This window comes from Oncorhynchus clarkii, chromosome 3 (assembly GCF_045791955.1).
Source record: "Oncorhynchus clarkii lewisi isolate Uvic-CL-2024 chromosome 3, UVic_Ocla_1.0, whole genome shotgun sequence".
NCBI lineage: Eukaryota > Metazoa > Chordata > Actinopteri > Salmoniformes > Salmonidae > Oncorhynchus > Oncorhynchus clarkii.
The window spans coordinates 53,055,211-53,195,864 of record NC_092149.1 but is presented as its reverse complement, the minus strand read 5'-3'; the positions used below and the strand labels follow the sequence as shown (position 1 = coordinate 53,195,864).

Below are 140,654 nucleotides of genomic sequence, written 5' to 3'. Positions count from 1 at the left end.
GCTATTATAGAGTTTAGCTCAACATCACTCTATAACCATATGAATATTCATGTTTATGGTAATGAACAGTGTTTGATGGGGGAACACTGATTCATATTAGATTCATTAATGTAACGAAAGCAGGAAATGATCAGATTATATGTTTCTGTGTCCTTGATATGCAATCAGGGGTATTAAACAGACTTTAAGGGAAGATCGGTGTGTCTGAGATACATTCATCGGTGGCAGTATGTATACGTTTTTAAACGACTGAGGGAAAGATTTGCTGAGAACATACAATGTTATAGATTAAACAGAACAGAGAGCGAAATGGATTTCATTTGCATCAACCTCATCTTTGGAGAAGAGCTCAACTGCCTACCATTATTCAAAGATATCTTTTAAACGAGGCCCAAATATGAGGGTGAAACCAATTTAGTTAACGGCCACCAAAGACGTTTGTCAAATGATCTATATTGAGATTTTGCCTGCATAAGCCTCTTATCATGGCTGCTACAAAACACACATCGTTCTGTTTCACCACTGAATTTGAGAGATATAGAAACACAATAAATGTGACATTTTAAAGCTCGGCTCACTTGTTAATTACAGAACCATTTTAAATTGAACTTAGGGAACTTAATAAGGGCACATTTGGGTTGAGGAATGTGCTTAGCTCTGAGAAGGGAAAAGTATCTTCTCGCCCATGCTTTTCACAAGAGATTGACTAATGGTCTAGAATTCTATGTCATTTTATTTAACTTCTAATCAAGCTGTGTTCCAGGTGGGTTGCTTCTTGGGTGACTTACAACTTTTCTATCCCTTAGTTTTGTGTGTAGCATGAATATATTATATTATATTTTGATTTTGTATCACGTCTCATTTTGCATTAACTTGAACTTTTAGCCAAAACATGCACTATAGGCTGCTTTGTAAATTGAACAAGCGACAGTCGTGTAATCACATTTGCATCAAGCAGGGGGCAATGAGGACAATAGCACCCAAGCGGAAGACTTCAATTATATCAAACAGAAGCAAATTAATGCATCTTCTTTAATTGTCTACTGATAATCCATGACAGCGTAGAAAGAATTGCCCAAACCAAAGTAGGGTGCAGCATTACATATGATTCAGCATGTATGTCTGTTAAAGTACAGTATGTGTAACATGATTCATTATACTGAACTAGGTATAGTTTATTATATAATGTCTATTGTATATAGTGTTTTCAGTATATACACTAAGTGAACATAGTGCACAGTGTTTCAGAAAGTTTTCATACCCCTTGACTTATTTCAGATTTTGATGTGTGACAGCCTGAATTCAAAATGGATTAAATATTTTAAAGATTCTCACCCATCTACACACAATAGCCCAAAATAATCTATACATTCCTATGTATTCCTATGTACATTCCTATTCCTCCACAGTTCTCCTTCCTTCATTTACAGTTAAGGTTATCGTGCTCTGTTTTTCAGTAATAACCGTCAACTCTGTGACCTCCCGGTGAGATGTGAACGCCCCTCAGAGGTCTTTCCCTGGAGAGAGGCCTATAATTTGTTTGGGACACACAAGTCACCACCCCTCCATTAATGAATGGTGGAGACATCACATCTATTGTACCTTGATTAAGACTTTAATATTGGCAATTATTCCTAAGTCAAATGAAACATAAACAGTCTTTTTACCTTCTTGACAGGCCTGTTTAACCGTCCGAATTCAATTGAATTTCGCCTGATGAGTTGTTACAGTGCGGCGGCAAGCTGGGTCCACCGATTTAATAATCACAAAGGTTGGCCAATGTTAATAATTCCATGGGAATACTTCTAATTGGTACACTTTCTGATTAAAAAAAACACACAATCCCCTTTTAACAGTTACATGAAGTAGTCATCACCAAGTCATATATTTGTTGCGGGGTTAAATTGACAAAAGTAACCCGACCCGAGCCATCTTTCTTGACTACCTGTTAGCAGTTAATATAATATTCATTGACTTTGTACATGCATTAAATAAAGTAGAGTGGTACACACGCTCTCAAAGATGGATGAGCAGCACACCTCAGTCATAGCAGCCACATTCCTTTAGAACAGAGGGGAGATTTCTGTTGTGGAACGACTGTAGTCGGGGGTTGGTAGCCAGTTTGGGAGAGAGAGAGGACCACCACTAGTCCACCTGACAGTGACGACGAACGTAGGCACGTGCTGGCAGTTTCCTCTTGAGCCACGGCCGAGAGAGAGGAGAGGAACTCCGAGGAGAGAACAGCCATACTGAGATTTACCAATGAAAACACTACGCTTTCAGTGAAAACTCCTTCTTTGAGCCTTCCCAACAACAGCACACTGCTTGCTGTGTGCTCTTCACAGAGCATGGATAGAGTATAACATAAAGTAGGTCTGTTGGAGTAAGAAGGAAACAAAAGAGCTTCTAAAGTATAGTACATGTCGACAATTTGACTGAAGTTATAGTCGTTTCATTCGACCACTTCTTCCAGTCTTTGTGTTTTGTGATAACGTTGATGTTGGTTACAGTCTGTGCTCTCTATGGTCATGCCGTCTGTCTGTCAGAGCGGAGTGCAGTGAGGCACGGCTGAGCCCAGGGATATAAAGGAGGGCATGCCTTTTAGATGACTGGGAGATGTGAACACTGGATATTTATGCATTCAAGCTGCCCTCTGCTGTTCACAAACTCAATGACAAGACAAATGGATTCGAACAATGGAGAATTACGGACCTGTTGTGGTTGTAGCATTTCATGCTAAGTCTGGCACTACCAATGAAATACATCTTTCAACTAAAGGATAGAGCACAGTGAACAGTAGAAGATGTGGGTGGATTTCCAAACACGTTTTCAACTTGTTGTACGAGGTGTAAATTATGACAGTTGATCCAAATCATACTTTGTTTTATAAATAACAACACATGTACATATCGTGGATAATTAAAATGATAAATTCACACATGCAAAGCTTTTCTGGGTCATGGCAAAATAAAAGTGATGATGTTTCGGTGAGAGTTGAAAAGACACAAAACAGGACATTCAACCATGATAGCCTATTGACTTGAGAAAACATACAAAACATCTCTTCTTAAACAACCAAGACGCTTCTTTACACGTAAAATATATGTGGAGGAAAGTATTTTACTCTGTTGTAAAAGCATTGCATGCTGGCGTATATCTGTCAAGCACCTCAACGATGATAGGGACCTTAGAATAAAAGGACTGTTCCTTATGTGATTGTACACCTGTGGATAAGACTTTCAGTTGGTGATGCAAACAGCTCAGCTTCAGGCTAGCTATGTCCGCAGAATACACGTTTCACAGCAGAAACGCAAACTTACTCGATACTGTACTGCACAATAGGTTCCGGGGCTTTAGCACCAGGATATTCAGGACCTAACTTCCTGTTTTTATACTGCATCGTGATGTCTTTAAAAATCTAAACATTAGTTTATTACAAAGTCTAACCTGTCTGAGTCAAGAATACTTAACTTAACAATTTACATTACTTTGAGAACAGAACCCTTTATCTTGGTTGAGGGGATTTTTTTATTCTTTAACACACTATCTTTGACCTTATAAAACAATGCAAATGTATTTTTCTACCAGACAATTAGATTATTATTGTGCTGTTTGGAAGGTGCGCGAGCTGAATGATAATAAGGCCCAGGAATGCAATTGGTCCATATGCTAATTATGGCAACATATTTCCCCTTCACATTAACATATCATCTGAATTTAGTACCTGACACAATTGTAGAGATCAACACAGTTGATGTGTCAGCTACATGTATGTGTTGGCTTGGAAAATCTGCTGCACTCAAAGTCAAGTGGATGTTAATGCCCCACAGACCCGTCAGTCCGATTTACCTCACAAAGAGGGAGCACATTTGTGCAATGGCTCCTCTTTACCTCTCTTTAAAAGAGGAAATTGTGGAGTTTAACCTCCAAATATTATCTTTTTCCTTTGCTCTTTATGCAGGGAACGGCCGTACATCCGCCAAGAATTTGGCACAGTCAAGACGGTGATAATCCCAACTTTTTAAGTGCTGATAAGACAACCAATTTAACATAATTATTAACCGGCTAGTAGGAATGGTTAGTATCTTCAGACATTTAATATACATAGGTAGATTTTGCTTACAATTACCACACAATAGTTTAACACAATCCTGCACAGAATGTGGCATTATAAATATAATTGGCTCTCGCAGTCAAAGCTACTGGTACACTTCTAAAATCACACACCATGAATAGGATTGTGTGCTAGGCTGCATTAAAGAGGCAAGACAGACAAATCCTTTTCTAAAACAAATGCTTTTGACCAACGCTATTATTACCTCAGCACTTAATTACTTTTTTTTGGGGGGGGGGGGCTTTTTGGTTTAATTGCTTCAATAAAAAATAATCTATAACACATTTTTTTATTACACTTTCCAAGTGACCTATGTAAAGAGAGTTTTATTATGCAGGCAAAATAATTAGCCTGTCACAGTCCAGTTAGGGGCTATTGTCTAGCTATCCTTTTCATTGCTATTCCTGGCATGACCAACATTCCAAAGTACTTATTTATTGCTCCCATAACTTTCTGAATAGTAATACAATATGTTCAGCACGAGCACATTTGGGCTGTCTAATTTGTCCATTCAGTGTCATGGGGAGGACAAACTCTGGGGAGAATCCTGAACAATACCACTAATATCTTTAAAGAACCTCATTGACAGTCTTTGCTGTCTTTGCTGCTTGCTGAAATAACACGACACTGCTGGTCCAACATCTCATTCCAAAATCATGGGCCGTTAATATGGAGTTGGTCCACCCTTTACTGCTACTGTATAACAGCCTCCACTCTTCTGGGAAGGCTTTCCACTAGATGTTGGAACATTGCTGCGGAGACTTGCTTCCACTCAGCCACAGGGGCATTGTCATGCTGAAACAGGAACGGGCCTTCCCAAACTGTTGCCACTCATTTGGAAGCACAGAATCATCTAGAATGCCATTGTATGCTGTGGCTTTAAGATTTTCCTTCACTGGAACTAAGGGGCCTAGCCCGAAACATGAAAAACAGCCCCAGACCGTTATTCCTCCTTCACCAAACTTTACAGTTGGCACTATGCATTCTACTGGCATCCACCAAACCCAGATTAGTCCGTCAGACTGCCAGATGGGGAAGCGCGATTCATCACTCCAGAGAACACGTTTCCACTGCGCCAGAGTCCAATGGCGGTGAGCTTTACACCACTCCAGACGTCTTTTGGCATTGTGAATGGTGATGTTAGGCTTGTGTGCGGCTGCTTGGCCATGGAAACCCATTTCATAAAGCTCCCGACAAACAGTTCATGTGCTGACATTGCTTACAGAGGCAGTTTGGAACTAGTGAGTAGTGAGTGTTGCAACCGAGGACAGATGATTTTTACGCACTACGCGCTTCAGCACTCGACGGTCTCATTCTGTGAGCTTGTGTGGCCTACCACTTCGCGGCTGAGCCGTTGTTGCTCCTAGATGTTTCCACTTTACAATAACAGTACTTACAGTTGAACGGGGCAACTCTAGCAGGGCAGACATTTGACGAACTGACTTGTTGGAAAGGTGGCATCCTATGACGGTGCCATGTTGAAAGTCACTGAACTCTTCAGTAAGGCCATTCTACTGCCAATGTTTGTCTATGGAGATTGTATGGCTGTGTGCTCAATTTTACATCAGCAAAGGGTGTGGTTGAAATAGTCAAATCCACAAATTTGAAGTGGTGTCCACATACTTTTGTATATATAGTGTATGTTAAGATCTAAATGATAAGTTTGTGTGTGTGTGTGTGTGTGTGTGTGTGTGTGTGTGTGTGTGTGTGTGTGTCATCCCTTAACTGTATTGATTGGAGGGGTTAGTAAATATGTTGAGATATCAGGGGGATCTTTGCCTTATCTGAAATCTCCTTTGAATTGATATTTGCACAAATTTAGGAACCCATTCTCTTCCCCCATCTTAACAGGGAATCTCTTTCCTAATCTTACTGGAACGGAAATTGTGATGCAAGAATGTAGGTTTCTGACTGCTCATCATTGGAAAGACAGGGAAATGAAAATGGACATGATCAAAGCATGTTAGTTACGTGGCCAGATAAATTACGTTGTGTATCACTAATATACGTAGCTAGATTCATTGTTAAGAAAATAACGATTTGGCATTCTAAAATGTTAATGCATACCAATTTAACCTTGAGCGGTTCATAATTACTTTTAGTTCCGACTGGTTGATCATGGCATTAGAAAGCACCACATTTACAATACATAACCCTTCTAAGTGATTTCAGGAGCTTGTTTTGTAATTGCAACCTTCTGAGGGTAGCATTTTAAAATCTATGACGTCGTTGAATCTCATGAATAAGTACAGTCTTGCTTCGACTTGCTTCCTTGCTTGGATTTAACCCCGTTTAAAATCAACAAACCAACATAGAACATTTACAGTATGTGCAACAGTAGAATACATGTATATTCTTTGATATAAACTGATCCAGAATCAATTTGAAAACCCTCGAGGAAACAAGCCTAGTGAACAGGTACGAGATGTTGTTTGGCTGCTCTGCTACTGGTTGAAACAGTACGTGTTGTAAATGTGTTGTACATCTCTAACTGCTATCATTATAGTTGCCTCTCCTCCTCCCTCTCACCATCTGGAATGTTTCAGCACAGACACATCAGTGCTAAACTGGACCATCAGCCAGGTAGAAACAAACATGTTTGATTCGAACAGATGTATCCACGATTTGCCAAAGTTTTCTCTTCGACTCTCACAGGAAGAAACATGGAGTGATTTCAAAGAGCTGAAAGTATCAAAAAGGTACTAATAGCCATAGCGGTGGGTTGTGAATATGTGCTCTCCCCTCCCCCACTGGATGACTTGGTGCTGCCTCTTCCTTCCTGTTTTTGGGGGGTGGCCTTGTCAGTCCTCATCATCTCCCAGCAGCCGTGGCCTTCCCTCATCCTCCCCATTGCCTCCCCCAGCTCCTCAGGCTCCACACAGTCTATTCTCACTGCAGCCTCTTACTGGAGCCTTTGAAGAACTGGATCCCTCCAAGGCACGGAGAAATATCTACAACTACATGCAGTCAGACAATAACATAGGCCTTTATGTGGATATTGTTTATGGAGGCATCGAGTCGACAAATCTGGGGGCTCGTCATCGTCTGCCGAACTGGTGAAGTAATTACAAAATGATTATAGTTTCATTTGAATGTTGTGGCTGAGGCTCAGCATGTGTGCTCCGACAATGCTGCAAACACATCGCTAGTGTTCTATCCACTGAGAAGTGTGTGGATGGCATAAACTTGATAACGCCTGTGAAGAAGGTTTAACCATGTCATACTGAGATGGCACTGGCAGTCGGCCATATTGACTGCAGAACACGCTGAAATATCCTCTGCATTTCCAGGTGCACTTTTGCCTCAGTCAGTATGTTAGAAGCTCAAACCCAAACCCTGTCTTCAGACTCCCTGTGTAGAGGCTGAGTGGGGAGCAGCGGGACGGCCCTGGGACTGGAGCAGGCTGTCTTCATGCTGGGCTAGAGAAGAGGCGCCCAAAGCATGGACAATTAGAGGGGTCCCCAGTGCCTCTTTGCTCTCTGTGTGCTTGGTGGGCTGCGCTGTGAGGCACTGTGAAGCACTGGGGGGCTGGCTGGGCCCAGCCAGAGGCACTGAGCTAGGGAAGGCCTGCTCTCAATAATCCCCCTGCCCCAAGAGGCTGTCATAGCGCTCATGCAGCTGGAGGCTACATGGAAATGGACTGAGGGCTTTCTGTGGGTGTTACCTGTTAGAGGAGTTCATCTTCGAGAGACACTATGAAGAATACCATGTTTCAAATACTGTGCCGGGATCTATCAAGTCAAAATTGTATGCTAAAATGTGTGTCAATGAATTCGATCAGATGTTTAATACGATACGGTATATCAAGGCCTCTACAACATATTTTTTCCTCTGTAATTACAGAAGTCATGGATTGCTTAGATTAAAAGTGCCATGTGACATCATGAACAAATCAAAAAGGAACACATGTAGACAAAGCAGAATATCATGCCCTTCTATGACATTTCCATTTGAGTCACTTAGCAGTAGTGAGCGCTGGTCCCCAGTAGAAATCGAACCTGCAACCCTGGTGTTGCAAGCACCATGCTCCAACTGAGCCACAATGGGACTGGCAAGCAGCCGGATAGCCGGATAGCTCTTGAAATGAGCAATAAGCTATTTCAAGGCAGTCTTTTTATGCTTTGATTAGGCTAGAATTTCTACTTGAAATTCCCAAGACCCCTGGCATAATCTATTGGCCCAGCACAATATATGTAATATATGTAATATGGTAATATAGTAATATCGTAATGATATGTAATATATGTAATATAGTAATATCGTAATCATATGTAATATATGTAATCACCTTGTTGAACAACTTATAGTGAGTTGCCCCGTATGAATATGACCACAGTCAAAACCATTGCCCCTAATTACGGCTACATGCCCAAGAATGTAAGGAGAAACTTAGTGTAAATGGAGAAAGGCCTTTCAGTCGGCTACCACTGGCTGTCTCAGTCCCTTAATGTATTACCACCTGCAACCGCAATCACCGCTGGAAAATGTAAATGACGGTAATTCAGAGGAGACCCAGCACCAAACTGCAGAGAAACATTGGCTGTAATGAAGCTGACCGTCGGCTAGCTCTGATCTGAATGTGATGGGAGAAATTAGGGGTGGAAACAGGTCAGGGATGGAGTTGGAAAAGGGCAGCGCAGCAAATGAAACACAGAAAGGAGGAAGTCTGCTGCCGACTGTTGACGGGGCTGTTGTTTACTTCTAAGAGGGCTACAGGGCCCGTTCCCACAGCAGGGGGAGAGGTAGAGGTAGGATTGGCTCTGACTGTTCACTTCTCCAACCTAAGGTTTCTGTTTTCTTTACTTCCGACCTCAAACCAATGAGTGAAAGTAACAACCTATTTTGACAATGTTTTTCCCTATCCCTATACACAGTGCCGGCCATAGCCTTTTGGTGGCCCTACGCACGATTCGGTTGGGGAGCCCCCCCACCTCACAGGAAAAACCTTTTAGTTGTTCTTCTCTTGACGAAGGATACAACAAAAATATGTTTTAAAGTTATTTTCCTGCAATTCTACACATTTTGCCAAGGGGCTACAGAAAATTTTGCAGTTTTATAACAAAATTCATGCAATTCAACAACAACAAAAAATCCATGTTGCAGAGATATTATTTTTCTTCAGTTTTACAGTTGACTTCCTGCAATTCTGTCAATTATTTTCATGGGGCGGAGAGAAATGCTTGCAATTTGAAGCAAATTTTCTGCAATTCTACACATTTTGGCATGACTTGTGCCATGTCAATGGGGGCCATCTGGAGGTCAGGGCCCCTGGGCACGTGTCTTTTTGGTTGGGAGCCCCCGGCCTGGACCGCCTATGTTGCTTTTTTCTGGGGCCGGCCCTGCCCATATCCCACATAGGATCATAAAACATTTATGTTTAACAATCATTTTTATTAAAAAGAATTGTGAAACATTGTTCATGCTACAATGGCATAACACACTCAACTAATTACAGTAATATCAGATGCATAATGACGATATCAACACACAAAGTCTGAACTTACCACATTTACAATAGAATTAGTCTACTTCTATGTTTACAAACCTTTGTGGTGTTCCACCTTCTTTTTGTAACATCAAGAGACATAAGACAACCAGCACCAGGCCAGAGCCGAAGACTGATGTCTGCTAACTGATCCCTGAGATTGTGATAGACAGCCACTGACCACCACTCAACTGGCCCTGGCTTCTCCACACTGCTGAGCACAGCAGGTAGTGTGAAGGCTTGCTGAGATTCCCCAATAAAATGGACATTACAGGGATAAACAACAGGCAGCCTAGCAGAGGTGAATGTTAGGCACGTAGCATTCTTCCATCACACAATGGAGTAAGGTTCACTGACTCTGTTCTGTTTCACCATTGCAGCATAGACCCACACTGAGGTAGATCTTATTGAGAAAAAAACCCCCAGCTTAAATGACCACCAATTCACTCACGGTGAAGGCTACTCCTTGATCAAAGAGCCTCGTATAAGTCGTACCGATGGGTAATACTCTATTGATCAATTGTTCTCGTTTGGTTTTACAAGGCATAAGGTGGAGATTCGAATCGGTATGCCATCGAGTCACTTTGACACAGAAAACCTCTCTCCATCCATCCTCACTGTTGATTAGTTGTGTCTTAAAATGATGCATTAGAAGACTTTGGTGTTTGTCTATGTGTCCTTGAAGATGTTAGAGCGTACCTAAAATAGCATTCGGGCGCTTTCAAAAAAAAAAGAAAAACAGCTTGTATAATGCAGGTTACATAAAGTGTCATCTTTATCTGGTGAACGTTCCCACGAGTGTTGAAAAGAAAGACTCCAGACCATTTACATGGCTAATTTTCACATCTATTAAAGAGATGAATGCTTTGATACTTTTGCAGTGTTTATCTGCGTTCTCGGGGGATTCATTAAACTGAACACTCCCTTCAAAACATAATCTATTGCTTAATTAAACTTCCCAAGTATGAAATCTGAACCCACATATCGGGATAGAAGTTATCACTTTGTTGGTCCCTCATTTGCACAATATTTTAATGAACATGTTGTTAAGATATATTATAATTTGCATGTAAATAAATCTTTTCCTCAAGCACTTATGCCTTTGATTTGGGCAGCTTTTTAACGCGAACGACTCTCCCAAGAATACAAATTCAGACTCATTGACTTCTCCGTACATTTCACAGCTTCTAAACGCTGAAGCACAATCATTACACTGTGTGAAATTTTAATCAGAGATGTTGTGAAGAAACAACGATCGACTGATGACCATAATTAATGTCCTCTGTCATAGAGATTACGATGGCGAATTTGGATGTGCAAGTGTTTTAAACAGCAAGGGGAATTAGCTGAATAACATAGCATGACAGGTGGGAGAACGAGCCATTATGGTTTTCTGTCACTTTTAAGTATGTCCTGATTTTCTTTGTTATATACTGTGGGACGCCATTACTTTTCCTTTAATTGAACAACATTTTGTTAGGCATACCGAACTTCTCATTTGTCATGCATACATTTCATGCATGGCTTGTTGATACGTGTCACAGTCAAAGTGGATTGCTGAAGTGTAGGATGCAACAACGCTGAAATAATGGTGCATATGGCATGTACATAATTACCGTAGGCCAAATACAATAGGCTATATTACAATGAATATTGTACAAGTAAAATCAAATCAATCTCTATCCAAAAACAAGTCCTTAATGAGTACATAGTGCATTTCCATTCACATTGTAACTACAAACAGAAGTTAAATGTATCCTTACGAAAATGTTATTGTATTACAATAACAAGCTGGAAGCTACAGTTGTTTAAGTGAGAGGGTTGTGTAGCTGGGATCATTTATTTTATAATGCTCAATAGCTCATTAAAATGCAAATGGTGTATTAGACGTTCATATTCCAGCACAGTAAGCCAGCACATTTTATCCAATCATCAACTGTACTCTACTATCAAAAGAGAGAGGTTGATCCTTAGAGGAGTTTTCTGCTTCGCACACATACTTGATTAGTGAGTTAATCACAGATGGCAAACTGATGTCTGCTTCAACATAGTTTTAATTTGACTTAGTTAGAGCACATTCCCATTGGTCCAATCAGTCAGTTTAAGTCTTCTTTGAGCCCAGGGAATCTTGAAAATAGGGGCAACATTTTTTCCTACTAATATTTTTTATAATGTCGATTAACACAACTTGAAGTACATATTTTTGATAGACCAAAGTATCAACATGTAAAGAGAGAACATCTTCATTTTTTCTTCATAAAACATCACTAACTGGATTCATAGCACCTTCAGAAAGTAGTCACACCCCTTGACTTTTTCCACATTTTGTCATGTTACAGCCTGAATTTAAAATGGATTCAATTGAAATATTGTGTCACTGCTCTACACACAATACCCCATAATGTCAAATTGGAATTATGTTTTTAGAAATGTTTACAAATATATTAAAAATGAAAAGCTTACGTAAATTCAGGACTAAACATTTGCATCAAAAGTCACATAATAAGTTGCATGGACTCACTCTGTGTGCAATAATAGTGTTTAACATGGTTTTAAATGAGTACCCCATCTCTGTACCCCACACATACAATTATCTGTAAAGTCCCTCAGTCGAGCAGTGGATTTCAAGCACAGATTCAACCCCAAAGACCAGGGAGGTTTCCCTATGGTTCACAAAGAAGGGCACCTATTGGTAGCTGACATTGAATATCCCTTTGAGCATGGTGAAGTTATAAATGTTACACTTTGGATGGTGTATCAATACAACCAGTCATTGCAAAGATACAAGTGCCCTTCTTAAATCAGTTGCCGAAGAGGATGGAAACTGCTCAGGGATTTCACCATGAGGCCAATAGTGACTTTAAAACAGTTACAGAATTGAATGCCTGTGAGAGGAGATAACTGAGGATGTATCAACAACATTGTATTAATTCCACAATACTAACATAAATGACAGAGTGAAAAGAAGGACGCCTGTACAGAATAAAAATATTCCAAAAATGACATTGAATGTTCCTGTGTGGCATAGTTACCGTTTTGACTTTAATCAGCTTGAAAATCTATGGCAAGACTTGAAAATGGCTGTCTAGCAATGATCAACAATCAACGTGACTGAGCTTGATTCATTTTGAAAAGAATATTGTGTAAATATTGTACATATTTGGTACAGATGTGTGCAAAGCTCTTAGACATTTACCCAGAAAGATCACAGCTGTAATCGCTGCAAAAGGTGATTCTAACATGTATTGACTCAGGTGGCTGAATACTTATCTCATCAATATATATTCAAATGTTTCTTCCAGTTTGATATTACAGAGTATTTTGTGTAGATCGTTTACAAAAAGAATCACAAATAAATCCATTTGAATCCCACTTTGTACACGTGAAAATGTGGAAAAAGTCAACTGGTTTGAATACTTTCTGAAGGCACCGTATGTCAACTCCATCAGACACCATAAAATGCATTTCATGGTTACATACAGTGCCTTCGGAAAGTATTCAGACCTTTTGACTTTTTCCACATGTTGCTAGGTTACAGCCTTATTCTAAAATTCATTAAATTGTTTTTTCCCCCCTCATCAATCTACACACAATACCCAATAATGACAAATCAAAAACAGGTTTAAAGATATTGTTGCTAATTTATAAAAACAAAAAACTGAAATATCACTTTTACATAAGTATTCAGACCCTTTACTCAGTACTTTGTTGAAGCACCTTTGGCAGCGACTACAGCCTTGAGTCTTGGGTATGACACCACAAGCTTGGCACACCTGTATTTGGGAAGTTTCTCCCATTCTTCTTTGCAGATCCTCTCAAGCTCTATCAGGTTGGATGAGGAGTGTTGCTGCACAGCTATTTCCAGGTCGCTCCAGAGATGTTCGATCAGGTTCAAGTCCGGGCTCTGGATGGGCCACTCAAGGACATTCAGAGACTTGTCCTGAAGTGTTGTCTTGGCTGTGTGCAAAGGGTCGTTGTCCTGTTGGAAGGTGAACATTCGCCCCAGTCTGAGGACCTGAGCACTCTGGAGCAGGTTTTCATCAAGGATCTCTCTGTACTTTGTTCCGTTCATCTTCTCCTCAATCCTGACTAGTCTCCCAGTCCCTGCCGCTGAAAAACATCCCCACAGCCATGCTTTACCATAGGGATGGTGCCAGGTTTCCTCCAGACGTGAAGCTTGGCATTGAGGCCAAAGAGTTTAATCTTGGTTTCAACAGACCAGAGAATCCATGTTTCTCGTGGTTTGAGAGTCTTTAGGTGCCTTTTGGCAAACTCCAAGCGGGCTGTCATGTGCCTTCTACTGAGTGGCTTCCGTCTGGCCATTCTACCATAAAGGCCTGTTTGGCGGAGTCCTGCAGGGATAGTTGTCCTTCTGGAAGGTTCTCTTATCTCCACAGAGGAACTCTAGAGCTCCGTCAGAGTGGCCATCTGGTATCTGGTCACCTCCCTGACCAAGGCCCATCTACCCCCGATTGCTCTAGGAAGAGTCTTGGTGGTTCCAAACTTCTTCCATTTAAGAATGATGGAGGCCACTGTGTTCTTGGGGACCTTCAATGCTGCAGAAATGTTTTGGTACCTTTCCCCAGATCTGTGCCTCGACCCAGTACTGTCTCAGAGCTCTATGGACAGTTCCTTCGACCTCATGGCTTGGTTTTATATATATATATGAACCTTTTATAGACAGGTGTGTGCCTTTCCAAGTCATGTCCAATCAATTGAATTTACAACAGTTGTAGAAACATGTCAAGGATGATCAATGGAAACAGGATGCACTTGAGCTCAATTTAGAGTCTCATAGCAAAGGGTCTGAATACTTATGTAAATAAGGTATTTCTGTTTTCTATATTTAATTCATTTTAGGTTAAGGCTGTGTGGAAAAGTCAAGGGGGTTGAGTACTTTCTGAAGGCACTTTATAGTGTCCAACAAGTGTTTAAATGCCTTGATTGTGTAAATCTAACATTAGGTAATCTCCAAACTTCTTTATGTTTAATTTTATAGCACTACATAATGCGTCAGAGCTAAAAACAAAATCTCGCATTTTTGCATGTTTTCTAGAAACAATATTTTATAAAACAAACATTGTCCCTTAGGTCAAGCACAGCAAATAATTCAATAGATTAAGGATGTACTAAAGAACAGTTGACAACAGATACTCAAAACAGACAATACAAACATTTGTACAACTTGAAAATCCTCAACAAAAACACCATTCTATCAAAACTTTCAGCACTCTGACAGTGTTTCACCAATCTGACTTGATGTTTTAAACACTTTTTCTCAGTTGCTTTTTGACTCTCAAACCTACATAAAATAAACATATTTGAACCTAAATAAATGTTCTGTTTTAATCAATCAGGCATTTTACGTTTTTTTATTTTTTATTATAAAAGCTTTTTTGGAGAGTTTGCCGTTTATCTCGTGGTGTTGGTAAAGGACCCTGGTCATTGTAGACACTTCATTCCTTTTTGCATTTAAATACTTTTCCACTATATCTTGTACAATGGCATTTCCGGGCATCGAGCAGACATGGAAATGAATAATATAGAAAGAAATGGAAAATTCCAAAAACATATTTTTTCCCTGATAAGATGTCAACAAAAAACATTAGTCTGTGAGCCACAAAATTACCTTTAAAGCTAAGATTTTTATACAATATTGGTATTCTAAGTATTCCATCATGACGGGTAAACTAAATACACAACTTTGAGGACATGCATTTATAGCACACTGCAATGAAGTCTACTAACTCTTATCCCTTCTGGACATTTTTTTTTACAGTATTCCAATTCAGGTTGAGATGTTAAGTATGCTTATGCTTAATGGCACCCTATTCACTATATAGTGCACTACTTCTGACCAGAAGCCCTGGTCAAAAGTTGCACACTTTAAAGGAAATAGTGTGCTATTTGGAAAGCATACAGACCCCTTCCTTTTTCCACATCTTGTTACTTTACAGCCTTATTCATCAATCTACACACAATACTCCAAAATGGCAAAGCGAAAACAGGTTTTTAGAAATGTTTGCAAGTTAAAAAAAATAATAAAACAGCTTTACCTTATTTACATAAGTATCGAAGGAATTGTCCGTATAGCTCCGAGACAGGATTGTGTGGAATATCTGTGGAAGGATACCAAAACATTTTGGCAGTTTAGAACCACAAAGACAATACTTATGTAAATGTCATATTTTATTTTTTATTTTTTTAAATTCATTTTCTAGATGTTCTAAAAACCTGTTTTTGCTTTGTCATTATAGGGTATTGTGTGTAGATTGATGAGGCGGAAAGACAATTTAATAAATTTTAGAATTAAGCTGTAACGTAACAAAATGTGGAAAAAGTCAAAGGGTCTGAATACTTTCCGAATGCACTGTACAGTGCAACTGCAGAGAGATAGGGCCTGATGGGAGTATGTGGGGCTGGCCAGGCCTGGCAACGTGCCCAACTGTTACCAGGACATGCGTTCACCTCTGTCGCAAGAGTTTGTTTCACAAGTCTCCTAATAAATTGGAATGTGGACCTCGGAATAGAACCTGGCACTGAGATCTACCCTCCCATTGTGGCTCCTACTCAATGCTCAGAGAATACTACAAGTCATTCATGTTGCTTTCATATTTTCCTCAACTATAAGCAGGAAGGAAATTAAACAAAGTGTATATTATTGTACTGCACTGTGACGGCCCACTTGTGAAAGTAGTGCTCCTTTTTTTGTGGTGGGGAGGGGTCTACAGTGCAGTGTGTGTGCATATGGTCGTTTGCTTGAGTGCTTTGCCTGGTGTGTGCCCTATTGTGTTTAGCTGACAAGCAGTGTTAATGAAATCACAGGCGACAGGCCGGTGAATAAAGGGGACCTGTGAGATCCTGTGAAAACACTCCCCACGTGGATGAGTTCTGGAAACTGCACTTATTTCTAATTTACTTCAGACAGCGTTGAGTGGGATCCCGGCGAAGCCACACAATCATTAGTCCTCTTGGAATGCTATCGGCAGGAGGATGCAAATTGCTGATTCTTCTCACAATGGCAGACAGCAACAAACATGAGATAAAGGACCCGGCTGGAACAAGAAGACTGATAGGCCATCGCCTCGACAACAAGCGAGTGCATCAGCCTCTGTCTGCATGTTGGCATGTATTCCCAGACAAATTAAGGGCAGCTTGCCTCTCACCGTCTCTGTCTTAGCCTGCCAAAAGCTTCATCACAGCCTGGGTTAAACAGGAATAAAAACACATTAGTGTCATGTTAGGCTGATAAAGAAAGCTGCCTCAATTGCCCGTCCACAATGGTCAACGTTTGTCCGGGGTATTGATTGGTGTTACATAAATCTTGTTTCCTGTCTGCAGTAGTGAATCAGGGATAACCCTGAGGGCTAACAAACATTGTAGAGCCTTGCCTTTCAGCTGGCGTGTGAGCCAACAGCCTCCTTGCATTGCAATAGCCATGTTCCATCTTGTAATTTCTCTGCCTCCATAGCTTTACTAATTGCAGGCAATCCACACACAATGCGACAGGGGCTAAAGGAGAGGAGTTGGTGCCACCAGTTTTGGCACTAGCAAGGACTTTGAGCTCCTGCGGCCAAAAACAATCAACAGTGGATGTGAATAAATCAGCAGGAGTCTCTCCTAGTTACAACCTGGATTACTTGGCATCAAAGTTTCCAGCATGGCAAGCTCCAGATCCCATTAAGCTGATGTGAATTTGACTCGGTAAACTTCTGCAATAGCAAGCCATACCATTACCCATGGAAAGACACTGTAGCACATTAACGTGGCTACTTCTTTTTGGCCATTACCCTGACATGCAAAGTACATTTCACTGTAATTGAATTGTGTCCCGAAATCTTAACAAAACACAACTCTGGGGCGTAGTACCAGCAGCAAAGAGCTTCAGCAGTCCATTAGTAGAGAAGGAGGTGGAACTGTAGCAGTGCTGAACTGGATCCGAGGTGTTTGGATACTTAGGGACCTCCCTTATGGTCACGTAATGTTTATAATCATTCAAAAAGGACATTAAATGTTAAATTAAATTGTTTAATCTTTTTGCAGTATATGAAATCCATTTGTTTGTGGCTTGGGAGATTACAACGGCGAAAGTAATGACAATATCCGCAGGTGTCATCATCGTTATTTATCTTTATGACATTCTGTCTGCACTAAATGCCACAGGATTCCTTTGAGGACAATGCTTGATTACATGCAGTGTTTAGATGCTTAAACTGCTGGTTTTGAAATAGCTAACTATAGTTGACGTCCATGTACATAAGATATGACTGAGTGATTTGCTAACATTCTAAAACAAGCAGATGACGTTCAGTTAATGCTACTGAAAGTTATGCATGGCGTATAACGACGCTACCATCCTATCATTGAGAGTATTGTTCGGACATATTGAGAAAAACAGCATTGTAAAAGTGTCCCAAGTGTCTTGAGGTAGATAAGTACTGTTGACATAGAACTGATGGACGTTTGAATGCAATGCAGATGTTAAAAGATATTTTCCTGTGTCGTATTGGACAAATCTGTCCGTACGGCCATAAATATATGAACAAATCAGTTCCATAGCTGCGTGTGTTGTTACAGAGCTCACTTGGGCATCTATTAATAGTGCTTTGGAAGCCGTAAAAGATCTTGAGCAAAAGTGGTTAACATTAATCAGCTAGCTTGCTGAGATGTGTGTGTGTGTGTATTTATACACTATCGTGCAAAAGTTTGCGGTCACTTAGAATGTGTCCTTGTTTGTGAAAGAAAAGCACTTTTTTTTTGTACCTTAAAATAACATCAAACTGATCAGAAATACAGTGTGGACATTGTTAATGTTGTATAGCTGTAGCTGGAAATGGCAGATTTGTTTTATGGAATATCTACATAGGTGTACAGAGACCCATTATCAGGAACCATCACTCCTGTGTTCCAATGGCACGTTGTGTTAGCTAATCCAAGTTGATCATTTTAAAAGACTAATTGATCATTCGAAAACCCTTTTGCAGTTATGTTAGCACAGCTGAAAACTGTTGTCCTGATTAAAAAAGCAATAGAATTGGCCTTCTTTAGACTAGTTGAGTATCTGGAGCATCAGCATTAGTGGGTTCGATTACAGGCTCAAAGAGGGCAGAAACAAAGACCTTTCTTCTGAAACTCGTCAGTCTTTTCTTGTTTTGAGAAATGAAGGCTATTTCATGCGAGAAATTTCCAAGAAACTGAAGATCTCGTATGCTGCAGATACTCAGCTAGTCTAAAGAAGGCAAGTATGTCTTGCTTCTTTAATCAGGACAACAGTTTTCAGCTATGCTAATATAATTGCAAAAGGGTTTTCTAATGATCAATTAGCCTTTTAAATGATTAGCTAACACAACGTGCCATTGGAACACAGAAGTGATGGTTAACAATGTCTACACTGTATTTCTGATCAATTTGATGTTATTGTAATGGACAAAAAAAATTGTTTTTCTTTCAAAAACAAGGATATTTCTAAGTGACCCCACACTTTTGAATGGTAGTATATATATATATATGCGTGTGTATGCGATTATGTATGTCTGCATGTGCATGCGTGCCTGTGTGTGTGTGTGTGAGAGTGTGAGTGTGAGTGTGAGTGTGAGTGTGAGTGTGAGTGTGTGTGTGTGTGTGTGTGAGTGTGAGTGTGAGTGTGAGTGTGAGTGTGTGTGTGTGTGTGTGTGTGTGCATGTGACCCCCCTAGTGGGGTATGGGACCATAAGGTTTAAATAAATGATGGTTATTGTAGTTTTTTACACTTCATTCAGTTCTGGGATTATCCCTCAGATTTTCCTACAAACGTTTATACATGAAAGACGTAGAAAGTGATACGGTTAACATGAAAAAGAAAATCTTATGTATTATTACTACATACGAGACTCTACATCACATTAACAAACAGTTATGTGAGAGAATACAGTACTGAGGGCAATGCTGATATCTCCTCATGAAGAGCAGACTATCATTGGAGTGTGTACAGTATGAGTATATTGCTCTTTTGTTTCCATGAGTGAGAGAGTAAGAGAGAGAAAGAGAGAGAGAGGGAGAATTAAAGAGCTAGATAGAAAAATAGGGGGTGGAGGGCCTCTGGAGGCCCCTGGACCAGCATTCACCCTGCTGCCAGGCACGCTACGCACACCAGAGACCTTGTTTACTCAGCAGCCCTGGAGAGGACTGGGCCTGAGATCTTATTTACTCAGAGCCTGGCCAGCCATCAGGTGCTGAGGGGATCTGGCCAGCAGCAAAAGCAAATACCACAGATCAAAACCAACCATGGAGGAAGAGTGGAGCGCACAGCCAAAGTCATGGTCAAGCGCTAATGTTTACTCTTTGGTTTGGAGGGCTTTTGAATGGACTCCATTTTGAAGAGCTCACATCAAATTGACTCAAGCCCTTCCGCTGCTAGCTAGCTGCCACCGCTAGCCACTCTTTATTGTTCATCTACCTACAGTAATGTGGCCCTCTCCTGTCTTTTAAACCTGCCACTGCCACTGGTCTCCGGGATCAGACGTGGTGTCGGGGGAGAGAGATGAAGACGAGAAAAAAAGGCTCAGCTAATGACTAGCTCTTATGCATCAGTGCACTTACTAATGAGCTTCCAGGGAGAGGCTGAAGGAGCTGGAGCGAAGGCTGAGTCGGGATGTGAGAGGCCTGGACCATCACTTCCCCGCTGTGATCCCTGCCTTTCCACTCACAGGGAGCCCGGGCTCCCAGCCACTAATGAGTGTTAGAGGGAAAGTCCAAGCCCGCGTCCACCTGCCAGCCTTCAGAGCCCAGCCCGGTGCAAGACAGTGGGGGTCAGACGCATTCCTGAGCTCTTAATAATTTACATCATATTGATTTCCTTACTGTTAGACACTCTCACCTGGATGGGCTCGCTCTTTCACAAAGAAGCACATTCCAACCAGAGAGAGGAATTATAACGATACAAAAGAAACCATGTCTCTCTGCCCAGGTTCCAAGTGAGTTAAATGTAACATTCAATTGAACCGTCTGTGATGTAGTCAGACTACTGTACTCTCTACATGTCAACTACGGGTCATATACAGGTACACAGTTTATGTATTTTTGCTTCTCTAAAGCCCTTACAGCTAAATATTAAATGTACTAATAACAGTGGTTCAATTGGTATGTTTACAATGTGCGCACGGTAAAGATGTGAGTATGCCTTCTATGTAATGTCAAAACACAGACATCACCTATGTACTCTCATTTGCATGCACCCTCTTCCTATATATTCATTTTTTCACTGAAAATATTTCTTCTTTTTTTTGACAGGAAATAAAAAAACAGAGAAGTTATTCAATCCCCCCCCCAAAAAAAAATCTATCAAAGGTAAGAAAATGCAAAAACGAAACTGAATTATGCAGTTAGCATTCTGTTTAACCTCTCATCAGAAACAGAGATGAGAAAATTAGTATTCTCCCATTGTCAATATGCTGATATGTATGCTCAATCCTTTAAATATTAATCCACTCAGAACATAGACTTTTCCTCGTTCTGATTTATAATTCAAATGATATGAATGTTACATAGGTATGGTGGCATTTTGCCCCTCAATGGTGCCACTTCCTTTACAATATTATCAGAGTCAGGCTTCTGAATAACTCTCTCCATCTTCCTGCTAACTACATGGGGGAGAGAGAGAACTTAAACGTTGAGTCTGTCGGCCTCTTGGTTAAAAAAATACCCAGACAGTGAGCGTCAGACAGCCATTATTGATGTAGTTATTTCCACTAATAACGTGTCTATTTGGCTGTACCCTTCAGTGCCACCCTGTGGTCAGCTGAAACAGCCATACAGCCATTGGGGCCACAATGTGTTCAGGAGGGATGCTATGCTATGCTAACGTGTTCAGGGGAAATTCTATGATATGCTATGCTCTCCTCTCCTCTCCTCTCGTCTCGTCTCCTCTCCTCTCCCTGACTCAATTACAAGAGTCCATATGGCAGGCTTTTACCCCAGCTCCGCTTGTCTGACTGCAGTGTGGTAATCTGACACTGTCACGCATGGCCAGAGCACCACTGTTTCATATCGCCAGTCACACAGGTATGTCTGCCTGTCCCACAGAGGTCACCATAGGAGCATTGGTCTGAAAAGATCAAGTTGTTTTCCTCTGCTTGAGAACGGATAATTAACACAGGTTGGGACAAGTACAGTACTACAGTATACCTGTGATCAGTAACGTCTCAAGTTTAGTTCACACACTGAGTGTACAAAACATTAGGAACGCCTTCCTAATATTGAGTTGCGCCACCCTTTTGCCCTCCGAACAGCCTCAATTCGTCAGGAGCATGGACTCCACAAGGTGTCGAAAGCATTCCACAGGGATGCTGGACCATATTGACTCCAATGTTTCCCACAGTTGTGTCAAGTTGGCTGGGTGTACTTTGGGTGGTGGACCATTCTTGATACACACAGGAAACTGTTGAGCATTAAAAAAAAACAGCAGCATTGCAGTTCTTGACACAAACCGGTGCGCCTGTCACCTACTACCATATCCTGTTCAAAGGCACTTAAATGACCTATGAATGGCATATATTCAGATGTAGGATCTTAATTTGGGCCAGTTTGCTATAACCAGAAAAGAATCCAGCAGCAACAGGAAATGTGAATTATTATTTTTTGTAGGGGTTGATACATTTTTCATCAGGGCAAATCAAGTCTGACATTTTAAAGTGGAAATGACAAACTTCAGAAGCATTTTTAAACCTTGACTATACTACACATTTGCATTTCCTGCTGTAGAGGAAAAATGATCAGCAACAAAAGAGTGATCAAACTAAGATCCTATATCTGTACACAATCCATGTCTCAAGGCTTAAAAATCCTTATTTAACCTGTCTCCTCGCCTTCATCTGCACTGATTGAAGTGGATTTAACAAGTGACATCAATAAGGGATCAATGCTTTCACCTGGATTCACCTGGTCAGTCTATGTCATGGAAAGAGAAGTCCCCACTGTTTTGTACAATCAGTGTGCAATTTAGTGTTCGAGTTGGGAAGCGACCACACATTTAATGCACAGAACAAGGCCCTCCCACAGGTGTTGAATTTTGACAACTACCTGTAAGTACCTTTTTGCTGGCCATTGATGCTATGAGAAAACGGTCATGTAATTTGCTTTATAAATGAACATTTCAAAACGACTCCAATAATAACATTGTCAATGTTCAATATTTTGGATCACCATCAATTATACGTCTTCTTTGGAGGGTAATATAAACGGTTCTGCGCTTGAGACACATGTAATGGTCAACCCTGCCCTCTACTGGCAAGACAACTGTTATGTGTCCTACTGGCACAGGTCAAAGAGCAAGTTTATAACGACATTGTGAATATAAGGGTGCAGTTCTAAAACATTGTGTACAAGGAAATAAACATATAGGATGCTGTACTACTGCATTATCCCAAACAGACCAAAGTCTGAAGTTTGGTGTAAGAAAGTGAAATCGTTCTCCAGCTGTGGCTGCATCATAAATGCAGAGTGAAGCTGACCAAAACACCCTTAACTGATGTGGATGGCGGATGATTGAGTAGAACATGAGACACATCACCATCAGGAAAAGTGACAACGTGATACTTACTCTAAGTGCATAACGCTTCCACTCCTTCCACTATAAGGTTTCAAAAATGTCTTTGACTTTGACGTACCTCGATATTTGATGTCGGTCTATGTTGGTCAATGTTTCCGTTGCTGTTAAACAATCTATTCAAATGTAAAAGTACATCGAAGTTCACAAGAACGCCGCTATCTACTGTGCCGCTCTATTAAGCATTTACCATATAACAAAACAATCTTTCTCTCAGAAACATAAGCCTGATAAAGTGTGTCTCGAGTGATGTGAAGCATTAGTAAGGAGTGCAAACATGAACCCATTGTTAAACAATGGGGTTTCCAGACAGCTTTTACCCCCAAGAGCCTAAACCTCCTTCTGCTGAAGTAATGACCTTGCATTTGCTTTCTGCCTCATTGGGTCTCCGTTTTAATTCTGGATGCACAAATGTCCTTAGAACAACCTGGTAATTTGCCCAGGCATGACTGTAATTGTTTATGAGGCTGTAAATTGCTTTGCAGCGCCTGACACTAATAGCCAGTGCAAATGGAAATTCATCACGTAGGCTATTTTTCTTACAACTACAATGTGTCCTATTTAAAGTGAACTAGTTCTATTTCCCGTGTAACTGCCTCCTTCCATTGCAGTTCCTCAGAGCATTTACAGAATGTCTGCCTATAAGACATTAGACCCGGTGGCCTATTAGCGGTGGGGGAAAGACAGTGTGGTTACAGTGTGATACCCAGATGGGTCGTGTTCACTTCGCAAGTCAGTGAGTAATCGATAGTGTGAAGGGCGTTGCTTACGCTTCTGCAAAGTCACATTTCCCCAAACAACATTGTTTACAAACCACTTTTCCAGATACCCCATGGCAATGCTCATCATGAAATCAGATGACGTACTTCTTATTCATGATTCTGATAACAGAGGATAAGAGCACCTACACAGTCCAGCACTAGTTAGACATGTTGTCATTCGAATACTGCACCAAAGCACCTGCAGAAACACATGAACAACTACGACATGGTCTTGACAGCTTGACGAGGACCTGTGAGAAGAGATTCTGGTATTTTGTTACATACGGACAAGCCACTTTAGAAGAGTTAGTTAAGGACCTAAGGCAGTGGAGAAGGTGTCCACTTGCTGGTGAGTGTGATTGATTGAAGTGTTCTTTGCCGCTGACTAAATTTCCCCCAGCTCAATTACTTACTTTTCCATTGCCTTATTGCTTTCTCCAATCAACAATTAGAAGCAGGTTAGTAAAGCCATGGCTAAAGTATAAATCTAGGACCCATATGGACTTTAACCTTTCTACAACTGAACTCTGAACTAATCAATCTTATGTATCTTTTTTTTTTTAAATGGTCAGCTGGTCAATTTCCTAATTTCCAACAACTAATATGTTGATCACAAGAATCTTTGTATTTGGATATACAAGTTATAAAAGTTAAAAGTAAAAGTTAAAAGTAAAAGATATACAAGTTATAAAATAGAACGTGTCAAAGCTGCACTACTTGAAACATACATATTGTTATCAATCCACCACACAACAAAAAATAAACAGATTGATCAGATTCATTATAAAGCATTGTTTTGTTGTTGCTAGTGTCTAGAGGTCAGGAGGTGTGTCTGAGGCTAGATTTGTCCTTTACAAATAGTTTACCTGATTGATTCTTACATTTTGAGAGGTGTAGTCCGTGTAATTAATTACAATTAAGTTTGAATGACTCCTTTAAGGTTAATGGACAATAGACATGTTTCATGCCCCTTAGAGCCGATGCCCACGCCCCTACCGACATCTAATTAGAGGGGGGGTTGCATCGGGGGGGGGGGGGGGGGGTTGCATGGGCTGCGTCTCTCAATCCACCACATCTGCCTACAGTATGTCGGCCTCCTGCAGTGGAAGGTGGTCAAGCTAAAGCGGTGTTTGTCAGACCACGAGGCATCCCGAAAAACGTCTGTAGCCGAACGGTTTGGCCTGCAAATGAATACCGCCTACATACCACTCTATGGAAAGAGGAGGCTCTCATGAATATGATGGTGTTCTCTCCATTTGCTCTAGGATGCCCACCAGCCTCACAAGACTCGTCTGAAGGTTGCTAAAAAAATGCATGTAAGTATATGGAAGTAGTTCACCCCCCCAAAAATAGGTTAAACATGGGTAAAAAAAATCCTGTTCTTTCTTATATCTCTCAGATATAGGACCGACACTTTAAACACTTTAAAACAAACTTCCTTTTGATTTATTTTGGTTATCTGTTTTTCCATGTAAGAATCTGTTATTCAATGTAAGAATCTGTTATTCAATGTAAGAATCTGTTATTCAATGTAAGAATCTGCTATTCAATGTAAGAATCTGTTATTCAATGTAAGAATCTGCTATTCAATGTAAGAATATGCTATTCAATGTAAGAATATGCTATTCAATGTGTTTCTATGGGCTAATAGCAGCAAAGCCAAATTCATCAAATACGTGTCTTTATTTTTATACCAAAAGGGGTCCTAAAATTCCAAATCAAATAACTAAATGATCCTTGCTATGACCATCTTCAAACAATTCCATATGTTGGCTTGGACTCTTAATAGGGATTAAGCTCGTTTTAGAAAGATATCCGGTGGTGACCCAGTCAGGATTCAGTGCCGGTTCAAGGAATATACTCTGAACAACATCAAATGTCTTATAGATTTCACACGTTTTTTCTGTTCTGTGTCAATTTAGTCTGGATTTTAAATAGTCGCTGTCGTAATGTGAATAAGGTTAAGGAACCTGATCTACAGTGAATAATTCTAAGTGTACATGATCATCATTTCCACAAGAGGGCGGCATAAAGCTTTTCATAAACCAATACATTCAACAGTGATAGCCTACAGTACGTTCTCCAAAAGAGTATGACTTGTTAGGTGAAAAAATAGAACATTTTAACATTTTAGCTTCCTAATCCATTCTGACCTCAGTGTTCAGAAATGCAGAAGACATTGTTATAGATGAAGGTTGTTGAACAAAGCAACCCAAATAAGTACGTTAAGATTAGGCATTATCGAGCAACTAGATATAAATACACTGAATTGCAAAAAAAAAAAAAAAAAAAAACAAGGAATTGCAACACACACTTCCTATCCAGGGAATAAACGTGTACCGTACATCATGCTGCCTCATGCTACAGAAACAGGAGATAGGCTCATGCCCTTTTGGGCCATTCTGGCTCGGATACGGCTTACTTAATAACTTACGTTTATCAAGTCACTAGATCTAAATAAACTAAAGGAAACAAAAACGAGCATGTATTTACATAGTATAGGGACATGTAACTTGCACAAATGATGCATTTGGGCTATTCAAAGGGATGAGGAGCACATTGAAGGAGCATGAGGCAACATTCTGTTGAAGATCATTCTAATCGGTTCTCTAAGGCAATAGCTATTATTTTTTTTACAACATGAAGGAAGGTTTAATTACAATTTCATCACTGTGCTGGGAGTGATAGGATATGAGGTAGCTCAAATTAAAACAATAACTGAGTTTCAGATGAGCTGTTCCAAACAAATTACGTCTGGGAAGGGGCTGTGTAGATTTAATAAACTGATCTTTTGCCTGGTTTTGGAATATTTGTCATTCATTAATTCCGCAGCTCATTTTCATGTAATAAAAGGTAACTAGTGAATTAGATTGCATCAAATGAGAGGTCCTCGTTATTCCTGGAAAACCTTGAATGACGCATCTTGAATTTCCAATCAGTATGAATGACCTGTCTGTAACTGATGCCATGCTGAGGTCTGATATGTCAAGCGACAATTTACAGTAGTGGAAAACTGAAAGTGAATCCAGGTTTCAAGGGAACTCTTGATTAAAGACGCTTACTGTAGGAAAGCCATACTACTGTATAATATTTTTTACCCCTTGTAATGGAATGTCCTTCACTGGGATATATTTTCACACAAATTCTCAATTACTGTTATTTGGGGTATTTTATCGCAGGTTATCTCACTCGGGTATAGCAGAAATATGTGGAGTGGTTGAAAAACGAGTTTAATTGACTCCAACCTAAGTGTATGTAAACTTCTGACCCACTGGAATTGTGATACAGTGAATTAATTGTAATTGTAAACCCCACAACTAAGTTGACTGTGCCTTTAAACAGCTTGGAAAATTCCAGAAAATTATGAACTTGGTACCTTCAGGCATTTGGAAATTGCTCCCAAGGATGAACCAGACTTGTGGAGGTCTATAATTTTTTTCTGGGGTCTTGGCTGATTTATTTTGATTTTCCCATGATATCAAGCAAAGAGGCACTGAGTTTGAAGCTGCCCCATATATACAGTAGAAGTCAGAAGTTTACATACACTTAGGTTGGAGTCATTAAAACTCGTTTTTCAACCAATCCACAAATTTCTTGTGAACAAACTATAGTTTTGGCAAGTCGGTTAGGACATCTACTTTGTGCATGACACAAGTCATTTTTCTAACAATTGTTTACAATTACAATTAATTCACTGTATCACAATTCCAGTGGGTCAGAAGTTTACATACACTAAGTTGACTGTGCCTTTAAACAGCTTGGAAAATTCCAGAAAATTATGAACTTGGTACCTTCAGGCATTTGGAAATTGCTCCCAAGGATGAACCAGACTTGTGGAGGTCTACAATTTTTTTCTGAGGTATTGGCTGATTTCTTTTGATTTTCCCATGATATCAAGCAAAGAGGCACTGAGTTTGAAGGTAGGCCTTGAAATACATCCACAGGTACACCTCCAATTGACTCAAATGATGTAAATTAGCCTATCCGAAGCTTCTAAAGCCATGACATAATTTTCTGGAATTTTCCTAGCTGTTTACAAACGCCTGAGGGTACCACGTTCATCTGTGCAAACAATAGTACGCAAGTATAAACACCATGGGACCATACAGCCGTCATTCCGCTCAGGAAAGAGACGCATTCTGTCTCCTAGAGATTAACGTACTTTGGTGTGAAAACAGCAAAGGACCTTGTGAAGATGCTGGAAGAAACAGGTACAAAAGTATCTATATCCACAGTAAAAACAAGTCCTACATCGACATAACCTGAAAGGCCGCTCAGCAAGGAAGAAACCACTGCTCCAAAACCGCCATCAAAAAGCCAGACTACGGTTTGCAACTGCACATGGGGACAAATATCGTACTTTTTAGAGAAATGTCCTCTGCTCTGATGAAACAAAAATAGAGCTGTTTGACCATAATGACCATCGTTATGTTTGGAGGGAAAGGGGGAGGCCTGCAAGCCGAAGAACACCACCCCAACCGTGAAGCACGGGGGTGGCAGCATCATGTTGTGGGGGTGCTTTGCTGCAGGAGGGACTGGTGCACTTCACAAAATAGATGGCATCATGAGAAAGAAAAATGATGTATATATATTGAAGCAACATCTCAAGACATCAGTCAGGAAGTTAAAGCTTGGTCGCTCCAAAAGGTATTGGAGTGGCCATCACAAAGCCCTGACCTCAATCCTATAGAAAATGTGTGGGCAGAACTGAATAGGCGTGTGCGAGCAAGGAGGCCTACAAACCTGACTCAGTTACACCAGCTCTGTCAGGAGGAATGGGCCAAAATTCACCCATGTTATTGTGGGAAGCTTGTTGGAAGGCTACCCAAAATGTTTGACTCAAGTTAAATAATTTAAAGGCAATGCTACCAAATACTAATTGAGTGTATGTAAACTTCTGACCCACTGGGAATGTGATGAAGAAATTAAAGCTGAAATAAATCATTCTCTCTACTATTATTCTGACATTTCACATTCTTAAACAAAAGTGGTGATCCTAACTGACCTAAGACAGGGAATTTTTACTTGGATTAAATGTCAGGAATTGTGAAAAACTGAGTTTAAATCTATTTGGCTAAGGTGTATGTAAAAGTCTGACTTCAACTGTAAGTCGTTTCTCCTTAACATATTCTACTCAAGTGCAAGATAATGTCAGTATAACGACAGGTTTCACATAATATATTTTGGGCTGAATGTGAATGTGGAAAGACAGCCTTAGGAAAGAGTCTGAAGGAAATGTGGCTGCTTATTTTGAAGCGTAGCATAATTTGAGAGTGTAGATTTAGGTGTGGAGAAGGGGTTTTCTGTTGGCAGTCCTCCAGAGGACCTTTGCTGTGCAGACAGACTACCCACAAAGAGAGTCCCTGGTGTGGGATGTGCCAAGCAGGCAGAGCTTAAAGAGAGGTGCTTGTCTGTGCCTGCAGAATTCAATGTAATGCACTTCCATGTGGTAAAGACACAAAGAGAGAGCTCTACGATGGAAGGGGATACGCTTTTGCCAGGTTGTTGCTTTCTATTGTAAGAAACTGCATTAGCAAGCTACATTTGAATGCTGCCAGCAGCTGAGTTTACAAACAGTCCATATGACTAGAAAATGTTTCACATTACAGTGGTTTTGTACTGATTCTAAGCCATCAAGATAAAAATGTGAAGCTTGCCGATGGGAAGCTGGCCGATGGGTTATGAAGAGATCACAGCCTTAGAACTATGGGAAGTCAATTTACATTAAGAAAAAGCAGGCGGGATCCATTGGGGCACAGCAGTTTCCATGGAAACGTCTAATCAAGCAGACCAATGGATCTGGCAGCAATGAGGAAATCACTCCATTGAGACCTGCCAGCAGTTTGACAACAGTAGTAATGAACTGGCTCCTTTCTAAACTACCCAAGAGGACACTAATAGTTTTGAGCTATTCCATTTCCTGTAACAGCCCTATCAAGAAATCTCCCTAAGAGAAAAAGACAGAAAACTCTATCATCCTCAATGAATATTTCCAGCTAGTTTGATAACGGCTGTTAGGTTTTGTGAATGGCATAATGAAATAATAATCAGAAAGTGTCTGCGTATCAATACATTACATTATATTCCCCATGGATATGCAAATAATCCATCTGTTTTATCTGCTGTGTTCTAATGCTCCTGCAGATACAGTAAATGCATGTCCCTTGACTGTATAGAGCAGATGTGGGCAACATGTGTGCCAGATCTGGCCCAAGAGTCTTTTCAATCTGGGGGGGATTCATAATTTTTTATTTTTTTATTTTTTTTAAAAACACTCCAGGCCACACTTGAACACCTAAAACTAGATAGAAAGTATGTAGAAAATATAAAGGACCTATATGTTTTCAAATAACTTCCTGTTTTCTAGACCACAAATTGCTTTTCACCAAAAAAATAGTTCAATAAAAAATATCTGTGTGGCCCTTAATTTTTAAATCCAAAGTGGCCCTTGAGACAGTTAATGCCCACCCCTGGGGCCTCAGTAATAGAGAGTGGACCGTGTCATGCAAATGTACTGTAATTAGTGATGAAATTAGCTGACTCATCAGCTTCCTATATAGAGCCCCACAGTGGAGGTGTCATAATACTTATAAAACCTAGGGGTCAAACAAGGAAATGATTCCAATCATTTTTCCACCATTCATTTTTCCCATTAGGGATTTTAAAAATACTTCAAATACGGGCTGTTTTTCATGTAGGCTTAGCCTGGCATGACGTTTTGATAACCAAAAATCTATTTCGGACACGGTGACTTTTATCAATATATTCAGCTCTATTTACTTCAGCATATTTTCCATATGAAACACTTCCTGCTCCGCCTCTCTTTCTCTCTGATCATGTCCCCTTTTATCTTTTCTTTGTCTGCTGCGTAATGGTTTTGAGGCAATATTTTATTGTGTAAAACAAATCAATTATTTATGATGGAAAATTGGTACTTTGGAAAAGAGCTCAAGGATGATACCTTTAGCATGCCGTTGAAAATGGCAGGGCTATGTCCCTGGGTAAACGATCAACACTCAGGTGTTGTTGGAGACTTGGAAAGCCATTTCCATTGGAGAAATAAGGGCACTTATAGCTCAGCTCAGTGGGAAATTATTACAAGACCATTTGGAAATTATGAAAGGTTTTAAAGTGAATTCTCAAACTATATGGTTTTATATCTGTGCCCTTATTATTTGATAGACATTATTTGTAAGCCAGTAATGCTGACTCCAATGTGATGTCCTACTTAGGTACAGTGGGGTCCATAATTATTGGCACGCTTGATAAAGATGAGCAAGAAATACTGTATAAAATAAATAATACAAATATGCTAGGTTGTATGCTAAATTTGGAAATTATATTATTTTCAACTAATACAATTGCTCAGAGAAATAAATATTGTTTAACAAGTAATATATTTAAAAAATTAAAAGACATGGGTCAAAATGATTGGCAACCCTATTTTCAATACTCAAGCACCCTCCGCTTGCAAGGATAACGACACTGAGCCTTGTAAGTCCAGAGACTGAGACGGCCATTGCAAAATGTTGATTTTGTGGTCAATTAAGCATTTGTTTGTCGATTTTGATTAGTGCTGGGGGTTATTGTCTTTCTGGAAGATTTACTTGCAGTGTTATCCTCCTAGCAGAGACAACCAGGGTTTTAGCTAAAATGTCCTGACACTTGGTAAAATTCATGATGCTGTTGACCTTAACAGGTGCCCCGGGATCAGTGGAAATAAAATAGCCCAATCACACCAAAGATCCACCACCATATTTTGCCATAGGTATGAGGTACTTTTCTGCATATGGTTGTGTTTTTCAACACCAAACCCACTGTTGGTGTGAGTGGCTAAAGAGCTCTATTTTCATCTTATCTGACCATAGCACCAGTTCTAATCCAAGTGCCAATGCCTTTTATCAAACTCCAGGCGGTGCTATGGCCAGGCGGTGCTATGGTCAAATATTACAAAGATGAATAGTGGGCAACACCAGCCAACTAGTACTGTTACCCAGCATTACACTGAATATAATAGGAGGAGCTGAGGACGACACATAGATTAGAGATGAGCCTACAGTCTCATCTCAGACAGTGACTGTAACAGTAGACAATGCAAGCGGTTCATCATGGGGCACTGCCCGATTTGTGGGTGACATCAGGGTGAACGATCAGTCCTTGGCTACAATGTGCTGTGCCTGCCTGTCTACTGCTGTATTCTCACAGGACTAGTGCTGAGTGATTAACCAAATTTGACATTGTTTTATTATTATTTAACAACTAATTGACCAATGTCGGTTCAATTGCATTAATTCTATTTAGTTTGTTTTTCTTATGAGCTCAACGCACCGTTTCTAGAGAGAAAACATATCAAGCATGAGAGGCATCAAATCAATAATGAACTGAGGGACGCTGTAAGAAGTTGTAGTTTTCAATAGGCAAATATTAAACCTAGATTCAGCACAGAAAACGTGACAATTGAAAACAATGTCCAGAATCCAGTGCGCCTATTCTATTCCATTGCACCCGCACATAGACCTCAGGAGAGAGGAACGTGCACAACACAGCAACGAGAGTGAGAGAGACTACTAAAATAGTGATTGTGTCAGACAGCTGTACAGCTTCGCCAGCTATGGCAACTTAATGATCACTGGCTACCCTTTCGCTAGCCATGGGGAGCACAGAAATAACCCTAGATTGCTGGCTAGCATGCTTCAGCCTGAGCAGAGATGAGATGATGACCGTAAGAAATTAAATAGTCAAGTCATCAAAAGAATAATAATCTATACACAACTGAAATATTTTATTTAGGTAAAGTAATGTGAATAAATGATAGTTAGTAAGTGATGAGCAGTAATGGGCAGTCATTCTGTGTGGTTGAGACAATGGAATATTTTGTATGTTTTACAATTGAATGTTCTCAATTTGCGGCTTTGGAGTTGAAATGAAAAGGCTTTAAAATAATTTCAAGGTCATATTTCATCATGCATTTCATGTAAACAAAAGAAGGAAAAAAAATTGAAACCGACCAAAACCAAACCGACCCCCAAGTGCACTAATTGCTCAGCCCTACACGGGACTCAGCAGCACCTCCCTATAGATAGAGACACTGGAGACACATGGTTCCGCACTGCAAATGAACGGAAAAATATGAGGTAAGGCGAGGTATCGAAGGAAGCTGTGGACTGAGCAGGATAATTGGGAGTTTTTCAACACAGCATGCATTATCATTACGCCTTAGTGATAATCAACTCAACAGAACCTCCTCTAACTCTATTAGGCTGTGACAATCAATGAGCTCATTGTTCTCTTTTTGCAACCAGACAACAGCCTGTCCTTAAAACTCAGTTCACACAGTGTGCAGGCTTTCAAATCACAACTGATAAGTCTACAACTTTGAAAAGATTGCCGACAACCCTAAACCTCAACCTCTAGTAGATTAGACTTGCAGTGGTTCTCAAACATCTCCTTGGGGAACCCCAGCCGTTTCCTGTATTTGATATATTCTAGAGCTAGCACACCTGATTCATCTAATCATCAAAGCCCGGGTGAGCTACTTCAGAGCACCAACATTGTGAAAGGTCTGGGGCTCTCCGAGGAGAGGATTGACAACCACTGGATTAGTTAAAGCCACATGAAGTGGCCAGAGGTTCAAGTCAGCGTTTGTTGTTCATTCAGTTGTTCCTTTTGTCTCATTCATGGCAGATGGTTTTGACTGCGTGTGGGAGCATGCAGTGTGGGGTATAAGCGCAGCACTCTATTTTATGTGGTGGATTATTCTCTGAGATGGGACAGTAATAGTTTATATGGACAATGAGTAAGCCCTCTGTTGTGCTGTGTTACCAGGGTGGCCCTAATCAATAGCAATGTGTGTGGGAGAGAGGGAGGGAGGGAGAGAAAAGAGAGAGGTGCGAGAGATAGGCGAGGGGAGCGAGGCAGAGAGAGAGGCAGAGAGAGAGGCAGAGAGAGAGGCAGAGAGAGAGCGAGGGAGAGAGCGCAGGGGTGGGCACTGCAGGGGACAGAGAGATGGAGTCCCTGCCTGCCTCCATGTATGCCTGGCCTACTGTGAGACCTGGATTAGGCACTGTACTGCTGTTTTCAAATTGCTCTAAATTCCCAGAGATTAAGGGGGAAATGAATGAACAGTGACAATCTGTCATGAGGGGAATGCTTAATGTCCAAACAGCCATGCAATGTCGAAAAAACATCCTTAAAAAGCAATATGCAGTGTGCAGAGAGTCATGTTTGAAGAGCTATTACTGCTCATTATACCTGGCTAAAAAGTCGGAAATATCTTTTCTACAACAAGCATGAACAGTACTGGGTATGTTAACTGTTTTATAAGGAGGTTTACATTGCTTTGCTCATTTTCAAGGTTTAAAGAGCACCCTTTGGGCTAACGATCAATGTCCTTAGCTGAATAATGCTGGCAATCTGAATTATATGAAGCTCTCCACTGTTAGTGGGGCTTTTAACGCCAGTCCTTAAGAGATACACCGGTACTTTTGTATACTTTTTAGCCGGTAGTTCTGAAAGTAGCCCTCACAATTGAGTACCATATGAGCAGATATGTGCGTTATTGCTCTCTCTCTATCTCTCTCCGCTGTGTATCCCTGTGCATGGGGTTTTCCACTGAGCCGGTGGGTCCGCCCTACATGCTATGTGACCCACACTATGCAGGCCTGAGCCAGCCTTGTTTTTTTCCCCACACGCAACCTCATTTGACTTGAACACAAGATTGCGCCCCCCCCCCCAGAAAAAAAAATAAATAATAATAACAAGTTCATGCTTGTGGCCCTCTCACTCAAGTCAGCCATAGAGAAAAGTTGCTCCAGCTATAACTATGCTACAAATGTGGCAATGATGCTATTGATACTTGATGTCAGGCCAAGAAGAGAAAACTAGATTGAGATATCAATAGAGGAGCCGTTCATGAAAGACAAAGGGCAGACAAATAATAGATATCGGATGCTTTTCCGAGATGGCCTCAAGGAAGAGAAACACTAGTGCCTCATCCAGTGTTGGACATCCATAAAAGTCATATTTGGTCAAAAGGTAAGAGACAAAACTTATTGTGTTCAGTGAGAAGCGTATTTTGAGTGTTTGTGTAAAGTGGATTGGGTCTGTGTCGCCATTAGCTAGGCTAGCCAAGTCTGTCATCATTGTATTTTTTATTTGCATTTTATTAAGGATCCCTATTCCAAGGCAGCAGCTACTCTTCCTGGGGTCCAAACAAGATTAAGGCAATTACATCACCCACCCATCACCCACCTACATCATACAACATGTTATTACATCAATACTGTACCACTACATACTGTATCTACAATACAAAATGTAGAATACTGAAATAAAAACAATTACAACATTACAATGTATAGTGCCTTCAGAAAGTATTCATACCCCTTGAATTGTTCCACATTTTGTGGTGGCACAGCCTGATACACACAATAACCCATGATAACGAAGTAAAAACATGTTTTTGGAAAAATATATACTTTAAAAAAAAAATGAAAACGAAATACAGAAATATCTCATTTACATAAGTCTTCACACCCCCGAGTCAATACTTTGTAGAACCACCATTGGCATTGATTACAGCTATGAGTCTTCATGACTTTTTAGCCAGGTATACAATGATCAGTAATAGATCTTCAAACATGACCCTCTGTGCGGTCTCCGCTATGCCGACCGTACTCACTGCACTGACACATGGACTGACTTTTGGGGCAACCACAGCTACAACTCATTTCCCACTTTGACACACGTGTTCAGTCAGCGCAGAAGAAGCACGTTACGCCCGAGGACAGCGCAACTCAACCAACTGGCATTTGAAGGGGAACTTACAAGCAGATTTTGGGGTAGAATGGAATGCAACTCTTTTGAAATGATACAACTAAAACAATCTAGCTGGTTGATTTGATACAAATCTTGCTTTAGTGTGTATTGCGCTGTCCAAGGTGCTGACAAAAGCGCAGCAGGATATCGTGCCATTGAACCTGTCACTTCTTGGCGAAAAGCATTTTTTGAACTTTTATGTTCATTGTGGTAGTGCATGATACCAGCAGAATTCAATATAATTCCAATGCAAGAACGCAAATGACGCGCCTGGGTATAGCTACATATCAGTATGTTTCATCATAGAAATAGATACGTTATAATATGGTTTTCTTGGTAACTTGTTGGTTTTCGTTCCTGTAATGGAAGTGCACGTATTGGAAACATGTTTATAGTAGGCTGGCATTGCCTAATTGATTATGTGGGTCGAATTTGATTCACAGAAGTGTATTGTTCCATTTCACAATGTGTTGCTGAACTCATGAGGGAGCGGCATGATTCTCCATGTTGGAAGCGGGCCTATAGGCCTATTTATTTGGCAAGACAGCTGTGCACGGCTGCATCTCACTGTAGTAGACTGTAGGCTATGTTTTGGTTACCGTATATAGACAGGTGTGTGCCTTTCCAAATCATGTCCAATCAATTGAATGTACCACAGGTGGACTCCAATCAAGTTGTAGAATTTCGAGTCGCATAGCAAAGGGTCTGAATAATCACGTAAATAAGGTATTACTGTTTTTTAAAAAGCTGTTTCTACTTTGTCATTATGGGGTATTGTGTGTAGATTGATGAGGGGGAAAAAACGATTTAATCAATTTTAGAATATGGCAGTAATGTAGCAAAATGTGGAAAAATTAAATGGGTCTGAATACTTTCCGAATGCACTGTATATGGCTCTGGCTATAGCTAGCCTAGCTCGACTAACAAACAGCCATGTTTTTGTTGTTGTTGTTGTTGTTGTTGTTTTTTAGGGGATAGATCAGCTACCAAATTAGCAGATATATTTGGAGTCTATCAAATAACATTACTTGCATAATTTCTATTCCCCTTTTTAATATATATGTTTTATTATGTCCCTACCCCCCAGTTGTATAAAACACATCAGTTCATAAATCCGTGTTCATAAAAACACGATGCATAGCTTACCTCTTTGGATGACATTTTGAAAATAATAGCAATTGTTTACCCAATCCATGCAACGACTCTGTTAGATAGCTGCAGTCTCGTCAGTCTTGTGCGAACTCATGCATCTAGCTAGCTGGAACTCAAATTGCTAGTGGGCAGGTCCATGTGGGCCAAGCTTGCCGTGCGTCACTAATGTGTGTAGATTCCCTATATAGGGAAAATGCCACCGCGCAGCTTCCATAAAACTGTTGCTTTCAAACTAGGGATTTCATGGCTAATTGAGGTAAAACAGTAATTCTGCTCAGAGATGTTGCATGTATGAACTACACATGGACACATCCAGCCCAAAGGGAGGTTTAAACAATAACGACGAGGTTGAGCCCAATTCGTCCCGGAGAATGTCTTTCATGTCAGACTACTCCAGACTCTGCATAGGGAACAATAGATCAGGGTAACTGCTCCCTTCAATGTAATAGAGGAGGACCTACTGGTACCTACTGGCACTATCTGTTTGCCAATGTTATAAAGCCTCATAACTTCTACTTCTACAGTTCTGCGAGTCTCTGACATCTCCCAGGAGTACAGATAGAGTAGTACAAACAGTATATTGTATTCTACAAAGCATCATATGCTTTTAATAGCTTTTAGTTAAAGGGATAGCTCACCCAAATTACAACATGATACATTGGTTTCTTTACCCTGTAAGAAGTGTATGGACAAGGTCAGACAGCAATCCATGCTTTGGTTTTTGTTTACCTGGCCAGTCTCCAAATTATAACATTTTATTATTTTTGTCTTAACAAACCAATGTCAATATCCCCTATATAAGCATTTTGTGGTTAGGATTCGGCGCTCTCACAGCCGCGGCCCGGGTACGATTCCCGGTCAGGGAACTACTCTTTAAGGTCCCCGAGTGGTACAGTGGTTTAAAGCACTGCATCTCAGCAAGAGGCGTCACTACAGTCCCTGGTTCAAATCCAGGCTGTATCACATCTGGCCGTGATTGGGATTCCCATAGCGCACAATTGCAGCCCACATTTGGCCCAGTATCGTCCGGGTTTGGCTGGGGTAGGCCGTCATTGCAAATAAGAATTTGTTCTTACTCTGACTTGCCTAGTTAAATAAAGGTTCAATCAAAATAGTATATTTCAAAATATTCAATATGCGTGTAATTAGGACACCAGTAACCAGCAGCCATTAGAGAGATCAAACCACTGCTGGTAAGTAGGTGCCCTCACAATGTCATGGTTTGCAATCAAAGTGAGCGCCAGCCATCATAGTTCCAGCTGTGCCAGCTAGTTCTATTTCCAGTCTTTCACACCCAGGATGCTGGCTGCTGAGAGATGAGGGACCAGATTGGAGCATCTGTAATGTCCATACCCAAGGGCACTAAGGGCTCGGTGGGGGACTATTTGCCTTGTGTGGAACACTCAAATGAGGTCAGTAGATATATCCCCTCATCCACCCGAAGCTTCTCCTCTGCCGTAAACACTCAGCATATTTTATCACATAAATCAAACACACTCATGTGACTATGATGCATTAGTCAAGTCTTGCACTCTTCCAAGCTCAGATCCATTTCCACATAAGAAATTCAGCTTTAATTGTACTGTATGGATGAAATGAAAAAGCATGCCAAGATTTTACCCATAACCCATAACTTGATTTTGGGTGAATGATGACCGCCCTGGTACATATCTGCAAGGTCCCAGTGTAACTGGTATAACTGTAGAATGAGTAACGAGGGAGGCCTGCTGATTCCCTTAATGCAACTGTGATTGAATAAAAGCCCACAGATAAAGCTCTGAGGCCAGAGGAGGGCTGTGTTTTCCTGTAAGCCACACCAACAGCACGGCTAATACACAGTGGCACCACCACGCCTTGCAGAGATCACGACACACCAGCTGAGGGCTAAAATACACTCACATTCACTCTGGGTCTACAAATACACTACATGACCAGAATTATGCGGACACCTGCTCATTTGAACATCTCATTCCAAATCATGGGCATTAATATGGAGTGTGCCTCCCCCCTTTTTCGATATAACAGCCTCCATCCACTCTTTTGGGAAGGCTTTAGATGTTGGAACATTCCTGCTGGGCCTTGCTTCCATTCAGCTACAAGAGCAGTGAGGTCGGACACTGATGTTGGGCGATTAGGCCTGGTTCACTGTTGGCGTTCCAATTCATCCTAAAGGTGTTCGATGGGGCGAGGTTAGGCCTTTGTGGTGCAGGCCAGTCAAGTTCTTCCATGCCGATCTCGACAAACCATTTCTGTATGGACCTCACATTGTGCACGTGGGCATTGTCATGCTGAAACAGGAAAGGCCCTTTCCCAAACTGTTGCCACAAAGTCGGAAGCACAGAATCGTCTAGAATGTCATTGTATGCTGTAGCGTTAAGATTTCCATTCACTGGAACTAAGGGGCCTAGCCCAAACAATGAAAAACAATTCATTTAAAAAAAATCTTCCTCCACCAAACTTTACATTTGGCACTATGCATTGGGGCAGGTAGCATTCTCCTGGCATCCACCAAACCCAGATTAATCCATTGGACAGGTGAAGCGTGATTCACCACCGCAGAGAACACACTTCCACTGCTCCAGAGTCCAATGGTGGCAAGCTTTACACCACTCCAGCCAACACTTGGGATTGCGCATAGTGATCTTAGGCTTGTGTGCGGCTGCTTGGCCATGGAAACCCATTTCATGATGCTCCCAATAAAAATGTATTGTGCTGTCTTTGTTTGGAAATTGGTATTGAGTGTTGCAACCAAGGACAGACAATTTTTACGCGCTACGCGCTTCAGTACTAGGCGGTCCCGTTCTGTGAGCTTGTGTGACCTACCACTTTGTGGCTGAGCTGTTGTTGCTCCTATACATTTCCACTTTACAATAACAGCACTTACAGTTGACCGGGGCAGCTCTAGCAGGACAGAAATTTTAATTAACTGACTTGTTGGAAAGGTGGCATCCTATGACGGTGCCATGTTGAAAGCCACTGAGTTCTTCAGTTTTTCTTTATTTTTTTTTATTTCACCTTTATTTAACCAGGTAGGCAAGTTGAGAACAAGTTCTCATTTACAATTGCGACCTGGCCAAGATAAAGCAAAGCAGTTTGACACATACAACGACACAGAGTTACACATGGAGTAAAACAAACATACAGTCAATAATACAGTATAAACAAGTCTATATACGATGTGAGCAAATGAGGTGAGATAAGGGAGGTAAAGGCAAAAAAAAGGCCATGGTGGCAAAGTAAATACAATATAGCAAGTAAAACACTGGAATGGTAGATTTGCAATGGAAGAATATGCAAAGTAGAAATAAAAATAATGGGGTGCAAAGGAGCAAAATAAATTAATTAATTAAATACAGTAGGGAAAGAGGTAGTTGTTTGGGCTAAATTATAGGTGGGCTATGTACAGGTGCAGTAATCTGTGAGCTGCTCTGACAGTTGGTGCTTAAAGCTAGTGAGGGAGATAAGTGTTTCCAGTTTCAGAGATTTTTGTAGTTCGTTCCAGTCATTGGCAGCAGAGAACTGGAAGGAGAGGCGGCCAAAGAAAGAATTGGTTTTGGGGATGACCAGAGAGATATACCTGCTGGAGCGTGTGCTACAGGTGGGAGATGCTATGGTGACCAGCGAGCTGAGATAAGGGGGGACTTTACCTAGCAGGGTCTTGTAGATGACATGGAGCCAGTGGGTTTGGCGACGAGTATGAAGCGAGGGCCAGCCAACGAGAGCGTACAGGTCGCAATGGTGGGTAGTATATGGGGCTTTGGTGACAAAACGGATTGCACTGTGATAGACTGCATCCAATTTGTTGAGTAGGGTATTGGAGGCTATTTTGTAAATGACATCGCCAAAGTCGAGGATTGGTAGGATGGTCAGTTTTACAAGGGTATGTTTGGCAGCATGAGTGAAGGATGCTTTGTTGCGAAATAGGAAGCCAATTCTAAAATTTAACTTTGGATTGGAGATGTTTGATATGGGTCTGGAAGGAGAGTTTACAGTTTAACCAGACACCTAAGTATTTGTAGTTGTCCACGTATTCTAAGTCAGAGCCGTCCAGAGTAGTGATGTTGGACAGGCGGGCATGTGCAGGTAGCGATCGGTTGAAGAGCATGCATTTAGTTTTACTTGTATTTAAGAGCAATTGGAGGCCACGGAAGGAGAGTTGTATGGCATTGAAGCTTGCCTGGAGGGTTGTTAACACAGTGTCCAAAGAAGGGCCAGAAGTATACAGAATGGTGTCGTCTGCGTAGAGGTGGATCAGAGACTCACCAGCAGGTGAGAATGGCCTTCAGTAAGGCCATTCTACTGCCAATGTTTGTCTATGGAGATTGCATGGCTACAGTTGAAGTCAAAAGTTTACATACGCCTAAGTTGAAGTCATTAAAACTCGTTTTTCAACCACTCCACATATTTCTTGTTAACAAACTATAGTTTTGCAAGTCGGTCTGGACATCTACTTTGTGCATGACACCAGTAATTTTTCCAACAATTGTTTACAGACAGATTATTTCACTTATAATTAATTGTATCACAATTCCAGTGGGTCAGAAGTTTACATACACTAGTTTGACTGTGCCTTCAAACAGCTTGGAAGATTCCAGGAAATTATGTCATGGCTTTTTCTGATATGCTAATTGGCATCATTTGAGTCAATTGGAGGTGTACCTGTGGATGTATTTCAAGGCTTACCTTCAAACTCAGTGCTTCTTTGATTGACATCATGGGAAAATCAAAAGAAATCAGCCAAGACCTCAGAAAAAATTGTAGACCTCCACAAGTCTGGTTCATCCTTATTAGCAATTTCCAAATGCCTGAAGGCATCTGTACAAACAATAGTAAGTATAAACACCATGGGACCACAGAGCCGTCAGACCGCTCAGGAAGGAGACGCGTTCTGTCTCCTAGAGATGAACGTACTTTGGTGTGAAAACTGCGAATCAATCCCAGAAACACAGCAAAGGACCTTGTGAAGATGCTGGAGGAAACAGGTACAAAATATCTATAACCACAGTAAAAACAAGTCTTATATCGGCATAACCTGAATGGCCGCTCAGCAAGGAAGAAGTCACTGCTCCAAATCCGCCATAAAAAAGCCAGACTACGGTTTCCAACTGCACATGGGGACAAAGATTGTACTTTTTGGAGAAATGTCCTCTGGTCTGATGAAACAAAAAATATAACTTGTTGGCCATAATGACTATCGTTATGTTTGGAGGAAAAAGGGGGAGGCCTGCAAGCCGAAGAACACCATCAGGAACTGGTGCACTTCACAAAATAGATGGCATCATGAGTCAGGAAGTTAAAGCTTGGTCACAAATGGGTCTTCCAAGCATACTTCCAACGTTGTGGCAAAATGGCTTAAGGACAACAAAGTCAAGGTATTGGAGTGGCCATCACAAAGCCCTGACCTCAATCCAATAGAAAATATGTGGGCAGAACTGAAAAAGCGTGTGCGAGCAAGGAGGCCTACAAACCTGACTCCGTTACACCAGCTCTGTCAGTAGGAATGGGCCAAAATTCACCCAACTTATTGTGGGAAGCTTGTGGAAGGCTACCCGAAGTGTTTGACACAAGTTAAACAATTTAAAAGCAATGCTACCAAATACTAATTGAGTGTATGTAAACTTCTGACCCACTGGGAATGTGATGAAGAAATAAAAGCTGAAATAAATCATTCTCTCTACAATTATTCTGACATTTCACATTCTTAAAATAAAGTGGTGTTCCTAACTGATGTAAGACAAGGAATTTTTACTAGGATTACATGTCAGGAATTGTGAAAACTGAGTTTAAATGTATTTGGCTAAGGTGTATGTAAACTTCCGACTTCAACTGTAGGCCCTTTTCAAAGGGATTAGTTGGTTGTTAGGGGCAGTCGAAACAAGCAGAACTTTCGAAGTCTTCCCTCTTCCGCCTACTTCCCTCAGGCATCTAATATGATTGTAAATGGAGACAATGTATGTAAATTGCAGACCTCCTGCCATTAGGGGCTATTTCAGAGGCCTGTCCAGGAGCCCTGTTGGGTATGATGGCTTTATTGTGTGTTAGGGTTGTTGTAACATCAGCGCATGTGGCCCTGAAACAGATGGCAAAACATTATGTAAGGAGGTTGCTGAATGATGGCTGCCTCATATTGATACACCTGTCAGAAGCGGGTGTGGCTGAAATAGCGAATCCACTCATTTTAAGGGGTGTCCACATACGTTTGCACATATAGTGTATGTATCGCCAGATGCCAAAATATGACTAAATTGAGATTAGAGTATATATTTGTTCTGTTGTGTATTTGCTTGCAGTTCAATGGTGCTGATATAAATATCAGACAGATTAAAATAGCAGTGCTAGAAAAAAAGAATGCTGAAAGACAAAATATTATGTAAGACTTTGTAATAGCTGACAGTGAAATGAGAAGAGAAGCGGACACGTGCAGCACACATGCTAAGGCTCTCTATTATACATATGGTTGTGTTTGTCAGTCATGCCTTCATTCAACCCGTTTTCTTAATTGAGCAGATAGGCGATGAGCTCCTATACTGAAATACATGGACAGATGTTGCAGGACAGTATGAAGGGCTTTTCATTCTGCACACATTTGCATATCTTTACGGAGATTATCTGAGCTGTGTATTAGACAGGTATGGGTTTCATATAAATTGGAATGCAACACCTACTGAATCAATTTAAACTATGCTTTGCTACACAACAAGGTAGAACTATACAATTGATTAAAAACTGTTAATAGGCTATATAATCAATGCTAAACAATATTTTACAGGAAATCAAGAGGTCTCAATTGCGCCCATGTGTCATCGCTGAAACTTCAGCACCATGGACAAGTCCTCGTGCGCTATTACTAGGCTACAGCATACAGTAAATAGGCTACTCACAATTTGTTACAGAACGCTTTCATGTTATCAGTTTGAAATGATAACGCTCAAGATGTATATTAATGACATAACAAATACGATGGATAAAGTACATACTTCATTCATCGTGTACTTTGTACTTTATTTGTACTATGAACTCAAAGCTTTTTCATGAATATTCTGTCCATGGATGCTATATTGTACGTAAATAAAAAAAACACGTGGCTCCAACTCAAAGATGCAACTCGTTGAGCACGTATTACATGCGCACTGAAGAGGACCTACTGTACAGGTTTTCGAGATTGCTTGACTGATGTATGCTTTCTCAGCACAAAGAATGAACCTTACCCGAGGTGGCAGCGCTGTGCACTAAGCCCCTAGGGGTAACGTCACTCCCCTGGCATATCAGCCCCTGTCCTCTAGTCGTCCACCACATCACCACAGAGAACGTCAAGATCGCATCCATCTTCAACTAGAAATGGTTTACAAACTACATCTGACCCAGGCAATCCTCCCCGATTCCGTGCGTATCGGTAAGGAGTCATTCAAATGCTCCGGTATGCATGCAGGCTAAAGCGTATTCTTGTGAATTTGGGAAAGGTCATTTAAAGTGGAAAGTGCGTGTGCGTCGAGTAGGCTATGATTTGTGACAAAGGAAAGATAAAGAAGAGGAAGCTTCAACAGTAACTTCAGGTTTCATTGCGAAAGCGCCTTTATACAACACCACGGAATAATCATGCCTGTTCGGAGAGGTCACGTTGCGCCACAAAATACATTTCTTGGAATAATAATACGGAAATTCGAGGGACAGAGTAAGTATACCATCCCAAGTATCATCATTTTAATCTAAAGCGTTATTCTTGGCATTGTGGCAGTCGTGTATATCAGTCTGTTTGGAAATGAAGTTACGTTTTAAAAACAGTTTGAACTTGTCCAATTGAGAATGGGGTTTGTTAATTGAAATCAATTTGTCAGTGACAAATCAGTGTCAATAATGTACTTTGTTGAGCTTTACTATATCTTCATGATCTATTACTATCTATTTACTATCTATTTAGTATCATTAGTGGTGGATGTAAATATATTAGTCCAATCAATTATTATTATTATTTTTGATCTCCTATGCTCCTGTATGCTTCAAGTCAATAGTTTTACTCGGGAATCAAGAGTTGTTTCAAAAAGTCTCAAAAATGATTCAAAAATATATATCACCTTTGTAATAATACAATCAAGTATTGGACTGTCTTCAGTTTACAAATACAGCAATGTTCAAAAACTCTCAAATTGTAATGTATTACCTCTAGACTGCTGTACATAAAGATTGGTTTGATAGCATTGTGTATCGTTTTTGTTTTCTTACAGATAGGAAATTTGTTATAGCCAATGCCCGGGTACAGAACTGTGCGATCATCTACTGTAATGACGGCTTCTGTGAGATGACCGGCTATTCCAGACCGGATGTCATGCAGAAGCCATGCACCTGTGACTTCCTCCACGGCGAGCACACTGACACACATGCCATCAGCCAGGTGGCCCAGGCTCTGATGGGCTCAGAGGAGCGCAAGGTGGAAATCACATATCACCGCAAAGATGGTGAGTCAGTGAACCAGGCCAGCGACAGACAGGAGAGGTGGTGGTATGCACTAGGTGCGACAGGCTGCCTCTGAGAAACCATAAACTACAGTCCCAGCACAAGACAGCCCCCTTAATCATTTCAAATGTGTCCCTATTCTCTATGTAGTGCACTACTGTTGTACTTTTAACCAGAGACCTGTGGATTCTAGTGCACCATATAGGAAATAGGCTGCCATTTGGGATGCCGCCTTGTTTTGGTTAGCTGAGCTCTTAAATGTGGCGCTATGCTATTAGAGACACAGTCAGTGAACACAGTAGAGATGAGGTGACACAGTCTTGACAGGGCACTTGACAACGAGAAGTAATGAGAGCCTTTCTTTCCATCAAGTGTTTGTCTCCATTGACCTGTGTTATAAACGTCGCTGTTCGTGTGGATGCTACTTTTCTGATCTTCTGTACAGTGGACTACTGTGCAGTAAACTGTGGCTGTTATGTGAGTATTTCGTCTATGACAAGATAATTATAATTATCCACAAGCCAATTCAAGGGTTGGGTATTTTCTTTCTTGGAAAACAACATGTATAGGACAAAAAAAATCTATCCATAACAAATTGTGGAAAACCATTTCCGACCCATGTATGATGTGGATCTTCCCTTGCATTTACTGAAATATGCTTTGTCTGGAAAATATTATCGGTAGCTACCATCAATTACAATTCCTGTCTTAATCCATAACTGATATCATCGTTCTGGTTAGGAGGCACGATGTCACGAGAGAGTTTCAGGGAATGTTATTATACTCTAAGCGAGGAAGCAAGCTAACCTATGACAATGATCTCTGGCTTGATAAAAAAAAAAAAAAAACATTTGCCATTGCATAATGGAGGCGTAATCAGTGGCTTGGCAGACAATACCAGAAGTCTGAACATTACATTGTATTAAGACCATGGCATATGAGAGGTATTAAAGTGACATTCAGCATCTAGCAGTATGAACCAGCAGATCATATAAAATGGTAGTTTACTTTATCTTAGTCCTAGTTGTGACCAAGATACACGCAAGCAGAGAGAGAGTGAATCTTGACTCTGACAAGGTTAACAGGGCTTGGTCAGCTGCCATGACACAATAGGGAGTAGTGTGTTATTTCTGACAGAGGAATGGAAAGTGCTGTCTCAGTTCCCTCTGGTCTAGCGCACAGTTTGCTTCGACTCACCTTCCAGTCTCCAAGGCTGTTCTAGACAATTTTAATGAGGATACAAATAGCTCATAGCGATTCAATGCACAGTCTTGTTTCACAGTGAAAATAAATCAATGAATGTCATCCCACAAAATCTCTCAACAGTGGAGAGACAGCCAAGCCCAGCCACAATCCTTAAAGAGAAATCTATGAGAGTATGAACAAAACAATTAATTTAGTACTCAATGTACCATCATCAGACTGGAACTGTAAACATGTCACAGACCAGTGCTATTTCCAAATAGTACCCTATTCCCTACACAGTGCACAAAATGTATGCACTATATTTCCAAAAGTGTGGCATTTGGAATGCACGCCAGCTTCACAGGTGGGCTTTTCTATATTCCTTTCAATTTGTTTCCTACACAAATTGGATTTAACTGTCGGTTCAGAGTTTTTCCCACAGAGATCCTATTAAATTACTATTCTATTTCCTAATTCTATGTTTTTTCCTGACCACATGAACTGACCTGAAAAAACTCTGGGCCTTACTCATTACCACACAAATACAAGGACAAGGAGCTGCCGTAACTGTACAGTATGTTTATGAGGCATTGTTATTCCGTCATATGTTCCAGGTCCTTGACTCCTCTGGCAAAACAAAACCAAAATACATCTCATTTTTCACTCCAAAAGCAGATGTTGTTTTCCTCTTCTAGCCCTGTTTGACCGTTCTCGTGAGGACCTTGAGTCCTCTTTGGCTTCCATTTCCTTGGGCCACTGTGTTCCACATGGGTGGAGTGCTTTTTTAGCTAAACCCTAGACATGATATGAACTGTTTTCAGTGCAGGCAGCAGTACTGCCGCCCTCTGTGAAGTCACAGTTGATTAAAATGAAGTTGATGCTCAATGACACATCTACACATGTAATGCCACTAATATCATCTTCAGGCAGAGTGCTTTTTGGCCAGTATAATACCCCCTCCAAGTCAATGTGATGTCGCACCCCTTTTCGGGGTATAGTATATGACGACAGGAAGTAAGGTTGAATTTTGTTTGTGCCTTGGCTCACGGCAGGTAGCCTAGCAGTTGACTGTTTGGGCCAGTAAACAAAAAATTGCTGGTTCAAATCCCAGAGCCGTCTAGGTGAATAAATTGTCGATGTGCCCTTGAGCAAGGCACTTAACCCTAATTGCTCCTGTAAGTCGCTCTGGATAAGAGCATCTGCTAAATGACTCAAATGTGAATGTCATTTTCTTCTCTTATGTGGTTAACTATACTGTGTACATAATGAAACATTTGCCTTGGCGCTTTGCAGCTCCCTAAACGGACTGGAGATGTACAGGAAGATCCAGATAGTTCCATTTTTTATCTTCCTGAAGCAGCCTAGTCATCAGCCTAGGCAGATTTCTGCTAATCACGTGAAAATCAGAGCCAGATGCTCCTCTAGTAAGTTGAAAATGTATTTTTTGAATCCTGGAGAAAGAGAATTACACAAAATACTCCAGGGGGGCTCTTTGAAAATGTACCACTGTGGAGAGCGGGGTTTTAAAGGCACTTCAGTCACTGTGCAGTTCTGTATTAACTCAATGTGTCGATCATGGTTAATAAGGAACGGGAGCAGAGTAAAAGCCATAAGACACATTCAAATGGAATCATTACACTTGCTCTCCCGCCCTTCCTCCTGTGCCTCGAGACATGACTCTCAATGCTCCTCTGAGGAGTCTAGAGTGAGCCGCGGAGCTCATGAATAAACATGTCGAGGATGGCACTGCTGTGAATAGGAGTGAGCAGCTTACAGCGTAAATGCATTATTGCGCTATGGAAGGACACAATCCACAGGCTCCTGTAGATGGGAACGCATATTGCAAGCGTCATGACATCCTTGAGAGCAATGGCCCTATCGACACAAGTTCACTTCCTATGAATGAAAGCTGATGGACTGTAAAGTGGCTGTGTTTGGTGTCTCCTTGTTTGACCCTATTCTGAGCTATCAGAACCCCTGCAAACCAATGATATTTTTTTGAGTGGGTCATTTTGTAAAAGCTTATCCCATTTCACCTCGTGTAAATTACATTAGACACAAGAGGGGGCGAGACAGTGTTGACAGCATACAAAAATAGTTGAGCATAAGGATGAATAGGCGGTAGGTCCCGGCAGAGGAAATAGAGGATGTGTGTGTCTAATCAATATTAAATCACATGACTCACAACTCGGTGGTGTTAGACCTCAGGTGCTCTCTCCCTCGCTCTTACTCACCCTTACTGTCTAACGGGAAGCACTATCAAATGAATCATAGGCATGCAGAATTGTTCACATAAAACTGTGGATGGGAATAGTCGCGCTTGTAAGCATCTCTTTTGGTTGTCCTACTGTCATGGTCCCACTGTGGCGGATCTTGAAATGCACCGTCAAGTGGTTAAGAAAGCCCAGTGACATCGTCATCAGCCACACATCTCCAGCTCTTTGACCTGAAGAAAGCAGAAAAGTTCAGCTGCTTATGTTTGTGCTTAGAAATGAAGGCAGAAGGACAACGAAGACCACAGTGAGGTACACGGCCAAAACCTTCGCCACAGGGCAATTGGATCTGTTATCTAGGTGTTGAATAGTGACTGTGAGAGGAGATACATCCACAATCACAATGTCTTCGCTCTCATTGAAGGTTCCTAATCACTAAGGTAAATGCCTTCCTTTGCAGGGGCTTTGCAAAAACGATCCTATTCCGAGGGTGTAATAATACTTAGTAACTGAATGAGTGTGAACAAAGGGAAGCTGACACTGAGCAGTGTGGTGGAGTTAAATGGATAATGGGAACAGTCCCAGCTTAGCTAGCCGTGCTGCTGAGGTACGTGTGTGGGTGCCTGATTTCAAAGGAGACTCCCCTTTGAGGAGCTGAAGGGACGTCTCCCCCCCAGGGGCGGACTGGGACAAGAATTCGCCACCGGCATTTTATCCACATCAGCCCACATCCTGACCCTACACACCCTACTTAGACACTGCTGTCACTGTGCTTCTTTTGGTTTCTGTCTGCCTGTCTGCTTAAGCCTTATACGTTATAAAAGCCAAGCTAACGACTTAGCCTATCTTGCAAATGAGTTCTTGGCATATGTGTTCCCCTGAATCAACACCTAACCTAAGTGTTAATTACTATTTCAGGGCTCCAGATTAACATTTCCCCTTGGTATCCTTTCTGCCACTAACTTTTACAGTTGGTGGCACCAGCCCATGATTTGGTCAGACTCCACATCCTCCACAACCACATTCGGCTGCTGCAGGAGACCAGGATGGCTGCGGTCAAAAGGAGGCGCATGCATTTTTTATTGATCTTTGCCTCTTTGGTTTCTCCCAGTATGTCTCAAAATGCATTGAGTGTTTTCCCCTCGTCAGAATCAGGCGTTTAGCAGATGGAAGCCAGTCTATCAGAGTAATGATTAAAACATGAAATGAAAACAGATCAGGTTTTAATTTGAGATCAGGTAACAGCAGTGCAGCTTCCTCCAGTCTGTTGTATTAGCATCTCCAGGCAACTACATAAAGACTTCTCTGTGAGAACAAACTAGAAATGGAGATCGAAAATAGAATGTAAAAAAACAAACATTAATTCAATTCATTTTGTGGTAGATTTCTTCAATAAATCAACCTTGGTTTATTCTCCAAAGATATAAATCCTGTTCTAGACCGGCTTGATGTAATTATCATCTGACAAAAAGCTGATCAACACTGAATTGGTGGCAGATGGAGTATTGGACAGCTTATCAAGGACAAAATCCTTGCCTAGTCACCCTACATATCCACATATGAATTCCTATCACAATCTCAAGGGGACATTGTTGAATCCAATCCAATGGTCACCAAATCATCTGTTTTAGCTCCCAGTGAGCTTTTGCCAGCTGATTAGCCATTCCAGCCCACTGGATGACAAATATCAGCTATCTAGCTTCCACAGTATTGGAAGACACTGATGAAAGATTAAAGTAAGCTACGATGACTAGCTTGGAGCAGTCTCACTGAGGCGAGATATGGCCACATGGCCAAGAGACTCCAAACAAAAGGTTAGCACGCCTTCCCTCCCCTCCCCTTACATATTCCCCTCTTAATTGGCTATGCGTCAGTGCAGCTGTGTATGGCCTCAGTAACACAGCCATGTAACAACCATGTCACAGTGTATTAGCAAGATAACCATGGAGAGTGTCACGCATAGCTTACACAATCTAGAACGGTTGTTTCTATGTCTTAATGTTGTGATTCATAACATTTTTGTTTTTGAAGATCAGTGTCAAAAATATGTAATATGAGAATGCTTCTCCCTCATTGGACAAGCTACCATGCCAATTTAACCTTAAGAAGAGTCTGCTGAACAAAATGACAAAACGTGTACGCCCACATCAAGTTTGTTTTCATTATAACGTAGCATAAACACCCTATCTCGTGGAAGCACTAAGGATAATTTATTTAAGAGATGGACATGAAGTTCTACATATAACACTGTCCTAATTTCACTCTTCTGGACGCTTTCAGACTTTTCTTGCTCATAAAAATGCTTCTTTACAGAGATGTACTTCAAGGCTGCCTGGACTTTTGTTGACCACTTCCATGAGCAACAGCACTTAAGAAGAGCTCCTCCTTAAATTTCAATTGTTTGTCAAATGATTTTATTGTACGTGAACAGTTTCGTTTTTTTGTTGTTGATTGCTGTGTTCTGCACATCAAGAGGAATTGGAAGATGCTTTGCTTTTGTGGAAATAGTTTTGAGAGATTGATCGGCTTGGTTCTTGCAAGGGTCATCTGCTGAATCGTCAGGCAACGCAAGGAAGGAATGGTAATGGGGTGGACTATAAACCCAACAAGGACAACAAGAAGAGTTAGGACATAGACAAACAAACACAAAACCAACACAGGGTGAAAGAGTAAGGATTTCTGAGGGAATTCTGGAGGACATTTCAGGCCTTGATAAGAAAACAAGCATTCAGACGAGCAAACAAACAAGCAAAAGAACACTTGAAAATGAGGTGGGAAGATCCTAAACATGGAGAGGGTATCTTCATTTATGTGTAACGTGTTGTTTCATTGAAAAACACATTTAACATCTTTATTTGTATTATTCATACAAGTGCATTGTTTAAACAGTGCATTTATCTCTATAGGTGCGTTATTTAAATAAGTGTTATCATCAAGAGGCGCAAGCACATCATTCTAGACCTTAGTGCATTGTTTAAAGAGGTCACAAGGGGGATGAAGATTGACTCATTCTCTAAGCATTGTTTCAGAGGCCTTGCCATCACGTGTCCTGAAAATGGGTCGTGGACATTCTAATCAATAATGAGGAGAGACAAGGTCAATCACCAATCAGGATATTACTTTTGTTCAAAATGTATTAATATGGAAGGGATAGAGTAATAACGATGGCCGGTTGAACCAACATGGTGACTGTTGGGTTGAGAGCCCCGACACAAAGGATACAAAGATCTTTTATAGAAAAGATAGTCCACATGACAAACAAAAGATGTGTGGAATTGGTCACAAGATTAGGAATCGCATGAAAGGAATTAATAATTCACAGCAGACACCGTATCTGCTGTAAAGACTGTTCTCATTGTGTGGAAACCACAGTCTGGACCCCAAAACAAGGTTTCCCTCATCATTATCCATACTCGAGTCACCTCCACCCTGGTACCTCCCAGTACACAAACACCAACTCATTCTCTGGAATGCGGGCTCCGAGAGACAACAAGACCATTATCAATCAGTTGCTAGAGTTAAATCTAAGAAGCTCCTCTCAGTTCACACAGACACAATAGAGTTCTAAGAACCCGATTCTGTTGCATAAAACAACCATTCGTTGCATAAAACAACAGTATTATAACATAATCTTGTAATTTCTACACGAAAATGTTGTTTTTCTAAGAGAATCCCCAGAGACTCAGAGGAACTCAGAGGGAAGAAAATAGAAGGAGACCTTCTGTTCACCAGTACACAGATGATCCTAATGCTTGGCACACAGCTCTCCAAAATACCAATAATGAACTTAAAATGTCAGAAAACAGAACAATAAACAACTCTACATTGATTCCACCTCCAAATATAACATTAATATTTATTATAACGGCACTGTGATGTTCAAGGTTCAGAGGCCAGTCTGGATCAATTTGTCCCCTACTTCGACCAAATAAAACCTCCTGTTGCTGAACTTAAACTCTTCACTGCCACTACCTACAACATGCTCCACTCCATCTGTGCCCCAGTATGTAGTCCCTAGGGTCCCTCTCCCTCCCTCGCCTGCAGCCGACACAGCCCAGAGTATGCCTCTCACACGTGACACCTGCAGTACCACAGCATCTATTAGAGGAGATCAGCCTGGTGCGTCAGCATAGGGAGGAGATCCGGGAACTGCAGTGTGCAGTGAAGAATGTTGAGGACAACCAGACTCTCAGGATGGAAGTGGGCAGACTTAGAGAGGAACTGTCCGGTACAGTCAACACCAGCTACATGCAGGACCTGCAGAAGGAGCTACATGAGCTAAGGCAGGAATTTCCCAGCCACCACCATCCACTCTACAAAGTCCCACAAAAACCTAGAACCAAGCCAAAAGCTGAATCGGAATCCACCAACCAACCCAACCAACCAATGCACCAACCCAGCTGACCTCCTCCATCCCCATTTCACGGCCTGTAATTACTCCCATCACTCCTGCCATCCTCCACAGACCTGATGAGAAACCAGACATTATATTAATGATGGACTCCAATGGAGTTAATTAGAGAGAGAGCTTTGGAGCTCTTGACTGTGGCCCAGCTTGGCTCCCCCAGCCATATCATCATTCACACAGGGACCAATGACATGCGTGCCCAACAAGAGAGGGTGGCAACACCCAGGGGACTGATAGAGAGGGCCATCTTCCCCCTTGCGGAGATTGTAATATATCCCCGCTCCAGATGAGAGATTTCCATCCTGCCATCCTCCAGAAGGTAAATGCCAGCCTCTGTCAGGAATGTGTGCTATGGCCCAACGTACACCTGGTCCACCATCCCACCCTCAGCCTAGACTGTCTTTATGACAATGCACACCTGTTCCCATCTTTCGCAAGGACGTTAAAGGATTCTGCTCTGGGTGACCAGTCCACCTCACCCACAGAAGACACAGACCAGCCACCAACTCCCTGAGACAAATCAGACATCCTTTAGACCTGGATCCGGTGATGCCATACAGAATGGAGAACAGCCAGCAACACTGTCCCCCACACCACCCTCCACCTCTTCTCCCCCAGGAGACGCAGTCAAAGAGGCCATATGCAGAGTTAGGAACATCACCGGCCACACTACCCTCCACACTGCCCTCCACACCACCCTCTTCAATTCCCCCTACAACCTCCCTCTCATGCTACTAGACCAGGCTTGCCTCGGCACAGCTCTACCAGAGCAGGCCCGCCTCAACACAGCTCTACCAGACACAGCCCATCACACCAGAGCTCTACCAGACCAGGCTTGCCTCATCACAGCTTTACCACACCCGGCCCACCTCAATACAGCTCTACCAGAACAGGCCCGCCCAGAACAGCTCAACCAGTCCCGGCCTGCCTCAGCACAAATCTACCAGACCAGGCTGCCTCAGCACAGCTCAACCAGACCAGACCCGCCTCAGCACAGCTCAACCAGAACAGACCCTCCTCAGCACAGCTCAACCAGACCAGGCCCGCCTCAGCACAGCTCAACAGAACAGGCACGCCTCAGCACAGCTCAACCAGACCCGCCTCAGCACAGCTCAACCAGAACAGGCCCGCCTCAGCACAGCTCAACCAGACCAGGCCCGCCTCAGCACAGCTCAACAGAACAGGCCCGCCTCAGCACAGCTCAACAGAACAGGCCCGCCTCAGCACAGCTCAACAGAACAGGCCCGCCTCAGCACAGCTCAACCAGACCAGGCCCGCCTCAGCACAGCTCAACCAGAACAGGCCCGCCTCAGCACAGCTCAACAGAACAGGCCCTCCTCAGCACAGCTCAACCAGAACAGACCTGCCTCAGCACAGCTCAACCATACCAGGCCCGCCTCAGCACAGCTCAACCAGACCCAGCCCATGTATCATTCACATCGTCAGCCTACATATACTGAGAGTTTGCCATACTGCGTTCCACCCCCTTCAATTCACCCCACAACCTCCCTCCCAGGCTAGTTTTGGTTACTCTCCCTACTCCCATTCTCAGTACAAGGCTGGAACACTCTTATCCCCAATGGCAGCCCCAACCCTGCAATAGGAGCCACACCAAGGTTTCCTGTCCACACCCAGAACAGGGTATTGGCAGCCCCACCGGTCCCCTGCAGCAGCTCCACTCCTTTGGATGGAGCTTCACCCGGGTGGACTGCTCTGCTCTCCCAGTTCCCACCCCAGCCCCTGCATCCAGTGACTTGAGGGATGTCTGTCAAATGCTCAGTCTGCTCTGCTCTCACGTGGTTGGCCAGGGACCTTGGCAAAGTCTCAGCTCACTGAACAAGTAGCTGCAGATGACCCTATGCCTGTTAGCTCTTATGGGAATGAGCTAAATACCCCCTCTGACTTTAAATATTGTAGGAGGCTTGGCCTAATGTTCCTAAATGTGTGAAATATGATAAAAAGAATGGACACAATTGACATTTAGGTACAGGACTCGTGTCCTGACATCATGGCTCTCTCAGAAACATGGTTAAATGGTTATATCTCTGATAAAGACATTGAAGTAAATTATTATAATGTATTTAGATGTGACAGGTTACAAAAAAACGGGAGGAGGGGCCATATACAGTACCAGTCATAGGTTAGGACATACCTACTCAATCAAGGGTTTTTCTTTATTTTTACTATTTTATACATAGTAGAATAATAGTGAAGACATCAAAAATATGAAATAACACATGGAATCATGTAACCAGAAGGTTGCAAGTTCAAATCCCCGACCTGACAAGGTACAAATCTGTCGTTCTGCCCCTGAACAGGCAGTTAACCCACTGTTCCTAGGCCGTCATTGAAAATAAGAATTTGATCTTAACTGACTTGCCTAGTTAAATAAAGGTAAAACATTATTTTTTAAATGTAGTAACCAAAAAAGTGTGAAACAAATCTAAATATATTTTCTATTCTTCACAGTAGCCACTTTTTTGCCTTGATGACAGCTTAGCATATGCTTGGCATTCTCTCAATCAGCTTCACCTGGAATTATTTTCCAACAGTCTTGAAGGAGTTCCCACATATGCTGAGCACTTTTTTGACTGCTTTTCCTTCACTCTGCGGTCCAACTCATCCAAAACCATCTCAATTGGGTTGAGGTCGGGTGATTGTGGAGCCCAGGTCATCTGTATTCTTGACTGTTTACATACAAAATATTGACTTGTCTGTAAAGAATTGCAACATGCACTTCTATGCTGATGATGCTGTTGTATATGCTATTGCCCCCACAGTTGACAAGGCTCTATCTGAACTAGTCTGCCTTCATTGTATTGCAGAAAAACTTTATTTGCCTGAAATGAGTATTGAACGCAGGTAAAACTAAGCATATGTTGTTCTCTAGAGCGCATAAAAATAATTCTGATGATTTAATCTTATGTACTTTGGATGGTGTCCATATTGATCGTGTCCCTGCTTCGAAGTATCAGGGCATCTGAATAGATGAAAACAGTTTTTTTAAGTATATTGATGAGTTAGCAGAGAAGCTGAGAATAAAAATGGGCTTCTTCTGTAGAAGTAGATCCTGCCTCTCTAAATAGTAGAAAGTAGATTATTCAGTCGACGTTCCTATCAGTCCTAGACTATGACGACATCATCTATATGAACGTAGCTGCCACTTCATTAAATCCGTTAAATGCAGGGGCCTCCCGGGTGGCGCAGTGGTTAAGGGCGCTGTACTGCAGCGCCAGCTGTGCCATCAGAGTCCTGGGTTCGCGCCCAGGCTCTGTAGTAACCGGCCGCGACCGGGAGGTCCGTGGGGCGACGCACAATTGGCCTAGCGTCGCCCGGGTTAGGGAGGGCTTGGTCGGTAGGGGTGTCCTTGTCTCATCGCGCACCAGCGACTCCTGTGGCGGGCTGGGCGCAGTGTACGCTAGCCAAGGTGGCCAGGTGCACGGTGTTTCCTCCGGCGCATTGGTGCGGCTGGCTTCCGGGTTGGATGTGCGCTGTGTTAAAGAAGCAGCGGCTTGGTTGGTTGTGTATCGGAGGACGCATGACCTTCAACCTTCGTCTCTCCCAAGCCCGTACGGGAGTTGTAGCGATGAGACAAGATAGTAGCTACTACAACAATTGGATACTATGAAATTGGGGAGAAAAAGGGGTAAAATTCAAAAAAAAAAAAACATTTAAAATCCGTTAAATGCAGTTTATCATAGAGCACTCGGCTTTGCGACCATTTTAGTACTCATCACTGCATTCTCTATCAGAAAGATGGTTGGCCCTCTTGGATGTCACATAGGTTGATACATTGTTATTTTTTAATTTATAAAGAAAGCTCTTTTGCAAAAGTCAGACTGTACCTAACATCATTACTAAACTTTAGACATTTGAGTTACCACACCCGGTCTCAGGGATGGCTAACTCTGGAAATTCCTTTGTTCTCTAGGTCTCTATCTTTTAGTTTTTTTGCATCTTATTTGTGGAACAATCTTCAAAATGTTCTTAAATGTAATGTTTTGGTGCCTCTATGCCAATTTACAAAGCTGATTGAAGATCTTTTTACTGAAGAATGTTTTTATTTATTTTTATTTTATGACTGTGACTTTCTGCTTGCATTTTGTATTTTCTGTCACTTATGTAATTCAGGGCTCATCTGTAAAAGAGACCTTGGTCTCAGTATGACTCCCTGGTAAAATAAAGGTAAAATTAATTAATTAAATAAAAGACGAAGAGCACCACCACACAGCGGTAGACCTTTGGCAATAATGGCTCAATTAGCATATATGTTTTGAATTATTGATGGTGGAAATATAATCTAGTTAAAATGCTTATTTAATCTGTTCCATTTGACTGCGCAACCCACTGTCTCATCAGCCGAGCCGGGCACTTTATAAACTTGATCTCCACTATAAAAACCATCTAGACATTATCTCACATTTCTTTTTGACTAACATTTCGTTTTCAACAGCAGAGATAAAATGGTTATGTAATTCAGATAGTTCTAGCCTCTATCAATTTCGACTTCACTTATTATTGTCAACAAGATGAATATAAAGAAAATGAAGACGTGATATCCCTTCTCAACTTGTCCCTTTGCTGACTATTGGGGAAATTTGAAATTATAAGACTGTCAAATCTTTCAATTACAAAGTACATCCTCTTAATTACACAATTGCTTTGCCCGCTGACCTTGTGCATTCATAGTCAGCTTGATAAAAGCTTTTTCCATGATGGATGCATTATCCTGAAAGGCCACAGCATCACTACGATTTACATTCCTCTGTGGCCTGCTATCTGACATTCAATAGGACCAAGGTAAAGAGCTGGAAATCTCAATTTGACTATCTGTGAGTGTGGGGTCTGAAGACGAGGATCATGTTGGGGTGCTGAGAGAGCACCTTAGGCGGTGAGGGCGATCCTAGATCTCGTAGAGTGACACTTGAAGGGAAACTTGAACCCACCGACTGGAATTGATAATGATAGACATCCAATCACTGGTAGAGACACTAATGTACACTATCAACACTTTGTATTATCCTGGACCTGCCAGTTTCAATGACCCAACCTACCTGTGAATGATCTACAACTCAGAGAGGGGAGGTGGTAACTCGGTCATATTCAGTAGTGCACACAATAGTAAAACGTTTCGCAATGGAAAACCACGGTTTCTTATTAGACAAGTTCACTTAGTCCCTCCTTGTTTTTTAAATTAAATTGTTTTATTTCACCTTTAGGTAGGCCAGTTGAGAACAAGTTCTCATTTACAACTGTGACCTGGCCTAGATAGAGCAAAGCAGTGCGACACAAACAACACAGAGTTACACATGGGATAAACAAACATACAGCCAATAACACAATAGAAAAGTGTATATACAGTGTGTGCAAATGTAGTAAGATCAGGGAGGTAAGGCAAATAAATAGGCCATAGTGGCGAAATAATTACAATTTAGCAATTGAACACTGGAGTGATAGATGTGCAGAAGATGAATGTGCAAGTCGAGATACTGGGGTGCAAAGGAGAAAAAAAAGTAATAACAACATGGGGATGAAGTATTTGGGTGGGCTATTTACAGATGGGTTATGTACAGGTGCAATGATCGGTAAGCTGCTCTGACAGCTGATGCTTAAAGTTAGTGAGGGAGATATAAGACTCCAGCTTAAGTGATTTTTGCAATTCGTTCCAGTCATTGGCAGCAGAGAACCAGAAGGAAAGGTGGCCAAAGGAGGAGTTGGCTTTGGGGGTGACCAGTGAAATATACCTACTGGAGCACGTGCTATGGCTGGGTGATGCTATGGTGACCAGTGAACTGAGATAAGGCGGGGCTTTACCTAGCAAAGACTTATAGATGATCTGGAGCCAGTTGTTTTGGCGATGAATATGAAGCGAGGGCCAGCCAACGAGAGCATACAGGTCGCAGTGGTGGGTAGTATATGGGGCTTTGGTGACAAAGTGGATGGCACTGTGATAGACTACATCCAATTTGCTGAGTAGAGTGTTGGAGGCTATTTTGTACATGACATCGCCGAAGTCAAGGATCGGTAGGATAGTCAGTTTTACGAGGGTGTGTTTGGCAACATGAGTGAAGGAGGCTTTGTTTGCAAAATAGGAAGCTGATTCTAGATTTAGTTTTGGATTGGAGATGCGTAAAATTAATGTGAGTCTGGAAGGAGAGTTTACAGTCTAACCAGAATCCTAGGTATTTGTAGTTGTCCACTTATTCTATGTCAGAAGCGTCCAGAGTAGTGATGCTAGACGTGCGGGTGGGTGCAGGCAGCGATCAGTTGAAGAGCATGCATTTAGTTTTGTTTGCATTTAAGCGCAGTTGGAGGCCACAGAAGGAGTGTTGTATGGCATTGAAGCTCCTCTGGGGTTTGTTAGGTTTGTTAACACAGTGTCGAAAGATGGGACAGACGTATACAGAATGGTGTCGTCTGTGTAGAGGTGGATTAGAGAATCACCAGCAGCAAGAGCGAAATCATTAATGTATACAGAGAAAAGAGTCTGCCCGAGAATTGAACCCTGTGGCACCCCCATAGAGACTGCCAGAAGTCCGGACAACAGGCCCTTCGATTTGACACACTGTACTCTATCAGAGAAGTAGTTGGTGAACCAGGCGAGGCAGTCATTTTAGAAACCAATGCTGTTGAGTCTGCCGATAAGAATGCAGTGATTGACAGAGTCAAAAGCCTTTGCCAGGTCGATAAATACGGCTGCACAGTATTGCGGTTATGATATCATTCAAGACTTTAAGCGTGGCTGAAGTGCACCCATGACCAACTCCGAAACCAGATTGCATAGAGAGAAGGTAAGGTGGGATTCGAAATGGTCAGTGATCTGTTTGTTAACTTGGCTTTCGAAGACTATAGAAAGGCAGGGTAGGATAGATTTAGGTCTGTAAGAGTTTGGGTCTGGAGTGTCAACCCCTTTGAAAATGGAGGAGGGGGCTCTTATTCTCCATGGACTTTACAGTGTTCCAGAACTTATTGTAGTTTGCACTACAGGATTCAAATTTCTGTTTGAAAAATCTAGCCTTATCTTTCCTAACTGCCTGTTTATATTTGTTCCGAACTTCCCTGAAAAGTTGCATATCGTGGGGGCGAATGAGGTCAATGGAATGAGGTCAATATCGTTCCAGGATACCTGGGCCAGGTCGCTTAGAAAGGCCTGCTCGCTGAAGTGCTTTAGGGAGAGTGATGAGTGGTGGTCGTTTGACCACGGACCCATTACGGATGCAGGCAATGAGGCAGTGATCGCTGAGATCCTAGTTGAAGACAGCGAAGGTGTATTTAGAGGGAAAGTTGGTCAGGATGATATCTATGAGGGTGCCCGTGTTTACTGATTGAGGGTTGTACCTGGTGGGTTCCATGATAATTTGTGTGAGATTGAGGGAATCTAGCTTAGATTGTAGGACGGCTGTGGTGTTAAGCATATCCCAGTTTAGGTCACCTAACAGTACAAATTCTGAAGATAAATGGGGGGCATGATTCAGACACTGCTAGGCCATCAGGGTTGGCAGAGTGTGCTAAAGCAGTGAATAAAACAAACTTAGGGAGGAGGCTTCTGATGTTAACATGCATGAAACCAGGGCTTTTGTGGTTACAGAAGTCAACAAATGATAGCGCCTAGGGAATAGGAGTGGAGGTTAACCTAGGCGCTGAGTGACGATGAGAGAGGTTTCGTCGCCGGAGGGACAAGTTAAGCCTGGTGAGGTCTCCGCATGTGTGTGGGGTGGGACGAAAGAGGCATGTTGAGCGGGCTCTACAGTGAAGTAGAACAGTAAAAACTAGCCAAGGCAGCAGTAGACAAGGCATATTGACATTAGAGAGAGGCCTAAAGCAATCACAGGTGTTGATCAGGAGAGCTAAGACAGCAACGGGAAAAATGGTGGTGAATGGGCAGAGCGGGTCAGTTAGGTACATGCAGGACTTGAGTTCGAGGCTGGGGCTGACAGGTAAACAAAATGAGGTACCGTGTTATTGAAACAGTCCAGGGGGCATCAACTGTGTAGCCGAGTGATCATATGGTCAGAAGAGCAGCAACAGGTGAGTCAGTGTGCTGTTCGGTAGTCACTACTACGCTAGGCAAGCAGGGGACACAGCGTTCTGAAAAGCTAGCGGGCCGGGGCTAGTAGCTGGTTCTTCGGCAACATCGTAACAGAATAGCCTGTTGAGACCACATCGGGCGATCACATTGGCAGTCCAGTCGTGATGGATCGTGTTGATGTTCAAATACTGGAGAGTCGAGACCAAATCACGGACGCTGGACAGGCAGTTTATATGAGTCAAAAGATATCTTGTCCCGCAGTTTTACGTGCACGGATCTAGTTCATATAACTCGGTAAGGAGTCAGGTGAAAAAGAGACCTAAACAAAGGTTACAACAGTTTTTATACATAGAATAATGTAGGTGGAGTCTTGTCGTGGTGGTCTTCTGACTGGTCCCGAAGAGTTGGAGGCGGGCCTGCTCCAGCCAGAGCAGGAGCCCCAATGGTGCACAGCAGAGTCTTCTGCTCTGAGCACCCGACCAGTAGAGGGGGGATGAAGTGTGTGTGTTTATGCAATGGAATGTCTGTGTGTCCTGGGGTCGTGAGATAAGAGGAACTGAAACTGGTAGTTTATGGCTGGGGGTAGGGTGCTTCCTGTTCGAACAGGGTTGCGTGCAATGACTTGAGTCAAGCGGATAAGTTTGGCGCTGTATAATATATGAGCTATGTGTATGAATATATGTATATATGACAAATCCCCCTCTTCACATCTTTTAAGACGTGAATACTATAGCAGAAACGAGAAGGAGGATATAACGTAAACAAGAAGCCCCCTCTATTATGCAGCGAAACTAGGCAATAAGGTGGTGCTTCTAACCTTGTATGGAGTGCATTGTTGGTCTGTAGGTGTAATTCTGCGTTTGGGACGGGAGTGATTGGAGTGAGTGATGTTAGGGACGGTGTCAGGGATAGGGGACTGGGTAAGTGTACGTGATGTGGTAGGGTGTGATAGTTGTTCTATTAACCATGTGAAAGTGCCCAGGGACACCTCAAATATCAGTAGGAATATCACAAACAAAGGCCCAGATATTCCTAGCCTTGCCTAGGGAGAGAGAAATATCCCTCTAACTGGGCGAGGTTCCTTTGTCAGGGGAGATGGAGTTTGATACTCCATCACCTGAGTCAGGAGTGTCTTAATTTGGTATCGAATTAGGCTACTCAAATCAGCTCAAACTTCAGTCAGTGTTCTGGAAGGAGTTGGGGCTGGGGTGCAATGTGTAAGGTGGTGCCAAGGTGCGCCTGATTTGACCTGGACTGAGTGTGAAGTAACCTCCTTCACTTCGTACGGTCCAGTCCACCTGGGTTCCAGCCACTTTCTCTTGTGGACTTTAACCCTCACCCAGTCACCAACTTTTACCTTCAGTGGTGGCGTGTCCCCCGGCAGCTCCCCCTCCTGGACCTTGTGTACCTGGGTAGAGAGTGCTGCAGAGAGAACCGTCAGTTTTTTCACATAATCAGACATTACAATTTGTTGTACATCAAGAGCGGGCATATGACCTCCCTCCCTTGGTGGACCAGGCATGACTCTTCCAGTCATTATCTCATGAGGAGAGAGATGGGTGCCTGCTCCTGGTGAGGCTCTCATGGCCATCAACGCCAGAGGCAGGGCTTCAACCCATGTCAACTTCGAACCTGCACACACTTTAGCTATCTTAGCTTTCAGCTTTTGGTTTGACGTTCCACCAGACCTTGAGATTGGGGCCTATACACAGATCCAAATCTGTGGGTTATGCCAAATCTTTCTTCCACCTGTCTTAGGTGTTTGTTACTGAAATGTGAGCCACTGTCAATATACCTGGGTATTAGTTTGATTTGTAGCCACTTGATGACTGACCTAGCATTCTCTTTTGCTGTTGGTATTGCTTCTAACCATTTGGACACCTATCTACCATAACTAAGAGATAGCGTTCTATGCTACCGTCCTGAAAATATGCATTAGGTATGTTTGATATGGTTTCTTTGAGTTGTGGCTGCCACAAATGTTGCATTCGTCACAAAATAAGTCAGTCATTTCTTTCATGTGAGGGTGCCACCAGATGTGCGAGACCTTTTGAAAGGTCCTCAATTTGCCTTCATGTGTGGAGCCATGTGCCCCTCGTATGAGTTCTGGACAAAGGTTTGCTGGGGCTACCAGTCTGCCGTCGTGACATCTCCAGAGTTCATCTGGTCCTTTAGTCGCCCCTTTCTGTGCCCAGACTGAGTGTTCATAGGGTCCTGCTGAGTGTTGTAGCACCACTATGTCTTGCTGGGTAAGCTCTGTTTGTGATAGCTGTGGTTGTAGTACCATCTGTTTGGGAGCGTAACCTCCAGCCTTCTTGGCTGCTTTATCGGCTGCATCATTTCCCGCACTGATCCTGGTTTTCAATTGCTGGTGTCCTTTGCACTTCATGATGGCTACCTTTGCCGGTAGTGATACCGCTGCTATTAGTTTCTCCATCTGTGTCTTGTGTTTGATTGGGAGGTTTCCTGTTGTAGTGAAGTTCCTTCTTAATCGGCAGGGCACCGTGTCGACAGTAAAGGGTCCAGGCCAATTGGCAAAGGAGGTATTGTAGCCCTAGAATTAGCTGGTACATGGGCCTAGCTCGAGGCTAGCTCAAGGCTAGCTGGTGATTGCTTCGGGACAGAGGCATTAGCTAACAGTAGCCACTCATTTGCAGCTAGCTAGCTGCGATGATCCAGAGTAATGATCTGGTGTAATGATCCGGCTTCAGCAGGAATCCGGTGATATGGTAGAGAGAAGCAGTCCGATATGCTCTGGGTTTCAGTCCATTCTCTTCCATTTGGTGCCTAGTGAATACAACCGTGTACACACCTAATGACACAATTGTTTAGGAATATGTATAGCACTGAATAACACCTCTCAAACCGTAATCCAAATGTTCCTGTACTTTTTAGGGAGATTTACCACCAACCCGAGAGGCACACATACATACTACTCTATATCCTGGCCACTATCCACAATAATTCATGTAGTCTGATTTGATCGGTGTACTGGCAGAGGGAATTAACTGGATAATTCGCTATTCAATCAACACACCAGAGTCTGTCTGCCTTCCTAATGACTATGAAAAGGTGTGAATAGTTTCCTGACCGAAAGTAGGAAATGATTGGCCTTATATACTTTATTTTCCCCCAGTGAAAATCATTATTATACACCTGACTTTCAGCGGGTGACAGGATGAGGAGGGACCCCCATAGCTCACCCTTTGAGCCAGGTATTGTTTTCCCATCTAGTAAATCAATTCCCAAACATATTTCCGCTGAATTTGCCATTCTGGCCCCCTCTTGGGTCCGCATGGGTCTCCTCTTTCCTGCAGCATATTCTGTACTCACACACAGTAGCTAGTTTCTTTGCGCAGATTTCAAATGTGACGCAATGTGCAACATTAATGTATGCCAACTGACAGACACAAGATCCGTGTATACACTGAATAATTTATTGCTGAGAAAGATGAAGATGAATAGGTGTTATTGTCGTCATGTAATTGCGGGTAATCCTAAATGCTGTTAACTAAAAGCGATGAATGTTTAATACCTGCAAATCTTCCTTTGGCATCTTCCTTTGTAATGAGAATCTTAAAGCCCTGACAATGAACAGTATGATATCAGAGGAGGTGAGTGAGGTTTATACACCGGATTTTGGTATAACCAGATAGCAGATTACATATCTGAAGGCTTTACGTATTACCAATTCACCACAATTACAATGATTGTGATATGTGGTTGCCTTACCTACAGTAGCTACCTTAAGCTGAATACCCTGACCGTAAGATCTTATGGATGTGTCAGCTAAATGTCTTCTTTTTTTTCTCATCCATAAAAAGATTCATGTAATTCACAGTTTAGGAAATAAAATGTTGTTTCAGAAGGGTTGTTCCATGGGGGGCTGCTGATGCACGGAAGCATCCTATTAAAGCCTGACATATGAAGGCAGTCCAACAAAAGATTGATATATTTAGTCAGACAGACAGCTACTGCTAATGAATGCGACTGGCAGCGTGGTGTGAGATCCAGCTCTGAGACGACTCCTGTGAACGCGCAATGTGTGTTCTTTGTGAGCCAGGCTGGTAGACAGAGGGAGACAGAGACATTTGCATATGGAAGGATGGGCATTTTTTTTATTGCTTATTATTGCACATCAGGTGTTCTTCCTAGAAGGGCAGTGGATATGTGGCTTGTTTTATGAGGGCAGCGAGACTTTCGGGAGAAATGGAGTCCCACTGAGGAAAGGATTTATTTATGTCTACTGTGAATGACATTGAATGAATCTGAATCTGCTTTTTACACTTCAGTGGTAATGCTGATAGCATTATATTGTGGTGGAGGATATAGGGTTATGGTCCTAGGAGATTAGGGAGGGTAAATTATGAGTTGAACATAATCTAATGAGTGGATAGATTTAGCAGCCAGATAACTCTGCATCATCAGTGACAGTGCATATCTACTCTACCACTCCAGTATCCCTGCACATTGTAAATATGGTATTGGATCTGACCCTGTATATAGCTTACTTATTTATTTATTTTCTTGTTTGTTTTTGTTCCACTTTTATGTTATTTTTAGGGCTGAATTGATATGGATTCCTGTATTGTTGGGTTTCGAGCTTGCAAGAAAGGAATTTCTTGTACTTGTGCATGTGAAATACAAACTTGAAACAAGGCTGGATACATTTTTAAACCATGCATATAGGCACCAGGAGACCACCCTCTCAACGTCCTGGCCTTCCATTCTCTAACAACAATGTGAACTTATGAACAAAAACATGTTTTGATAAGGAATGCCTCCTATTCCAATTATATGGCCGTACAAATGAATATAATAGTGTATACTTGTCTATGTGGAAGGACCCTTAACATTTCAGTATGTATTTTTGTTTATGATGCCATTCTGATAAGCTTGTTTAATGTCCTTTGAAGCAAGTAATAACATTTTCCTAACATTGATGCCCTACCAAGGCCCCGGGATGCTCCTCCTCACATTGTACTGGCTCTAAATAGATTGGAGGACCCTAAGGAACCAACTCAAAAAGTTCCTGTATCATCATTTTTGTTGGTGGTAATTAGGTAGCAGTGCAACTTTAGCATATGCGTTATAACTAAACACAGTAGAATTTAGTTGAGTTTTGAGGTAACTGGAAGAGCACAGTCAATCTCTCGAAAACAGCCTATGTGGCATCGATATGAGTCGGAAACGTGTATTCTAGTGATATAAATGTACTATAAAGTGTGCATATGATAATCTTTGTAAAAAAAATAAGTATTGTCCAAAATGTTACGGAATGAACGGTACCGTAACAGTTTTTCTTGGGTTGTGTACTGTTGGCAGAGGGAATGTACAAACGCTTGCCACGTGCGAACACACACACATTAAACCCTCCCCCCCGGGACAACTCTCGTTTGGTTTCAGTCATGGCTGCTGCATTTCTTTAAGACCAAGTCGAAGAACGAGGCCAAATCATGGAGTTCAGCGCCCCTTTAAAAGGTCTTGATGGTGTTGTCAACCTTTTCCTCCTCTATTATTACAGCATGGCTCAGCTACAGCATGCATGTGAAGCATTCAGACTTGCAAATTATTGTTGTTTTGTTGTGGTGTCTCCAGTAGTGCTGAAATAATTAGCAATCTGTTAACACTCTCTTGACTGATTAAGTTCTGGTAAGGATATTCTGAGCGCTGTTAGCGGTTTGCGTGACATTTCAAAGATTCAAACAATCACAGTCATGCACAAAATATTAGTAACTATCACCTAATGTAATACTGATATAGTGCTGAGACTATTAAACTTGGATTAAATGTTGCATTCAATGTTTTGCATATACTACATTGTATTGTAGCCTAACTGATTCAGTTTCCGTAAAACACACATTTACTGGCTTGTGGTCAGTTGTTATTCTTCTCCATTCTGCCTGGAGAAAGTCAACCCCTTGTGTCTGAAATTACATCACAGGAGGTTGGTGGCACCTTAATTGGGGATGATGGGCACACGGTAATGGCTGGAGCAGAACAGGTGGACTCAACATCAAACATACAGTATGGTTTCCATGTGTTTGATGCCATTCTATTCGCTGCATTCTAGCCATTATTACGAGCTGTCCTCCCATCAGCAGCCTCCACTGAATTGCACCCTATTCCCCCGAATTGAACACCTCCCTCTGCAACTGGCTCCTGAACTTCCTGACGAGCCGACCCCAGGTGGTGAGGGTAGGCAACATCACTTCCGTCATGCTAACCCTCAACACGGGGGTCCCACAGGAGTGAATGCTTAGTCCCCTCCTGTACTCCCTGTTCAGAGTCCAAATCACTAAGGACTTAAAATGGTCCACATGCGCACAGTCGTGAAGAAGGCGCGACAGCTTCTCTTCCCCCTCAGGAAGTTGAAAAGGTTTGGCATGGGCCCTCAAATCCTCAAAAGGTTCTACAGCTGCACTACTGAGAACTTTTGGCTGCGTCACTGCTTGGTACGGGAACAGTACCACCCTCAATCGCATGGCTCTACGGAGGGAGGTGCTTGCTTCTTCTTCTTATTTCTTAATTTTATGTTTTTGTTCTACCCTACATTATTTTTAGTGCTACATTGATATAGCTAAATGCATTGTTGGGTTTGGTACTTGCAAGAAAGGTATTTCACTGTATTTCTGCACGTGACATTAAAACTTTAAACTATTCCCTATATAGTGCAATGCTTTGACCAGGGCCCTGACTCTTGTGAAGGAGGGATTATTATAGGGCTCTGGTCAAAAGTAGCATACTATTTAGGGAATTAGGTGCAATTCAGTACCCAGATGAGGTCTCGGTAATGGATTCTTTGTCACTACTTCCGCCGAAGTCGGTCCCTCTCCTTGTTCGGGCGGTGTTCGGCGGTCGACGTCACCGGCCTTCTTGCCACAGCCGATCCACTTTTCATTTTCCATTTGTTTTGTCTTAGTCTTACACACCTGGATTCACTCACCTAATTACCTGTTTATTATTTAACCCTCTGTTCTTTGTACATCGGTCCGTTATTTGTGGGCTCGTATATTTGCCTTGTATTTTTGTATTTTGAGTAAAGTACGTTGATTACTAATTTCTGCTGTCCTGCGCCTGACTCTCTACACCAGCTTCACACAGGACCCCATTACAGAATCACTCACCAACCCATTGGAGCCAGCAGGAGCAGACGCCCTCCCTATGGCAGTAGAGGAGAGCGTCCAGCAGCACGCGACCATGTTGCAACGTCTGGGCACCGCCACGGATCGCGTGCTGCAGACGATGGATAGTTGGGAGAGAGGAGGAGGATTTCCAGCACCTCCACCAGCCCCACTACTGCTGACCCCACTGTCCACCTCTCCTTCACCTGGTCCCAGCGGGATTCGGCTCACGCTCCCAGAGGAGAGTATGATGGGATGGCTGCCGGATGCCAGGGGTTCCTACTACAGCTCGAGCTCTACCTGGCGACCGTCCACCCGGCTCATTCGGGACGTGAGAGCGTGTCCGCCCTAGTCTCCTGCCTCTCAGGCAAAGCCGAATATGGAGTGAAGGTGACACGGCGTTAGACCATTACGCAGAGTTCACCCGCCGCGGAGTTCACCCACTGGTTAACAACTGTTCCACCTGAGGCAGGGGACGAGGAGCGCGCAGGATTTTGCATTGGACTTCCGGACTCTGGCTGGCCAGCGCGGGATGGAATGACAGGGCCCTGATCGATCACTACCGGTGCAGTCTGCACGAGGACGTCCGTTGGGAGTTGGCCTGCCGAGACACCACCCTCACATTGGACCAGCTGGTGGACCTGTCCATTCAGCTGGACAACCTGCTGACTACCCGTGGATGTCTGGATCGGGGCCTGTCAGTTCCATCCCCCAGCACCTCCGCTCTGACGGAGCTGGGAGGTGCAGCACTTAGGGCGACTGGAGGAGGGGCCATTCCCTGCTCCATCTGTGGCCGCAGAGGGCACACTGCTGGTCGGTGCTGGGGGGGTTCCTCAGGGAGTCAAGGCAGCAGGCAGGGCACTATCGTGTCACCCCAGGTGAGTTGGCACCAGGCTCACCCAGGGCCCCCTGTTGCTCACATGTATGTGTTTATTTCATTTCCTGAGTTTTCCCCGCATTCCAAGCATAAGGCGCTCCTAGATTCAGGCGCAGCTGGGAATTTTATTGATCGTTAATTTGCCTGTAGTTTAAGGATCCCCCTTATTCCTGTGGATATTTTTTTTAACCTTTATTTAACTAGGCAAGTCAGTTAAGAACAAATTCTTATTTTCAATGACGGCCTAGGAACAGATATGCCCTTCCCTGTGCACGCCCTAGATAGTCGACCATTAGGGTCAGGGCTGATTAGGGTGGCCACCGCTCCACTAGACATGGTTACGCAGGAGGGTCACAAGGAGAGATTCAGTCTCTTCCTTTTTGATTCTTCTGCGTTTCCTGTGGTGCTGGGCCTACCCTGGTTGACCTGTCATAACCCCACTATTTTGTGGCAACAGAGGGCTCTCAAGGGGTGGTCACGAGAGTGCGCAGGGAGGTGTGTGGGGGTTTCCATCAGTGCGACTACGGTGGAAAGTCCAGACCAGGTCTCCACCGTGCGCCCCCTCAGAATATGCCGATTTGGCTCTCGCCTTCTGTAAGAAGAGGGCGACTAAATTACAACCGTATTGACGGGGGGATTGTGCAATACATTTCCTGGTAAACGCAGCACTTCCCAGGAGTCATGTGTATCCTCTGTCACAGGAGGAGATGGCGGCTATGGAAAGATATGTCTCCGAATCCCTGGGGCACTGGGGCAGGGATACATTCGGCCCTCCACTCCACCTGCCTCCTCAAGTTTATTTTTTGTGAAGAAGAAGGATGGGGGTCTGCGCCCGTGTATTGACTATCGGGGTCTGAATCAGATCCCAGTGAGGTATAGCTACCCACTGCCTCTCATCGCCAGTGCGATCGAGTCAATGCACGGGGTGCGCTTCTTCACAAAATTGGATCTCAGGAGCTCTTACAACCTGGTGCTGGCGCTTACAACCTGGTGCGAGGGGGACGAGTGGAAGACGGCATTTAGTACCACCTCAGGGCACTATGAGTACCTCGTCATGCCGTACGGGTTGCAGGCCTTTGCAGGCCGAGTCTTCCAGGCCTTTGTTGATGAGATTTTACAGGACCTGCACGGGTAGGGTGTAGTGGTGTATATCGACGACATTCTGATATACTCCGCTACACGCGCCGAGGATGTGTCCCTGGTGCGCAGGGTGCTTGGTCGACTGTTGGAGCATGACCTGTACGTCAAGGCTGAGACATGTCTGTTCTTCCAACAGTCCGTCTCCTTCCTAGGGTACCGCATTTCTACTTCAGGGGTGGAGATGGAGAGTGACCGCATTTCAGCCGTGCGTAATTGGCCGACTCCCACCACGGTAAAGGAAGTGCAGCGGTTTCTAGGGTTTGCCAACTACTGCCGGAGGTTTATCCGGGGTTTTGGTCAGATAGCAGCTCCCATTACCTCACTGCTGAAGGGAGAACCGGTGCGGCTGCAGTGGTCGGCTGAGGCAGACAGGGCTTTTGGTCACCTGAAGGCTCTGTTTACCTCGGCTCCCGTGCTGGCTCATCCTGATCCCTCTTTGGTGTTCATAGTGGAGGTGGACGAGTCCGAGGCTGGCATAGGAGCCGTGCTCTCTCAGCGCTCAGGCACACCACCAAAGCTCTGCCCATGTGCTTTCGTTTTGAAGAAGCTCAGCCCGGCGGAGAAAAATTATGATGTGGGGGACCGAGAGCTGTTGGCTGTTGTCAAGGCTCTGAAGGCGTGGAGACATTGGCTTGAGGGGGCTAAACACCCTTTTCTCATCTGGACTGACCACCGCAATCTGGAGTATATCCGGGCGGCGAGGAGACTGAACCCTCGCCAGGCAAGGTGTGCCATGTTTTTTTTACATGTTTTCACTCTGTCCTACAGACCAAGTTCCCAGAACGCTAAGGCAGACGCACTATCCCGGATTTATGACACAGAGGAGCGGTCCATGGATCACACTCCCATACTTCCAGCCTCTTGCCTGGTGGTGTGGGAGCTGGACGCGGACATTGGGTGTGCGTTACGCACAGAGCCCACACCCCCCCAATGTCCAGCTGGGCCCCTGTCCGTCTGCTGTCCGCAACCGGTTGATCTATTGGGCCCACATGTCACCCTCCTCTGGTCACCCTGGCATCGGTTGGACGGTGCGTTGCCTTAGTGGGAAGTACTGGTGGTCCACCTTGGCCAAGGACGTGAGGGTTTATGTTTCCTCCTGCTCGGTGTGCGCCCAGTGCAAGGCTCCCAGGCACCTGCCCAGAGGGAAGTTCCACAACGGCCATGGTCGCACCTCTCGTTGGTCTTCCTGACGGATCTTTCTCCCTCACAGGGCAACACCACGATCCTGGTTGCTGTGGATCGGTGTTCTAAGTCCTGCCGTCTCCTCCCTTTGCCCGGTCTTCCTACGGCCCTACAGACTGCGGAGGCGCTGTTTACACACGTCTTCTGGCACTACGGGGTGCCTGAGAACATAGTTTCTGATCGGGGTCCCCAGTTCACATCCAGGGTCTGGAGAGCGTTCATGGAACATCTGGGGGTCTCGGTCAGCCTCACCTCAGGCTTTCACCCAGGAAGTAACGGGCAGGTGGAGAGAGTAAACCAGGATGTGGGTAGGTTTCTGCGGTCATATTGCCAGGACCGGCCGGGGGAGTGGGAGGCGTTCATCCCCTGGGCAGAGATGGCCCAAAACTCACTCCGCCACTCCTCCACTAACCTCTCTCCTTTCCAGTGCGTACTGGGGTATCAGCCGGTTCTGGCACCTTGGCAGCAGAGCCAGATCGAAGCTCCTGCAGTGGACGGATGGTTTAAGTGCTGGGAGGAGGCTTGGGACGCCTAAAACGGGCCGTGAGGCGGAAAAAGGTGAGCGCCAACCGTCACCGCAGCGAGGCTCTGGCTCTCAACCCGAAACCTGCCCCTCCGTCTGCCCTGCCGGAAGCTGGGCCCGCGGTTTGTGGGGCCATTCAAAGTCCTGAGGAGACTGAACGAGGTATGCTACAGGTTACAGCTCCTCCCAGATTACCGTATTAACCCCTCATTCCATGTGCCTCTCCTCAGGCCGGTGGTGGCTGGTCCACTCCAGGAGTCTGAGGTGCGGGAGGTTCCTCCGCCCCCTCTGGACATCGAGGGGGCCCCGGCATATGCTGTTCGAGCCATCCTGGACTCGAGGCGTCGGGCGAGGGGCCTTCAGTACCTTGTGGAGTGAGAGGGGTACGGTCCGGATGAGAGATGCTGGGTGCCGGTGGAGGATATTTTGGACACTTCGTTGCTGCGGGAGTTCCATCGTCTCCATCCGGATCGCCCTGCACCTGGTCCTCCGGGTCGTTCCCGAGGTTGATGTCGGCGCACTGCTGGAGCCGCGTGTAAATGGGGGGGGTTCTGTCACGACTTCCACCGAAGTCGGTCCCTCTCCTTGTTCGGCGGCGTTTGGCGGTCGACGTCACCGGCTTTCTAGCTACTTTTCATTTTCCATTTGCTTTGTCTTAATCTTACACACCTGGTTTCACTCACCCAATTACCTGTTTATTATTTAACCCTCTGTTCCTTATGTTTGTTTGTGAGTGATAGTTCTTTGTAAATCGGTCCGTTATTTGTGGGCTCGTATATTTGCCTTGTATTTCTGCTGTCCTGCTCCTGATTCTCTACACCAGCCACACACAGGACCCGATTACATTCTTCCTTCACTTAAGGAGGCAGCTCAGCAGCACTAGGTCTGGTATGACTCTGTTCTAAGCGTAGTCCTTTCAGTCTTATGTTTGCATCCCAAATTACACCCTATTCCCTAGTGCACTGATTTTGATCAGAACCCTATGAGCCCTGGCCAAAAGCAGTGCACTGTAAAGGGAATAAGGTTCCATTTGGGCACATTCTATGTGTACACTGTGAAGCTCTGGCCTGACTTGTGTGCTGTAGCCTGCTGCTCCCACGTGCCTCAGATGTCTGCATTCTAGGCCAATGTTTTGCAAATGCAGGATAGTCTGAGGGCAACATGTTTCACCACTGTGCCTTTAATCGCATAAAGCACGCTACTTATCTAGTGCCGTCTTGGCCAATCAGTGACCCTGTCGAATCCGCGAACTGCCTTACTATCATATAGCTAGGGAATTCATGATGAACACTTAGCCCTAGGAGGTGATAGCAACATTTTATTACATGATCAATTGCACTAACAGCATAGTTGGAATAATATGGTTGGAATAATAATAATAATAATAATATAATAATAATACATTATTATTATTCCAATGACCATGGTTGGAATAATAATAATAATGTCGAAGTAATTGTTTCTCTCCTTGGGGGCTTTAGAAAGTATCCAACCCTCAGCGCTATATTATTATTAAAAAGGTGCCTGCTCAGGTTCAGTAGCAGGCGTATGCAAGAACACGGATTACAAGTTATACTGTAGTGGAGCTCAAATATGGAAGGAGAGCATAAGGTACGTCACCTTTTAGACATGGCAGGTTTACTATTTCTCTTCCAGGGTCAGACTTCCAGTGCTACACTCACATAATCCCGGTGAAGAACGAGGAAGGCGTAGTGATGCTGTTCATCCTAAACTTTGATTACGTCCTTGAGGAAGGAAGCAGCGACTCGACAGAGAAACTGAACCACACATCCCCGGAAAAAAATGATTCCGGTGAGTATTTTACCCTATGCACTGCACTGCTCGGTATACTGGTAATGTGGGTATGAAATATTACAGTTGTTTTGACTCTTCCCAATACAGAATGGATGTGCATCAAATGGCTCTCTATTCCCTACATAGTGCACTACTCAAAGGTAGTGCACTACATAGGGAACGGGGTGCCATTTAGGACGCAACCCTATGTAATGATGTAGGACTGCAGCTAGATCAAGGAGCCCATCCCATAGGAAGCCCTAATTGACTTCCTACCAGTTCCCAAAGACACACTCCTCTTCAATAGAAGGGCAATTATACAAGTGGATTCCACTAATTGCGATTATTCATGCTCATCCTCGTCTATCTGCAAGAGGCTAATTAAGCAAGTTGGAACAAAGCTTAAAGTGGAACAAAGCTTTAAGTAACTGTCCAGTGTTTCATTAATTATATTACCTATAATTAATAATAATATGAGTGAAGTAGTTTTCCTTCCAGAAAAAAATAATTGAAATATGTTAAAAAGCTGCCTTTCTGTGTTGGAATGGTGTGGGCTTACCCCCAACAACAGAACAGTGTGGGCCATGTATGTGTATGCCAGTCACAAAGATATGAATGCGAGTAGACCGCTGATTGGCCAGCTCAGCCAATGAGCTAACATGACATCATGTTCTATGAGGAAATAGCAAGCATTTTTTAAACCAAAGCATGTAAATGCTTTGGCCACCAATACCAAGCAATCCCAGTCGAATGAAAACAAAGGGAATAGAGCTTGGTGTCATTTTCAAACAGATTAAAGAGATGTTTTGGAATTTTGGAGAATTTGAAAGTGACTATTTTCTGCAAGCTGTGAAGTACCATTTTCCCTATTTAGGGAATATACAACATATATGAACTTTTGAAAGTGATATTTTCACTGGACAGTTCTTTTAACATCTGAAAGACAGATCGCTAGATTGTGTTTCTTTTCACAAGGAAACTGAGTAGAAAGCTCAAACGAATAGATAATGGGCTTTATCTATTGACCAGCTGCTTCCATAGGATAAATTAGCACATATGCACTTTTTAGCGGCAGGAGAGCTTTTGCTTGGCCATTTTATTTCACCATTTATTTGGCCTCCACGAATGTGGAATATTGCCATCTCTGCTCTTATTTTTAGAGATAACAGAGCAGTGGTGTTTGAACTGGGAGCTGTGTCTCTTTACCATCTCCTCCACTGATGTGTGTCAGAGGGTGTAAATGTCAACAAGACATCTCTGCTTGCTCCTGATTGAAGGTGCCGAGCATCTCCTCTCACTGAGCAAGGCAGAGCCCTCCGCTTGGTTCAGCATGAATCCTGAACACTGCACCCAAGGCGGTGGGGGTTGTGTTTCCTCTGTGTGTGTCGTGTGTCAGGTTGCAAAAATTCTGTGAACTTTCAATAAATACGCTGGTTTTCTGGAAAAAGAAAGGGAATTTATTGAAAGGTCCTGGAATTTTGCAACCCCAGTGTGTGTGTGTGTGTGTGTGTGTGTGTGTGTGTGTGTGTGTGTGTGTGTGTGTGTGTGTGTGTGTGTGTGTGTGGGTGTGTGGGTGTGTGTGTGTGTGTGTGGGTGGGTGGGTGGGTGGGTGGGTGGGTGGGTGCGTGTGTGGGTGTGCGCATGTGTGTACGTATGTGTGTGTGTGTGTTTTTAACATGACTAATCAGAGCTGATCGCTTCTTCCGTACTAGAGGTCTTCACTGAAGGGAAAAAGTACCACAGAAGGAAGGGACAGATACGCAGGTGGTGTGACAGATCAGCAGACCGACACCACAGGCACACTTGTGCTTTATCCATTTTATGGACATAAATGCATAGGCCTGATGTTATTGGCCTCATACAAATATGCTTTCCTTGCAAATTGATTTTAGGGACCATGGGGAGCTAATTATGATCCCATACATACTGTACGATCTCCAGGTATCATAGCAACTAGCACAATAGTACGTGCAAGTGAGAGCATAATCCCTCCTTCACAAAGTCTGCACACAGAACCCACTTCTCAGGATTTTTTCCAAGATGTCACCAAGACCTGAGCAAATAGAACAGCTGCACATTACCAGGAAAAGAGATACATTGCACCGTATGAAAATGTATCTTTCCGCTATGCTATTTGTGGGAAAATTACAGTGGTATAGATTCACAGAAAATACAATCAATTATTTTAATTCAGGATTCTATTGTCAACTAGATTCACTGGGTGCAACCAAAGAGCTTTCCTCTCATTATGTCTTCCTCTTTGAACCATTTAATTGTAATTTCATACTGAGTTATTGCGACGGATTAATAGCTGCTGTATGAAATGGAAAATGTATGTGTTTTGAGTAAATGACCCGTAGAAGGCTTAATGGTATAAAGCAGAGAGGCAGCCGCATGCCCTCTCTTCTTTCCCAAAGGAAATAAATACTGTAGATTAATGGGGCTGAATCTAAAAGCACATTCAAGATTCAATTCCCATTCTTCTTGCTTCTCAAATATTCTGCTCTTTTGACGTTTTCACAAAACACACAGGAACTGTGTTCTCCAAACAGAACTGGGAACATTGTATTTTGACATAAGCACGAGTAATACACTAAAACAGGCACATAAATCCAATAATTCAGAAGGCTCAGCGAGGATCAAGTGGTCTCTGCCCTACCATTCATAAATCAAAAGCTTCTATCTGCAAGTGACCATTCATACCAAGCAGTCCCAGTTGAATGAAAACTAAACATGTGCCGGAGCACGTGAAGCAGGAAGCCATGACACTCTGCAAGCTTGGTCCACTTGGGCCAGCCCCCTAGCAATACTGTATTTTGAAAAATGAAATGCATGGCTCTGGCTATTGCAAGCTAGCTTATAAAAATAGATGAATCAAAAAAGAAAATAGTTCACAAAGTAGCTACAGTATGTCCCTAATGCACATATTCAACGGATAAAGCTACAGGATTAGCGGTACCAGTACTTTCTATTACTTAAAATGTACATATGAAATCAAAAAAATCACAAGTCTATTAGTAGTTAGCTTCCCATGTTGAAAATCAGCTTATACAATGTGATGCTCATCATTAGACTAGCCGAGGGAGAGGACGTGTGGTCCACAGATGATTCGAGCAGCAAGGGCTGGAGTAGAAGCTCTGCGCTTAGGGTCATCAAATGGGAAAAAAGCGAGAGCAGATGATGACACAGCAGGGTGTGCATTTGCAGTCAGCATGGCAAAATGTCAATGGAAATATCGCAGGCCTCGTTTACTATAAAATGCATAACTTCTCAACCTAACTCCTACCCACTGTAATGCAGGGATATTCGATAGCATGAATAATGTATGGTTAATGAATAATGTATGAAAAATGCACGTACAACGTATAGAACCTTTGAAAGGGTCTCTATGAATCACATAAGTGTCTTATATGAAGTACACCACATTCATACACAAGCATTATACAGAAATATATGTCTGACAGTGTATATTGTCACATATGTGAGAAACACAGGAATTGCATAAGAATCACGTGTTGTGTGCTTCCGTATATAGGAATTAGGCCATAATCATAGAAGATTGGTCTTTACAAATGTGTGTAAATCATTTTCATTTGGGACATTACAAGGTGAGAGTTTACTGCAGCCGTAGCTTTATAAAAGTCTCTGTGTCTTATGAAAGCCCATGTTGACATACAGTACTGTGCATTCGGAAAGTTTTGAAACGACTTGACTTCACACCACGGCTGAAGTGGTGTAAAGCTTCGCCTCAGCCTGAGGTTTTCAGGATCTCTCTGTACTTTGCTCAGTTCATCTTTCCCTCGATCCTGACTAGTCTCCCAGTCCCTGCGGCTGAAAAACATCTCCACAGCATGATGCTGCCACCACCATGCTTCACCGTAACGATGGTGCCAGATTTCCTCCAGACCTGATGCTTGGCATGCAGGCCAAAGAGTTCAATCTCGGTTTCATCACACCAGAGAATATTGTTTCTCATGGTCTGAGAGTCTTTTATGTGCCTTTTGGCAAACTCCAAGTGAGCTTTCATGTGCCTTTTACGGAGGAGTGGCTACTGTCTGGCCACTCTACCATAAAGGCCTGATTGGTGGAGTGCTGCAGAAATGGTTGTCCTTCTGGAAGGTACTCCCATCTCCACAGAGGAACTTTGGAGCTCTGTCAGAATGACCATCGGGTTCTTGGTCACCTCCCTAACCAAGGCCCTTCTCCCTCAATTGCTCAGTTTGGCCAGGAGGCCAGCTCTAGGAAAAGTCTGGTGGTTCCAAACTTCTTCCATTTAAGAATGATTGAGGCCACTGTGTTATTTGGGACCTACAATGCTGCAATGTTTTGGTACCCTTCCCCAGATCTGTGCCTCGACACAATCCTGTCTCTGCACGCTACAGACAATTTCTTCGACCTCATGGTTTGGTTTTTGCTCTGACATGCACTGTCAACTGTGGGACCTTATATAGACAGGTGTGTGCCTTTCCAAATCATGTCCAATCAATTGAATTTACCACAGGTGGACTCCAATCAAGTTGTAGAAACATCTCAAGGATGATCAATGGAAATAGGATGCGCCTGAGCTCAATTTCGAGTCTCACAGCAAAGGGTCTGAATACTTATGTAAATAAGGTATTTCCGTTTTTTTTATTTTCTATAAATGTGCAAAAAATTCTAAAAACCTGCTTTGTCATTATGGGGTATTGTGTGTAGATGTATTTATTTTTATTTATTCCATTTTAGAATAAGGCTGTAACGAAACAAAATGTATAAAAAGTCAAGAGGTCTGAATACTTTCCGAAAGCACTGTGTATGTGACTGCATTAGTTGTACATAAAGTCCACTGATTTTTTTATGAAAAAATGTACTTTGTCTCTTTGAATAGTATTTACATTTATACATATTTACATAATGTCCTTCTAGCTCGATGATTGTCACTCCATTATGGAAAGGGGATTGCCAGGCCCCAGGAAGCCCACAGGAAGGTCAAGGTGTGGTGGATGCGGGACTGGGGGTTCATGACTGCTGTTGTCCACCTCCTGTGGAAAGAGAGCATAAGCAAAATGTCTTTAGCATACACCAAAGTGTTACATTTATTTAATGTTTTATTTTACCTTTATTTAACTAGGCAAATCAGTTAAGTACAAATTCTTATTCACAATGAAGGCCTACCAAAAGGCAAAAGGCCTCCTGCAATATAACTACAGGACAAGACATACATCACAACAAGAGGGACAACACTACATAAAGAGAGACCAAAGACAACAACATAACAAGGTAGCAACACATGACAACACATCATGGTAGCAACACAACATAACAACAACATGGTTGCAACACAACATGGTAGCAGCACAAAACATGGTACAAACATTATTGGTCACAGACAACAGCACAAAGGGCAAGAAGATAGAGACAACAATACATCACACAAAGCAGCCACAGCTGTCAGTAAGTGTCAATGATTGAGTCTTTGAATGAAGAGATTGAGATAAAACTGTCCAGTTTGAGTGCTCGTTCCAGTCGCTAGCTGCAGCGAACTGAAAAGAGGAGCGACCCAGGGATGTGTGTGCTTTGTGGACCTTTAACAGAATGTGACTGGCAGAACGGGTGTTGTATGTGGAGAATGAGGGCTGCAGTAGATATCTCAGATAAGGGGGAGTGAGGCCTATGAGGGTTTTATAAATAAGCATCAACCAGTGGGTCTTGCGACGGGTATACCGAGAGCACCCTTACCTGCCGATCTATAAATGATGTCTCCGTAATAAAGATGGTCATCTGAATCAGGGTTAGTGTGGCAGCTGGGGTGAAAGAGGAGCGATTACGATAGAGGACTGTCAACAACAAACAAAAAAATATATATAATTTTTTTTAACCTTTATTTAACCAGGTAGGCCAATTGACAACAAGTTCTCATTTACAACTGCGACCTGGCCAAGATAAAGCAAAGCAGTGCGACACAAACAACACAGAGTTACACATGGGATAAACAAACGTACAGTCAAAAACACAATAGAAAAATCTATATACAGTGTCTGCAAATGTAGTAAGATCAGGGAGGTAAGGCAATAAATAGGCCTTAGTGGCAAAATAATTACAATTTAGCAATTAAATACTGGAGAGATAGATGTGCAGAAGATGAATGTGCAAGTAGAGATACTGGGGTGCAAAGAAGCAAAAAAATAAATAACAATATGGGGATGAGGTAGTTGGGTGGACTATTTACAGATGGGCTGTGTACAGGTGCAATGATCGGTAAGCTGCTCTGACAGCTGATGCTTAAAGTTAGTGAGGGAGATATAAGACTCCAGCTTCAGTGATTTTTGCAATTCGTTCCAGTCATTGGTAGCAGAGAACTGGAAGGAAAGGCAGCCAAAGGAGGAGTTGGCTTTGGGGATGACCAGTGAAATATACCTGCTGGAGCGTGTGCTACGGGTGGGTGCTGCTATGATGACCAGTGAGCTGAGATAAGGCGGAGCTTTACCTAGCAAAGACTTATAGATGACCTGGAGCCAGATAAATGCAGAGCCTTTCAAAACTTTATGAAAAATAAGAGTGGGAATTTGCACATAAAGCTGTGCACCTGGTTTACCATCATGTAAACAACTAGATATTCAGGATCAATATTCTGATTCTATTCTCAAAACTAGTACTTTGCTCATGTGAACCCTACAGAAGATTTGGCTATGATTGTGTTAGTGGATTTGTCATTTCTGTGATATGATCAATCAATTTAAAAACCACTAGCAATCTCAGCATCATCTTCAATTTCTCCTCAGAGTTGTCATCAGCCCATGCAATGCTGAAGACATAGATGAATCAAGTAAACTCTATGCTGCTGCCGCTTATATAGAATCACTGATGAGCCATCACATAACCTCAATTAGAGACAGCTGTTGTTTAAAACTGATTGAGCATCAGCTGACAAAAGGCTACACTGTATTGTAATGTGTACAACTGCAAATTGTCGGTGTGGAAACCCAGGCAGGTAGATGGCCATCTGGGGAGATGGCTCCAGCCATTTACGAACAACATGTTTGGCCCAACAGGTACACTCAATGATGGGTAAGACCTATTGTTTGTAAACTGCTGGAACCATCAACCTTGTCACCTACCTACTTGTTAATCCACAGGGCAGAACCCAGAGAGACATCTTCCTTACAGACCATAAGAGTGATGATGCCAATCTATTACATGACATACATTACATGCCCAAAAGTATGTGGTCACCCCTTCAAATTAGTGTATTCGGCTATTTCAGCCACACCCATTGCTGACAGGTGTATAAAATCAAACACATAGCCATGTAATCTCCATAGACAAACATTGGCAGTAGAATGGCCCATACTGAAGAGCTCAGTGAATTTTAACATGGCATCATCATAGGATGCCACCTTTCTAACAAGTCAGTTCATCAACTTTCTATCCTGCTGGAGCTGCCCAGGTCAACTGTAAGTGCTGTTATTGTGAAATGGAAACATCTAGGAGCAACAACGGCCACGGAGTGGTAGGCCACACAAGTTCACAGAATAGGTCCGCACACAAGCCTAAGATCACCATGCACAATGCCAAGCGTCGACTGGAGTAGTCTAAAGCTCGCCACCGTTGGACTCTGGAGCAGTGGAAACGCGTTCTCTGGAGTGATGAATCACACATCTGGCAGTCCGACGGACAAATCTGGGTATGGTGGATGCCAGGAGAACGCTACCTGCCCCAATGCATAGTGCCAACTGTACAGTTTGGTGGAGGAGAAAAAGTGGTCTGGGTCTGTTTTTCATATTTCGGGCTAGGCTGTCACCTTCGTTGTAGAAATGAGCGGACCAAGGCACAGCGTGAGTAGAGTTCCACATATTTATTGAGGTGAAACTTCAAAACAAAGAATAAACTAACGTGCAGTTCGTAGCGCACATAAGCACTAAACAAAAACAATATCCCACAACGCAGGTGCGAAAAGGGACACACTAAGTATGATCCCCAATTAGAAGTCACGATATTCAGCTGCCTCCAATTGGGAACCATACTCACACACCAACATAGAACTAAAATAGAGAAAATTAGAAAAAAACCTAGTCACGCTCTGACCTATTACACCATAGAGGTCCCCGAGTGCTCTCTATGGTCAGGGCGTGACTCCGACCGCAAAACCTGAACCTAGATGGGGGGGGGTTAGGGTGGATCCGGCCATGAAGCCGGGCTGAACGCCATGCCTGGACTGAGCACCGGCGCAGAGGAAGGCTCCGGCCATGGAGCGGGACTGGACTCCGTGCCTGGACTGGGCACCGGCGCAGAGGAAGGCTCCAGCCATGGCACTGGCGCAGGAAGCTCCGGGCCGTGGACCGTCACTGGATGTTCCGGGCTGTAGACCATCGCTGGAGACTCAGGGCTGGGTAGGCGCACTGGAGGCCTGGTGCGTGGAGCCGGCACAGGTTTCACCGGACTGATGACACGCTGTGGGGAGCCGGCACATGACGTACCGGGCTGGGAAGGCGCACTGGAGGCCTAGTGCGTGGAGCCGGCACAGGTTTCACCGGACTGATGACAGGCTCTTCTGGGCGAGTGTGGGGAGCCGGCACAGGATGAGAAGGCTCTCTTCAGGGCAAATGCGCTGTAGAATACACCTAACCAACATCTCTCTCCAATATCACTCCTCACACTGCTCCATCAACTCCCTGATGGTCTCTGGCTGTCTCCTCGGCTCGACCGACCGCCCCTTGTGGCCCCCCAAAAAAGATGTTGGGGTTTCTGTGGCCGTGGACCCCGGCGTCGTCGCTTTTCCTCCAGGGCACGCTGCTTGGTAGAAATGAGCAGACCAAGGCGCAGCGTGAGTAGAGAACCCCGAGGGCTCTCTATGGTCAGGGCGTGACATAGGCCCCTTAGTTCCAATGAAGATGATTCTGTACTTCCAACTGTGTGGCAACAGTTTGGGGAAGGCCCCTTCCTGTATCAGCATGACAATGCCCTCGTGCACAAAGCGCGGTCCATACAGAAATGGTTTGTCGAGATCAGTGTGGAAGCAACAATGAGTCCATTTGATCTCATCATCATGATCTGTATGATCCATGATATTAAAGAGATTCTCTGGTATATTTCTATACTTTTTAGCCAGAAGTTCTGAAAGTTGCACTCACAAGCCAAAAGTGATCCCTGTAAATTGCGTACTATATCACAGGTCATTTTTCCCTCTCTCGCTCTGCTGTGGGCACATCATGCTAGGTGTCACTCATATAGCGAGGGGCTGAAGCTCATTGGCTGAAATCGAATTGCTCGGTGGATGGCCCACGTGGGGGAAAATATAGTGACAGCTTCCAGCAAAGAAGTTGCTTCAAAACTAGTTATTTTGTGGCTAATTGAGGTAAGACAGTAATTCTGCTCATAGATACTTAGTAGTCACCAAAGTTCCAGAGCATGTCTTTAACCAGTACTATACATCTTACAGGGGCATAGCTGGGCTAGGCTACTACCAAAAAAGCTATATGAAGGGGTATGGTTGCAAAATTACAGTAATTTTCCCCAAATTCCCATGTTTTCTTTAATTCTAGTTGAAGGATTCCTGATTTCCTGCTTATTGTAAGCTAAGTGTTTTGATAACTTTCAAATGTAGTGCCAGGTCCATGTAGAATGAACAACTCTTTACATGATACCATACTGTAGAAGCAGTGTTCTGCTAATATAACAACATGTACATTTCATTGTTATTCCCAGCCGATACAGATACTGTGCCTATCAACATTTTATCTGCTGGTAATGGGGCTACCTTGTCAAACATGTCAGAGTGGTCATATACCTTCCTGTGTGATGTCCCTTATACAACAGGAGTTCCCTGATCCTGGTGCAGAATACACAGGGTTTCTCCCTCCCCATGTTGACTGATACCATTCAATTCAATTATTTTAAAAAGACAATACAGGTAAAAGTTGTGTCTAGTAAAATGATTATGCCGAGTGCCAGGTCTCTCGCCATTCAGACAGTATCAAGCCTATGTCTATCAGTCTGGACTTCATTACACCCCCTTGCAAGTCCCCATGTGCTGGCTCCATACATGTTTATATGAACACATACACACATAATCACTGTTCTATTACAGTACCAATGGCAGTTAAGATAGTACATGTGTGTCAGATATTACATATGACGTGACGTTTGAACAAGTCAGACTAAACCTACCCAATTCTGTTCTACCCATCTACAACCATTGGTGAGCAGGGAAGAGGTGAGGCTGGAGGTGAGGCTTGTAAATGGTTTGACATTATACGCATCTAATAATAATATCAGTTTACATCAATTTTGTTTCACAATTGGGTTATCAAATGCATCAAAGTAATGAAGAGGGTTACTTTCTGTATTTGTCCAAATGATGAGCCTGTGAAATCTGTTGCAGAGGGAGACTGGCAACAACGGAGGAGGTGTCACAAGGGTACTTGTGTCGCATAACACTTTTATTCTGAGATCTTGCCTGACAAGCTGTGAAAATCGCAAGTGAACGGTGAATTAAATGATTTTAAGGTCACTAAACCATTGCAATGACATTGCTGGACATGTTATGATACCCACTTTTGCTCCTTCTGGTAGGTCCCGGCATCCGTTTATGGGAACCAGGGGATCAGTCTGGCACCCAGCTGTGCACTTTGTCTAACAGAACAACAGGGTCAACGATTGTCATCATCCTTCAATCATTAACATGGCTTGAGAAAGAACGTAATATCCTTTGGAAGCTAATTCTATTCTTTACAGATGTAAACTAACTGGATCCAGATTGGATTAGCTTCAGGCAGTTGCTATGGCCCTGGGTTGGTTTGATGTTTGTTGCTGCTAGTTAGTACACTGTTGCAGACAGATATGAGTTAGCTATTACCACAGTAGCTGCATCCAATATTTATTTGTGACCTAGACATGGTTTGCACCTTGGTTGACACTAACTTAGAGTGGCATGGAAATACGATGGCATTGCCAAAGTAGGCAAGTAATTAGTAGGAAACAAATTTGCCATATTATGACGTCGTCAAAATTACTTTAGAGAGATGGTAATGTTGCCATTACTGTTACGTTACAGGCAAAGTTGGTCAAAAATAACCGGCAATGCTAATGTTAGCTAGAATATTAGTGGTCCCCTCAATCTTAGTTAGCTAGCTAAAGTTATTCTGCATCTAAAGTCAATCTGGTGACATCACAATCATGACAAATGGTTTTCTTACTAATTATTTGACTTCTTTTGAAATGTTATCGTCTTTCCAAGCCAAATCCAAGTTTTATTGAGGTAGGGTAATGTTAGCCAGCTAGCTAGTTGGTAGCTAGCTAGCTAATGTCAACTATGCTAGCAATGATAGTGATAATGATTCTCAAAATATACAGTGAATTCGGAAAGTATTCAGACCCCTTTACTTTTTACACATTTTATTACGTTACAGCCTTATTCTAAAATGTATTAAATCGTTTTTTGGAAGTTGAACCTTCACCCCAGTCTGAGGTCCTGAGGGTTCTGGAGCAGGTTTTCATCGAGGATCTCTCTGTACTTTGCTCCATTCATCTTTCCCTCAAACCTGACTAGTCTCACAGTTGCTGCCGCTGAATAACATCCCCACAGCATGATGCTGCCACCACTATGCTTCACCGTAGGGATGGAGCCAGGTTTCTCTCCAGACATGACGTTTGGTATTCAGGCCAAAGAGATCAATCTTGGTTTCATCAGACCAGAGCATCTTGTTTCTCATGATCTCAGAGTCTTTGGGTGCCTTTTGGCAAACTCCTCTTGTGTCATTTACTGAGGAGTGGATTCCGTCTGGCCACTACCATAAAGGTCCCATTGGTGGAGTACTGCCTTCTGTAAGGTTCTCCCATCTCCACAGAGGAACTCAGGAGCTATATTAGAGTGACCATCTGGTTCTTGGTCACCTCCCTAACCAAGTCCCTTCTCCCTCAATTGCTCAGTTTGGCCAGGAGGCCAGCTCTAGGAAGAGTCTGGTGCTTCCAAACTTCTTCCATTTAAGAATGATGGAGGCCACTGTGTTGTTGGGGACCTTCAATGCTGTACCCTTCCCCAGATCTGTGCCTCAACACAATCCTGTCTCAGAGCTCTACAGACAATTCCTTCGACTTCATCACTTGGTTTTCGCTCTGACATACAGTGTCTACTGTGGGACCTTATATTGACAGGTGTGTGCCTTTCCAAATCATGTCCAATCAATTGAATTTACCACAGCTGGATTCCAATTAAGTTGTAGGAATGTCTCAAGGATGATCAATGGAAACAGGATGCAGGATGCAGCTGAATTGAGCCGGCTCAATTCCGAGTCTCAAGGCATAGGGGCTGAATACCGATGAACAAAACCTACTCACCAGTTATTGTGGCCACTTTTTCAGGATCCAATCCTTCTTTTTTCTCCGCATCTTCTCCCCTTCTAGCTTTGCCACCTAGAATTGTTCAAATTAGATAAGTTCAATGTGTCATAAATAATTATCCAAAGTTCAAATGACACAGCCAGAAATGTTTATTTGAGTTAGGACTGAAGATATTGACTCTGGCTTAGCTTACAACACTACAAATAATACATACATAGAATTAGAATGGGTTTCCCAAACTCTGACCTGCCCTATTCACCAGTTATTGTGGCCACTTTTTCAGGATCCAATCCTTCTTTTTTCTCTCCCCTTTTAGCTTTGCCACCTAGAATTTTATTTCTAGATGGCAAAGCCAAAGAACACCATCCCAACCGTGAGCACAGGGGTGGCGGCATCATGTTGTGGGAGTGCTTTGCTGCAGGAGGCACTTCACAAAATAGATGGCATCATGAGGCAGGAACATTTTGTGAATATATTGAAGCAACATCTCAAGACATCAGTCAGGAAGATAAAGCTTGGTCACAAATGGGTCTTCCAAATGGACAATGACCCCAAGCATACTTCCAAAGTTGTGGCAAAATGGCTTAAGGACAACAAGTCAATGTATTGGAGTGGCCATCACAAAGCCCTGACCTCAATCCCATAGAACATTTGTGGGCAGAACTGAAAAAGTATGTGAAAGCAAGGAGGCCTACAAACCTGACTCAGTTACACCAGCTCTTGTCAGGAGGAATGGGCCAAAATTCACCCAACCTATTGTGGGAAGCTTGTGGAAGGCTACCTGAAACGTTTGACCCAAGTTAAACAATTTAAAGGCAATGCTACCAAATACTAATTGAGTGTATGTAAACTTCTGACCCACTGGGAATGTGATGAAATAAAGTAAAGCTCAAATAAATCATTCTCTACTATTATTCTGACATTTCACATTCTTAAAATAAAGTGGTGATCCTAACTGACCTAAAACATGGAATTTTTACTAAGATTAAATGTCAGGAATTGTGGAAACTGAGTTTAAATGTATTTGGCTAAGGTGTATGTAAACTTCCGATTTCAACTGTAGGCCCTTTTCAAAGAGATTAGTTGGTTTTTAGGGGCAGTCGAAACAAGCAGAACTTCAGAAGTCTTCCCTCTTCCGCCTACTTCCCTCAGGCATCTATGATAGTAAACGGAGACACCTACAATATAGACACTGAGTCATGTATCACTATGTAAATTGCAGACCTCCTGCCATTAGGGGCTATTTCAGAGGCCTGTCCAGGAGCCCTGTTGAGTATGATGGCTTTATTGTGTGTTAGGGTTGTTGTAACATCAGCGCATGTGGCCCGGAGAATGGAAACAGATGGCAGTAACATTATGTAAGGAGGGTGCTGAACGATGGCTGCCTCATATTCATGAGTGAGCCTGGGGCTCACTTTCAACCCTTCTTCCATTGCTAATGATCCCAAACTACAGTTCCCTCCCAAGGTATTGTGCCTGTGTGTCCTCTCTGAAGATGTTACTGGACAGTGGGCACACATGAGATGGGATACTGGACAGGACACACCAACTCTCTCAGTTAAATTAAGTGTTTCGACTTACAGTATACCCTTGAACACGGTATGATGGATAATGATACCCTGTGGTGTACAAAGTTGATCAAAGTTGAATTAATGAATCATCAAAGAAGACAGAACACTACATATATGATAGGCATAACTGCAGTATGCACACTATGCACTGTGGGGTAATGAGCCAACCAAGGTGATTCAGTCACGTACCACTGAATGCCATTGGATTAAAAGGTTGATTCTCCTGCTTTCCTTCCCCTGTTTGATCATGAACACATATAAGGTAATCTAATTATAGATTTCCACACAGTCAGAGAAATGAAAGTGCACCTTCCAACTCAAAGAACGGTAATGAGATTTGCATTAATTGAAAATGTGACTGAATTGACTGAAGAGTTGTTGCCATTGCTTGTGATTTAGATCCTTGACATTTTGTTTTGAAGTCTAAAATCATACTTTTGTGTCACTTCTTCAGTTGATTGTTTACTGCAGGAATAAACACGTCCAACATCTTCTGTTGTTTAGGAAAGGGACGATTCTTCCGATTCCGCCAGGCTGCCTTGAGTCTGGTCTCCAACAAACAGTCTCTTCCACAAGAGGACCCAGATGCCGTCATGGTGGACTCACCCTCCTCCTCGGTGGCTCTGACCAATTTCCAGTCGCCTCCGACCAAGGAAAACTGCAGCCCCACCAATGCCAAAGACACACGGGCCCTCATCAGCTCCAGCCACCACTCCTCCCAGGCCAGTTTGCATGGACCCGGACCCCTGAGCCACTCCTCTCCCAAGCAGTACCCCTGGGAAAGGCTGTACCAGACGGAGGCGCACCAGTCCACCACCTGCCTGGCACACACCATCTCCAGAGGCAGCATCAGCGGGAGCAGCATGAGGCGAGCGTCCTCCGTCCACGACATAGAAGGCTTCAGCAACTCCAAGAGCATGTTCAGGGACCGACACGCAAGTGAAGGTAAAGTAGGATAATGAAATGTCTAATGAAAGCCTTGTGGTACCTAGATTTAGAATGGGGACAGAGCTATTGTCATCTATGTGAATAGAGAATGCTCCTTGCTCAATAATTGTGTATGATAGTATGCTATCACAGATTTACGTCAGAATTATCTGCATCCACAGTACTATGTATTTCTCTCTTCCTCTCACCTGTATAATGCTGCTTTTAGACAATGGTCGCTATATCCGAGGTAACGATGTGTTCTCTGACCATGCTTGATGTGCACTGGACTGTTTGAAGCATGTATCCTAATCAAGACAATTGCCCTCAATTTGGATTATTTCGCCCTGAAATTCTACTCTCAATGGAAGTGCTGCACTTGAGAATGTGTTGTGACTTAGACATTTAGGTGTGGTAACGTTTTTGTCATGTCAGTTTATTTTAAATGTCTTTTGATGATTGATCAACACCTCTTGAATGAAAGCCTGCTGCCTCAACTGATTGCTAATATTGCCATCCCCACCCAACACCTGCATGAAAGACAGCCATTTTGCTTTATTGGGGGGGATCAGCTCTGTCAGCTTCCCGTGAATACTACTGCATGCTCTTTACTGGAGCTGTGCTGTACTGTAATACCACCTCTCTCTCCATAGTCAATTCCTTTGGGTTTTCTTCACGTTCCAGGTCCGTTCAATCATTTCAAGTCCAGTTTGCTGGGCTCCACCTCGGAGTCCAACATCAACAAGTACAGCACCATCAACAGGATCCCGCTGATTGCGCTCAACTTCGCAGAGCGGAATAACGAAAATAAGGCACAATCACCTCCATCGTCAGAAAACACTATCATAGCACCCAAGGTCAAGGACAGAACGCACAACGTCACTGAAAAAGTCACACAGGTGAGACAGTTGACGCAATTTGTATGGCAAGCACAGTTGACTGTTGTAACATTTGTTGGTATAATCACATTAAAATATATATTTTTATTTTTTCGTACAACTTTCCTGTTACATCATGCAGAAAATAAGACATGTACCTAATGAATGCCTGACACATATGATTATTTTTTTGGCGCTAATGGCTGCTTGGGCTCCTCAATGAATTGAGGTTTGTGCTCTGTGGAAAAACAAGTCCAGCAGTGTAGTGTGTAGCAGAAACTTGTGCCTAGGACAACTAACCGCTGTACAGTGACTGTCGTCTCATTAATGTCAGTGACAAACCTCAGCACAGTCTGTAGGATAGAAAACCAAGCTTTCCTTTGACAGGTGAAAACCAAGCACTCCTGACAATGACAATCTATAGAAGGGACAAGCCATTCTGACTCATAAATACAGCCATCATCCTACTGAACTCTCCATTTCTGTGTTGCTGTACCTTGAGTTGGCCATTCCACGGGTTTTTCACATCAGTAGCTGTCGGGATGCAATTAAGAATCCATAATTGTCAGAGCACATTAGGATCCAGAGGAGAGGAAAGCCACGTACTCACTGGCTATTAGATTACAACATTGCTTGAATAACCATAATAAGCCATAGAGTCCAACCATGGAGAAAAGCTTACAGAGATGTTAACCAAGTTGTTGAACGTTGGACACTGTCTGTTGTATCTATACCATTGTTATGAATCAAGCACTACAAATGTCTAAAAAAGAGCACAAAGTAGTCTTTTCAAAAGATGTACGGCTAGGATACGTTACCTGATTATCCTCCTTCAATACTATCATATCATATCAAATGAATCAAAGTCAATAGATGAATTTACTACCACTTACTGCCAGAATGTGAGACGGTAAGGCAGTGATCCTGTGGAACACATCTATATTGGAAGTCACATGATTCACATCCCAAGACAGAGGCAATTGTCATGTCTGTCAATTGAGAGTAGAGGACTGTGCAGCATTTACTCTCGGGTTAACTGAGTCAAGTGAGTTAAAAGCAGACTCTGGTTAAAATGTCAGATTAATATTTTGCCATTCCGACAAAGGTTTGACACTCATATCTACAGAGTAAAACTTTATTTCTATCAGAAGCCTAGTTAATTAGTGCTCTTAGTGGTTGCCACTTTTCTCTCTGCTACTACAGGTACTGTCACTTGGTGCTGATGTCCTTCCAGAATACAAGCTCCAGACTCCACGCATGGACAGATTCACCATCCTCCACTACAGTCCCTTCAAAGCTATGTGGGACTGGCTCATCCTGCTGCTGGTCATCTACACAGCTATTCTTACTCCCTACTCTGCTGCTTTCCTACTCAATGACCGCGAGGAGCAAATGAGGCGCGAGTGTGGATACTCCTGCAATCCCCTGAACGTGGTGGATTTCATGGTGGACATCATGTTCATCGTTGACATTGTTATCAACTTCCGAACCACCTATGTGAATCTGAACGAGGAAGTGGTCAGCCAGCCAGGGAAGATTGCCATTCAATACTTCAAAGGCTGGTTCCTTATAGACATGGTGGCTGCGATCCCCTTTGACCTGCTTATCTTCGGTTCAGGATCAGATGAAGTAAGTCGTCCCTAATGCATGTCTTTCCTTGTGTTTTTCTCTCTGGGAGGTTTATTGCATATCACTTTAGCAGTGCTCCCATTCTTTTCCCATTTACTAAGCTCAGTTTTATGGGCTACTACTTAAAGCCTGCATTTCTCTGTCTCGTCTCTGAAAGGATTACTGCATTAAATTGCATGTTGCCTTTTTTTCCTTCTGAATGGCCGTCATTTCAAAATCCATTTACGTGGATTAATGGCTTACAAATGGCAATCAATGATGCATTTAAATGAGGGGAGAGTCAGCAGCGCTGTGTGCACAGCTTACATGCAGATGTGAAAGGCCCATTGGGAGGCAGGCTGGCTTGTTTATTTATGAGGGAATATCCCTTCAGGGTCTGGAGCCACTTCAGCGCTTTATCATGCTTTGTTGGCACACCAGAACATGAGAGACAGCTCGTGCTTATAAACCATAATCACCTATTCTACTGCTGCTGAGTCAGACTGAATATTGACAACAAACCAACATTTAAACCAGTGTAATAAACCAAAACCGTTCAATGTTAAATTTACCCCCAATTGTCTTCTATCTATGCCACCAAGGTTTCCCACCAAGGTTTGTCTCCAATTTTTTACCTTCAACTAATTTTTTTCATGTATGTTTTTCGATGAATTTGAAACAGGATATTTAGTACTGTAGAGCTACAGCTTATTTAAGGGTAATTGTTGACCGTTTATATTAGTTTTCTTTATTGACCAACAGCAACCAGGTGTAGGGAGCTATTTTGTCACAACCTGCAAGTGTTAATGGGTTCACATATTTGCCCTTTCAAAGCACAGTTTTTGTCTAAGACAGTAATGATCAGGGAGATTTGTAACCAAGCTAGCAGGCTCCCGTGCTGTGTTTAAGTTCTCCGCCATGCTTCAGTTGCTTATACCCTGCTGGCTGCACAACACACTATACATAACACAGTATTGTTTGTATTCCACTGTAGGTATTCCAGTAATATTTTTTGTAGACTTGAGACTATGCAATGTATTTTTATATGTATTATTGTGTAGGAAAATGTGGTAGTATGCTCGGCAAAAAAATTATAATAATACACTGACCGTTGTTTCCTTTGAACTAAATTAGTAATACATTTTTTAGTAATATTACGTACATATTTCTGTACTTGTACTTAGTAACAAGCTTTTGCTCAGTCGGAATAGCTTGAAATAAATTAGTGTGTTTTTGCCTGTCTTGCATCCCCTGAATAGTTTAATTGAGGAGGCTATTTTCTATTGGTAACGGACCTGTAATGCTACTATAAGCCCTAGCTATGTGGAGCTAGATCAAACAGCTAAATGGGCCAGGCAGGGATATGTACATGAGCACAGTGCTAGAAAGACACGCTGTACATGTACAGTATGTTCCTCAGCCGAGAACTGCTACAGAAAGCATCAAAGAATGTCCAGACTTAACAGCTGCTCATTCAATGTTTCAATTTGATCTGTTTCACACAATTACAGCATCGCCGCAGCTTCAACAATGACATTTCTACCCATTCAACAAACAAACATTCCCACGGCCACACACCAAAGTCTCATCCACACATACAGCGGGGTCCATAATAATTGGCACCCTTGATAAAGATTAGGAAAGAATACTATAACATCCAAATCAAATACTGAGCTATGTTGTATTTAAAAAAATATATATATTGTTTAACAAGTACTGTAAGTATGAGGTACTTTTCTGCACCGCTGGTGTGCTTGGCCAAAGAGCTCTATTTGCATGTCATCTGACCATCGCACCGGTTCCAATCAAAGTGTCAATGTCGCTTATCAAACTGCAGGCAGTGCTACTGTATGGTCAGATAACATGAAAATACAGCTCTTTGCCCATGCACCACTGGTGGGTTTGGTGTTGAAAAACAGAAGCATATGCAGAAAAGTACCTCATACCTATGGTAAACTATGATGGTAGATTTTTGATGTTATGAGGCTATTTTGCTTCCACTGGTCCTGGGGCTGTTGTTAAAGGAGAATTGAGCTTTTTTACAACCATATCTACATTTTTGATATAAATGGCATATTATAGAAAGGTCCAGACACCGTTTTTCTCAATTTGACTTGTGTCTGAGAAACTTCTTCTTCGTTGTGCAGCATGTACTGTACGGGGGCTCTTCCATTAAAAAAATAATAATGTTTGGCCTTCCTGTGACATCGGGTGCTGTAGGTGTCATGTAGGGCAGGTAGTTTGCCCCCTGTGATGCGTTGTGCAGACCGCACCACCCTGTGGAGAGCCTTGTGGTTGAGGGCGGTGCAGTTGCCATACCAGGCTGTGATGCAGCCCCTACAGGATGCTCTCGATTGTGCATCTGTAAAAGTTTGTCAGGGTTTTGAGTGACAAGGCAAATTTCTTCAGCCTCCTGAGGTTGAAGAGGCGCTATTGCGCCACAATGACGCTTATGGGCACAAACCCACCGTCGCTGGACCAGACAGGACTGGCAAAAAGTCCTCTTCGGTGACGAATCGCGGTTTGTCTCACCAGGGGTGATGGTCAGATTCGCGTTTATCGTAGAAGGAATGAGCTTTACACCGAGGCCTGTACTCTGGAGTGGGATCGATTTGGAGGTGGAGTGGTCCATCATGGTCTGGGGAGGTGTGTCACAGCATCATCGGACTGAGCTTGTTGTCATTGCAGGCAATCTCAACGCTGTGCGTTACAGGGAAGACATCCTCCTCCCTCATGTGGTGCAGTCCATGACGAGGAGATGCACTGCAGTACTTAATGCAGCTGGTGGCCACACCAGATACTGACTGTTACTTTGATTTTGACTCCCCCTTTGTTCAGGGACACATTATTCCATTTCTGTTTGTCACCTGTCTGTGGAACTTGTTCAGTTTATGTCTCAGTTGTTGAATCTTGTTATGTTCATACAAATATTTACACATGTTAAGTTTGCTGAAAATAAACGCAGTTGACAGTGAGAGGACGTTTAGCTCAGTATTTGTATTATTTATTTTATACAGTCTTTTTTAGCAACATGACATCTTATTAAGATCTATTCATGTACACCCTCAGGAAGAATATGACACTTAAAAAAAATATTCTCACAAGTGAGCACTAAGATATGGTCATTTTCACATGTTCATAAATTCTTAGAATGTTTGGGAATTACGTATACCAAAGCATTTGTGAATATTCTATAACAATATAGAGTGGGAATGAGGCCGTGCATTTGGACAATCAATAGACATTGCAGTAAAGAAAACGTAATAAAAACCTCTGTCTCGTCCATGACTTGAGTCTACACAGACCAGTGCGCCATAGCCAATCAGAGCTACAGTAGGCCTTTATGCAAACAAGCCATTTGCCACACTGGCCTGCCATCATATACTTTAAACTGGACTGTGTGTTTCCAGGCAGTTGCAACAGCGCGACTTTAGATCATTAGAACGCATTAGCCAAAAGCCACAAAATACGCCTGAATTGATTTCTGAAAATATGTACAGTAAATACCGTGGGAGTCCTCTTACATCTGGGAACTTTAAAGTCCTTTTTATCAAACAACCACTAATATGTAGGCTCTCTCAGTTATGCACATCAACAACTAATGCTAGCCAGAGCAAGATGAGCTAAAATCTAACGAAGCAACATTAGATAAACCCTCTCAAACATTTTCAGCTAGCTGGCAGTCAAAATCGCACTGATACACAATGGGTAAGTGTATCCTACTTGTCCTTCTGCAGCTGTAGCCTACTCGTCCTTTTGCTTGTCCCAAGCAAGCACCCAAGCTAACTGGCTAAAGTTGACTAGCTTGCTATCTAGCTACTTCCAGACACAAACGAGAGAACACCTCACTCTGACCATTTTATTCACCATAGCAAAGGTGGTTAGGCTGTTTACATGTTATCTAGAGCGGTCATGACTAACTTTTTTTTTTTTTTTGCCTACGTTTTTCTTATACCGGTCATATTCAGCGGATGTTGCTCATTTTTAAATTCATCAGTTGTTCTGTACTCTGGCACACTCAGACGAGAGTACGCTGAAGTCTGAGTAGATGGCCAGTGAATTTGCAAACGCAAGAGATATGCTAACTGTGATAACAGTCGTTCAAATTCTTTCTAGCTAACCAAATGACACCTGCATCTCTAGCTGTGTATTGCCACCAAAAAACGATATCAGGGGAAACATCAGTCAATCATCTGCTCCTCCAATGACATGACATCCTCCTAGCAGATAGCTAGCTATCTACTGTAGCTAATGTTAGGCTCTGTGTCTTTAGCTTGCTACATAAATAGATACGCTAACCTATTAGCCACGTTATGACTGACTTGTGATCATTGCCCTTGCTAGTTTGATTGTATTGACATTCACAGAGATAGTTACATTCGTCCGTTTTTGTCCTAAATATTGAATCATGTAAACTGAAACAGTGGATCCCGAATGGAGGCAGCAAACAATGTACCAAGCCAGCTGTGATTTACAACCTAATAACAATATTTTTTGGACTACCAAGAAATGTATTGGTGAATTATATTAATCATGCATTAAACTGCATCCAGCCAATGACGTTGCCAGAGTACTAACCACCGGTCCATCATTGCGCACACCTGGCACTCATCATTATGCACACCTGTTAATCATTATGATTCACACCTGGACTCCATTACCTTCATCATTTCCTCCCCTTTATATGTCACACTCTATGGTCACTCACCAGTGTATTGGCGGTCTGCCTTATGTTAGTGTCGTGTTCTTGGTTTTATGAAAACGGTGCACCTGCTTCTGACTCACCGCCCCATCATTACAGAATACCAACTCAAAATATGGAATGGAAGCAGCAGGACAACCAGACGATTGATGAACAAGGTGACGTTCTTCGTCAACACCATGATCAGCTGGCTCAACTGGGGACGGCCATGGAAGATGTTCTCAACAGCGGAGGATAATCTAGAGCCAGTCTATCCAACGAGTCAGCGGAGGATATTCTAGAGCCAGTCTACCCACCGAGTCAGCACACCAGCCCATCGCTCAGGTCAGCGATGCCCGTCTATCCCTCCCAGAGAAATATGACGGGACACCATCCAAATGCCGTGGCTTCCACCTTCAGTGGTCCCTCTATTTCGCACATCAGATGGGAGCCCCCTCCACTGAGAGATCTAAGGTTGCCATGGTTATTTCTCTGCTGACTAGGCGGGAATTGGAGTGGGCTACAGCCATCTGGGTGAGAGGAGGCGCTTGAGTCTCATGAGGGGTTCATGGCTCTGTTTAAATGTATTTTCGATCATCCCTCCGAGGGCAGAGGGAGGTCAGCGTCTGCTTCAGCTCCAGCAGGGGAATCAGACGGCTGCTGAGTATGCGCTTACCTTCCGGACAGTAGCAGCTTCCAGTGGATGGAATGAGCCGGCGCTCAGCACGTTATTTAGAGGAGGTCTGCGTGAGGAGGTCCAGACGGAACTGGCCTGCCGAGATGACAATCTCACCCTGGACGCACTCATTGCGATGGCCATCCATCTGGATAACCTCCTTCGGGAGCATCGGCATCTTCATCGCTTCTCTCCCTCTTTCGGCGAGTGCCTGAACCCATGGAGGTAGGGGTCGCATGCCTTCCAGCGGTGGACGAATCAGACGGATACAGCTGGGGCTCTGTCTGTACTGTGGCCAGGGAGGGCCCAAGCACCAGCGGTGTCCGTTACTTCAGAATCAGGTATCCACTAGAGCAGAGGGACAGTCACGTGATGTTACATCACCTGGACCATGAGTGAGTATTCCATCTACTGCTCTTCCTGTTAGACTCTTTGTAGTACCCTTCACTCTGGTTGACTGTCCCTCATTCCCCGTGTCTACAGCTTTAGTGGATTCCGGTGACTATGAATCAGACCCTTGCCTCCTCTCTCAATATTACTACATACCCGCTCTCCTCTCCTTTACCGGTTCAAGGTCTTGATTGTCGGCCTCTAGGATCCAGAACAATCACACACATCACCCAACCACTCACCCTCACCGTGGAGCCCAATCACCAGGAAAACATCCCCTTCATCACCAGTGCACCAGGTCACAAGAGCATCCTCTGCCTACCTTGGCTTTAGCGCCAGAACCCTACCATCTCATGGTCAGGTATGAGAATCACTGACTGGTCACCTGAATGCCGGAAGACCTGCTTCCCTGTCCCCTGTGGTTCCACATCGGTTGAGAGTTCTGTGGTTGCCCTCCAGCCCAACATCCCAGAGGAATATCAGGATCTAAGGGAGGTATTCTCCAAGACCCGCGCTACCTTCTTCTTCGTGGCCAAGAAGGAGGGGGGATTACACCCTTGTATTGATTAACGTGGACTCAATGACATCACCACAAAATATCATACCCTCTCCCGTTGGTGCCATCGAGCAGCTCCGTGGGGCCCGGTTCTTCACCAAACTGGACCTGCGGAGTGCCTACAATCTCATTTGCATCCGTAAGGGGATGAGTGGAAGACGGCGTTCAGCACGATGTCTGGTTACTACGAGTACTTGGTTATGCCCTTTGGCTTAGCCAATGCTCCGTCAATGTTCCAGGCATTTGTCAACGAGGTGTTTAGGGACACGGTAGGACGTCAGGTGACTGTTTACACCGATGCCATCCTAATCTTCTCGACCAACCTGGAAGATCACATCACTCACGTTTGAGCAGTCCTGGAATGCCTCTTGGCTAACCACCTGTTTGTCAAGGCGGAGAAGTGCCAATTCCACCAGAGGGCTGTCTCCTCCTTGGGCTACCAAATCAGCCCGCAGGGAGTGAGGATGTAGAACAAGAAGGTAGATGCGGTAAGGTCATGGCCAGTCTCAACCACCAAGGGGTTACAATGGTTTTTGGGGTTTGCCAACTTTTACCGCCGCTTCATCAGGAACTTCAGCGCCGTCACCGCCCCTCTCACCTCCCTCCTCAAAGTTGGGTTGGCCTCCAGCAGCTGACGAGGCCTTTCGTCTCCTCAAGGGGCGTTTCACCTCCGCCCCTTTGCTGAAACACAGATCCCATGCTACCTTTTGTGTTTGAGGTAGACCGTATCTACAATTCGGAGAGGGTCCTGTCCAGAGGGCACCCATAATCCCATCCTCCTTAATCGTGGGTCCAGTGGTTTGGAACATAGAAATGGACATTCGCCAGACTATAGAGAGGGAGCCTGCACCCAGATATTGTCCTCCCACGCGCATCTACGTTCCCACAGGGATAAGGGATCGGCTGCTGGACTGGGCACACAGCTGTTGTCGCTGGATATCCAGGTATTTCTCGCACCATCCATTCCCTCACTGAGAAACACTGGTGGCCCACCATGGTGCAGTATGTTACACGGTATGTCAACTCCTGTTCCGTGTGTGTTCAAACCAAGTCCCCCCGGAATGCTCCAGCAGGGAAGCTCCTGCCGCTTCCCGTGCCTCAGTGACCTTAGCTTCCCGTCCATTGTCAGAAGGAACAGGCAGACCGTCACCGCAGTGAGACCCCTGTGTTCCATCCTGGGGATCGCGTCTGGCTCTCTACCAGGAACCTCCCACTCTGCCTGCCCTGCAAGAAACTGATCCCCCAGTTTGTGGGGCCATTCAAGGTTCTCCGGAGGGTGACATACAAGATACAATTACCCAGTCACTACCGTATCTCACCCTCTTAACATGTCTCCCATCTCAGGCCAGTTGTTCCTGGTCCCCTAGCTGATGCTGTCCCTCACACCTCCTAGACATCGAGGGGGGCCCGGGGTACGCTGTCAGATCCTTACTGGACTCCAGACGTTGTGGGGGTCTGCTCCAGTTTCTGGTGGCCTGGGCAAAGTATGGCCCAGAGGAGCGGTGTTGGGTTCCGGTGGAGGACATTCTGAACCCCAACATCATACGTGATTTACCCCTTCTCCAACCGGACCAACCCGCTCCTCGTCCTCGGGGTTGTCCCCCTGGTCGGCGTCGTCCTACGGCTGGAGCCGCACGTTAGAGGGGAGGGGGTACTGTCACGTCTGCTCCTCCCCTCCGGCGTACGACGTTGCCAGAGTACTAACCACCGGTCCTGAGATTCATCATTACGCGCACCTGTTACTCATTATAATTCACACCTGATTCACATTACCTTCATAATTTCCTCCCCTTTATATGTCACTCTCCCATGTACACTCACCATTTGGTGTTATTCTTGTGTATTGGTGTTCTACCTTATGTTAGTGTCGCGTTCTTGGTTTTATTAAATCGTTGCACCTGCATCTGACCCACCGCCCCATCATTATAATACGTCATGGAATGCTGAGTCAAATGGAACCAATTTTTAAAACCTCTTAAGTCGGTTTTGTAGCAACAACTGTGAATTTGATATTTTTGACTGATGAGTCTGTTAAATATCTGCAATGTAGTGAAAATGCTGTCATTTCCACTTTAAGGGTGCCAATAGTTATGCACCCCACTGTACATTAGAACCACTGTCAGTGTTATCAATTACGGACCCTTTAAAAATAATGAATGGCTGCCAGGGTCATATTAATTGTCAAGTAAACAAATTATCTCCCTAAAGAGGACGATGGTGTAAGTGTAGCCATTGCTGATGAGAGAGCAAGCAGCAACCTCCCTAGGTATCATTCATTGCGTTGCCTTCCTCCCACCCAGACTTCAATAAAGCAGGATTTATCTGCCGGCTGCTTGTATCACAGCTCCGTGTTAATTCGTCCTTGACCAGAGAGTCATTACATTGAAAGTCGCCAAGATTAAGTCTTTGAATTATACTGTTGAGACGAGTGCTGAGAAAGCTCATTACTGTTGAAATAGTGAATTTGACTCTTTTTCCAGCCTTTTTTAAATCAGAGGTGTAAGCTAACTTTGGTAAAACATCTGTTGGACTGAAGTATATTTTAATGCAGCTGTGTGATATTAATATACTGTAAGTTAGTGCACACTTTGCATATAAATCAAATGCAGTAAATACATTGAGTATACCAAACACTAGGAACACCTTTCTAATATTGAGTGGCACCCCACCTCTACAAGGTGTCGAAAGCGTTCCACAGGGATGCTGGCCCATGTTGACTCCAATGCTTCCCACAGTTGTATAAAGTTGGTTGGATGTCATTGGGTGGTGAACCATTCTTGATACACATGGGAAACGGTTGAGCATGAAAACCCAGCAGCATTGCAGTTCTTGACACAAACCGGTGCGCCTGGCACCTACTACCATACCCTGTTCAAAGGCACATATTTTGTCTTCCCTATCCATGTGTCAATTGTCTCAAGGCTTAAAAAATCCTTCTTTAACCTGTCTCCTCCCCTTCGCCTACACGGATTGAAGTGGATTTAATAAGTGACATCAATAAGGGACCATAGCTTTCACCTGGATGCACCTGGTCAGTCTATGTCATGGAAAGACAAGGTGTTCTTAATGTTTTTTACACTCAGTATTTCTTTGGTAAAAGGTGGAACATATTTCACAGTGTCTGGTCATGTCTCTTGGAGTGCTTGTTAAATATGCACCGTATGTTTTGTCTCTTTAGACTACCACTCTGATTGGCCTGTTAAAGACAGCCCGACTGCTGCGATTGGTGCGTGTGGCCAGGAAACTGGATCGTTACTCTGAGTATGGAGCTGCTGTGCTAATGCTACTCATGTGCATCTTTGCACTTATTGCTCACTGGCTAGCCTGCATATGGTACGCCATTGGCAATGTGGAGAAGCCTTACCTGGAGCACAAGATTGGTTGGCTCGACAATCTGGGTGTCTCCATTGGCAAGAGGTATAACTACAGTGACCCTAGTTCTGGGCCCTCCATCAAGGACAAATATGTCACAGCACTTTACTTCACGTTCAGCAGTCTAACCAGCGTGGGCTTTGGGAATGTCTCCCCAAATACCAACTCAGAAAAGATCTTCTCTATCTGTGTCATGCTGATCGGCTGTGAGTATTCATTGTGTAACTTTTGTCCTTAAATTGACGAGATTGGTTGTACAAATCAATGCATATTATGAAAACACCAAATAATTGTACCCCTGTCTTTATATATGTCTGTGTTGTTCAGCCCTCATGTATGCCAGCATCTTCGGTAACGTCTCAGCCATCATCCAGCGGCTGTACTCTGGCACAGCAAGATACCACACCCAGATGCTCCGGGTTCGAGAGTTCATCCGCTTCCATCAGATCCCCAACCCACTAAAGCAGAGACTGGAGGAGTACTTCCAACACTCCTGGACCTACACCAACGGCATCGACATGAACACGGTAAACAGAACAGAACCTCAAATCAGCATACCAACATAGTTAAATCCTCTTTCTTGCCAATGTGATCCTCGTGCAAAATGCTTTAAAAAAAAACGTTTTTATTTTTTATTTCTGCTTTTCGATTGGAATAACATCTACGCTGGTAAGAGCAGGAGGTATATATTCTATATTATTATATTAAATACATATTATGTGAAAGTATGCACTGTAACTATTTCCATTTTCGCTTAATTGCTTGACATTTTTCTTTGGCTTTCAAAACATATTATAATATTTGGCTCTCAAAACATCTCATAATAGCCCATCATGTGTCGACAGAAGACAAATCAGCAACACCATAAACCACGACCATTGTCATTGTCATCATCACCACTTTTCTTTTCAGTTTTTGAGTGAAGTGTTTCAGTTTCCATACCATCTCCTGTGTTCTGTGTGCCAACACTGAGCTTCCACATGCATGCCGGATTCTCATTACAAGAGTGCCTTGCGCTGAGGCTAAGGGCATATGTCACAGGTTGGCTTGCACGTGGCTGCATGAGCTTGCTGAAAGGATATAGTAGTGTTTTCTTCTTATAAAATCAAATACAATTTTATTCGTCACCATGCTTCGTAAACAACAGCTGTAGAGGAAGAGTGAAATGCTTACTTATGGCCCCTTCCCAACAAAGCAGAGTAAGAAAATAGAGAAATAACAGAACCGCTCATTCGGATTAAAAATGCAATATATGTTTACGAGTAGATTATATTTCCCTGTCGAAACCACTCGATCCGTCTATGGGAAGTGGTTCGATGTAAGTCTCTGGTTGTCCACTAGAGGTCGCAATGTCCTTAGTTGTAGGCTTTTTCTGTCTTGGAGTGTTCATTAGAATAGATACCTCAGGTGGTGAGAGGGATCTGTTCTTCCCTCTCATCTTCAGTCAAATATCCTAGACTACTTTACATACACAGATGCAGACTGTGAATGTTTGGTCTAGTCTTTAGCTTCTTCACTCGTTAAGAGTTTCAGAGGGTCTTACCATTTTCAGCCTTGTAGCCACCGCTCCACGCTGTCTGGTCTTGTAGTTTTAACCATTTCAACGTGTGGGCCATGACCTCACGTTCTCTGGTCTAATATAAATGTCATTCTGTACAGCACTTTGAGATATCAGCTGATGTACGAAGGGCTATATAAATAAATTTGATTTGATTAGTGAGTCCTTTTAAGCACTCTGGTCTTGGAGGGTGTTCCCTCATGTTGACACGAACTCTGAGCTCACTTGTGCCCAGTCAGTAGCCATGCCCAAGTTTGCATGAAACACAATTCTCATTTAGAAGGCTAAAATCACATTGCTATCTTCACAACAGTATTCTCATATTTTTTTTATCATATCATTTTTTACAACATTTAGATGTAAACCTGATATGTACAGTGTGAAAGCTCTTAAAGTTACAATGTTTCTTTTATAATGTCTTTCTCATTCTTTTTATGACATCACAAAATAGACATTCATTTTCCATATTCCATCTCTCATCATTCCCAACATTCGGATGTTGAAATATATTTTCCCAGTGTTTTTTGTTGTAGTTTTGGGCAGCAAACTCTTCATAAGACACAGACATTTCAATCACCCAAACTAGAAACCAAAAGGAGTCGGCCTGCTGCATTACAATTTACGATTGACGTGAAGTGTCATAAAACCCCCACATCAATCCCTCCCCACCCCCTCTCTGAGGGAGACAGAGCTCTGTAGAGCTGATCCAGCTGTAACCGGATCTTTGGATCCTCACAGGAGAATCATGAGAGATTGTGTCATCTGTGGATCTGTTGGGGCGGTATGCAAATTGGAGTGGGTCCAGGGTGTCTGGTATAATGGTGTTGATGTGAAACATGGCCAGCCTTTCAAAGCATTTCATGGCTACAGATGTGAGTTATAAGGGGAGATAGTCATTTAGACATGTTACCTTGGCGTTCTTGGGCACAGGGACTTTGGGGGTCTGCTTGAAACATGTAGGTATTACAGACTGGATCAGTGAGAGGTTGAAAATATCTGTGAAGACACTTGGCAGCAGGTCAGCGCATGCTCCAAGTACATATCCTGGTAATCTGTTTAAAATGTCTTACTTACATTGGCTATGGAGAGTGATCATCCAGAATAGCTGGTTCTCTCATACATGGTTCAGTGTTGCTTGCCTCAAAGCGAGCATAGTAAGCATAGGCATTTAGCTCGTCTAGTAGGCTTGCATCACTGGGCAGCTCGCGGCTGGGTTTTCCTTTGTACTCTGTGATAGTTTACAAGCCTTGCCACATCCAATGAGCGTCACAGCCGGTGTAGTAAGATTCAATCTTAGTCCTGTATTGACGTGTTGCCTGTTTGATGGTTTGTCGGAGGGCGTAGCATAATTTCTTATAAGAGTCTGGATTAGTGTCCCGCTCCTTGAAAGCGGCGGCTCTAGCCTTTAGCTAAGTGCAGACATTGACTGTAATCCATGGCTTCTGGTTGGGATATGTACGTACAGTCACTGTAGAGACGACTTCGTCGATGCACTTATTAATTATGCCAGTGACTGATCTTGTAAACTCCTCAATGCCATCGGATGAATCCTGGAACATATTCCAGTCTGTGCTAGTGAAACAGTCTGGTAGCTTAGCATCCGCTTCATCGGACCACTTCCGTATTGAGCGCGTCATCGGTACTTCCTGTTTCTAAAAACGTACAGTATCTTTCATTGTGAAAAAAGGTCTGAACAGTCTGTGTGAGTGTATACAGTAGTTACATTTGCATCACTTTACATCACTGAAACACTTCATTATCATAGTAATTTACATGTGGGCCAACAGAGGAATAGTTTAACCTAGGTTCATTCCTATGTATTGTAAAGGTAAGTATATCCTTTTATTGTTTTTGTCACTACAGGTAGCCTACTTTAAATTCCAGGAGATTAAAACACTTTTAAGATACCGTAACCATTTGAGAAGGGTGATCATAACTATGAAAACAAATATGTAAAACCCAATTGGTTGACTCAAGAGGTGATCCACGTTGGCTGCATCCTATAATTGTTCAATTTCTCCACACATACTGTAGGTGTTAAAAGGATTCCCTGAGTGTCTTCAGGCAGATATCTGCCTCCACCTCAACCAGGATCTGTTGGAGAGCTGCAAGGCCTTCCATGGAGCTACCAAGGGCTGCCTGAGAGCCCTGGCCATGCGCTTCCAGACCACCCACGCCCCCCCAGGGGACACCCTGGTCCACTCTGGAGACGTCCTCACCGCACTTTACTTCCTGTCTCGGGGCTCCATAGAGATCTTGAAGGATGACATTGTGGTGGCCATTCTGGGTAAATGCAGTTGAACTATAAATAGAAATGGGTGTTTTTTGTTTGTTTGTTTTATTTTTAAATTTAACCAGGTAAGTCAGTTAAGAAAAGTATATTAATTACAATGACAGCCTACCAGGGAACAGTGGGTTAACAGCCTTGTTCAGGGGTAGAACAACATATTTTCACCTTGTCACTTCAGGAATTCGATCCAGCAACCTTTTGGTTACTGGCCCTATGCTCTAACCACTAGGCTACCTGTTGCCATATGGTCAAGTGAAACTCCTGGCACAAATTATATACTAGTTGTTAATGGAAAACTCCACCCAAAAACAATATTTTTGTATTTGTTTTGCATGTGAGCAATCAACTTTCAAAATACAGAAATACAGACGGTAAGATACATTTAGCATCACATCGGGTATATTGCATTTAGCATCATATGATGCAAAACGCAGCATCACATGATACAAAATGCATCATACCGGCTGTATTTCTGTATTTTTTACAATTTTGAAACATAATTGCTCACATGCAAAACATTTTGGGACTATATCAACAACAGGACAATGAAAAAAAAAAACACCAAAAGATAGTTTTTGGGTGGAGTTTTCCTTTAAGGCTAAGAGTTTTTCATGACCATGTGATCTGAGCAGTAAAAACTCCAGGCTCTCATACATGCTGATTGGAAAACATGCTAATGCTTATTGGTAGCTTTTTGAGGCATGACAAGACACATTGCTACTTACTGTACTGTCAGGGCAGTATTGAAAGGACACAACCAAGTGGAGAACTGTGGTTGGTGAGAAATTTTTCTAACAATGGTTTCAGGAGCACTTACTCTGGCATGAGTATTAATATTAAAATTCATTTCTTCTGTGTTTATACAATTAAAGCAGACATTATTTTTTTTTTGCATGTTTGCTGGACGGGTTGATTTGAATTATTGATTCGAATGATTCCGTCCTAGACCATGTAGGGTCTTCGTGCTCGTATGATATTTGCAGATATGTTGCGCTAGATGTCAGCTCAGGCAGGGATACACAGTGCCACCTCCCAAAGGAAAGATGGGCGGTTTTTCAAACACTGATCCACTGCAGCAGACCTCTTGTTCAAATCCAACAACTGACTGGAACAATGTGTTCTGTCTAGGCTACCCGGAATCGTAACATTCTCCTCGTAAGCTTAAACACCTGAATGTATTTTATACCAGTTGTCTTACCTGGTTATGATTTTACTTCTCACATTTAGACAATAACCGTGACTAGAGAAGTTAGAAAGGCTTCCATTCTTACGGTCCTGTCTGTTAAGGCATTAGGACTGTTCATCAGACATGATGGAGGCTCTGACATTTCTATTAAGTGCCACTGTGTGAGACTGTTTGGCAACTTCGAAGAGCACAGTGTAATGCTAGTTTAATAGCTACAAAAGTGAAGGAACACAGAACAGAGGCATATAGCTAGGCTTAAAGGGGTAGTTCACACAAATGACAAAATTACATAATGGTTCTCCTTAGTGGCCGGAAAAATCTTACCATGCTCTCAGCAGAGCATTTTAAGATTTGCAGCCATTAAAAGAGCAGCGACAGCCATTTCCCTGTGCTCTTTGATATCGCAAAACAGTCTCACACGGAACTGCTTCACGGAAATGTCAGAGCCTCCACCCTGTCTGATGAACAGTCCTAACGCCTTAACAGACAGGACCTTGGGAATAGAAGCCTACCCGACTTCAGAAAGAAAACTCTGCGTAGAGATATGTTTAACCGTTTGTTCAACAGTGCAAGCTCTACCAATCCCCCTTGCATGAACACATAACCTAACAGGTGGAGGCTGGGTTGCTGATGGCGGGGCACTCGGGTTTCCTTTCTGAACCGGCTCCGCTTAATTTCAGAAAGAAAACGCCACGTTGAATTTTTTTTAACCATTTGTTCAGCAATGAATAACGCAAGATTTCGCAATATAGGCTCTACTCCTTCAGGGTAACTCACTGCCGGAGCGAAGCATCCATTATAAGATATAGCCTACGGGCAGTGGGTGCGGTAAACTATCCCAATCCCCCAAAACTGCAGAACTTTACGCCAGACGCTTATGTGTAGCTATGGCAGAAGCGCCGTTGAAAATATTATCATCGAATGACCCCCTAAAGGAATCATATCACGCAAATGAATCTTAAGTAGATTGTTAATCACACGTGCATACTGAGCCACGTATAACTCTGATGTATCTCTTGTGACGTATCGCCAGGTACCCTCGATTGAGGCAAGATGAGCGTCAATCTTGGCACGTGACCATCTGCCTACCCTGCCAATCAACAGTTTGAACCCAGCCGCCCTAAAGAAGCACCGACAGGTGCCAACACTGAAATATTTGAGTAGCCTAATCTATGGCCGACGTGAAATATCTACTACAATACATCCTAAGTATTAAGCACCCAGCCAACCACCTGTGCTAATATCCACTGAACTTTATTACGATAACCACCAAAGCAATGCTATTGACTGTGGGCCGAACACCGACACGTTAAACTATGTAAAACATTGAAATCGCAGATTAATTTTTGGCATCCAAAATCTCCCTGGCGTTGTAATCTAATATAGCATTCATAGGAAGCACAGGACCACGTGCCATGGTCGTCAGTGTGGACGCAGGGACAGAGAGAAGTCATGGAAGCAGCACCGATGCTAAATTACATTTTTCTGCATATCAGGAGATAGCCCGAAGCGTTTGCAGAGGAGACAGAGCCGTGATGTAAACCAGTATCTCTCATCGGTGATGAATAATTGATCGCCCAGCGTGGCCAGTGGTCGCTACCAGTGGCCAGTGGTAGCGTAACATGGACTAAAGGACAGAAAACAGTGTTAGTTTGAGCAGTGACAAATGGCATGCCTTTACCCTTCCTATTCGTTTGGGAATGTGAGTGTCCATAATTAAATCGGAAAGTCGTGGGTTAATGCAATGATTAAAGAAAAATGTGTGCAAAGTGTATTCCCCAACCGTAAAACAATCCTGTAGAAATCCATAAGACGACTGCCTCTAATAATATCATTGTATGAACCAGAACACCCTTCCCTTAATGTGAATCCATTGAGGGTAACCTTTCGCATTGCCTGAAGATGGCTCTTTTGAAGCCCAGGAGGCAGAGAGAGCTCTCATCTTGGTGTATGAGGATATTCTACTTATGCACGGGCTGACAATCATGATCATATAGCAATACTGCATCAACTCAGGTAGGTTTTGCAATCTCAGAATACATCAATTTTAACGTCGTAGTAGCAGAGGATCAGAGTGAAGCCAGGATCAATTGAGAAACAGTAGCAGCGCCGATTCAGAATTGGGCGCCAATAGCTCAGACCGAGCCCTCAGCTCTGACGAAGGAACCAGAGCCGTGATGAGTTCCAGTATCTTGTCACTGTTCAACATTGATGCTGGTAATCAGAGGTTTGCCAGGTGCTGCCCAAGCTCAGCATGCAGGCAGCATAACATGAAAGAGAGGACAAAGTGATCTTAGTTCTGGTGATGATGACAATGTTCCAAATTTGACAGTCCATAATGCAAACAGATCTTACGAAATCAATTAAAGGGAAGGAACACTTTGTTCATTCAGACCTCTGGGAAAGTGTAATGTAAACCCAACACTTGCCTTAATGTGAACTCAAACTTGTGCTATTGAGAAAGAGGAGACATGCTGTATTCTGATATACGTTTGTTGCTTTTCCTTAGGCCATGGAGAGTAGGCAGACAGATGGATTCTTGAGCAGCCGGCATGCTGAAGGGTCCTGACACCCAAATTGAATAGAATCCCTGCTATTGGAGCATGATAAGGCACATTTGCCGTACTGAAATTGGAATAGAAAAGGCATACGTGTTTATATAACAGAAGACATTGTACAGAGAGAAGACCATACAGTAGACTGCTGCAGAGAGCCACAGCTCAGGCATGGCATACCATCACATGGCATAAAACATACAGTATAATTAACAAACCCCGAAAACCGCAGCTAATGTTAGCTAAGTATCCACTTTGTCTAAATAGCCCAATGTCCTACTGAAATTGCTCAGCAGTAGCTTATGCATCTGCAGCATGCACAGTGAGAGTGACCTGATAATGAAAACCTAGACCTAAAAATAGTCTACTTGAACTAAAGGCTAATGTCTAACCTGATAATGAAAGAAATAGACCCAATATAACAATAAATCACATTTACATAAGTATTTAGACCCTTTACTCTGTACTTTGTTAAAGCACCTTTGGCAGGGATTACAATCTCAAGTCTTCTTGAGTATGATGATACAAGCTTGGCACACCTGTATTTGGGGGGGGGTCTCCCATTCTTCTCTGCAGATCCACTCAAGCTCTGTCAGGTTGGATGGGGAGCGTTGCTGCACAGCTATTTTCAGGTCTCTCCAGAGATGTTAGATCAGGTTCAAGTACAGGCTCTGACTGGGCCACTCAAGGACATTCAGAGACTTGGCCTGAAGGCACTCATGCATTGCCTTTACTGTGTGCTTAGGGTCGTTGTCCTGTTGGAAGGTGAACCTTCGCCCCATTCTGAGGTCCTGAGCACTCTGGAGCAGGTTTTCATCAAGGATCTCTCTGTACTTTGTTCTGTTCATCTTTGCCTCGATCCTGGCTAGTCTCCCAGTCCCTGCCACTGAAAAACATCCCCACAGTGTGATGCTGCCACCACCATGCTTCACCGTAGGGATGGTATTGGCCAGGTGATGATCGGTTCTTGGTTTCCTCCAGACGTGACGCTTGGCATTCAGGCCAAAGAGTTCAATCTTGGATTCATCAGACCAAAGAATCTTGTTTCTCATGGTATGCCTTTTGGCAAACTCCAAACGGGCTGTCATTTGCCTTTTACTGAGAAGTGGCTTTTTTGAGTCTTGGTGGTTCCAAACTTCTTCCATTTAAGAATGATTGAGGCCATTGTGTTTTTGGGGACCTTCAATGCTGTACCCTTCCCAAGAACTTTGCCTCGTCACAATCCTGTCTCAGAACTCTACAGACAATTCTTTCAGACATGGCTTGGTTTTTGCTCTGACATGAACTGTCAACTGATAGAAAGGTGTTTGTCTTTCCAAATCATGTCCAATCAATTGAATTTATCACAGGTGGACTCCAATCAAGTTGTAGGAACAGCTCAAGGATGATCAATGGAAACAGGATGCACCTGAGCTCAATTTCGAGTCTCATAGCAAAGAGTCTGCATACTTATGTAAATAAGGTATTTGTGTTTTTAATTTGTAGTATATTTTCAAAAGAAATGTAGCGGTTTTCGCTTCGTCATTATGGAGTATTGTGTGTCGATTGATGAGGAACATATTTTATTTAATACATTTTAGAATAAGGCTGTAACGTAACAAAACGGGTCAAGGGGTCTGAATACTTTCCGAATGCACTGTAAATTACTAGATATGCCTGCATATAAGAGTGTCTGAATAAGCTCTAACAGAGCTTCCCATAAGGGACCATGAATGCTTGATCGCCATATGGGTGTTTAGCAAGCCCACCACATGCTAGGTAATGCTAGTATCAACAGCCCATCCAACATGCTGAAACTATAGCAAGCTTTGATTCGTCACCGCACAGCTATACATGTCAGCTTACATACTAAGGACCAAGGTGATCATTTCAAACCTGAGGAAGAAAGGTTAGGTTTAGGCAGAAGTATCAATTTAAAATGAGCTTGTACTCCTGTGAATATTTACTAGTGAGGAAAATACCCAGTAAGCTTAGCTGACGACGGACTAACGTCATTCGAGTAGCACAAGATATCACAATAACTGACTGATAAACAGTTCATGTAGCACCCACACATTTGGACCAGCACAATTCGGTAGATATGAGTCACGCTTAGTGAGCGGCATCCGGGTATAAGATGGCTGTACAAGCGTTACGTACAAGCATGCATGATAACGCACATGAACTTGCTTACTACTGTTAGGGTTTGTTCATTACGTCTTTGTAAATCATTGGTTCATTGGTCAAATTAGCATTATGACAATATCTTTAGTTAAATCATTCAAGAACCTTTATTAATGCAATTGCAGACAGAAGTTGACAATCAGGAACATAGTACGCATGTTTCTGAGTAAGTTCTGCATCAAACAAAAGGTCTCAAGTTGTTTTACTAAACCGAAGTCCCGCCTTAGTGATGTCACTGACTACGTCATTACCTTTCTACCAAAACCCTGCATCTATAGCTATACAAACAGAGTTTCAGTGTTATCTAAAAGCTAGGCAATAAATGTCCACTCCCCAAAGTTGATTTATTGTGGAATGTCTCTTATCTCCCACACTTCACTGCAGAGTTCTGTCTCAGTCACACATTTCTAAGAGGGGTCTTCTTTAAAAGAGAGTGAGAGAAATAGCAAACAGCTGTGGAACAATTCTAAAACTATATAATGAATATATATATTGTTAATCTGTAGTCTAGGACCCTACACATGTGGTCTTATAACCCCTCCCCTTCTATTAATAAAACATAAGCATAATCAATTATTCTAATACATCAAACATTTTGGTACAACCCTTTTCCTGACCCCTAGGTGAACCCGACACTACTATCCTAAAATGATGTGCCATCATACTGCAATGCTTCAGCAGATGCTATGGAAGGAATAGCTAGTGTTGCCTTCTAAGTAACAACAACCTCACTGTGTGCTCTTGCAACAATAGCTACCATGCCATAACACTATGTGCAGATAATACAGAACATACAGCCATGCATGAATAACACAACATCCACCTAGGTGATGTATACAGAGCCTAACCAGCACATGCTGCCACGATGCAATATTGGCAGCCATGCCATACTGTGTGTGGAAAATAAAGCAAAGAATTCCAGCTAACACCTGAATGTGCAAGCATTCACCACAGCATTACGAGTTACAGCCTCAACACATAATATAACTAGTATGTGAGACATGAAAATAACAAAATGCACAAAAAATGAATAAATACAACTACTAATACATGATGCCTAGAATGAAGTGATTGCTAAAATAGCATACAATACAAAAACATATGATAGAATAAGAATAATAATACTAGAATGCAAGATGGATTGACAGGGAGGATCCGCTATTTAAAATCCATAACACATAAGACATGCTAATAAAAAGCTTCAATCTACTGCTGCAAATAAGAATCAAATAACTACATTGACTGAAATTATACCGTAAATGTATGCTAATAGTGTGACTCATGCAACAAATATGCTACCATGAACATAGATACTCAGATTGCGAAGAGCAGAAACCAGCAGGAGTGTAGCTATATAAGTGCAATAATCCAGAATATTCTGCAAATTAATAAAAGTTGAATGCGTTCTATCTTAAACTGTGTAGGGGAATAGGGTTCCATAGTCATAATGACTTGTACAACATTTAAGGTGTGACTGCCGGCGCAAGTCACTACTAATGTGACTGGCATGACCCGTAAATATAGCCATCAGTGACAGTATGCATAATTCCAGTGTTCTCATGCGCTGCGCAGTGAACGAAAATCGATATTGATGCTGCACTAAATGATAAACATATGCATATAGGCTGAAATACTATCGAATCACCATGATAGATGACGCCGAGAGACATGGCAGCTCATCTTCTAGCTCCTAATCAACTGTATTTTTCTGTATTTAGTTTTTTTGTCTGTTATTTCTTACATTATTAGCCCAGAATGTTTTTTTGTGTTATTAAATACAGCCGGAAATAACTTTTGGATAACAGAGCGACAGTAACCAGCATTACGGCCAGAAATACGACTTTCCGGAATTGGATCCTTTGTTCGTACCCCCAAGGGCAATTGAACTTATCCCCGAGGCTTCTCCAAGACGCCGCCGGTGGAGTGGACTTCAGGGGCCGACTCAGGAGGTGTGCACACCATCCACCCCAGTATACTACTGGCTAATGTTCAGGGTTGCCTATGAGAATAACATTGACGTGTACACGGACATGGTGACTGAGTTCATCAGGAAGTGTATAAGGGATGTGGTTCCCACTGTGACTACCCAATCTACCCAAACCAAAAACCATGGATAGATGGCAGCATTTGCGCAAAACTGAACGTTTTTAACCACATTTAACCATGGCTAGGTGACTGTAAGAGAATCAAATAGGCAAAACGTCAGTACAGAGACAAAGTGGAGTCACAATTCAATGGCTCAGACACGAGACATATGTGGCAAGGTTTACAGGCAATCGTGGATTACAAAAGGGAAACCAGCCACATCGCGGACCCCGACGTCTTGCTCCCGGACAAGCTAAACACCTTCTTCGCCCACTTTGAAGATAATACAGTGCCACCGATGTGACCCGCTACCAAGGACTGTGGGCTCTCCTTCTCTGTGACCGACGTGAATAAGACGTTTAAGCGTGTTAACCCTCGTAAGGCTGTTAACCCCGCTCTGTGCAACTGGGACCTTGACGGGTCGCCACCAGATGGTGAAGGTAGGAAACAACACCTCCACTACGCTGATCCTCAACATAGGGGCCCACAAGGGTGTGTGCTCAGCTCCCTCCCTGTTCACCCATAACTGCTTGGCCACGCAAGCCTCCAACTCATCAAGTTTACAGACGACACAACAGTCATAGGCCTGATTACCAACAATGACGACACAGCCTATAGGGAGGAGGTAAGGGCTTTGGTGGAGTGGTGCCAGGAATATAACCTCTCCCTCAATGTCAACAAAACGAAGGAGCTGATTGTGGACTTCAGGACAGCACACCCCCATCCGCATCGACGGGACACCAGTGGAGAAGGTGAAAAGCTTCAAGTTCCTCGGCATACACATCATTGACAATCTGAAATGGTCCACCCACCCACACAGACAACAGCGTCTCTTCCACCTCAGGACGCTGAAGAAATTCGGCTTAGCCCCTAAGACCCTCACAAAGTTTTATAGATGAACAATTGAGAGTATCCTGTCAGGCTGTATCACCGCCTTTGTACGGCAACTGCACCATCCGCAACCACATGGCTCTTCAGAGGGTGGTGCTGTCTGCCCAACGCATCACTGGGGGCACAATGCCTGCCCTCCAAGACACCTACAGTACCCGATGTCTCAGGAAGGCCAAAGAGATCATTAAGGACAATAACCACCCGAGCCACGGCCTGTTCACCCCGTCATCATCCAGAAGGTGAAGTCAGTACTAGTGCATGAAAGCTGGGGCAGAGAGACTGAAAAACAGCTATCTCAAGGCCATCAGACTGTTAAATAGCCATCACTAGCCGACTACCACCCGGTTACTCAATCCTGCACCAAAGAGGCTGCTACCCTATGTACATAGACATGGAATCACTGGTCATTTTAATAATGGAACACTAGTCACTTTAAAAATGTTTTCATACTGTTTTACTCATTTAATATGTATATAGTGTACTCTACTGTATTTTAGCCAATGCCACTCTGACATTCCACCTCCTAATATTTATATATTTATTAATTCCATTATTTTACTTTTAGATTTCTGTGTATTGTTGTGAATTGTTAGATTCTACTGCACTGTTGGAACTAGCAACACAAGCATTTTGCTACACCTGCAATAACATCTGCTAAATATGTGTGTGTGTGACCAATACAATTAATCTCCTAATCATGATTAAAAAACATTGCTACTAACTCCTATATATTTCAACGCATTGCCTGTATGCTAGCCTAGCATAGGCTTCTTCCTTTTTTCTGACGGGATGATTCCCCATGATGGGGTGTGTGTTCACGGAGCGCGCCGTATCTGCCTGAAAGCAGGTATTGGGAACAAACGAGTAGTTTGATATACAGTGCCTTGCGAAAGTATTCGGCCCCCTTGAACTTTGCGACCTTTTGCCACATTTCAGGCTTCAAACATAAAGATATAAAACTGTATTTTTTTGTGAAGAATCAACAACAAGTGGGACACAATCATGAAGTGGAACGACATTTATTGGATATTAACTTTTTTAACAAATCAAAAACTGAAAAATTGGGCGTGCAAAATTATTCAGCCCCCTTAAGTTAATACTTTGTAGCGCCACCTTTTGCTGCGATTACAGCTGTAAGTCGCTTGGGGTATGTCTCTATCAGTTTTGCACATCGAGAGACTGACATTTTTTCCCATTCCTCCTTGCAAAACAGCTCGAGCTCAGTGAGGTTGGATGGAGAGCATTTGTGAACAGCAGTTTTCAGTTCTTTCCACAGATTCTCGATTGGATTCAGGTCTGGACTTTGACTTGGCCATTCTAACACCTGGAAATGTTTATTTTTGAACCATTCCATTGTAGATTTTGCTTTATGTTTTGGATCATTGTCTTGTTGGAAGACAAATCTCCACCCCAGTCTCAGGTCTTTTGCAGACTCCATCAGGTTTTCTTCCAGAATGGTCCTGTATTTGGCTCCATCCATCTTCCCATCAATTTTAACCATCTTCCCTGTCCCTGCTGAAGAAAAGCAGGCCCAAACCATGATGCTGCCACCACCATGTTTGACAGTGGGTATGGTGTGTTCAGGGTGATGAGCAGTGTTGCTTTTACGCCAAACATAACGTTTTGCATTGTTGCCAAAAAGTTAAATTTTGGTTTCATCTGACCAGAGCACCTTCTTCCACATGTTTGGTGTGTCTCCCAGGTGGCTTGTGGCAAACTTTAAACAACACTTTTTATGGATATCTTTAAGAAATGGCTTTCTTCTTGCCACTCTTCCATAAAGGCCAGATTTGTGCAATATACGACTGATTGTTGTCCTATGGACAGAGTCTCCCACCTCAGCTGTAGATCTCTGCAGTTCATCCAGAGTGATCATGGGCCTCTTGGCTGCATCTCTGATCAGTCTTCTCCTTGTATGAGCTGAAAGTTTAGAGGGACGGCCAGGTCTTGGTAGATTTGCAGTGGTCTGATACTCCTTCCATTTCAATATTATCGCTTGCACAGTGCTCCTTGGGATGTTTAAAGCTTGGGAAATATTTTTGTATCCAAATCCGGCTTTAAACTTCTTCACAACAGTATCTCGGACCTGCCTGGTGTGTTCCTTGTTCTTCATGATGCTCTCTGCGCTTTTAACGGACCTCTGAGACTATCACAGTGCAGGTGCATTTATACGGAGACTTGATTACACACAGGTGGATTGTATTTATCATCATTAGTCATTTAGGTCAACATTGGATCATTCAGAGATCCTCACTGAACTTCTGGAGAGAGTTTGCTGCACTGAAATTAAAAGGGGCTGAATAATTTTGCACGCCCAATTTTTCAGTTTTTGATTTGTTAAAAAAGTTTGAAATATCCAATAAATGTCGTTCCACTTCATGATTGTGTCCCACTTGTTGTTGATTCTTCACAAAAAAATACAGTTTTATATCTTTATGTTTGAAGCCTGAAATGTGGCAAAAGGTCGCAAAGTTCAAGGGGGTCGAATACTTTCGCAAGGCACTGTATATGATAGGCTACTCCCGAGGCTAATTCTACTTAGCTAGCTAGTTTGTAGCCGCTATTGACTGACAACAATAGAGCAGCAACATGGTTGATTCTCGCAATCAGTGACATCCTCACAGCAGCCAAACATTGCAACATGACCATGTTGAACGACGTGGACGAGGTTCAAACTCTGCTAGTGAGCATTCGCAAAGAAAATATTATATCAGAACACAGCACCATAGCGAGAAACATCTAGTTACACAGCAGCGTTGATGCAAAGCAAGAAGCCATCACATAGTAGCAGTAGCTGCAAACGGCAGCAGAACCGTAAAGATTAAATACCCACCCAATAAGATAGACGTTATTGATACTAGCCTCTAATTGGTACCAGGGCATTCGGGTTTCCTTTATGAACTGGCACCACTAATTTCTCTAGTCACTGTTCTTGTCTAAATGTGAGAAGGAAACCCAGCTAGCAATGAGGAATCGGCCCAGAAGCGGCCCTCTTCCCGGGGTGGCGGAACTGATTGAATCAGCCTGGAATCGGGTGTAGGTCTTGGCCTGGATTCAAAATGAATGACTGCTCAGAATTGCCCCAAGTACATTGGGCCGTTTCCGTCTACCGGAATTCAGCCTACTTTGCCGGCATCTTACCAGAACACCCCCAGAAGCGTCCCAATGCACATTTAGTAATTTAGTTATTTAAATATTACTATTACACATTTTATGCATACAAATGCATACAAATTATACCCATCCACCCCCCGAAAAAATGTTTTGTCAGAGAAAACAACGTTTCAGTGTGCATGCACCCGGCCCGCCACAGGAGTCGCTACAGCATGATGAGACAAGGACATCCAGGCTGGCCAAACCCTCCCCTAACTCAGACGACGCTGGGCCAATTGTGCTTCGCCTCATGTGTCTCCCGGTCACTGCCGGCATGGGTATCGAACTAGCATTTGCAGCAACGCAGTTTGTATGGCAATGCAGTGTCTTAGACCGCTGTGCCACTCGGGAGGCTCCATGCACAAGGTTTTTAATGCTTGTCAATTTCCTTGCACAAAGTTTCCAAATACTAAAATACTACTTAAACAGGACTCTTAAAAGAATTTATTTGAAATGTTAATTCTATTTTTTTTTATCACAAAAACAATTAGAAAATATGGGAAAATATATAAATAATGTAATGTTATTTAAAGCAGTCCGTGTAATCATCTGCCAGAGAGTAGAGAGTAGCCCCAATCGGCCCGAGCCCCATTTGGGCCAGATAACTCACTGAGTCTGACTCTCAGCCCAAGTGCCCCATCTCTCGCCCAGAATCGTCCCAGATCCAATGTGGATAGCGGGGAAATCCTAACCAGATAAGACTAGTAGTAACTAGTATAAAATACATTCAGGTGTTGAATATGCCAATCTCGTACTGTAGATCAGCGTTTCTGATAACAAAACATATAGTATTAATATATCACAGAGAAATCCATTTGTATGTACAGGCTTAATGGATTTTGAGAACCAAAAACATGTGAATTGTTTGTAGTAGGCTAGTGTTCTATTGTAAGCAAGTGTTCTATTGTAATCATGATACAAAGCCTTGGTGTGAGAGCTGAGTGTGGGCCTCTACTCTGAGCCACTCTGCTGTGCTGCAGTCGTGTGTTAGGGAAGTATCTGGTCCCTGCTGAGGTGGAACACTGAGGCTGGAGGCCACTCCTCATAGGTCACTTAAAGCCACACAGCAGTCCAACCTATTGCATCTCATTCACACAAAATGCTGCACATGGGTTGACATTTACTAAGACCTGGCACCACTGAAAGGCCGCCTTAAGCCCGATGACGAGTGGCTTAAGATGCCCTTTAAACTATACACTCTGTATACACGCCACCCGCTGAGAGCTGACAAACTGGTCTCTCACGTTTGTAAAGAGCATAATATAATTCATTATACAAGAGTAATTCCAAATTTAACAAATGCATTGCATCTCATTATCACAACAATCGATTCCTTTTTGTAGTTGAACAAGCAAAGTATGTTGATCACTAACTCAAACGGTGCTCATCACATCAAAGTTGTTTCTATCGGATATACTGTATACTGTATTACTTTGTTTAAATCATGGATCAAGACCACTGATGTACAGACCTTGAGTTGACAACGCATATAGAGACAGAAAGAAAATAGGCACTATACTTTTCAGATCCTCAAAGGCAAACCCAGACCGGCCGTCCTTCTCCACACCAGTCGAGTGCATTAGTCTACACTCCACAGGAGGTTGGTGGCACCTTAAGTGGAATGGTATCAAACACATGGTTTCCATGTGTTTGATGCCATTCCCTATGCTCCATTAGAGTCTTTATTATGAGCTGCCCTTTCCTCAGCAGTCTCCTGTGTTACACACAGACAGACAGAGCCGTTCTCTTAATCTTCTGAGAATATAAACGCGGCACAAAAAGAAACGTCCTCTCACTGTCAACTGCGTTTATTTTCAGCAAACTTAACATGTGTAAATATTTGTATGAACATAAGATTCAACAACTGAGACATGAACTGAACATGTGACTAACAGAAATTGAATAATGTCTCCCTGAACAAAGGGGGGGTCAAAATCAAAAGTCTGTATCTGTATCACCAGCTGCATTAAGTACTGCAGTGCATCTCCTCCTCGTGGACTGCACCAGATTTGCCAGGTCTTGCTGTGAGATGTTACCCCACTCTTCTACCAAGGCACCTGCAAGTTCCCAGACATTTCTGGGGGGAATGGCCCTAGCCCTCACCCTCCTATCCAACAGGTCCCAGACGTGCTCAATGGTATTGAAATCCGGGCTCTTCGCTGGCCATGGCAGAACGCTGACATTCCTGTCTTGCAGGAAATCATGCGCAGAACGAGCAGTATAGCTGTTGGCATTGTCATGCTGGAGGGTCATGTCAGGATGAGCCTGCAGGAAGGGTACCACATGAGGGAGGAGGATGTCTTCCCTGTAACGCACAGCGATGAGATGCAATGACAACAAGCTCAGTCCGATGATGCTGTGACACTGCCCCAGACCATGACGCATGACCCTCCACCTCCAAATCGATCCCGCTCCAGAGTACAGGCCTTGGTGTAACGCCCATTCCTTCTACGATAAACGCGAATCCGACCATCACTCCTGGTGAGACAAAACCGCAACTCGTCAGTGAAGAGCACTTTTTGCCAGTCCTGTCTCGTCCAGCGACGGTGGGTTTGTGCCCATTGATGACATTGTTGCCGGTGATGTCTGGTGAGGACCTGCCTTACTTCAACAGGCCTTCAAGCCCTCAGTCCAGCCTCTCTCAGCCTATTGCGGACAGTCTGAGCACTGATGGAGGGATTGTGCATTCCTGGTGTAACTCGGGCAGTTGCTGTTGCCATCCTGTACCTGTCCCGCAGGTGTGATGTTCGGATATACCGATCCTGTTGCAGGTGTTGTTACACGTGGTCTGCCACTGCGAGGACGATCAGCTGTCCGTCCTGTCTCCCTGTCTTAGGCGTCTCACAGTACGGACATTACAATTTATTGCCCTGGCCACATCTGCAGTCCTCATGCCTCCTTGCAGCATGCCTAAGGCATGTTCACGCAGATGAGCAGGGCATCTTTCTTTTGGTGTTTTTCAGAGTCAGTAGAAAGGTCTCTTTAGTGTCCTAAGTTTTCATAACTGACCTCAATTGCCTACCGTCTGTAAGCTGTTAGTGTCTTAATGATCATTCCACAGGTGCATGTTCATTAATTGTTTATGGTTCATTGAACAAGCATGGGAAACAGTGTTTACACCCTTTACAATGAAGATCTGTGAAATTATTTGGATTTTGACTAATTATCTTTGAAAGACAGGGTCCTGAAAAAGAGACGAGTTTATGATCATCTTATATTTACTGAGAGACTCAAACCAGATCTCCTGATGGCTAGAGTATTCTGATAATTCTCTCTAAGAACTTAACCCAATCTACTCTCTCGCTCTCTACTCACCAGGGAAAAATGACATCTTTGGAGAAATGATCCATCTGTACTCCAAGCCTGGGAAGTCCAATGCGGACGTCAGAGCCCTGAGTTACTGTGACCTGCACACGATCCAGAGGGAAGATCTCTTGGAGGTGCTTGACATGTACCCTGAGTTCGCAGATTTTTTCCGGAAAAATCTGGAGCTGACATTCGACCTCAGAGACGAGAATGGCAAGGTACATTTATATCAGATGGCCCTAACACAAGCCTATTGGGTTCTCTGTCAAAACTGTATGGTCAGTAAACATGGGTAGTGTCCCAAATGGTACAATATTCCCTTTATAGTGAACTTCTTTTAGTGAGCAAGGCTCGTAGGGCTCTGGTCAAAAGTAGTGCACTATAGAGTATATGGAACAGGGTGCCATTTGGGATGCATCTTTGCTGTATCATATTCTAACAATGAAGTCCTGACAATAACAGAAACAAATAAGACTTGCCATATGAGATTGTCTAAGATAAAATATTTCATACAACTGGTGGGTCTAATCCTGAATGCTGATTGGTTAAAACCACATTCCAGCCAGTGTCTATTCCACAAGTTACCACTGGCTAAATCTATGACGTTAAAATGCCTATTTACTCTGTTCCATCTGACTGCGCAATCCACTGTCTCATCAACCCAGCCGGGCACTTTATAAACTTGATCTCCACTATAAAAAGCATCCAGACATTATCTCACATTTTCTTTAGAATAACATTTTGTTTTTAACAGCGGAGATTTGTATAAACCTTGCTGTCTGTCTGTCCAACATTTGCAACATTGTTTCAATATTCAGATTCGATCTCCAGCTGTCCCATAGTAATGAAGGTGTCGGGAGTCGGAACGAGACAGACAGGCAGGCAACGTTTCTCAGCCAGTCGTTATCATGAATCAGCTGACATCATTTTTATGACCTTAACTTTTTCCACGTTTTGTTACGTTACAGCCTTATTCTAAAATTGATTATATAGTTTTTTCCCCCCTCATCAATCGTCACACAATACCCCATAATGAATAGTTTTAAAGAAATGTTTGCAAATTTAGAAAAAACAGATATCACATTTACATTAGTATTCAGACCCTTTACTCAGTACTTTGTTGAAGCACCTTAGGCAGCGATTACAGCCTAGAGTTTTCTTGGATATGACGCTACAAGCTTGGCACACCAGTATTTGGGGAGTTCGTCCCATCTCTGCAGATTCCATCAAGCTCTGTCAGATTGGATGGGGACTGTCGCTTCACAGCTATTTTTAGGTCTCTCCTGAGATGTTCAATCGCTCTGACTGAGCCACTCAAGGACATTCTGACTGAGCTTCTCAAGGACATGCGTTGTCTTGGCTGTGTGCTTAGGGTTTTTGTCCTGTTGGAAGGTGAACCATTGCCCCAGTCTGAGGTTCTGAGCACTCTGGAGCAGGTTTTCATCAAGGATCTCTCTGTACTTTGCTCCGTTCATCTTTCCCTAGATCCTGACTAGTCTCCCAGTCCCTGCCGCTGAAAAACATCCCTGCAGCATGATGCTGCCACCACTTTGCTTCACCATAGGGATGGTGCCAGGTTTCTCTCCAGACATGACGCTTGGCATTCAGGCCAAAGAGTTAAATCTTGGTTTCATCAGACCAGAGCATCTTGTTTCTCATGGTCTGAGAGTCTATAAGTGCCTTTTGGCAAACTCCAAACAGGCTGTCTTGTGCCATTTACTGAGGAGTGGCTTCTGTCATGCCACTCTACCATAAAGGCCTGATTAGTGGAGTGCTGCAGAGATTGTTGTCCTTTTGGCCGGTTCTCCTATCTCCACAGAGAAACTCTGGACCTCTGTCAGAGTGACCATCAGGTTCTTGGTCACCTCCCTGACCAATGCCATTTTCCCCCAATTGAGCAGTTTGGCCAGGCAGCCAGCTCTAGGAAGAGTCTTGATGGATCAAAACTTATTCCATTTAAGAATGATGGAGGCCACTGTGTTCTTGGGGACCTTCAATGCTTCAGAAATGCTCTTCTGAACAACAGTGTCCTGATGCCGTCTTTCTTTTTCCCAACGCAGTTATGCCAAAACCACGCCCCATTATTCAGAGGGGCGTTCTACAACACTTTGAGTGCTCTCCAAGTCTCCCAAGTTCAGAAGTGAATATCACGTAGCGCAAAATTTCAGTCACTGATTAATAACATTCACCCTTATATTTCAAGATTGAAAAATATAATAACAATTTCGTGGACCGAGTTCCCTTAACGCTCAAAAACAACTTCAATATCTGTAGAATAGCGTATTCGACTGAATGATTAGCTAATAAATATTTGAGAAATTATAATAATAAGTATATGCTTTTACCTGATAATAGACTTCTAATGATAATATAACAACTTAAAATACAGAGCGAGTAATGTTAAGTAGCCTAGGTTAACTTAGCGGACCTTCAACTGAGGGAATTCAGCAGAGTTCTCTGAGACATTTTTACAACTCATTGAAACTTTGAAAATACACACTTGGTTAGAGCCAGTTTACACGGTTCTGTGAAGGGAGTAGTACACAGGGTTGTACGAGATCTTCAGTTTCTTGGAAATTTCTCGCATGGAATAGCCTTCATTTCTCAGAACAAAAATAGACTAACGAGTTTCAGAAGAAAGTTCTTTGTTTCTGGCCATTTTGAGCCTGGAATCAAACCTACAAATGCTGATGCTCCAGATACTCAACTAGTCTAAAGAAGGACAGTGTTATTGCTTCTTTAATCGGTACAACAGTTTTCAGCTGTGCTAACAATTGCAAAAGGGCTTTCTAATGATCAATTAGCCTTTTAAAATTATAAACTTGGATTAACTAACAGAATGTGCCATTGGAACACAGGAGTGATGGTTGCTGATAATGGGCCTCTGTACGCCTATGTAGATATTCCATTAAAAAAATCTGCTTCCAGCTACAATAGTTATTTACAACATTAACAATGTCTACACTATATTTCTGATCATTTTGATGTTATTTTAATGGATGAAAAAATGTGCTTTTCTTTAATAAAAAACAAGGACATTTCAAAGTGACCCCAAACTTTTGAACGGTAGTGTAGGTAAATCATTATTTGAATATGTTGGCAACCCGTTGTATAAATGTGATAACGCCCTCGAAACCGGTGTTTGGAGGATATATTGGCACAGTTTGCCGGCCAAACACTGGCTTCGAGGGCATTATCACTTAAATATAATCCTGGTAAATCAGTAATACTATTTCAAAAACCACTCCCTGTATTCTAAAGTATTCAAAAAACAGCTCGTTGATGAGGGAAGTCAAAGGAGAATGACAAGAATCGTGCAGGCGAACAGGTAGGTCACAAACAGAAAAATAATGGCACAGTACAACGGTGGTGTGCAGAACAGCATCTAAGAACGCACAACTCGTTGATCCTTGTCACAGATGGGCTATTGCACCAGACGACCACACCGGGTTCCACTACTATCAGCTAATAACAAGAAGAAACGCCTCCAGTGGGCACAAGATTTAAACAAACACTGGACAATTGAGAAGTGGAAAACATTGCTTGGAACATGATAGCGAGTTCTGTTTGCTTGAGTGGCCTGCGCAGACCTCAACCCAATAGAGCATCTTTGGGATGAGATGGAACAGGCTGTTCGCAGCATGATGTACCTCCATCCAATCTGCAGCAACTGCATGATGCCATCGCGTCAGCATGCACCAACATCCTTGTGGAATGTTTCCTTCACCTTGTAGACTTCCTCGAAGAATTCAGGCTGTTCTGGTGGCAAAGGGGGGTCCGACCCTAAATGGGTGCACCTAATAAAATAGCCGGTGAGTGTATATAAAACACAGGACAATCAAGTGTCTGACAGCACTGGGCCTTTAACTATGCTCATGGCCACTGCTATAATATGTTGCTGTAGCAGATTATACAATATTCATTGGTGAACATTACATTTAGGAGATTGGCCTAAAGTGCATCTCAAATGGCACCCTATTTCTTATTTAGAGCACTACCTTGACCATAGCCCTGGCCCCTGATCAAAAGTTGTAGATAATATTATATTACATTTGCGAGACGGGCGCAGTGTGCATCTCAAATGGCACCCTATTCCCTATTTAGAGCACTACTTTCACCAGAGTTCTGGGCCCTGGTCAAAAGAATTGCACTATAAAGGGAATAAGATGCTATTTAGAATGCCGTTTCATTGATTGTACGTGTTGATGTTTCCATCTACACAGGCTGCGTATTCTCACGCTAGTGATTCCGATCCAGAAGATGTTAAGAGCACAAAGAGCACAAGAAGAATCTCCTTCACACCACATCCAACTAAAGGTGGGTTCCATATTCATTCTCCGAAACGAGCGCTTCCTTTTGTGCATGCATTTGTTTTATTGTTATTTTTCACTGAGCACCTTTCTAAGTCCCAGAAGAGTTCGGTGCATTCTTTTCGTGGCACTAGAAGCACGGGTGTGTTCCACTGACTCGTGTTGATTACAATTCCACAGGAGGAAGCAACAAGGAAACGGAAAACAACTCGGAGAGGGAGTCCTACTCAGGACTAAAGAGAGCTTCAGTTGACCTGAAACACTCAGGGAAGGAGGAGCAGAGGTCCCTGGGGCCAGCCATCCAGGGGTGTCCCTCGGTGGAAGACCCTGCACTGGGGCTCGACTCCAGTAACACCAGAGACATCCAGGCACGAGACAGCATGGAGAGAACTCCCTCTTGTGACAATAACATTGGTGAGCAGAAATACAATCCTAACCCTTACTGTGTTCAAACATTGAACAACATTTGTTTCATTATCCATTGTTGATATAGTCCCAACATATTTAGCTTGTCAGCAATCAAGTTTTCAAGATATAACTTTCTAAATACAGAAATATAGCCAGTATGGTGCATTTTGCATACATAGTGTATACCAAAATTCAAAAGGCACTAGCACATCTGAGCTATCATTTTTACAGGTGCGCTGTAACTGTTGAATAAATTGAGAAAAAAGAAGAAACCCGCACACTGCTCTCGATAGTATCACTGCTCTTTAATAGCTTTTTTTTTTTTAATAGCTTAGTCAGAGCTTTTGTGAGTTTTTTAAATTAGCAATCTTATGTACACATAGCCCCACCCACATCCGTTCCACGCATCGAATGGGGTTGGAGTCGAGGGAAAACAAGTAAGTGCTACCAAATATAACAATATGCATTTCATAACTATTCAAATAAAGTGTGTACATAAAACGTATTAAACACGTCTGTAAAACCACAATGAGGACATCGGCCTACCAAGCATAAGGGTGCTAATTAAAAAAAACTCACAAAAGCTCTGACTACGGTCGTGAGGCCGATACGTAAAGCTTATTAAAGAGCAGTGATATTATCAAGAGCAGTGTGTGGGTTTCTTCTTTTTTCTATTTTTTTTTTTGCATGTATAGGGTATGCAAAAGTATGTGGACACTCCTTCATATTATCTGATTCAGTTAATTCAGTCACACCCATTTTGACAGGTGTATAAAATCGAGCACACATCCATGCAGTCTCTATAGACACACATTGGCAGTATGATGGCCTTACTGAAGAGCTCAGTGACTTTCATCGTGGCGCCGTCATAGAACGCCACCTTTCCAAATAGTCAGTTCGTCAAATGTTTACCCCTCTAGAGCTGCACCGGTCAATTTTAAGTCCTGTTATTGTGAAGTGGAAACATCTAGGAGCAACAACGGCTAATACGCAAAGTGGTAGGCCACACAGCTCACAGAATGGGACCGCAGAGTGTTGAAACACATAGAGCATAAAAATCATCTGTCCTCGGTTGCAACACTCTCTACCGAGTTCCAAACTGCCTGTGGAAGCTTAAGATCAACATGTGCAATGATGATGTCGCCATAATCTAGGACCAATAGGGATATCGACTGAATAATCTACCATTTAGCTAGAGGCAGGACCTACAGTTGAAGTCGGAAGATTACATACACCTTAGCCAAATACATTTAAACTCAGTTTTCACAATTCCTGACATTTAATCCTAGTAAAAATTCCCTGTCTTAGGTCAGTTAGGATCACCACTTTGTTTTGTGAATGTGAAATGTCAGAATAATTAGTAGAGAGAATTATTTTTTTCAGTTTATATTTCTTCATCACATTCCCAGTGGGTCAGAAGTTTACATACACTCAATTAGTATTTGGTAGTATTGCCTTTAAATTGTTTAACTTGGGTCAAACATTTCGGGTACCCTTCCACAAGCTTCCCACAATAAATTGGGTGAATTTTGGCACATTCCTCTTGACAAAGCTGGTGTAGCTGAGTCGGGTTTGTAGGCCTCCTTGCTCGCACAAGCTTTTTCATTTCTGCCCACAAATTTTCTATAGGATTGAGGTCAGGGCTTTGTGATGGCCACTCCAATACCTTGACTTTGTTGTCCTTAAGCAATTTTGCCACAACTTTGGAAGTATGTTTAGGGTCAAGCTTTAACTTCCAAGCTTTAACTTCCTGACTGATGTCTTGTGGATATATTGAAGAAACATCTCATCATTTTCCTCCTCATGATGCCATCCATTTTGTGAAGTGCTCCAGTCCCGCCTGTAGCAAAGCACCCCGACAACATGATGCTGCCACCCCCGTGCTTCATGGTTGGGATGGTGTTCTTCAGCTTGCGAGCCTCCCCCTTTTGCCTCCAAACATAACAATGGTCATTATGGCCAAAAAGTTCAATTTTTGTTTCATCAGACCAGAGGACATTTCTTCAAAGTGTGATCTTTGTCCCCATGTGCAGTTGCAAACTGTAGTCTGGCTTTTTTATGGCGGTTTTGGAGCAGTGGCTTCTTCCTTGCTGAGTGGCCTTTCAGGTTATGTGGATATAGATACTTTTGTACCTGTTTCCTCCAGCATCTTGACAAGGTCCTTTGCTGTTGTTCTGGGAATGATTTGCACTTTTCGCACCAAAGTACGTTTATCTCTAGGAGATAGAATACATCTCCTTCCTGAGCGGTAGGACGGCTGCGTGGTCCTACGGTGTTTATACTTGTGTACTATTGTTTGTACAGATGAACGTGGTACCTTCAGCCGTTTGGAAATTGCTCCCAAGGATGAACCAGACTTGTGGAGGTCTACAATTATTTTTCTGAGGTCTTGGCTGATTTCTTTTGATTTTCCCATGATGTCAAGCAAAGAGGCACTGGGTTTGAAGGTAGGCCTTGAAATACATCCACAGGTACACCTCCAATTGACTCAAATGATGTAAATTAGCCTACCAGAAGCTTCTAAAGCCATGACATCATTTTCTGGAATTTTCCAGGCTGTTTAAAGGCACAGTCAACTTATGTAAACTTCTGACCCACTGGAATTGTGATACAATGAATTATAAGTGAAATAATCTGTCTGTGAACAATTGTTTGGAAAAATTACTTGTCCTAACCAACTTGCCAAAACTATAGTTTGTTAACAAGTAATTTGTGGTGTGGTTGAAATGGTTTTAATGACTCCAACCTAAGTGTATGTAAACTTCCGACTTCAACTGTATGCTTAAATCAGAGTTATTTTTGTGCGCATAATATTTTTTTAACGTCCTTTCAATACCAATTTCAGGTCAAGAAAGTTTTTCTGTACTACAATGAAGGCAGACTGTAGTTCAGATCGAGCCTGGTCAACCATGAGGCAATAGCATACACAACAGCATCATCAGCATACAGTATAAGTTACATTTTTTTACAGACAAGTCGATATTGTTAATGTAAACAGTAAGAAGTGCAGAGTCCAGATATCGACCCCTGCAGGACACCTTTCATAATACCCAGGAAACCTGATTTAACACCATCAGAAGTGTTAGGTTCTTATTTTTCAGAGTAAATAACTCACAGACTCTAGAGAAGCTTTAACCAAGTTTAATTCTGCCCAAAGGTTCTGTACAGCTGTAATTCAGACAACCCAACATTTCTCCCATCACAGATATATATATCCCACTTAAGACACTCCTCCTTCTATCCAATCCTTACATCGTATGGTTCTACAGGAAAAGAGTAACAGGATACTAAACCCTTATTACTCCCTTCAGGGGATCTGACCTCACCTCCTGACCTCAACCCCTCCTTCACCTAATCCACAGATGTCCATCTGTCTCCCCTATATCAACACGTTGCTCTCCTCCCGTCCACCCAACACATTCCAAAGCCATCTGTCTTTCTACAGGGAACCATTCTTCTTCTCTATAATTTATTTCATATCTTAATAATGTTCCAAATGTCGAATCCAACAGTAGATACTATCTCTCATGTACTTTTTAAACCAGTTACATACAGCCTGGTCTAGGCCAATTGAGGGAAGCCTCTGAATTAGCAGTGTGTAATCAACAGTATCAAAAGCCTTTGACAGGTCAAGGAAGAGGGCAGCACAATGTTGCCTTTTATCCACAGAGTTATCATTTATAACTAGAGATGCAGCAGAGATAGTGCTATGACCTGGTCTAAAACCCGAATGATGTACATTTAGAATAAGATCTTAGCTGAGACTTAATCAAGGATTCTAATATTTTAGCTAGGCAGGAAATTATTTAGGTCACAAGGGTCACCACCTTTGTGAAGGCGGAGTACCAGGGCCACCTTCCAAATGTTGGGGATAGTACTAGATATAATCGTCAGGTAAAACCTATGGGTTAATGATTCAGCAATCAGGGGGGCAGACAGCTGCAGCAGAAATGGATCAAGCATATCAGCCCCAGTGGATTTGTTTTTACATCAATCTTACACAAGACATCTAGCACATCACAGATCGTACATGATTGAAATGAAACAAAGATTTACTGGAAGTTGACGGGTTTAACGTCGAGTCAGCTAGATGCTGGCAGAGGGAAGAGCAGTCAAATAAACACTCAGATAAAGCACCAATAGCATCCACCATGGCAGCATGAGGGGGTAAATCCCAGCAACAAATAAATATGTATTCTAGTTTATGGACACATCTACAACCAGGAGCTCACATTTCTTGGGAACAGAAATATTTCAAGATTGGGAATTAAATTCTACATATATAGCCACTCCTCCCCTTTTTTGTAATCTGTCACATTAAATAGATTATAATAATAAGAGACAACCATTTAATATTTAATGTATAGCCTAATGTTTCGAGAGAAAGAAAGAGACAACAGAAAGAGGAGTGTGTATTTCAGTCTGGGCGTTCCAAAGGCTCCTGCTACATCAGACAAACGTGATTAAAGTTCATTATCAACCTGTCATTTGTTTCAAATCACAAAAGAGCTGCTCTTACCCACACCAGCATTAATCAATGTACACAGCACGCATTAGCAGTGTGTCTAGCAGAGATAACACCAGAGTTAGCCTGACTACGACCCACTACTTCATTATTTGTTTATTTATTTGTATCCCCATTAGCTTTTGCAGAAGCAGCAGTTACTCTTCCTGGGGTACACAAAAAAAACAATACAGGACAAGTAGCAAAACACTGATACACTGATAGACAAGGGCAGTCACGCAAATGTTCAATTACAAATATATACAAACAATGCAACAACAAAAATAATACAAACAACACAACAACAAAATAGTTGTGTGTTAAAGCGTCTGTGTGTGCGTGCGTTTGTGTGTGTGTCCCCTCACAGTCCCCGCCGTTCCATGAGATGTTTTTAATCCCTTTTGTAAAGGTAGTTTTGCTGTTTGCTTGAGTAATTGGAGATGGTAGGGAGTTCCATGCGATAATGGCTCTGTATAATACTATGTGTTGCCAGGAATTTGTTTTGGACTTGGGCACTGTGAAGAGACCCCTGGTGGTAGGGCTCGGCATTAATATGTTATATTTACACAAAGCAAAATAACAATGTAGACAGAGCTAAGATTCTCGCCAAAGTAGCGCAAACTATCCAGTTAGAATTATTTTTTCTCTCTCAAATATCAGAGGATCTGGGCCGATAGCCAAAGTCTATTTTTTTAGTGGACCCTCTGTTGTCTTATTGTTGTAAAAGCCCATTTTTTCTATTTCCTCTCCATTTGATATGAGTATGACTTGACCTATTGTCACGTTAGTTGACGGAGGAATTAGACCAAGGTGCAGCGTGGTAAGCGTACATCTTACTTTATTTGATGAACACCAAAAAACAACAAAATATAAACGAACGTAACGTTCTGCAGGCTACACAGTAACAATACAAAATCAAGATCCCACAATCTAAGGTGGGAAAAAGGGCTGCCTAAGTATGATCCCCAATCAGAGACAACGATAGACAGCTGCCTCTGATTGGGAACCAAAAAACTAGAATGCCCACCCAAATCACACCCCGACCTAACCATATAGAGAAATAAAAAGGCTCTCTAAGGTCAGGACGTGACACCTATTAAGCCACTCTTAATGCATGCTAGATTCCTCCTGCCGCAGTTCTAGGCGATATCAAAAAGTTTTACGTTGTTTTGGAATAACCCAGAAACATGGGAGGCTTAAGGTAATAATGAGAGAGATAGAAGAAACAATAGCAAGATATAAAGATCAAATGAGAAATTTGAACAAACCTTACAGCATTATAATACAGAAATGATGAATGCATGCGAGGCCAAAAAAAAAAAAAACTTCCTTGCCATTGTGAACCAAACGACCAAAAGTCTAATCCTACTAACTGAAATATTATAAAAGCACGAAGACAAATTTTAAAAGGTATGAAGACTATTTTCCAAACTATTCTAATAATTTCCCAAATTTGCATATTTTACATTTGAATAATTATTGAGCAAACAATACCAAGACATTTAAAAGAAATAGGCTACAGCTGAGGAAAACATTTGAAAAAAAATGCGTAGTTGGCCTAGGCTTATTTCCATATTATTCTAGCAATGTGAAACCTACATACAACACATGTAGAAACCTAGGCCTAATATGAGAGGAGGATGAGGGAAGAATGTGAATCAGCTTATGATTATCCAGTTCTGAAGACAGCATGGTTGCTCTGGAGCCCATGATGGTTTATAACCCTTCACAAGACACACAGCCAGCGAGACTCGTTGACTGTGTCACTCGTCTACATCTACTCGCTTCGGCATACACATATAGCCAGATAGGCCTTGCTAAATATTTGGCTCCACTAAATATATTTTGCCAATGTCATGATTCCTCTTCTCCCTCACGTAGAATGCCAGCCAGTCTTCTTGTATTTACTTTGTAACTTTTTTTTGGTACATTATTTTGGATGGTCGCTAGGGGGCGAAAACATTGTCTATGGCAGGGGTGTCAAACTCATTCCATAGAGGGACTAGTGGGTTTTGGTTTTTACATTCAAGACCTAGACAACCAGGTGAGATGAGTTCCTTACTAATCATTGACCTTAATTCATTAATCAAGTACAAGGGAGGAGCGAAAACACTCGGCCCTCCATGGAACGAGTTTGACACGTGATACATGGCAAGAGCAGAAAATGATTTCAGATCCCTCCTATTTACTTCAGTCATATTCAGTCACCCTTTTACTGATGGTGTTACGGACAAGTGACATCAGCTTTCGGACAGGTAAAACATCTATCCTAAGTGGCTAAAAAAGTTCATGTCAAGCCCTGCCTGGCGGCGTGTCTTGTGGGGTGTTGTGTATGGTTGTCTGAGCTGAATGCTATTTGATAATGCTGACAATCTGGGATTTTCATCACAGCAATATTTCTCATAAAAACTACATGTGAAGCAGTTAATCTCTCATCAACCCTCAACCAGGAAAAACTGGCATGCATGTTGTTGTTAGTTCTGTATATGCAGTTAAGGTTATGGTATGCAGCTCTGTTTTGAGCCAGCTGCACCTTTGCTAGGTCTTTCTTTGCTGCACTTAACCATATTACCAGACTCTAATCAAGATGGGACAAAACCAACAACTAGTACACTTGATTTGTGTAAAAAAAATATGATTTATTTTATTTTATAACAGACATACCCTTCCCCAACGTCACAACACCTTTGTTAATATGACGTGACCATGATAATTGACCATCCAATGTTATACCTAGGACTTTAACTTCAACTTCAATGGTAACACCCTTTATACACAACTCCAGTTGAGGTTTAGGTCTTAGAGAATGTTTTAAACCAACTACAATGCTTTGAATTTTAGATGTATTTAAGACCAATTTATTATTAATCACCCAATGTAATACTGACTGTAACTCCTCATTTAGAATGTCAGTGTGCTCACTGGCTTTGGGTGCTGACATGTAGAGTGTGGAATCATCCACATTCATAGTCATTCTAGCTTTGTGTAAAACCAGTGGCAAATCATTTGTAAAAATAGAGAAGCGTAACGGCCCAAGGCAACACCCTGAGGAACACCGCACTGTACATATCTGAAGCTTCCATTGAAGAACACTCTGGGTTCTGTTGTATAAATAACTCTCCAACCATGTGATGGCAGTTGATGTAAAGCCAAAGCAAGTGAATTTCTTCAATAACAATTTATGATCAATAACATCAAACGCTGCAATGAAATCTAACAATATTATTATCCATTTATTTTAACCTGTCATCTGTCATCTGAGTTAGTGTGGTACGCATTGAGTGCCCTTCTCAGTATATGCATGCTGAAAGTCAGTAGTTAACTTGTTCTCTGAAAAATAGCATTATATTTGGTCAAACACGATTCTCTCCGCCAGTTTACTAAAAAACAGGCAGCAAACTGATTGGGTGGCTGTTAGAGCCAGACAAGGGTACTTTACTATTTTTAGGCAGTGGAATTACTTTAGCTTCCTTCCACGTCTGTAGACACACATACTCCTTTAGGCTTAGGTTAAAGATATAGCAAATAGGCAATACAGTCTGCAACCATTCTCAATAGTTTCACACCAAGGTTGTCTATACCTGGTGGCTTATTATTATTGATGGATAACAATGGTTTTTCCACCTCTCCCACACTAACTTGACTAAATTCAAACTGCAATCCTTATCTTTCATTATTAGATCTTTTATACAAAGAATATGATGGTTCACTGTTGAATGTTGTCATTTCACTTCTGGATTAGTCAACTTCACTAGTGAAGTAATCATTGAAATGATTGGCAATATCAAATGCTTTTATTATAAATGACCCATCAACTTCAATGGATAATGGAGATGATTTTGATTTTCTGCCCGTGATATCATTTAAGATACTCCAAAATATTTTTCCCGTTGTGTTTTATGTCATTTATCTTGGTTTGGTAATATTGTTTCTTCTTCCTTTTGTTAAGTTTAGTCCAAAATGTTCTCCATTTACAGTATGAGCAGCCTGACTTGTTTACCACCTTTTGCACAAAATCTTTCAACCATACAATTTTTCAAGTCATCATCAATCCATGGGGCTCTAGCAGTTCTCACAGTTAATTTCTTTACAGGTACATGCTGGTCAACAAAAGAGTCCTGAGAGAACAACATCTAGCATGATCTCTTATAAATGACATACCTTAGGGCCAACCTTTGGCACTTTGGCTTTTGTTGTTATTGCCACAATGTTATGGTCATTGCAGCCAATGGGAACTGATATTACTTTGGAGCAAAGCTCTACAGCATTAGCGATTTATATGATCCATACGAGTGGAAGTCACAGATCCAACACTATTGGTTGAGTGATAACCTGGGTTATAATACAGAGAGGAAGTCAATGTTCAGGTCACCCAGAGCTCTCTGTTAAACATCACACACACTATCAAGCATGGCACACATATTATCCAAATACTGACTGTTAGCACTTGGTGGCCTATAGCAGCACCCCAAAAGAAGAGGATTTAAATGAGGCAGGTGAACTTGCAACCACAACACTTCAACAACATTTGACATGAGATCCTCTCCAAGCTTTACAGGAACATGGCTCTGAACCTATACAGAAACACCTCTCCCATAGGCATTCCTGACTTTTCTGTAGATGTTATATCCTTGTATTGCTGTATCATCAAAGGAATGATCTAAGTGAGTTTCAGAGATGGCCAGTATATGAATGTCATCCGATGTTAGCAAGTTATTGATTTCATGAACCTTAATTATAAGGCTACATATATTAATATGGGCTATTCTTAGCCCTTTCCTGGGTAGCTTATCGGAAATATAAATAATATATTTTTTTAAGTTAAATAAAAATTAAAACATTGTTTGGCTAATAGAGTCAGTCAATCAGGCACTTGTAAGTGTGTGCTGTTGAGCTAAAGCTACTGAACCGGAAGCTTGGTTCTCTCACTCCTCCCTGGCTTTTGGGAGGGAACATGGTGAATGAGCTTGTCGTAGCGGATGTAAGCAATGTCCCAACACTCTCTGGTAGCTTTCATAGTTAGGATAAGTTATTTCCGCCTCTGGCACAAATCTTCAGAGAAGTCCTCGTTGAGGAAGATGTTGGTTCCTCTCAAGTTCTTGGTTCTCTCAAAAAATGCCATCTTGTCCTTGAAGCTTAGGAACTTGACCTACGTCCCACTATGACATAGAAAACAATTTTGTCTCCTGAAACACTAGCTAGGCAAATAAATTACAAACACAAGGAACAATACACAGCAGCTTTTCACCAAAAGAGTAATAGTGTTCTATTGTACTGGTTGGTTGGTTTAGTGATTACCAGGCTCCTATGCTCTGACCCACATGTGAACTTGTAAAGAATGTGTGTTTCCCTCCCTCGCCAGATGTGTGCAATGACAAATGGGACTGCGAGAAGCCCCAAGACTACCTGGATGAGTCAGCACAATTGCAGGACCTGAGGGGCGAGGATGACGACACCAGTGAAATTACATACGGAGAGGTGGAGCAACGCTTAGATCAGCTCCAAGAGCACTTAAACAGGTAGGCCTGTACTGCACTTAAACAGGTAGGCCTGTACTGCACTTAAACAGGTAGGCCTGTACTGCACTTAAACAGGTAGGCCTGTACTGCACTTAAACAGGTAGGCCTGTACTGCACTCCTTTGGCCATCTCTGACCTTTACAATGTAATGTCTAACATTCATGGAAATCTAGCTGCAATCCAGGTACAAAGGCCAGTAAACAGATGTGATTTCATAAAGCTCTAGTTTTTCTATTCTGTTTCATGGAGACAATGGAAATTCAGAATGAACATAAAAAAGTAAATTGTTGTTACTGTTGCATCTTGTGAATCCGTCTGGCCCTGCGGCACCTCATGACTGAAATCTATGAATCCCAAATAGACAAGTCACCCAGATTGTGTCTGAAAGTTATTAAACCATACGAAAAATAACAGCACACACTCTCCAACGAATACAAATTCAAACAACATCACAACAAAACTTGTTCCGTGTGCAGTGTTACATTTCAATCCCCATTATTTCCCGAAGCAGTCAAACAGGTTGAGAGGAGAGATAACAACACCTGCACCAGCAGGCTGACGAGAGCAGACAGACAAACAGCAGGTGGTAGTTTTAGCAGGAATAATCACAAAGAATAGGAGACCTCAAATTAAATCTTATTTGTCACATCAAATCGAATCAAACTTAATTTAATTTGTCACATGCGCCAAATACAACAGGTGTAGACCTTACCGTGAAATGTTTACTTACAAGCCCTTAACCAAAAATTGAGTTAAGAAAAATAAGAGTTTTGAAAAATATTGACAAAAGTAAAAAATAAAAGAGAACCAATAAAATAACAATAACGAGGATATATACAGCGGGGACTGGTACCGAGTCAATGTGCGGGGGTACAGGTTAGTCCAGGTCATTGAGGTAATATGTACATGTACTGTAGGTAGGAGTAAAGTTACTATGCATAGATAATAGATAATAAACAGTGAGTAGCAGTAGCATAAAAAAGGGGGGGGGGGGGGGTCAATGCAAATTGTCCAGGTAGCCATTTGATGACCTGTTCAGCAGTCTTATGGCTTGGGGGTAGAAGCTGTTAAGAAGGTTTTTGGACCTAGACTTGGCGCTCCGGTACCGCTTGCCATGCAGTAGCAGAGAGAACAGTCTGTGACTAGGGTGGCTGGAGTCTTGGACAATTTTTAGGTCCTTCCTCTAACACCCCAGTGATGTACTTGGCCATACGCACTACACTCTGTAGCGCCTTGCGGTCGGAGGCCGAGCAGTTGCCATACCAGGCGGTGATGGATAGCAGGAGGATATCCATCCATTATTATTATTACAGACAATGTGTGAGTGTGAGGTAGCTAGAAATCCCCTCCACAGACACTGTTACCCCACCCATACTGAATATTCATTATGACTCCTACTAGAGAGAGAGAGCTGATAAAACATGTTCCCATGCCTTTTGATTTCATTGACAACCATGATGATACTGTAAACATAGATCACAAGCTCCCCCTAGTGCTAGAATTTGACATATTCAACGACTGTACAATAAAAACAAAACAGCGATAGCCTAGAGACAGTATAGTTGTTGATTTGTGTTAAACTTATCCCTCCTTAGCCTCCAGTCCCTTATCCCTATAACCAAGAGTAGAAGTTCATTTCTGCCTTCCATCTGTGTTTGCAGATTGGAGTCCCAGATGACATCAGATATTCAGACCATCCTGCAGCTCCTGCAGAGGCAGTCTACCCTGGGACCTCCTGCCTATAGCACTGTGACTGCCAGTCCAGACTATCAAAGGCCTGCAGTTAGGGGTCAGCCAATCGCTGCTTTGACCAGCAGCCATTGCTTCAGCCATTCATCACCACAAGTACGTACTGAACTGTTGATTCCCACAGAACAAACAGACAATGGCAATCAAGGACCAAGACTTTTTAAAAATGGGATTGATATCATATTTGAAAAGTGATGACCAACTCCAAGAGTTCTGAGATACTTTCTAATGGTGGAAGCACACTTATGTTGAAATGTGTGTGTTTGCTCTTATTTATTTTACATTATCAGAGTCCTGAACTTAACTTGGAGAGGAGCCATCAGGAATTCAAAGACTCGGTGTCAGGCTTGGCTTATATGGATGATTCACCCAGAGAGGACAGCCTTACAGTACTACTTGTGCAAAGACACACATACAACAAACCCAACACGGGGCATCAGCATTCCAAATCTAGGCCAGTCTCAGACCCAGGGCCTCCAAGGCCATAGAGCAACACTACCAGTCAAAAGTTTTAGAACACCTACCCATTCAAGGGTTTTTCTTTGTTTTTACTATTTTCTACATTGTAGAATAGTAATGAAGACATCAAAACTATGAAATAACACATATGGAATCATTTAGTAACCAAAAGAAAGTGTTAAACAAATCAAAATATATTTTAAAATTAAGATTCTTCAAATAGCCACCCTTTGCATTGATGACATATTTGCCCGCTCTTGGCATTCTCTCGACCAGATTCATGAGTTAGTCACCTGGAATGCATTTCAATTAACAGGTGTGCCTTAAAAAGTTATTTGTGGAATTTCTTTCCTTCTTAATGCATTTGAGCCAATCAGTTGTGGTGTGACAAGGTAAGGGTGGTATACAGAAGATAGCCCTATTTGGTCCATATTATGGCAAGAACAGCTGAAATAAGCAAAAAGAAATGACAGTCCATCATTACTTTAAGATGTGAAGGTCAGTCAGTACAGAACATTTCAAGAACTTTGAAAGATTCTTTATGTGCAGTCACAAAAACCATCAAGCGCTTTGATGAACCTGGCTCTCATGAGGACCGTCACAGGATGGAAGACCCAGAGTCAGCTATGCTGCAGAGGATAAGTTCATTAGAGTTACCAGCCTCAGAAATTGCAGCCCAAATAAATGCTTCACAGAGTTCAAGAAACAGACACATGTCAACATCAACTGTTCAGAGGAGACTGTGTGAATCAGGCGTTCATGGTCAAATTGCTGCAAAGAAACCAACACTAAAGGACACCAATAATAAGAAGAGACTTGCTTGTGTCAAGAAACACAAGCAATGGACATTAGACCGGTGGAAATTTGTCCTTTGGTCTGGAGTCTAAATTTGAGATTTTTGGTTCCAACCATGGTGTCTTTGTGAGACGCGGTGTGGGAGAAGGGATGATCTCTCCATATGTATTTCCCACCTTAAAGCATGGAGGAGGAGGTGTTATGGTGTGGGGGTACTTTTGCTGGTGACACTGGGATTTATTTAGAATTCAAGGCACAGTTAACCAGCATGGCTACCACAGAATTCTGCAGTGATACGCCATCCCATCTGGTTTGGACTTAATGGGACTATCATTTGTTTTTCAACAGGACAATGACCCAACACACCTCCAGGCTGTGTAAGGACTATTTTACCAAGAAGGAGAGTGATGCATCCTGGCCTCCACAATCCCCTGACCTCAACCAAATTGAGATGGTTTGGGATGAGTCGGATTGCAGATTGAAGGAAAAGCAGCCAACAAGTGCACAGCATATGTGGGAACTCCTTCAAGACTGTTGGAAAAGCATTCCAGGTGAAGCTGGCTGAGATAATGCCAAAAATGTGCAAAGCTGTCATCAAGGCAAAGAGTGGCTGTTTGAAGAATCTGAAATATAAAATATATTTTGATTTGTTTAACACTTCTTTGGTAACTACAAGATTCTATATGCGTTATTTCATAGTTTTGATGTGTTCACTATTATTCTACAATGTAGAAAATAGTAAAAATAAAGAAAAACCCTTGAATGAGTTTGCGTTCTAAAACATTTCACCGGTAGTGTAGATCTCTCCTTTCTGTTTGCCTGTCTTCTCTCTCTGAAGTGTGACTCAGGGTTTTATTGACTATTTATTGCATTTCAATATGTGAAGTATCTTGTAGTTTTCCTCCTTAAATTATGTGCATCATTAAATATGTACATGGACACCCTTGATGTTACACTGCCAGCAACACAGACACCATACGTGCTTGTTTAGGTAGATAGGCTAATGTGCCTAACTGGGAGTGTTATTGTTGCATGGTAGCTTTGAGTCATACTCCTGACAAGCAAGTGCGATGTTGGAATGTTCACAAGACAGTACATTGGTTTTCACCTTAGTATGTTAAACAATTTTGCACTTCTTATTTGAACCAAAAGTAGCATACAATATAATCTAGGATAATGGCATTGTCTGTATACTTCTGACTTTTTTGTTTGAGGTTATAGTTTTACTAAATTATTATGCATACATAGTATTACAGTGCTTTGCATAAGTATTCACATTTATTCTGTTACAACCTGTAATTATAATGGATTTAATTAGGAGTGGGGGGAAAAAATGTACAAAGAAAAAATTGAAAAGTCTTGATTGCATAAGTATTCACCCCCTTTGCTGTGACACCTCTAAATAAACTCTGGTGTTATAAAAAAATATCCCAAACTTTGAACAACCCCTGGAGGCCGTCTACCAAAACTCAGTGACCGGGTAAGGAGGGCATTAGTCAGAGATGCAACCAAGAGGCCACTGGTAACTCTGAAGGAGCTCGAGAGAGCCACAGCTGAGATGGGAGAAACCATCCATGTGACAACTATCACCCGGATGCTTCACAAAGCTGGGCTTTATGGGAGAGTGGCGAGAAGAAAGCCATTGCTGAAAAAAACTATTTCAAATCCCATTTGGTAGACACCGCAAACATGTTGAAAGGGGCTCTTAAACTTTTTGGCCTTTTTGGCCAAAGCGCTATGTGTGGCGCAAAGCCAACACTTCTCATTACGTTGAAGCATAGTGGTGGCAGCATCATGTTATGGGGATGCTTTTCATCGGCAGGGACTGGGAAACTGGCCAGGAATGGGGGCAAGTTGGATGGAGCCAAATTAATGGAAATTCTAGAGGAAAACCTGTTTCAGTCTGCTAGAGACCTGGGACTGGGGCAGAGGTTCACCTTCCAGCAGGAGGACAATGACCCTAAACACACAGCCAAAGCTACACTTACAACTGCAAGTCTCTTGGGGTATGTCTCTTTAAGCTTGGCACATCTAGCCACTGGGATTTTTGTCCTTTCTTCAAGGCAAAACTGCTCCAGTCATACCACACATTCTCAATTGGGCTTTGACCAGGCCATTCCAAGACATTTAAATGTTTCCCTTTAAACCACTCTCGTGTTACCTTAGCAGTATGCATAGAGTCATTGTCCTACTGGAAGGTGAACCTCCGTCTCAGTCTCAAATTTCTGGAAAACTGAAACAGGTTTCCCTCAAGAATTTCCCTGTATTTAGCGCCATCCATCATTCCTTCAATTCTGACCAGGTTCCTAGTCCCTGCCAATGAAAAACATCCCCACAGCATGATGCTGCCACCACCATGCTTCACTGTGGGGATGGTGTTCTCGGGGTGATGTTGGGCTTGGGTTTGCGCCAGATATAGCTTTGTCCTTGATGGCCAAAAAGCTCAATTTTTGTCTCGTCTGACCAGAGTACCTTCCACCACCATGCTTCACTGTGGGGATGGTGTTCTCGGGGTGATGTTGGGCTTGGGTTTGCGCCAGATATAGCTTTGTCCTTGATGGCCAAAAAGCTCAATTTTTGTCTCGTCTGACCAGAGTACCTTCTTCTATATATTTGGGTAGTCTCCTTTTGGCAAACACCAAACGTGTTTGCTTATTTTTTTCCTTTAAGCAATGGCTTTTTTCTGGCCACTCTTCCCAGCACTGTGGAGTGTACGACTTAAAGTGGTCCTATGGAGAGATACTCCAATCTCCGCTGTGAAGCTTTGCAGCTCCTTCAGGGTTATTGTTGGTCTCTTTGTTGCCTCTCTGTTTAATGCCCTCCTTGCCTGGTCCGTGAGTTTTGGTGGGCGGCCCTCTCTTGGCAGGTTTGTTGTGGTGCCATATTCTTTCAATTTTTTTATATTGGAT

At 42.8% G+C, this 140,654-nt stretch overlaps 1 protein-coding gene across 1 annotated transcript; it reads left to right on the top strand.

Annotated features, from left to right (window-relative positions):
• The first annotated feature begins 44,507 nt into the window (after positions 1 to 44,507).
• LOC139406014 (voltage-gated inwardly rectifying potassium channel KCNH7-like) lies at positions 44,508 to 136,979 on the top strand. The gene is made up of 16 exons (XM_071148476.1): positions 44,508 to 44,583; positions 45,134 to 45,364; positions 73,700 to 73,855; positions 88,231 to 88,671; positions 88,883 to 88,903; positions 89,338 to 89,552; positions 90,735 to 91,160; positions 100,621 to 101,020; positions 101,142 to 101,341; positions 104,407 to 104,659; positions 120,014 to 120,219; positions 124,225 to 124,318; positions 124,492 to 124,725; positions 134,586 to 134,742; positions 136,404 to 136,587; positions 136,782 to 136,979. Exons 1-16 carry the CDS (start codon positions 44,508 to 44,510, stop codon positions 136,977 to 136,979), a joined length of 3,492 nt encoding a protein of 1,163 aa, XP_071004577.1.
• The last annotated feature ends 3,675 nt before the right edge of the window (positions 136,980 to 140,654 follow it).

Coding starts and splice junctions, on each gene's coding strand:
- LOC139406014 (XM_071148476.1), top strand. CDS start 44,508: ATGCCTGTTCGGAGAGGTCACGTTGCGCCACAAAATACATTTCTTGGA. Junction 73,856..88,230: donor CCCGGAAAAAAATGATTCCG/GTGAGTATTTTA, acceptor TCTGTTGTTTAG/GAAAGGGACGATTCTTCCGA. Junction 91,161..100,620: donor TCGGTTCAGGATCAGATGAA/GTAAGTCGTCCC, acceptor TTGTCTCTTTAG/ACTACCACTCTGATTGGCCT.